General features: G+C 43.3%; 1 protein-coding gene across 2 annotated transcripts; it reads right to left on the bottom strand.

Moving 5' to 3' along the window:
• Positions 1-37,011: 37,011 nt before the first annotated feature.
• ISM1 (isthmin 1) lies at positions 37,012-109,628 on the bottom strand. Of its 2 annotated transcripts, none has more exons than XM_032419635.1 (6): positions 109,473-109,628; positions 64,389-64,628; positions 55,174-55,438; positions 47,524-47,667; positions 42,533-42,622; positions 37,012-39,013 (listed from the first exon to the last, which is right to left on the bottom strand). In XM_032419635.1, exons 1-6 carry the CDS (start codon positions 109,608-109,610, stop codon positions 38,496-38,498), a joined length of 1,395 nt encoding a protein of 464 aa, XP_032275526.1. In that variant the 5' UTR covers positions 109,611-109,628; the 3' UTR covers positions 37,012-38,495. The 2 variants fall into 2 exon arrangements, with proteins under 2 accessions (XP_032275526.1, XP_032275527.1); XM_032419636.1 differs by lacking the exon at positions 109,473-109,628 and adding an exon at positions 109,248-109,307.
• Between the last annotated feature and the right edge of the window lie 34,551 nt (positions 109,629-144,179).

Raw genomic sequence — 144,179 nt, 5'->3', positions numbered from 1 at the left:
CCCTTTCTTTTTCATTTCTATCTTTTTGATTGAAATTCCTTTTAGATTATCTACATGCTTTCCCTCTCATGCCCCTAATCATAAGCATAAATATTCTCTCAGCGAAATGGTCTCATGGTAAGAGTGGTTTTGGTGACATAGTCTTCAAACCAAAACCAACTTTCCTAGATGTTCTCAAGGATTTATAACTTCATAAGTTGAATAAGTTATTTCATATAGTTACTTGGGGATAAATGTTGCATCTTTAGCACTAGTAATGAGAACATGAAACTAGAACCAGACATCCTGGTGACCTCAGGGGCTTCTGATAATGGAATGGAAAAGCATCAGTCCCAGGAATGAGACAGCCCAAGGAGCCAAGAAGGAAGGGGGCTGACATTTCTGTCCCCTCAAAAGGTCACTGGCACCAAACCACAGCTGGTATCTTCCAGACATAGAGGTTCCATCGTTTGTTTATAGGAAAATGGTCCTCCCACCACTGGCTGACCCTGCTGACCCCAGGATTTTTCAAACAGCTTAGCCCACACAAATGACAGGCTGAAGTTAACTGTGCCATGCTAATTGAGGACTGTCAAAAATACCAACATGCAGGAGGTGGCAGGACACGGGTGTTCAGCACGTCAGAGTTGCTGGCTCTGTACGATGCACTTGATCTGTTGTGGGTCCGGAATTGTCCCAGGGAATAAGAAGGAAGGTGAGAGAAATATTTCTCTCGGGCTGCCTTAGTTCACATGCTGTATGTCATTAATCTGGCAACAAAACAGGAAGCAACATCGGTGCTCAGAGCCAAAAATAAAGCTCAGGCGCCATGTCCAGAAGCCCTAAAGACAAGACAAAAGCAGTCTTTTAATTAAGACTGACCAGCCATAATAAACCTATGGAAACAGAACTACATGCTTTCTGGCATGCATCACACCACACATACAGCAGTGTCAGTAGCTAAAAATTTACATTGTTTGAGTGAAAAGAGAAAAAAAATAAGCCAACGTGAAATTTATTGGGTCCCTAGGGATGGGTTGACTTACCAAATTTCTTTTCTAGTAATGCACAGCTATGACCGGACTCTACCAAATTCATTCTCTCTACCTCTTAGGCCCTATTTCTGGAGGGGCTTCCAAAGAGGGCCAGGAGCTGTTGGTAGGAACCAGATTTTAATTTTTTTCAATAAATACTCACAGCATGTGGCCATACCTGAACTTTTAACAAGCTATAGCCACTTTATCTTTTTTCCCTATTCTTTCCCGGCTTTATTGAGATATAATTGACATGTAACATGTTTAAGGTATACAACATGATGATTTGATACAAGTGTATATTGCAAAATGATTACCATAAGACATTTAAGTGTTCTTGATGATATTGAGGCTGGTCCAATCCATCCACCCACCCATCCATCCACCCACCCATCCATCCATCCATCCATCTACAATTGCCCAGTACCTACCACGTGCCTGCCACCTACTGATATAGGTGCTCAGAACACAAAGTTGTACAAAATATAAATATTCCTGCCTCAAGAAATTCATAGTCTTAGCTACCCTTTTTTTTTTTTTTTTTTAGAAACCATGTTATTTTCTTCCTCCCTTCATTTGACAAATCCTAATTGAAGTACAGCCACTTTGTCTTAAATTTTAAAGTAACTTTTATTTTTTTCTTTATTACTAAGAAAATAGAAGACAAACTGCTGTCAGCACTTCTATATATATCCTTCAGATCAAGGTTTCTCAACATCAACTCTACTGACATTTTGGGCCAGATGAATCTTTATTATGGAGGGCTGCCTTGTGTATTGTAGGGTGTTTAGTGGATCTCTGGCCTCTTACCCACTACCCCTTAGATGCCAATAACAACTCCCTTCCTATTTCTCATCTGTGTTGGAACAACTAAAAATGCCTCCTGACCATTGCCAAATGTCTCCTAAGCCCTCACTGCCTTAGGCCATTCTGGGTTCAGGGTGGGGTTTATTGACTGAATCTTATCATCCATCCCCCTTCCCCACCAGGAGTCTAGATGATACTTATAAGTTATCAACTTTATCAATTATTCAGTTTGAGGCAACTGGAGCATGAGTGGGCCTGACTGGTTTCATTCATCCAAAGTAAACTGAGAAGCTGGAAGCAGAAAGAAGAGGCCTGGTTGGACCTGTCTGAGGTAAGAAAAAGCCTAGGGTTCTGCCAGAGCAGGTCTGAGAGGACAGGAAAGGGAGAGGTTCTGTTTTTGAGTTTTGAGACAGAATGACCCTAATTGCTGCCCATACAGCCAGTTAAGATAAGTTGCTCTCTCCAGGTTGGAGGGTCATCTCCACAGCTGGGAACCTCCTCTGAGAAAGCCACACAGTGGGAGGGGGTTCCTGCTTTAGGAGTCAAGGCAGGAATGTGGGGGTCATGCCAAGAAGGGCTCCCCCACATGGAGATTTTTTTCTATGAATATATAGATACACATACACATTTTGAGTAAAGGCTGTTTCGTACTGTGTTTTGTGGCCTTTTTAGTATCACACCGTACGTACTGTTTTATAACCCTTTTTCAGTTCCCATATCAACCCACATTAAATTATTTAAGTCATCATTTGAAATGGCTGCATATTATTTGCTTGTACATAATGTAGTTAGCCAGTTCACTTTTGACTGTTGTTGTTTTCAAATTTCTTCTAGTATAAACATAGTTAAGCATCTAAGAGATTAAGACTACAGTTCATCACTGATTCTTGCCTATGGGCAAATTATTAGACGTGGAATCATTGGTTTAATGGTGTGTATCGCAATGCCCTTCTTAAAGGGAGCCCCAAATTATATGAAGCTTGAGGAGCTAAAATAACTAGGGCATAAATGAAGAAAGGGTAATTTAATAGATGCACTGCATATTTTTCTGCCTTCTCTAAAGCCCAGATGACTGCTGAAGTCTGGGGCTCCCTGTTTGAAAGGCTTGAGCTCTGATGTGGGTTTTGCTCCCCCCCCCCCCCCCCCAGCAGCCAACAGCTCCCAGGGCCCTGGGAAGACTCTACTCTCCTGTGCCTGGGCCACTTAACTTTTGGCACACCATAGTACTTTGCCCCTGGCACGGTGCTGTGGACAGAACCACTGTTGTCTTCTGGATTTGGCATCCCTGATGAGGTTAGGTGCATTTTCATAGACTGTGGACCCATCTGGAGAAGGCTATGTGTATTGTAAATAATTTCAATTTTCTGTATACCATGATGTTTTGCCATCTTAGAAAAATATTTTGGGGCTCCTGGGTGGCTCAGTCTTTAAGCGTCTGCCTTCAGCTCAGGTCATGATCCCAGGGTCCTGGGATCGAGCCCTGCATCGGGCTCCCTGCTCCGCGGGAAGCCTGCTTCTCCCACTCCCCCTGCTTGTGTTCCCTCTCTTGCTGTGTCTCTCTCTGTCAAATAAATAAATAAAATCTTAAAAAAAAAAAAAAAAAGAAAAGAAAAATCTTTCTCACAGCCCCTCCCTCGGTTATAAAATTCTTAGAGATAGCAAAGGATAGGGCCAGGAAACTGTCCTCCATGTGCAAGCTAACCAATCCAGAGTAACCTACCTACTCTACTTGGCCAGTGCATCCCAGGAGGCAATATTCCTCTGCCTCAATCATCCCAGGGCCAGTGCTATTGCCAGGCAATTGATGACCGCTCTTAAAGCCCGGAGCCTCCTCAAAGTTTTCAAATTAGCAATCCTAAACTGTTTACCTTGCCCTGCCTTGCCCTTCCCAAGGAAACCCCCATAAAGGCTATGGCCAAAGCACACCCTTCATTCCCGTTTTCTGCCTCCCAACCACCCTGGTGTCTTTCCTACGTGGCCCGGCAAGGTGTGCCGTGCCTCTTGTCTCTAGGATCTGTGAGTATAAAACTTTGTTGTTACTTGAACCTCTCCTCTGTCTCCTCTTGTGGCCACACCTGCTGACCGTCTCATAAAATATAAACCACGACGGCGCAGGACTAGTCTTCAGGCTTTATGAAGCTGGTTCCCTGGGCCTCCAGCCTTGAGTTGTGGGGATTTGTTGTCACTTGAGTGCTTTTGCAACAAAGAATCACAGCATTGATATTTCCATTTGTGTGTTTTCAGCCTGAGGACCCCATAAGAAAGAGCTGCTGGGATTCACCCTTCTGCTCTAGAAGTTCCTGGAAAAGTAGTCTTTAACAGGGGTGGATTTTAAACACTAGCACCATTTAAATACTGTCTAGAAATCAAAAGCTCACTTTGTTCCAGGAGACTTCATATTTTTTTTCTTCATCTCCCTCTTCCCCAACTTAAACATGACCCCAAAAAAGCGCTGTCTAAGTTGTGAAGCAGGAGACAGACAGATGGCCAAGGTTAATATTTGTGTTTGGAAGCATGGTCCCCGTGGAACGGGCAGTAGCCCTTGAGCCGCCTCCAAGGTTTCTCTTAGCCAGTGTGCTGGCCAAACAGTCCTGCTCTTCATTCGCTTTTTACGGTTTGGGAGGGAACTGAGTGTTTTCATGGGAAGAGACCGACTAGGCTTTGAGGAGCCTGTGGCAGTGGTGGGGGTCAGTCCTCTGGGGTCCTGCTCCACATCCCCAGCTGCCCTTTTCAACCTCTGGCAGAGATAGGAGAACCCACTGGGTCTGGGGAAAGAGTGGAACTGATGGGGTTGGCTCAGCTAACAAATGCCCAGTGTTCCACCCACTCTGAACCCAGTGCCAAAGTCCATCCTCCAGAGACACTGACGGCTCTGTTCTGTGAGGTGGCAGCCTTGCGTCACTCCACTGGGGAAAGGTGCGTGCTAGACCTCCCTCTTGTAAAACCTAGGTCCACCGGGAGCAGTGCCAGAGCCCTACCATTGGATACATGCAAGGCTGCTCAATCAGGGAGGCAGCTCATTTTTCCACTGGTGCTCTGTGGAGGTCAAGGACACCTTAGATTCTTTTGGGGAAGAACAAAGGGGTGTGGTGTCAGCCCTTTGATGTTGCCTCTTGAGTGGCACCGTGGGCCCCCCACCATTACCATTGCTGGATTCCAGTGCCCAAAGTCCTCATGGACCAGAAAATGCAGCTGAAGTGGAGAAAAAGTTGGCCAACAGAATTCCCTACGTTCTGCTTACTGCTTTAAAAAAAAAAACAAAAAGAAAAGCCTGTATGCATACATGTAAAGACTAAACAGAAATAAAAACAAAAATTTTAACTCGGGTTTCTTCATTTTTTTTGTAATGTGGTTATATGGTCTTTATAATAAAAAAGAAAAGTGGAAAGGAAACAATTCTAAAATTTTCACCAATTTTTCAAAGGTAGAATCAGGGAGGTTCATGTTTCCAGGAGTCCAGCCTGGCGAATGTGTATAAACATGCACAAGCCTGCGGAAGGTGGTGGTGGATTAGGAGTGGGTGGGAGCAGTCTGACTGGACATGCTTACCTGTGTGGGGTCTGACCTCCTTACATGGAACCTAGTACGGTAGAACCCTGGAAGACTTAGGGCCTCTGCTATGCCTCAAGCCAAAGAAATCTTGGAGGCCGCTGGGGCTGTTTCCTGGGCCTGCCATGGCTCATTAATCATGTCCGCCCCTGAATGAGCCTGGAGTGGGGTGAACCCAGGGCCAGCACAGATAGAGAGGGGCCAGCATAGTGGGCTAGGGGTGTGGGGTACATGGAGAAGATAAAGCCCTAGGAAGATGGGAAGAAAACAATGGATGCTCAAGAACTTGGCCTTAAGGGACATCCTCTCTCACTGAGTGGTCTAACCTTACCTTTACTTCCCAGGAGGGTGGATGTTTCCAAGTGTAGCAAGGAGACCATTGAGAGAATAAAGCTTCATTCCAGAAAACCTCCCCTGGACACAGAGATCTCTATTGGTAGGTCTTTTTCTTAAATTCTGAGAATCTCTGATTCTAAATGAAGGATCTCTCCCCGATCTTTTCTGTGCCAGCTTCCCATTCCATTATGTAGACAACTACCCCTTCCCTTTGCCTCCAGTTGCTTAAATTAATTGTACCCATGTATCAGGGTCTGAAAAATCTGATTCTAATGTTTTGTTGAAGGAAACTTTGAAAATCCAGTCTGGGCAGGTGTGTGTGTGTGTGTGTGTGTGTGTTGTGTGTTGTGTGTGTGTATTTTAGACACTGTAAACTTGAGAGCATCCCAAGACCTGTCCCTCCCCCCCAATGATTCTGATTCCAATGCCAATGTGTAGGGACTTTCCCCATAAAGAAGCAAGCAATTCTTTGACACCAGCTGGGTGTCCTGCCATTCAACTCAATTCTGACACTGTCTACCCCGAGATGGCTTCAGATCCCGCAGGCCAAGTCCCCCGACACTGTCACTTCCCCTAACTTCATATACCAATCACAAGTCCAGGTTGTTACCTGTATTTCTACTGACTGGCTATAAACCAGAGGTTCACATGACCCCCTCTTTGGGTTCAATTAATTTCTAGAGTAGCTCACAGAACTCAGGAAAACAGTTTACTCACTAGATTACCATTTTATTATTATGTAACTCAGAAATAGATGGGAGAGATTCGTAGGGCAATATATGGGGAAAAGGCATGAAGCTTCCAAGCCCTCTCTGACTGAGTGTGCCTCTCTTCCCAAATCTCCATGTATTCACCAACCCAGATCTCCGAATCCTAACTTTTTTTTTTTTTTTTTGATGGAGGCTTCATTACATAGTCATGATTGATTAAATTATTAGCCATTGGTGATTGACTGAGTATCCAGCCCCTCTCCCCTTCCCTATGGGTCAGGGGGATGGGACTGAAAGTTCCAGCCCTCTAATTACCTGGTTGGTTCTCCTGGCAACCAGCACTCAGCCTTAGGTGGGGTCCAAAAGTCACTTCATTAACTTAACAAAAGGCAACTCATTACTTAGGAAATTCTAAGGGTTTTAGAAGCTCTGTGCCAGAAATGGGGACAAAGTCCAAATATATATTTCTTATTATAAATCACAGTACCACACCCCCAGAGCCAGAGATCAAGACCAAGGGTACTTCTTGGCCTTCATAGATCATGGTTCTCCCCTTTAGGACGTGATTACTGAGAGTATCCCACAACCCAAAAGTCCACTGAACACCAGAAAAGAGAATACTAAACAGAGAAAGATGGAATCAGCCTGGGATTGAAGCAATAGAGAAAGGAGGAGTAGAACATCTATAAGCGGAAGGGCTAAAAGTGAGAACATTCCTGAGTGGAGTAACCACATGGAAACAGAAGCTGGTGGGCTAGGGGGACCAACGGCAAGGCTGGTGTGGCTCTTATGGCAGCTCTGTGGAAACAGGGCTGCCCAATTGGCCTTGGGAACCCTCCCAGGTTCTGGATTCTGCAGGAATGGGGTTGGGGTCCCTGCTGCCTTTCATCCTACAAGTTGGCTGCAACCATTGGTTGTGGGACCTGAGCAGGTGCTCTGCAAACAGGGGTCACAGATGAAAGGGGAGCCCTGCATCTCAGGACAGGGCTGGGCCTTCTGTAGATTAGGAGGACTTTCCTAGGAACCACAGTTGCTTGGCCCAGTTCTGCTGCCCCTAGTCCAATAGGGAGAAACACATTAAAAGAAAGTAGATGGATTCCTTTTGTTTTTCCCCTGGTCCAAGTGTGGTCTGGGGAGTCTCCTTGACTTTTGGACTCAGAAACGTTCACGTGGGTGCGCACTGAATTTAGCATTGTCTCTCGAGCCAGAAAGCAAGTACCTGAGGAATGAAGCCCAACAGGGCCGTTTTTCCAAGAGCCAAACTGGGCCGCCCTCTGGCACGCTGAGCCTCTGCTCTCCCAGGAGAGCAATAGATGAGCATGGCCACAGCTTGTTTGGGTGGAAGTTCTGGCTTCCCCATGCGGGCCTCCAGGCATATCTAATACTGGCCTCCTGCCGGACCTCATTTAAGACCTCCGTGTGGGCGGCAAGGACTGGAAGTGGAATTTCTCACTTTCCCCACTCGCATGGGAATGCCACAAAGCAGGACTCGCCAGAGGTAAGGGAGGCCAGTGAAGGGGCATTCACCCCCATTGGCCAGGACCCTTCCCTGACCCTTCAGCAGCTTAGCATGTTGCAATATTTCCTCAGGAAAAGGCTCCATTCTTGGAGGCTTTGCCAGCAAAGTGCATGAAAGCAATTTTTCACTCTTCTTGAGACATTCCTTCCTGCATCTCTGCCAGTCACGTCCTCTAGCTTCTCCTTGTCTACGCCCCAGATGGCCAGAAGCGATCCAAGCCAGGTGGGTACCCGCCCTCCAACATGCGCACGTCATCAGGGGACACCCTGTCAGGAGTATTTGACCCCTCCTTGTCCCTGTGTGTGATTTCATCAAACAGGACATTCCAAGGCCCTCTGCAACCTTTCATGTCACTTGTGCAATCTCCAAACTTGAAAGCAGAGAGAGCATGAGCCAGATATTGTCAACCAAGGGCCAGGAATTCCACAAATTCATCAGGCTGGAGTGTCCCCTATGTGCTGGTGAGGTAAACTTGCCTTGTCATCCCTGGCAGGGCTGGGTAACACTGGTCACACCCTTGACTTGCACAATCTTGGCTGTCGGGCAGCCCCAGGCAGCACTGCAGGAAGAAGACTGTCTCCTTATTTTGGAAGGGTGGACTCCCATGCCTCGAGGGTCTGTCACGGACTCTGCTGCCTCTGTCCCAGGTTCCAGGTCCTCTCACCACAAAGCAATGCTCTCTCACAGCTCATCTTTAATACACATGGCAGACAGAACTGAGCCTTCTTTGCTCTGAAAGAAACATCCTGGAAATAGCTTAAAGTCAAAACAAATACAAAAACAAACAACCCATCCAGACCTGCAATCCGTGCCCCACTGGAAAAACAAACTCTGTCTGGGTTTGTGGGCAGCGAAGATTTGGGAAGGCCAGCCCACGTGTGTGGTTCCAGAATACTGTTTGAGTATTGTAATTGATTGCCAAAATGGCCGCAAATTCTTCCTAAATTTGTCTGTTACTTTGAAGCTCCTCCCATCAAGAGGTGAAATCTGTTTCCTCACCTCTTGAACCTGGGCTGGCCTGTGACTTGCTTTGACTAAGAGAATGTGGCAAAAGTGAGCATTTGTCAGTTCTGAGTCTGAACCTCAAGGAGTGTTGCACACTTTCTCTCACTTTGGTGACCACCACGTGAACAAGCCCCAGCTAGCCTGCTGGAGGATGACAGACATGTGACTAGTCACCCTGTGGCCTCACCAACAGCCATTCAGCCACCGGACATGTGATTGTAGTCATTGTAAAGCCGGCCATCAGCGGACCCTCTCCCCGCCCCGCCATGTGATCACAGACACATGAGAGAGCTTGCCAAGTCAGCTCAGAGGAGAAGAACCACCCAGTGCATCCATAGCATTTTGAAAAATAATAAATGGTGATTGTTTTAAACCAGTATGTTTTGGGGTGGTTTGTTATGTAGCAAAAGCTAACTGATACACCAACTCAGTCCATCATCAGGAGAAGGGTGGAGAAAGGTGAGAGAAAGGGACTTCAGAAGAGGGGGTTGTCATGCCTCTTTGCTCAACCTTCCCATAGACACATCATGTCCTTGGCTTTATCAGCAATTCTAATTTTACAGACAAAGTTCAAATATGAGCCCTTAAGGTGCACAAGGGACTTTGTCAGACTCCATAGCAGAGATAGCCCAGTGAGGAAATACTTGGGAATGTCTTGGCCTAACTAACCAATAGTTATGCTACAGGGGAAATTGGAGTATTTTCCGTCCTTCTATCCTTCTTTCCTCCCTCCCTTCCTTCCTTCCTTTCCTTTTTTTTTTTTTTTTTTTTTACTTTTTGCTTGCTTGTACTTCCTGATATTTTGGTAACAGGCACATTTTGTGTTTTTTATAATAAGAAAGATGTTGATTAAAGGCTATTATTTTAAAACTGATGAAATAAAAGACATCAGCCTACTGTTTTCATGTTGAGCATGATTCAAGAATGGCTCAATTACACATGTGTTGCCTGGTTGTGGTGCCTCCTTCTCTGGTCTCCCGAACTAAGCAGAAGATTAATATTCAACCATTTATAAATGGTTGACAAGCTGCCACTTGTGACTTTGGGGAAACAGAGTTATTTTGGGGAGTTATTCTATATCATACCCTCTGCAGATTACTTTCGAGGCTGTTGTTCTCCACCAAAGGATCACATCTAAGAAAAGAACGGAGTCCTGAGATGCACGGAAACTAGTTCAAAATGGGCAATGGTCGAATGTCGAACTTTGGTAGGGATGAGGTATGCAGGCAAAGTTTAAAATCAGAATTCTGGTCTCGGAGTCTAGGAGAAAAATCACCAACTGTTATTGACAAAGTGGCTGGTAAGCAAATAAAGAAGGTGACAAATGACGGCACCAGGAGATGTTGCAATCTGCAACATGTTACAGATTAGCTGGCATTGTCCTCACCAGTGAGACCCGTTTTAGGGAAAGGGGGAAAATGTGGCTTGATTTACGGCTGATGATATCATGTGTCTAGTCACTGGAGATCAAAAGAAAGCTTGCCTGTAAAACACTGCTAATGAAATTGGAGCAAAGGGTAGGCTCTTCTCTTGGGTGTGTCAAAGGAAAGTTTTGCTCTGCATCAGGCCAGGAGGATGAATCATTGTACGTTCTTTGGGATGTGGTCGTGGCCACATGACCTCATGTTCAACTCCAGCAGCCCTAACTCTGCAGATGTATCAATTGTGTGTAATCAGTCCTTTTAACACCTAGTGATTTGGGGACCTAAAGTTTCTTTTTTTTTTTCCTATGATGTATGACTTGAGACTTCCAGGTACTTTGTTTTGTATTTTCTTAGAAAGTCCCTGTTGCACACGTGTGTGCTCATACTTGTGTGTGTGTGTGTGTGTGTATAGTGTGTGTTGGTGCTAGTGAGGGGACTGTGGAGAAGTGATTGACTTTCATATTCTCATTCTATAAGACCAGATTTTGAACAGCTCACCTGTGATGACTCAGAATTTTTTTTTTCCTGAAAACAGAAACTAGTACATGGAGGGTGAATTGATCTACATCTTCCTTAGATAACCCTGAGGACTGCTGAAGTCACTATACATTTAGGCAAGTCCAAGAAGTGACCGTCACATTGTCTGCAGTAGGGAATTAAGACAAAGGAGGACAAAACATCCCTCACATGAAACCCCATCGAAAGGAAAATTCTACTCTATTCTGGCGCTTGGGAGAAATTCATCATGGTAGGACTTATTACCCTGCCTAAGGGCAAATTCTTTCTTAAATACAGTGGAAACCCCCTGGGCCTTGCTTAGCTCCCTTCTGTTAAGTTCCATGTGCCCAAATTTCCACAGAATTCCTATTTCTAACACCACAGAGGTGCTGAAGAGCTATCAGACCCACACTCAAAGCTTAACTGACGCACTCACGTTTCCTTTCCTTCTGGCCTCCGGTTACTGAAAACATTTGCTGAAAATTGCTGTCCCACTCAAGAACTGTCAAAGGTAATTGTGGTGCACAAAAGTTACCGAGAAGCATGAAGTAGTATGGTTACCACCTGGCGACTAACTTCATAGAACCTGTCTGATGAGCGCAAGGCTGGCCCATGTGTCCACACCCGTTTCTGTCTGAAAACCACGACAGCATACATTTGTGAGGAAGACGTGTCTCAGAGGCCTCTTAGGGGTAATTTAAGACACAAATCCCTATGTAAAGGGCAGTTGTCAGGTCACCAAATCCATTGAGGTCTGAGGTTCTGGGGGTGGCAGCGAGGGGGAAGATGGGGGGAGAATTAAGGGCGCTGAGACTGTGGACCCGTGTGAAGCAAGTTGCAGTACTTACTTCAAAAACAAGGTCTGGACTTGGCTGTTCTCACCACTGGCAATGACCTTGGTGTCTAAGAAAATGAAAATCAGAGACTCAGGAGGTTGGGGGCGGGGCTTGAGAGTCTGAGTCTCCCCACCTTGGCCTCTGGTCTAATCTGTGCTGGTCCAGATGAGCAGGAATCTTTTTTCCTCTTAAGATTTCCCAGAGAAGGAAATCCTCTCATTCTCGATAGCCATTTCCAGAGTCTCACATTCTCCTCCAGATGGTTTTGCCTTAACTCGAACTTAGAAGACCCGGAGAAACTCTCCTAAAACAGGTGCCTCTATTCATATGGCAAAAACCTCACTAAACCCCTCAGTCTACTCAGGGATTTCTGTCTGAAACTGTCTTTCTGGGTCTGAAATTGTGGTTGTGTGGATATGAATCTAGTGCTTGCTTGTCAGCGCCCTAATCCGGTAGTCAGGGTGTGGCTCAGTAAAGGCACATTGGAACCAGGAATTTCCAACTGTGGGATCCTTGGTCCACATTGGAACGATCCTGACATCGTTATAAAATTAGCCAATATGAGGAGGATTTGCTTTTTTTATCTTTGGTGATATTTGCAGTTGAGGTTTTGAGGTACAAAACAAAAGTTCTCGCTTCTCAGGCAGTCTCTAAACTGAAGCCAGAGATGGCTGCATAGTTCTTGGGGCTCAGCACACACTGAAAATTCTCAAAGAGCAGAAAAAAAAGCTTTTTTCCTTTCTTTTGTGACCTCTCTCTCTCAACCTCCCATGGTATTTTTTTATTTGCTATTTTAATGTCACACTCCCTCAGGCATGGGGAGACTGGCTGGGTGAGTGCAGACCTTCACAAGCACCCAGAGCGGAGCCTGGCCACCAATTGTGTACACAACCAACCCCAATTGTCCCTGTACCTGCACCAGGCCCATGGGGGGGTGGGGGCTCAGGGGCCACAGTAGCCTCTTGGTGGGGGTCAGGGAACAGGTGGCCAAGAACCCATGCCAGGGAGGTGAGGGGGTGGTAGGAGGCAGTGCTGGGCACGCACCACTGTCCTGTGGGACTTCATTCCCAATACACAAATTCAAAGATAAAATTATTTAAAATGGTGACCACTGGGACGCCTGGGTGGCTCAGTCGGTTAAGCGGCTGCCTTCGGCCCAGGTCATGATCCCAGGGTCCTGGGATCGAGTCCCACATCAGGCTCCTTGCTCAGCAGGGAACCTGCTTCTCCCTCTCTCTCCGTTTGCTTGTGCTCTCTCTGTCAAATAAATAAAATCTTTAAATAAAATAAAATAAAATAAAATAAAATGGTGACCACAGCATGAAATCCAAGTGTGAGGCTCCTTTCTGAGTTCAGGACCCTCTATGCCTTCACTGGTCTGGTTGAAGCTTATTTTCTCTCACGATTTCAAAAGCATGACATGACTCACTGGCCATCTGAAATCTTATGGCTGGAGTCTTCTTTCCTGATGACCTTTTGATTCCCATTCTTTTTTATGTAATCTGTTTCTAATTCCTGGAAGCTTTTAGGATCTTCTCTTTAACCCTATCTTCTCTTCAGAAATGTCTCACTTCACCTTAATGTGAATTTTTCATCATTTATTGTCTAGAGCTCTCAGAGAACGCTTCTGGTCTGGAAACCAATGTCTTCTGGGAAATTGTCTTGCATTGTTTCCTTGGTAATTTCTCTCCTCAATTTTTTTTCTGTTCTGTCTTCTTACAACTCCTGTTGGTGGATGTTGGGTCAGTCCCCTAATTTGCTTTCCTTTCTTTTCCTTGTTTCTATCTCCTTGATCTTTGCCTCAACTTTGTCAACTGTCAATGAAATTAGTAAAATTTTTGCAATCATATTTTTCATTTTCAAGAGCTTTTTTCCTCTTTAGCAAACTGTTTTTATTTGTATGCAATATCTCTTCTTATGTATTTGAGAATACTAATAATATTTTCAATCCTTTTATTCATTCCTACATTAATTCTGTTCCTCCCCCCCCTTTGATTTTTGTTCCTATTCTTTCATGTTGGGGACTTTTCATAATATCTGGTGATATGTTTATGTGGCATAAAAAATATTTGGCCTTTGTCCCATTTTCCCAGCACAGAACTCCTAAAACCCTTCGAATCTCCTGATGGAGCAGAGTTTCTTTCGTATGCTAATGAGATGACCTTTGGTTGAGGGGCTTCTAGATAGCTTCAGGATGGTAGCTGGTCTCCAGAAAGATCCAGCCATGATTAGAAGGTTAGGACTCTCAGCTCAACCCCTGACCTCTGGAGAGAGGTGAGGGCTTAGAGATGGAGTTGAATCACCAATGGCCAATGATTTAATCAATTCTGTCTATGTAATGAAAATTCCATAAAAACCCCTAAACCACAAGGTTCAGGGGGCTTCTGGGTGGGTGAACACATGAAGGTGCTGGGAAGGTGGTGCCTGGAGAGGGCGTGGAAGCTTTGTGACCCTCCTACCACACCTTGCCCCATGCATCTCTTCCACCTGGCTGTTCCTGAATTATATCCTCTATAGTAAACTGGTTATAGTAAATAAAGCTTTCTTGAGTTCTGTGAGTTGTTCCAGCAAATCATTAAACCTAAGGAGGGGGTTGAGGGAACCCCCAATTTATAGCTGGTGGGTCAGTAGTACGGATGGCCTGAGACTTGTGATGAGCACCCAAAGTGGGACAGTCTTGTGGGACTGAACCCTTTAACGTGTAGGATCTGACACTAACTCCAATAGAGGGTATCAGAACCGAATTGAATTGTTGACTTGAATTATCTGACCCAGCTCGTGTCGAGTGTTGGGGAAGTGGTGTTGGAAAAGACACTATGTTTTTGGTGCCAGGAGGGAAGAAAACCTCTCAGTCTACTTAAAAGTGAAGCAGTTTGATGGGATGCTCTAAGACCATGGATCGGGACACTTTACTGTAGGGTAGTCAGGGAATGAATCACCAATTCTTTGAAGAACTTCAAAATGTCACTATTTGAAGGTCTTTTCTGAACTGTTTAGAGGGGAACCTAAATCTCCTGCCAGGGTGTATGTTTGTGTGTGTGCACATGCGTGTGTAGGTGAGAGTAGTTCTGGAAACAGCGAGGGGAAGGAGGATTGGGGGATTCACAGTATGACATGTAGACCTTTCTTCACCCGCCCCCCAAGTCCAGTTACTCCAAAGAATCAGCAGCCAGCTTTCTACAAGGACTTGAGAGAAGGGCTTTTGCCTGAAGGAATGCAGGGGAGAGGAGACCTGAAGGGCTCAACCACATAACAGGCAAACTTCCAACAAATAAAGGGCCTTACTGTCACGTTTCTTTTGGAACTTTCGTTGCTTATAAACACTGAGCAGCTCAGAGTTTCTTCAGGGTGAAGCAGCTCTGTCCCCACTTGTCTGCAAGCAATTGGCTTTCTCCTTTCTTCATTTGCCAAGGTAATTACCATTCTTCCATTCATCTCTCACCTTCCAAAAATTTGTTGAAAGCGTTTATGGCAAATTGTCTCTCATTCTCTTTGACCTTGTTGATTAATTTGTTTTTAAAAATTCCGTGGCTGTCATTGTAATGAAATTTGGGTAGGAAGAAAAGGTAGCCATGGTCCAGTATTTTTAACCAGAAGTTTCCTTTGGAAATCTTAATTTTTATTGGGGTCCAAACCCATGCACCTCTCTTTTAGGCAAATCCCTGCTGTTTACTAAGTAAACAGTAAACAATCTAGAGAAATAGCAAGTTTTAGTCTGTATCTCATAGTGTATGCATATTTATTTAAATACAATTCAAATAATCCTGGTTATTTAGTATTTAGCTTTTAGTAGGGTAGAGGCAGAATTTTAGTAGGAAGTTAGATATGAATGTGGCACGAGTCATATAGGCTGATAGTATCAAGACTAGCTGGCAGACTAAAAGGTGGCAGAAAACTTATAATAACAAGTTAAAAGAATGCATAACAGTAGAGCAGTTTATATAGGTACACACTGTCCTACGCATTTCAAAATGCATTGCTGCAATTAAGTGTAATGCTCATGTCATCCTCCTATTACAAAACCTTCTATGGCTCCCACTGTCTGTAGATACAAGTCTAATGTTCTCTCACTGTTCCATCTATTCCCAAACATTTGACCTGTGGTGCCAGCACAACACCCTGCTCTATTTCACCTTTCACTTAAGAAGTGTGAATTTCTTAGCATGGCACACCCTTTCTTGCCATCGCAAGTCACCCTTCAAGACCCATTTGAATTCTCAAGATGTATTCTCCCTCCCTTCTCTTCCTTGTCCCCATGATTCTTGTTTAGATGTATATAACAACACTTGTGAGGAATTTTGAACTTACACATCTGCCTTACCTCTCCAGTTAGATCAGATGCACTAAATAGCATGGGCCATTCTAATGGACTGAATGTGTCCCTCCCAAGTTCATGTGTTGAAACCCAATTCCCAGTGTAAAGATATTTGGAGGTGCGGCCTTGGAAGGTAATGAAGTCACAATGGTGGGGCACTTGTGATCGGAATTAATGCCCTTGTAAGAAGAGGCTGGGAGTGAGATAGCCCTCTTTCCACCATGAGAAAATACAAGATGTTGGGCAGTCTGCGACCCAGGAAGAGGGTCCTCCCTAAGAACCCAACCATGCTGCCCCTGACCTGGGACTTCTAGCCTCTAGAACTGTGAGAAATAAATACCTGATATTTATATTTGTTATACTCATATTTTCATTTAAAACTGGTATTACACAATATAAGGATATATATGACTATGGTATATTTGTTATAACAGCCCGAACTGACTAAGATAGCCGTTACTCTTGGCATAATGCTTTGCCAGTAAATGTTCCTGAGTAAATGTTTGTTAAACCCAATTGAATATAATAATTGATGTTTGACATCATAATCTTTAGTCCTCAAGGACAGGTCAAATAGGGATCTGTACACTTTATTTAAGAAGAAAGCAAATGTGTGATGCATTTTAAAAAAGATTTCAAAAATAACAAAAAAAAAGAAAGAAAGAAAGAAAGAAAAAAGCGAAAAAGAATGCCATATAATGAAATCATAGAGTATGTGATGTTTTGAGATTGGCTTTTTTCCTCAGTATAATGCCCTTAAAATAATAAAAATGAATAAAAATGAAACAAGAAATAAATTTGTATGATGTATAAAAGAAATATTACCTTTAATTTATCATAAATTTTATTTCTTGTTGATAGAACAGTGAGACACTATTTTTCATATGGACAACAATCTTATTATACAACCAAGCTGTTTAAATTTGAACATTATAGCTTACATATGGAACATCAACTATGTCTTTTTAAAGGGAGGCACTGTAAAGGGGTTATGGCAGGTAGGAAAAAATGTGAATATTTTTATTTCAGTATGTTTTGGGGAGCAGCTATGTGTTCCTCGACATAACTGACCTCTTCCCAAAATATTTGGAATCAAAACTTATCTTGTTATTGACTCATGTTGTAATTTCAAGGTGCTTTTATCTTTGCTTTGGATTGATCTTTGATTAGGTGTGACTCCTGACACATTTGCTTTAAATTTCTCTCTCCTCCCCTGTCAAGTGGTTAATGATCTCAAAATGTCACACTGGATTCCATGGATTTCCCAGGAAGTCAAGTGTGGGTAGAACAATAAAACAAATTTAAAAATGGAGAATCACCTTATTGGTGATTTCTACACATATATGCCAGGCCAGCTTCATGGGTATATGAGTTGGGTAGTTGCATGGGCCCATGCTCAGTAGGGCCCCATGCTTGGTTGAATGTTCTGCTGTTGCTATCTTGACATTTTTAATAATTTTATCTTACATTGCACAAGTGAAGTCTGACAGGGCAATGGAACACGTATATGAGCTGAAGAGATATATACAATATGTGGGTCTGCTGTTCTTTGTTGCCCATTTGCAGTTAGTGTTTGCAATGGTGCATGAGTATAGAGCTCTGGCAGACCAGCAATGCATGGGAATTCAGCACAATTCAAAGCATGTATGTGTACAACATACAAAGCAAGCTGTAGTATTGATAGCCCTGGGAGGCCACATTTTCCAGACTTGCTTTGAATGCAGAAAGAAGAAAAAGGCATTGTAAGAAGCATGAATGATCAAGAAACCTTATCATATCCTATATTAGCCAACCTTGTATGCTGGTAATGACACAGAGGGAAAGAGAAAGATAGGACAATGAATTATTCCTTTCCTTTTAGTCCTTCCTAACTCATCTGTAAGCCCCAAATAGAGACTGGTTGGTAGAACGTGAGTGTGTGAAGTAAGATAAAAACCACCTGATTTAGCTTTTTTCAGCATTTCCACTGTTCTGATAAGAACAAAACACATAAGCATGTATGAGCCAAGAAGTACAAATTGTGTAATTTTGGTGATTCCTTGCACAAGTTAAATACTCATATTTTCATTTAAATGTTAATATTTTCATTTAAAATTTCAATATAAGGATGAATGGTAAAATTCATGCTAATAAATTTTACATAAATTTTTTTACTTAAATTTTACATATATATTTACTTAGAACAACATTAAATAGCAAATAGAAAAACACATGGCAAGTCAAGAAGGGAAAAAGCTTCACAAATTACCAAACTCACCCGAGATAAAATAGGTACCTGAATAGTCCTACAACTAAATAAATTGAATCTGTAGTTTAAAAGCTTCCACTAAAGAAAATTCTAGGCTTGGATTTTCTCACTGGAATATTCTACTAATTATCTTAAAAAGACATACTACTAATTCTATATAATCTCCTCCAGGAAATCAGAGGCAACATTTCTTCCTTCCTTCTTTTTTTTTTTTAGAGAGAGAATCTTAAGCAGGCTCCATGCTCAGTGTGAAGCCCAATGCAGTGCTTGATATCAAAACCCTGAGATCATGACTGAGCCAAAATTAAGAGTTAGATGCTTAATTGACTGAGCCACCCAGGCATCCCAAGAGGCAACATTTCTAATTTCATTTTATGAGGCCTGATTTATCCTGATACCAAAATCAGTGACACTGAAAGAAACGAAAACTATAGACCAATATCCCTCATGAATACAGATACAAAAATCCACACACACAAAAAAATGTTAGAAAATAAAATTTAACAGTGTATAAAACAACAGGGGCTTATCTAGCACACGTAAGGCTGATTCAATATTAAAAAATTAATCAATGTAATCCAGCATATTAATGGTTGAAAGAAGAAAAACCATATGATCAAATAATAGATACAGAAAAAAACATTTGACAAAATTTAACATTCATTCTTGATAAAAATTCTCAACAAATAAGGAATAAAACAAACATCCCCAACTTAAGAATGATATTTTACAAAAATCCTAACATCATTCTTAATGGTTAAAGACTGAATGTTTTCTCTCTAGGACTGGGAGCAAGTCCCCATTCTGTTTTATACTGGAAGTCCTAGCCATTGCAATAGCAAAAACAAGAAATTAGAGGCATTCTGACTGAAGAGGAAAAAATAAAACTGTCCCTATTTGCAGGTGACATAATTGTCATGTATAAAATCTCAAGGAATTTCTAAAGAAAACCTCATAGGACTAATAGTGGGTTTAGCCAGCTTACAGGATATGAGGTAAACACAATCAGTTGTTTTCTATATACTAGCAGTGGACAACTGAAACTGAATTTTTTTTTAAAAGTATGATTATTATATTACTTTTCTAGGGCTGCCATAACAAATTACCACAGACCAGATGGCTTAAATAACAGAAACATTTTTTCGCAATTCTGGAGACCAAAAGTCTGAGATAAAGGTTTTGGCACGGTTGGTTTCTTCTAAGGCCTCTTGCCTTGGCTTGTGGATGGTCATCTCCCTGTGTCCTCACGTGATCTTCCCTCTGTGCGTGTCTGTGTCCTATTCTCCTCTTCCTATAAGAACACCAGTCATATTGGATTAGGGCCCACACTCATGACCTCATTTTAACTTAATTATCTCTTTAAAGACCCTATCTCTAAATATAGTCATATTCTGAGGTGCTGAGGATTCCAACACATGAATATTGGGGATAGGGGTATACAATTCAGACCATAACAATCATGAAATAAGATATTGCTAAAAATGAAATACTTCATTTATAAATCTAAAAAAAAAATGTGCAGAATCTGTATGCTGAAGACTTTAAAGTGTTATGAAGGAAATCAAAGATGTCCTAAATAAATGGGGGAGACATACCATGTTTATGGATTACTATGCAATTAAACATAATAATATGTTGAATTTACCCACATTCACCTAGAGATTTAAGGCAATTTCAATCAAAATGCCATCAGGATTTTTTATAGATAAGAACAAGCTGTTTCCAAAATTTATATGGAAAATTAAAGGAATTATGATAACCAAAACAATTTTGAAAAAGAATAAAGTTGGTGAACTCAACCTGACTTAAAGACTTATCTTAAAGCCATAGTAATTAAGACTATGAAGTATTGGGGAAGGGACAAACTTATATATCAACAAAACAGAATAGAACATCCAGAAAAAGACCCACACAAGTAAAATCAACTTATTGTTGACAAAAGTGCAAAGATAAATAAAAGGAGAGAGAATAATTTTTTCAACAAATGGTGTTGAAGTAACTGGACATCCTATTCAAAAAAGTGAACCTTGACCTCAGCCTCACACTTTATACAAAAATTAACTCAGAGCGAAAAAAAAAAAAACCAAAAACTTAAAAGCGAATCACAGATCTAAATATATAATGCAAAACTGTATAAAAATTTAAAAAAGTGAAAATTTTCCTGACCTCTTAGACATGACAGCAAAAGTAAAATAGATAAAAGAAAAATACTGATAAACTGGAATTCACTAAAATTAATCATTTTTGCTTTGCAAAAGACACTCTTGAGGAAATGAAAAGAAAAAACTATTGTCTGAAGGGAAATATCTGAAAGACTCATATCTGACAAACAACCTGGATCCAACCTGTATCTCTCCAAACTCAACAGTAACAAAACAACCCAATTTTAAAAATGAGCAAGAAATTTAAAGATATTCCATTAAAGAGGATACGTAGAAGGCAAGTAAACACATGAAAAGATGTTCAATGTCATTAACTATTAAGAAAATTCAAACAAAGAACATAATGAGGTCCTACTATATACCTATTCAAATGGCCCAAATAAAAAAAACATACTGACAAAACCAAGTGTTCATGAAGATGTGTGGCAACTAAAATGCTCATACGTTGCTGGTGGGAATTCAAAACAGTCCAGCTATTTGGTGTTTTCTTAAAAAGTCAAACATATACTTACCATACGACCCAGCTATCCCACTCCTAGATATTTATCCTAGAGAAATGAAATCTTATGTGCACACAAAAACCTGTACATAATTGTTTATGACAGCTCTTTTCATAATTGTCCCAAACTAGAAACAACTTAAATGTCCCTTATAGGTGATAGATAAACACACTGTGGTACATTCATACGCTGGATTGCTACTCAGCAATAAAAAAAGAATGAACCATTTACACATACATACAACAACAACAGCAGTAACAACTTGGATAAATCTCAGATTCATTATGTCCAGTGAAATCAGCCATTTACAAAAGGTAATAGACTATATGTTTCTAGTTACATGACATTTCAAAAAGACAAACAGTGATCAGTGCTTACCAGGGTCAATAGGGTGCAGTGGAGGGTGTGACTACAACAGGTAGTAACAGAGTTTTTTGGGGGTTGATGAAACTGGTTTTTTGTTTGTTTGTTTGTTTTTTAATCCATAAAGGAGCCTCCATTTCAAACTGCTGGGCTTGAAGAACAAGGTTTTTGTTCAAGGTGAGTGTTAAGTACTCTTCTTTCAAAAATTTTTAATATTCTGCTCTATGCGTAGTTCATGGCATGAATAAGAAAAATCATGCCCAAATCGATGAATCCAGTTCATCAAATGGGAATTGTGAATGAATACGTATTACCCACATATCAATATTTTGATGCTGGTAGGATTTACTGAAGAGCTGATCGTTGGATCTTGCTTTCACCTGAAGTGAGTTTTGCCTTCTGAAGGCAGCAGAGGGATTTTGGTCATGGTCAAGTGTCTGGGGACAAACAACCAGATGACTGTTCCAGGAAACAGGTTGGGGTGCAGAAAGTCGTATTATAAGCCGCGCCCCTTATTACCTTTCTTATAGCAGAAGTTGTGAGCCCTCTCATGACATCTAATCCCTGCTCTTTTCTGCTTTGTTTGGGACTCAAAGCGACAGGTTTCTCCCCGTTTTATTTATGGAGACAGATACTAGAAGAGCAAGCAAGCAAGAGCTCTAAACAAATACATCTTAAGCACGAGGTCTGCACGTGTTGCAGATTTTCTTTCCTCACTTTTCATGCCCAAACTCATTTTCAGAAGGGACCAGAGACCTCTAACCCCTTGCTAAGAACAAAAGATAATAATCTCAGTTGTGGTATCACATGTGTTTCCCATGAGAAGGGAGATTCTCCAGAGACCCCCCATTTGTCGGACTGTCCTGTGGGCACCCCCTGGTGGTCACTTAGGTGGAGTGGCTCTCTGTTCCTGCCTCCAGAAAGAGGCTCCCTGGCTGGAACACTTCTATAAAACAAATGGAAACATTCTGATTTATTTCTTTGGAGTCGCAAGAAATAGCAGACCAGCAAGAGAAGAAGGAGCAGAAAAGAAACAAAGTATTTTCTGACCAAATGGTGTTAAAATGTAGTCATCAGGGCTAGGAGATCTGTGTTTTTCTTCCGCTGCATGAGTATATCTCTTTGCCCCTCCCTGTGCTTTAGTTTTCTCATCTGGAAAATAAGGAACTTAAACTAGGTTATTTCTAAGGATGCTCTGGCTTTAAATTTATCTGTTATCCAATATATGTATGCTTAGGAAGTGTCTTCTGCAGAGGTGTGGGAAGCCATTTCTGCTCCCTGACTTGGCACCAGCCGGGAGAAGAGATCAGTGCCTGGGAAATTGAAGACAACGTGAAGACATCTTGTAGGCATCTTTCTGACCTCCATCACCTAGCCCTTTCCACTTGTGGAAGGGAAAGCATCCTGAATATTTGAAATAGCTGATAATGATTAGGGCACAATCAAAGCCAGTTGAAACAATTTCTTCCAAGAGACTGTCATCCAATCGCAGTTAAAACCCACCAGTCTTCAGAAAAACATAAGGATGCACATTTAAATCCTACACTCCCGATAAAAATGTAGATAAGACCCTCTTTCCACACTTTTGGGTCCTGCTCATCATTTTAAGCCTTCATAAGTCCTGAAGCTAAAAGCTGTATTTTAAAAATACACCTCACATTTAGTTATGTCTTAACAGATAATGAGGCATTTGATCCCTACAAAGTCCTGTGTATTTTTAAGCAACTCACTTAGTTGCTCACACCTTCCATTTCCTTACCAGTGAGTTGGGGATATGAAAGAGAACACCCATGAGGACATATTTTATAAAGGGCCACACAAGCATGCATGTGTGAGTGTTATTGAAGCTGATTCACAGCCAGATCCCAGAGATGTACCTGAAAGTTGCAACATTTTCCTACAGAACATCAAGCAATTATTTCACATGTTTCTTGGCTTAAAATTAGAATTCCTCTTTAGTGCATGTTGTCCTTATTAGGAGGAAGATACATAACATTTCTTAGAGAAAAACACATCCTAAAAGTGATGAACTGACTACATTGAAATCCAGAAAGACTCGAGAAATACTGCATTTCCCACCGATTTGGCTACGAAAAAATAAATTCTGTTGGGAGAAGCGGACAGAAAAAAGGTTTGTTCATTCTCCCAGAAGCAAGCCTCCACTTCAAGCTGCTGACCATGAAGAACAAGCTTTCCTTTCAAGGTGAATGTTACATACTCTTCTTTTAAAAATTGCTTTTAATAATCAACTGGAGGGGCGCCTGGGTGGCTCAGTCAGTTAAGCGTCTGCCTTCGGCTCAGGTCATGATCTCAGCGTCCTGGGATGGAGCCCCGAGTCGGGCTGCCTGCTCAGCGGGGAGTCTGCTTCTCCCTCTCCCTCTGTCTGCCCTTCTACCCCCGCTCATTTTCTCTCTTTCGCTCTCTCTCAAATAAAGGAAGATAAAATAAAATAAAATAAAAATCAACTCAAGGAGCAGTCCCTGGCTCGTGTAAGAAAAACCAGGTCTGAATTGATGAATCCAGTTCATCAAATGGGAGTAATAATCATAAGGTATTTATAAAGATTAACTAAGATAATAAGTATTTTAAATGCCTAACAAAATAAATGACCAAGAAGTCTTAGGTCCTTATGAGCCGAACCACGTCTGTGTTTTTGGAAATAAAGGATACAAGGATCTCAGCCGCATTGGGGAAAAAAAAACGGTGCTGAGCTTTCTCTATGATAATGCACTGGAGGGTGACCCTGGTTCTGTAGTCTTTTATCCAGCGGGATGAACTCTTTCTACCTCTGTGGTGTGATTCCAAGTTTCCCGTCCTGTTCCCCTTGAGTGGTTGTATTTCTAAAAAGTGACTTTCCTCCCTTTTGAACCAGTCCCCCGTTTTCTCAGCACCTGTCTTTTCAACAGGTCAGCCTTTGTGTGTCTCCTCCTTTACACGAACACACCCCACCCCGATCCCGCTCACCAGCTCATCCTTGGGACCAAGGAATGGGGCCTGTGGCTCTCCTTTCTTGGCCTCTATCCCACGACAGTCTGGTTCCTCTCCCTTAGTGCCTTCTTTTCCTCAGAGTTGTCCTGACACAGTCCCTGGCATGTGGGGAAAAAATGCTTGTGACAAGTAGCTGTGTACCTCTGAGGACTCCTTTGATCTTAGGGGGATGGTGGATGGCGAGGAATGTACGCAGAGAAGTAGAAATGGTGGTGCCTTCCCTCAGCGCACACCTAGTTGTTCCAAGAAGCCAGGAAGGACGGTGGCTTGGCCGAGCCTTTTCTGCCTTACTTTGTCAAATGTTGTCTCTTCTTCCTACAGTAATCCTGGGAACTCTTTTCATCCCAGGGTTTTATTCCAAATGGAATGTTAAGAGGGTTCAGATGCTGAGAGACAGCTCAGGGCGGTGGGGGTGGGGAGAGGTGTGAGCTTGTCCAGATCTGTGGCTTTGCCAGGACTGTTTTTAAGTTGACACAGGGCTAAATAAAAAGCCCCTTGCTTTGATCTCAGGGACTTCCTGGGTAGACTGTCTGATTAGATAAAGATCATGTATCGCCCCCACCCCACCCCCAACTCACCCTCCATCCTTTAGGAAGTAATCTAAGCTTTGCAGCCATTCCTTGTCTTGCACTCCTGTCTCCTTCTCAAAGTCTGGTTCTCTCTGTGTCTCATTGAGTCCCTCCCTGGGTCTTGGGTTTTTCATTCTGTTTGAGCAGGAAAAGGAGCCTGAGAAAATAGGGCACTTCTTCCCCCTTTAAGCCTTCTTAAGTTGTTTAGAAACAAAGCGAGAGCTTTGTTTGAGAGCCTCATATGGACCTCGTCTGGTCCCGGGCATCAAAGGGAATTGGTCTCTGCAACATGGTCAGCTGCTGGGATGCTATGAAGCGAGCGATGTGGCAGGTGGAGGGTTTGGAGAGAGAAATACAATCACTCCTTGAACTGGGTTCATCAGTCAAGACAACAGGGTGTGAGGCGAATGGTGTGTGCGGGGGTGTCTTCTCTTAGATTCCGTAATCTGGCCCTGGATCCTCAGGAGATGCCCCACAAACTGTCTCTGACAGTGAGGAACTGGCTTGCTCTTGGGATTGGGGCAATTAAAAAAAAAAAAGCTTGAATCTAAAGAGCTGCCAAATTAAAAATCATCTAGTCTGGGTCATAGCTTTCCAGCTTTGTTCAGGAGACTCTCTTTAAGACATTAAAAAATGAGACTTTGTCAAAGGGTATGTGAGCTTTTAATATTTCATTTTATTTAAACCTCTGTGCCAATCACTGTCCTATGTGATACAATTTACAGAATATAAGTGTTAATTCATTAAATCTTCAAGACAACCCCAAGAGCAACAGTACCAAATGAGGAAACTGTAGCACAGAGAAGTGAAGTATCTTGCTCAAGGTCACACAGCTGGTGCGTGGCCGATTACAGATTCAAACCCAGGCCGTCTAGCCAGAGAATCTGACTCTGCTGCCCAGCCCCCCTCCCCCAAACACACATGTACTTAGAAATGCACTGAGAAAATACACATGGGAAGAAAACATATACATTTATAAATTCAGTAATACTTTTAAATATTTTCATCCACATGAAAAATAGTCACACATGTATGTGGGAGGCAGTTGAATGTAGAGGTTCATTCATCAGTTTCATAAACATTTCTTTGAAAGCCAGCTGTGGGTGCCTGGCCCTGGGCTAGGTGCTGGGCAAAACACAGAGACCGAAATACACCAGGTTCCTGTGTTCAAGCTGGGGCTTTAAGGCCACGGGCCTGACCAGGGGACCAAGGATCACACGTGCACAGCAATGCTACTGAGGGTTTTAGATGCTGTGGGACCAGGGACCTGGAACTTCCTGGAACAGAGCATTTCTCTCCTTGGATCCAAGTGACAATCATCACTTACCTTGGGAGGAAAAGCCCTGCTCATGGGGCTCCTTGCCTGGTCTGACCACACTTGCCATAAAAAGTGTGACTGCAATTGTCATAAAAAATCATACGGTTTAGGTGCCTATGGAAGGAACTGCTCATTTTCTCTCCAGTATCTTCTTTGTCATGGACTCTTGTTAGCTGGGGCTCCTGGCTGCCCAGCTAAAGACTTCCTCCTCTCTTGTAACTAGTTGAGGCCAGAGGACTGAGTTCTGGTGAATGGGAGGCAAAGAGAAATGTGCCTGCAACTTCTGGGAAGTCCTTTTTCACCCCTTTCTCTTTTTTTGCTGACTGGAATATGAATGTGATGGTTGGAGTGTGGGTAGTCATTTTAGACCATGAAGTGGAAATGGCTTAAAGAGAAATGTGGAAGAAACTGGATTCCATACCTCCCTGGGGCTATCTAAGGCCAGACTTATTTTTCACAAGAGAGCAATGAACTTCTATCTTATTTAAGCCATGGTTACCTTGTTTGATATAGCCTCCCTCTTAAATAATATGTGATGTGGTTTTATTCTTATTTGTTTGAATCTCCCTAAAGTTACCCAACATCTGTCCAATATGCTTCCTTTCTTCTTAAATTAACCAGAGTTAAGTTCTCTTGTTTTCAACCTTGAGTCCTTACTGTCATCATCTGTCTCAAACTGCTGCCCTTGGGTTTGCAAACACAGGATGATACCAATGCTTTTAAGGTTAAAGTACCTCCTGAAATACAAAGCTAGTATACCACGTAGAACTCTGCTAATGAAGTCTGAATTCTCTTCAGAATTTGGGGAGTATTTTTGCTTGAGGCATACTCTGCTATCCTTTCCATGGGTTTATCTTATTCTGGGGAAAAAAAGACAAGATGCTGTATTTTTTCCAAGGCCCATGACCCCTCAGCCTTTGCTGGGGGTGGGAGGGGGGCCTCTGACTGCAGGGCATGGTTAATGGAGCCAGTGGTCTGAGTTATTGGTCACTTCCCATGGGAAGGGAAGCCCGGGCCCTTTGCTCTAGAGCTGCACCTGCTACACGTCTCCCTACCCCCACCCCCTGCCCCTGACTTTGGGGTCCGGGGTCACCCCCTCAAAGCAGGCTAGGCAGATCCTCTAGCCTTCAAGCTATAGGTGGGGTTTTCAGAATTGCCAGTGCTCTCTTCCCTCCCTGCTCACCAGCAGAGCCCTGCACAGTCTCTGTGGGACCCATGCTGGTCAGAGAGCTCCTTTCCTTTGACCAGACTTCAGACATGCCATTGCCAGGTACCCTGCTGGGACCACAGCCCCAGAGACAACAAGATGCCATACCCCTCCGTGGGCCTCTGTCATGTCTGATGTGTGTGTGTGTGTGTGTCTGTGTGTGTGTGTGTGTGTGTGTGTGTCGTGGGGAGGGGGTAATTTTTTTTTGTGGCCAAAACTTAACCCCTTCATATCTTCAGGTGTCATAACAACCTTAGAACTCTGAAAACAAACTCTTTCTTTTTTTGGACAGATAAATAGGCTAGTGTGTGGGATATTTTTTTTCAGGCTTCCATTTCACTATCTTTTCCCCCGTTACTTCTCTCTCTTCTCTAATCTGTGCCTTGCTGAGCTCTTTTCTCCCACTTACCTGAGTGTGCCCTGTTAAGATTAAGTGGGGCTCACTCCTCAACCCTTGGCCCCTGGAAACCCAGACAAGATGCGGATCAGCGGCCCCTGCTGTGTCCGAGCTCTGCCTTCTATAACTTCCAGTTACTGACTAGAAGCAGAAACACCTGGCACGCCAGGCTCACATCTGGTTCATCTAGTGGAAGCCAGAAGTTGCTCATAGTCTAGTTGTTCTTACTCTGTTTGGTTTTCTGCAATTCAGTTTTTCAGGGGAGCAGACGGTGGGAGAAATCTGTGGCATATGAATGCTTAGTCATCGGTGATGGCGGTGGGATAGACCCTCAGATGGACCAGTGGGGAACAGGGGCCCAACTTGAATTTGGAAGGTGCTCAGATGAGAATCAAAGCTCACTCTCTCACACCCCTTGCAGATGCTGGTTCCGTGTAGGAAAGTTGGGGCAGAGGGGACAGAAGTAAGCAGACAAACTGCCTCTACGTTTGATATCCAAATGGTGAAAGAAGAAATGTGGATTTGGAGTCAGACATCCCCAGGTTTAAATATGGATCTACTACTTGAGTGATCATGAGCAAGTCTTTCTACTACCTGAGCCTTGGGGTCCTCACCTGTGACATTTTAAGAAAGTGACTGAGATGATTTCTGAATCCAATGTCTAGCACAGTAGGCGGGCATGTCAGCCTGAGATGGGAGCCAGTGGCCCCAGAAGGGGCAGTTTTTATGCTGTCTTTGGCTCCTCTTGCAGATCTGGGGGCAGGACTGCAGGGGGGTGGCAGGAACTGTGACTCAGCAAGGCTGCGGGATGGGCTCGGGGCCTCCCGTTCAGTGGATGCTGGATTTGGGACCATGTTCCCAGTGCAGGGCTCTGTTTATCCCAAGCTGTGCACACAAGAAAGGAAGGAAGACTCTGAACCTGGGGAGAGGCTGTGTGTGCTTCTCTTGGAAGAACCAAGGCGGCCGCTAGTTGGGAGTGGCTTCACTGCCTGGGAGTTGGCGAATACAGATGTCCCAACTTCACCATTACCATCAACAGCCAATGGTGGCTTGCACATCATCCTCTGTGTGTGGGCTCATATGTACCAAGGGGCATCAGACTCATGACCCTGTAGGATGCCATCCAACCTCACTACCTCATTTATTTTTTCTTTTCAGTTTCATGTATTTTCAGTACTTACTTTAAAATATATCACATATACAGAAAATCATGTAACAATTGTTCATTACCCAATGCTCAGATTTAACCAGTATTAAATATCTTGCAATATATTTTAGGTTTCCTTTTTAAAAAAAGAAATAACATATCACCGCTAATGTTTTCCACTTTTTCCACCCGCTCACTGTCATCCATCCCCAGAAGTAACTGTTACCCTGAAGTTGGTGGTTAGCCTTCCCATGCATCATTTAGTACCATTGCCTATGTCAGAGCCAGACATAATATAACATTGTTTTGCGAGTTTTTAAATTATTGAAATAGTGAAATACTTTATATATCCATTTCAGATTTACTTTTTTACATATTAAATGTTTATGACATATCTGCAACAGTATGTATGGCTTTAGATCATATATTTTAACGGCTGGATGATATTCTATCTTATTAATACATGTTTTATGTGTCCATTCCTCTGTTGGTAGACAAGTTGTTTCCAATTTTTGACAATATAAAGAAAGCCCTCAGGAGTGAAATTGGTGACTTCTGCTATATCCACTTTACAGCACCCACTATACTAGGTATAGTCAAGTTATCCCCCAATTTATATCCCAATAAGCAGTGGCAATAAGAATTTCTGTTTTTGCACCATCTTGCCAACACTTGGTATTATCAGACTTTTTTTTCCTAAATAAAATGTGGCAACTCTGACTTATTAATTACAACTGCTGTGATTAATCACATCCTCATCTGGTCCCATGGCACCTATCACATTGTAGTACAGTTGTCTGAATTGGTCACGCCACTGAACCATTCATTTATGACAGATAGGACTGTCTGTTCCTATTTGTGTCTCCAGTATCCAGCATGGTGAATCGTGACAAGCACACAGTAAGTGCTCGGTGCACATACGTTGACTTAAATCTAAAGGATAAGAATATCAAAGAATGTTTAGTGTAGGGGTAGAACCAAGATTGATCAAAGAACCAGAACCTTCAACCACTCCTGGAGAGAATGTCAACCAATATAACTACTTTGGAAAACCCTTGGGCAGTATCTGCTAAAGCTGTGCACACCCTAGGACCTGTTAATTACACTCCCAATACAAATGTGTGCAGACAAGCATGAAAAGATGCACCCTGGACCATTCACAGCAGTGCTGTTTATAAAAGCTCCAAATTGGCAACCACCCAAATGGTAGAAAAGGTAGAGACATGCAACCTAGACAGTGATGAGAATGAATGACCGATAACTACAAACGGCAATATGAAAGACACTCACAACACAATGTTGAACAAAAGATGCGAGACCTCAGGGAGCACATGCTGTAGGATTCCACCGACGTTCGAAATCAGGCAAAACCAATACTGGGTCATGACACTGATTACTTTTGGTGGGAAGTGGGTACTAACTAGAAGGTGGCGCAGGAGTGATGGAGATGTTTTAGTTATTTGATGTTGAGGTAACATTGACATATGATGAAATTCAATTTTTTTCGATAAGGGCCCGATTCAGTGAGTTTTGACAAATGCAGACAGTTGTGTAGCCATGACCCTAATCGAGACATAGAACATTTCATCCCAGGGAGCTCCCTCAGGAACCTTCTATTCTCTTCCTTGACTCTGGTCACGAGTGTGTTAGCTTTGTGAAAATTCACTGAGCCACACGTTTATGACACGTGTACATTTTTCCGATTGTATGTTATACATCAGTCCAATGTTCGAAGGGTATTTTTATTTATTTATTTTTTTTTTGAAGAGTATTAAAAAAAAAAAAAAGGGTTGGCCCCAAAGAATGGCAGCTGGCTATGAGATGGCCGGTTGAGTGACAGAAGGAATGAATGAGGAGCAGTGGGGAAGGTGGTTGGAATGGCACAGGGTAGAAATCTTGAAGAAGAGGAAACAGAGAGTGAATTTGCTTTTATCTCAAGGTTTGGATTTGTATATTTGCTGATGGTGATTGGCATGAACCAGGCTTTATCTTCCTAGAATGGGATCCCTGCTTTCCTCCTTTTTTTTCTCCTTATAATTCTCCTTAATTTCTCCCGTAAGAGCGGGACAGAGTGTTCCAAGAGTCGCTCCATGGAGGGCTTTCTCCTGAGACCTGGGGAAGGCGGCCTTGGCCTCCACTCAGTAGAGTCAGTCCCCAGGTGAGGACCCGAAAACATTCTTGAAGAAAGGCCTTCCCTCCAGAGCAATCAGCACAGAGCATCCCACTCTCTTTTGACTGGAAGAATCTTCATCACGTGGCTCCGAGGCATGAGGCCTCTGGAAATCTCTTCCTGCTCAGGGCTGGTCCCTGAGGGGGGATTTCAAGGCTCCTTGGGGACAGGACCACATCAGTGGTCTGGGTCTCCCCAGTCTTCCCCTGTGTAAATACCTCACCTTAGTTATACCGACAACCGGGGGCAATGAGTTACTTTAGAAGCTCCAAAGAGGATTTTGTCCTGGGAAATCCTGGCTTTCCTCTTTGCCTTCCCCTGCCTCCTTGTCCATTTGCTAAGCTCTCCAAAGATAAAACAAAACCAAACCCAGGCTGCGTGTAGAAGGGAGTACAGGAGGACAGAGCTGGACAAAGCGAAACCGCACATCTACTGGTGTGAAATTTTGAACCGGTGCTTGTTGAGATCTGCTAATGCTCCATTTCTCTAAGGAATTAAAGGTGTACTTCATTTAGAACCTAACATGCAGCCATGACCTTTGTGAAAAATAAACTTGGCTGCATAGAAAAAATTCATTTTTTCTTTTTTAGAAGTCAGGCTTGAAATTTTTATATCCTTTGAGTCATGTTTTTGAAGCAACTGGCCAGTTGATTCAAGAAATGTTACTTTCCCAATTCAAACATGACATTTTGAAAATCATCCATGAATTACATGCCTCAGGAATGAAAGGCTTTTCTGTGCCATTTAAAAGTTGTCTTTATTTTATTTTATTATTATTATTATTTTTTTTATTTTGAGGGCAATCATGAATATCTGTAAGGGCATATTTATTACTCCCAAAACAGATAGAAAATTAGCAGTCACAAAGTTTTTCCCCAGCTTTGCTTTTGCAGCTGTGTCTCAATCCAGTCCCTCTACCACTTGCCCTGCCACTAAAATGGTTGAGGATGATGTTCTTTTTACCATTCCAGGCAAGGCACTGATCTTTGTATGTTGGCTTTCCAAACTTCTACATGGAGATGGAGATAGAAAAAAATAAAAAATAAAAAACAAAAAACAAAAAACAAAACAAAACAAAAAACCGCAACTGTCTCTAAGCTTTTTTCTTCTGGTTCAACAAAGAGTTGCTAGTCCCATAAATTTATTTCCTAAGAAGTCTTACCTTCTGATCCCAGAAAGTGCCCCTCTTCTTCTAATCCCATATGGTAAACCAATACTAAGCTTCAGAAAAGCACCAGGCTGTAAGCTTTCTATCTTAATTTATACTACTGTATTCAGGATCTGTACACATGGATGTATGTTCCTGTGGATACCCACCCAGTAATTACCACAGCAAGCCTTTAATTAGTCTGAAATAGTGCAGGCATAATGGTGACAACCCACACATTTTTCCATTGGAAATTGTAAGTGGATGACAAAGGGAGAACCCCATCCTCTTCCCTCCCCACACATAATTTCCTGTGAAGTTTTTCATGATTTTGTATGGCAGGCTAGAATCCCTGCTCATGGGGGTATTGATCACCGTTGCTCAGTTGATTAGCACAGTGCTACTCAAAGTGTGGTCTGTGGAGCAGGGCTGATTTGTAGTCAGCAGGGAGATGAATTCGAAAGTTAGGAGACGGTTTCACCAATTTTTAGAGGGATCTGGCAGAGTCATTTTCTGTCTGTTGGATCTAATCATAAAAACTGGGGGCTTATTATTTGTTTTGTAAAAGCTCAAAAATCTAGTAGAGCCCCAATCTCTTGTCAGAATGAGATTGAATTTTCTTTTTTGGTAGAGCTATCACCAACAGTAAAACCTCCTCTCCACATGAGCATGATGATAATAATAGTAAGCTTATATTTGAATGGCACTCAGTAAGTATTAAAGCATAAAGTTATGTCTTGGTTTGGGACTCCCCCAGAAGAGAATTTAGAGAGAATGATCTGAGCAGATAGCACACTGGAGAAATGATTCCGGCAAGCAACAGAAGGGGGGTGGGGGAAGAAACATGGGGATGGGAAGGAAGCCAATAAATGGCGTGTTAGCAAGGAAGTTACCACTGTGGGTGAAGGGAGCTCAGTCAGACTGGGAGCTCTGAGAATAGTATAAAATATGCTTCAGAATTGCTCCACTTGAGGGTGAGGAGGCTGGGGTATTCATCCACATAGTTCCTCTAGGTCAGCTGTTAAGTGCTCCTGGGGTGCGGGGCACTGTTAACTCCCTGGCACTTTACTCTGTTCCTTGTGCAAGCCAAGGGGCCCCACTGCCCAGAGAAAGAGATCAGGCAAAGGCTTGATCAGTTGAGAGTTGGGCTGGTGGACTTCCACCTGAGAGGCTGGTGGACATAGATGTGTAGGAAGTGTGGTAAGTGCCAAGGGGGATGTGCCAACAAGTAGGTAGAACAGGTGGTCTTATCCAATTGATAGATGGGAAACTGAGGTCCAGTTTAGCACTATAATGCAATGTGGAAGATGGTGAGGGGCTGGGAAGGACTTCTCTTCTTTGGTCGCCTACTTTGGGCCCATCCAGAGATCCTTCTGCTGACTTTCATTCCTGCCTTGTGTAACCAGGTAGTTGGTGGTTTACCGCTGTGGCAAACACAGGCTGAGTGCTCACATTGCCAATCTCGGCTTCCTGCACCCCCAATGCCCCAACTAAACTCTATTTCCCAATCGTCCTCGCAGAAGAGTGTGGCATGGAACAGAGCTGTGGAGATGGAGAGGAAATGATGTAGAGTACTTCTCTGCTTGACCTACGTAAACCTTTATGCTTGTCCTGCCCACTCTTTACTCTTCAAGCAGGCTGGAATAGAGATGACCCCCAGGACATCCTAGAGAGTCACAACTTGAAGATAGCTGAGCCACAATATGGAAGGAGCCTGGACCCCTGGGTCATCACTTAGAAGAGAGTCACTTGACCAGAAACAGACCCTAGCTTTTTACTGGGTTAAGCCACTGTGATTTTGAGGATTATCTATTACAGCAACTAGTATTGCCATAAATAATGCAACATACGTGTGTGATCAAATAATTTATTTTTCTTTATATCACCTATCATTATCTCAGATTATGTACTTATTTATTTTTTGGCTGTCTGCCCTCCAACAGAAAGACTCGGATTTACATACTGTTGTATCTCTGGTAGCTGGAACAATGCCTGGCAACTAGGAGATGTTCAATATATAGTTGCCAAATGACTAAATCCCAACGTCTAAGCTTCATGGCACATGGTATCTGACAGGCCCCAGGAACTTCGTGGCTCTTATCTTAGTTTGTTCTCATAACAACTGTATGAGGAAACAGAAATGCACAGAGGCTGATTAACCTGTCCAGTGGAACCCTGCCGGCAGGTGTGGGAGCCGGGACTGGAATACAGGTCGTTTGAGTCAACCTTCAAATTCTTAAGTCCTCTCTGCACATTGCCTGACGTTTGCCCAGTGCAGTGCTATGAGCTCAGGGTGTGGAAAAGTAAGGGACACGACACCTGCCCCAGAGGCCCACCCAACCGACGACAGCATGTGACTTGCCTGTGGGAGGGAAAACAGGCCAGACTCTGTTCTTCTAGAAATGTTGAGCTCGGTTACTGACCCAACCAGAGCCAGAGCTCAGCTATAGGATCAAGAACGACCAAGCTGAGCAGAATATGTAGAAATAAAGCCAGATCCTCTGTGCCCAATATGAGACACCGTAAGGGTTGATGCAGGGACATTTGGCAGATTTGAACAGTCTGAGTAAAGGCAGAGTGAGTGAGAGAAAAACAAACAAAAACCAAACTGATCCTGTGAGTGTCAGAGGGGAGTAGAAGGAAGGGAGTGTGAGGAAGGGAGTAGAACAAGGATTAAGGTTATGAATGTTGGCTTGGTGATTAGAAAGAACTGGCTTCAACCAGCTCTTCCAAACACTCCGGAGACTATAATCATGGTGGATGATTTTACTGGGGCCAAGGAGAAAGCCCCCTGTGTCCCAGTCCTCTTCCTCAACTTTCCCATGTGTGGCCACTAGAGGGCCTTGGGCATCTCTGTTTGCCCCTCTTGGCTCGCTCACACGGGGCACCCAAGAGGCCCAGTGGATTATTAGAAAAGGGGCTCTTTTTCCAGGGAGAAGCGAAGGAGCAAAGAATCTGATGAGAGGTCTTTGTAGAGCACTTGCTGAGGGGTCATATTTAGGGACTGCGGGTGAGGGTGCAGGCAGCCTACTCTGCTGCAGGTGAAGTTGGCCCTTGAGCTCATGATCCACTTGCAAGGAAGGAGTTACTTGGGGTTACCCTGGAGCTGGCTTGAGGTCCTGTGCTGAAAATAAGATAAGACTGCCTTGTCTTATCAGATACCCGAGTAGAGGGGTTCTGGCTTTCTGAGTATCACTCATTGGCTTTGGGACTGAAAACTAGCTTATCCTGATAGAGGGGGACCATAGTTCAGCAAATTTCCAGAGGTATGGCACTAACCTGATGATGTATAGGAGACCAGGGATGTATTCAGTAGGCAAAGAGCCTAGGGGCCCTCCCATGCCCCCAATTCACCTCATCTTCCAACTCTCATTTTACTAGGTCAGCAAGGTCTGGTATGAAAAGACAAAGAGCCTGTTGAAAATATTGTTCATATCAGTCATTCTCACTTTAGTAGGAAAGACCTCTGTTCCTTTTAATCTTCCATGCTAAATCCTTAATAAAGACATCTTAGATATAGCTCCAAAACTTACTACTCTTGTTCCTCTGCTCATCACTCTAAATATACTGGCCTTCAGAAAACACCAATTTCATTCCTTGTTCCTTGTTTTTATTCTTACTTTTTTCTAACTCCAAGTATGTCCACTTCCCCCTCCCTCTTCTCTGCTTTATGAAATACCACTCTTCCATTAGCCCCAACAGGTACTTCCCTGATTCCTGCCTGTTTTCCCATAGTACTTTGCACTTACCCTTAAAGAAAACATTTATTAGAGGGTGTTATTGTTGTACATTTTTTTCTCTCATCACTCAGTTGAGCTCCTCATGTGTTTCATCTCCAGTCTCTGCTTGAATACCTGTCCCAACAGGGAACTCGCCACCTCAAAGGCAATGCAATCCATTGCAACCAACTTTCTTTTTTTTTTTTTTTTAAGATTTTATTTATTTATTTGACAGAGAGACACAGCGAGAGGGAACACAAGCAGGGGGAGTGGGAGAGGGAGAAGCAGGCTTCCCGCCGAGCAGGGAGCCCAATGCAGGGTTCGATCCCAGAACCCTGGGATCATGACCTGAGCCAAAGGCAGACACTTAAAGACTGAGCCACCCAGGTGCCCCACAACCAAATTTCTTTGCAAAAAATGGTTTTCTTATTATTAGAAACCAAATCTGCTTCCCTGATATATAGATATATTGATTCTCTCCCTATCAGTTCAGTTGTTTAAAATTCCTTCAGATGTTGATAAAGCTTCTCATGTCATAATTAGAAATAGCTTTTAAATATAAATATTCTGAGAAGGGAAATACATGGGTAATTCATTCTAAAGTGTATATGATTGATAAAACCTTTTCCAAAAGAACATATTTTATTAGGGGAACTTAGGGGTGGGATCAAGAATACCAAAGACACCACCAGGACACCAATAACTTGATATAGTAGAAAGAGCATTGGGCTAGGAAATGAAAGATGGGTCCAATGTGATATATGTTTTTTTCCTGGGTTTTGGTTTTCTCATCTGGAAAATGAATAATCTGCATGATGGGTAGTTCTACTTACTTCTGTCATTGCAGAATTTTGTCCTGCTCACCTGGATGATCTTTTTTTGGAAAGGGATGGGGGGGAGGTAGGGGAGGGGTAGGGGTAGAGGGAGAGAGAGAACCTTAAGCAGGCTCCAAACCTAGCATGGAGCCTGACACGGAGCTCGATCTCACGACCCTGAGATCATGACCTGAGCTGAAATTAAGAGTTGGATGCTTAACCAACTGAGCCACCCAGGTGCCCCTCACCTGGACTCTCAAGCCTTTGTTCTGGCCTGCTTTTCTTAGCTCTTTCTTAGCTCTGAGTGGGCAAAAACTTACCTGTGTGTCAATGAGTTCAGCCTCCTGGGGACTGGCTTGACATTCTTGGTGCCAAAGATGCCATGAGTTATACCACCCACCATCACATCAATCAATGAGCCTTTTATTCCCACCTGGTTTGAACCTTCCTTTCTCCTGCCTTGACGCCCTGGGCCTACTCTTTATGGTATTTGCATCATAAATATTTGCAAGTTACACATTTATTGCAGGTAACACATTTTATTATGATTTTATGATATATTCTCTTTTCCTGGAGTTTTGCAAGGAAAGATTGCGTAAGAACAAACTCTTTGTTTGTCTTAAGTTCCACACTACATAACCAGGTCATATTACAATGCTTGATGCACAAGACTCAATGACTCAATAAATACTTTACAAAAATAATGTAGTTTTTTTCCCCTTTCTTAAAACATAAAAAAAAAAATTAGGATTTTCTAGACTTGAGTCCCCCTACTCTTTTTATATGTATTTACTGGTAATATATTGGTGGAGAAAAAAATTGTTACGATGGTATTAGAATAAAATAGATGAAATGAGGTCCATGTTCTTTTCCCATCTATTTTGCTTTTATTTTTTCTTTTGGAAAAGTGCTACTACCTGTTTTTATGTCCGAGCTTCCCGCAGGCTTCTGAACCTCCCACTAAGACATGAGCAGAACTTCTGCCACTCTGAAGCCTTTTAGTAGAATTATAGCATTATGCTAATATTGGCCTTTTATTTTAAAGCCTATTTAAAACCAGTCCTCAGATTTGCCCCTAAAACACCCCTGTGCCCCCCACCCCCTATCCAATCTTAGGCAAGGGCATGTTGGAAGCCGAGACGCCAGCAAGGTGCGTCATGACTAAAGAACATTTGGTTTAAGGTGGGCGTTTTCTTGTTTTTGATACACTTCCATTGAGTTATTTAGTTTTAAAAAAGTTACTCCAAAATTCCCTTTCTCTTCCACCTCCTTAAGCCCCTGTCTGAACTCTCACAGAAGCGATTAAACAGTTTCACAACTCCAGCGAAAAGATTATGCTTAAGTCACATTCATATTAAATAAGTTATATATAAAAACTGCTTATAACGTTTACAACTCAGTCTTTCCCTCTTTGCTTCTCCTGGAAGCGCAGGATCTGGGTGTAAATCGAATCCCACCCACTATGGCTTCCAGGTTCTTCTTCTGGCTCCTTTGTCCTCATCCTCCTGCTGACATCACCCCTCAGAGGGATTCCAAGGAGCTCTGCGGGCATTTTGGATGGCAAGGTGGCTTCAGACGGCAGTCACCCGGGCCTTGTGCGCACCCCTAGTGTAATTTATGGAAAATACCCACGTAGTATATACAAATATCCATGGATGAGGATAAGACGAACTCTGCCCCGGCGGCAGATCAGCGCAGTGCGTTTGTGTCAAAATACCGGAGGTGACATCTCCTTAGTACTCCCTGGCCTCTTGGAACTGCTTGATGTAATCTTCCTCGGAGGGGCTCTCCGTGCACTTCTGTCCATTGTTGGGAGGCCGGGCCTCGTTGTATCTGCTCCAGTCGCCCTTGCAGATAATCCAGGGCAGGACGTCCACCTTGTAGTGGAGCTCCGCTGAGAACTCGGTGCTGATGAGGTTGGGCGTCCCCGCCCCTTTGCCCCTGGTGATGAGCTGCATGTTGTCGCCATAGCAACAGTGCTGGGCGGCCAGCGTGGTGCTCTCCAGGGACAGCATGGAGCGAATGCAGTACCGGGCCGTAGGCTTGTAGATCTCCAGCTTCTCCTTGGGCCCACTGGCGTCCTTCCAGCGGAAGTCCTTGCGCTTAATGCGATCAAAGATGTCCGCGGTGCTGTAGGCCACCTCGGTGGGGTAGGAGCACGGGCAGCTGGGCAGGTCATTGATCACCTTATGCATGTACTTCTTTAAGAACTCACTTTTGCAGCTCATCCATCGCTCGCAGCTGTCCGTGTCTGAGAAAGACCACAGAGAAACCCGCTCACCACATGCAACACCGGGGGCAGGTTAACACTGAAGTCAACTCCTCTCCTCCCAGGGGCAACCCCTGCTGTCCCCTGGAACCACCAGCCCTCGGTTTGGTCATGCTCACCCCCCTTGACCTTGGGAACTTTATTTACAAGGCAACCTCCTCCCCACTTTATACTATGAAAAATGTTCAGACACAGAAACGTAGAGAGATGATACATCAGCAGTGACTACCTGTCAGCAATCACCTAGATTTAACCATTACAGTTGCTTCGTCGGTCTTGTTTCTTGAAAATATATGATATTATTATCCCTGAATTTTAGTAGGCATCTGGAAAAAAAGGGAGGATAGGGGGCCTATAACAAAATGAACAATAATACAGGGCAATTTTGAATCTCCTCTTTAAGTATCTGGTGACAAGGTAGAAAGTGCCTCAAAGGCAAACTGGTAGGACTAAGTTTTATTTGTGCCACTCACCGACGGGTTTAAGCTAGAGCTAGCGGCCTAATCTCTTAACCACAGGCACCGGAGAGTGACAATCCTGTAAGCAAATCCATATGATAAGATGCCTCAACGAGGAAGGGGCTGGTAGCCCTTGCTTTTAGGGAACTTAACATTTAGGCCAGAGGCCACTGACCTCTAGGCTTCCAGCCAGAACCTGCCCCTAGAGGTTGTTGTATTTGGACCTTACAATATTAAAAAATGTTGAATTCATTGCTAATTAATTAATTGTTGAAATAATTTAAGACTTAGGTGGTTCCAGTTTATTAATGTGGATTCCTGGTTTTATTTGAAAATCCAAGATATGTTTGTGCTGGTCCTGCCCCCAGGAACAGGCCACTTGTATAAACCAAGGTTGAGCAGAAAAAAATCTGCTGGGGTTGTCTGGGGGTGTGGAAAACATTCGGTGTCACCGGGACAGAGTTTATGGGGAAGGAAGGCTGTTGGTGTCAGATCTTGGGGCTCTTCAGTGCAGTTTAGGCTTCTTCAGAGGACACTAGGGAACCACTGAAGGTTATTAAGGACAGTGAGCTATTGGCTGAGCTGTACAGGAAGAAGATATATTCAGCGCTGGTATCAGTTGCAAGAGTCCAGGTGGGAAGGGAGAGAACAGGAGGGATCAAGTGTGCTCAGAGAGTTAGGGCCACCAGGCCTGGGTGGGCTTGAGGGGAAGGAGGAGAGACATCAGGAGTGACTCCCCAGCTCTGACCCAGGTGCCTGGGAGCCTGGTGGTGCCCGAAGAAGGAATCAAGTGGCCAGGATGGGGGCAGGGTTGGGGGCAGTTTGGAGGAGGGCTCAGGCTTCTCTTCAGTGGAATGAGGAAGAGAGAGATGGGGCGTCTCTCAGGAGCTCAGAAAGGCCTGGCCTAAGATGAAGAGTGTGGGATCTTGTGTTCGGCTCCCTGGGATCGAATTCCAGCTCGATAGAATTAGTAGCTCGTGCCCTTGTGCAGGCATAGTCTCCCTCCCGGGGCTTCAGTATCCTCATCTCTAAACTGGGGATGAAAAGAACGCCTGTCTCCTACAGTGCGATGAGGATTAAACTGGAGGAACGTAGGGAGCCCTCAGCACAGGTTCCAGGGTGCTGCCGGCGGGGATGTGCTAAGGCTCCATTGGGGCCTGAGTTCTAAGATTCCAGCCCTGTGAGCCCCGGACTGAACAGTAGTGAGAGAATGCAGGCTCCCTCCTGGGAAATGTGTTTCTGCAAAGCCAGGGAGGGTCTCCTCCATCAGGCAGGTCTTCAGAAACAATATTCAGTGAGGCCCTAGAAAATGGCTTGGTTATTTTCCTTCCAGTTTGGAAGGTCATCATAATTCATGTACCTACAGAACATACACTGACTCATTTTTATCTGTCAAACTTGGTAGGTGTTCAGTGTGATGGGCACGTTCTAAATGCTCTGCCAATATTAACTCATTTAATTCTATAATAGCTCTACAAGGGGGCCCTATTACTTCGTACCATTTTACAGATCAGATAACTGAGGCACTACTAGGTTGACAAGTGACCCTGTGCAGATCAAGCTGTGTCCCATCTCGGCGAGGCTTCTTTTGTTTGTCCTTCTCTATCCTCATTCCATGTTTTCCCTTGCCCTGGAAGGTTGTCCTATGTGGACTCTATCAATGGGCCCCTTGAGCCCTGACTTCTCTTTGGGTTGAGCCAAAGGGAGGACCTGGCCAGAGACCAGGGGCAGAGAGGAGAGTGAGGTCAAAGTATTTGTTCCTGTGGTTCCTCCCTCATTGTTGCAGGTTGGCTACATCCTTCTGAGAGCCCCGAGTGCTGGCAGGTAGCCCTCTCCACACAGCTACTCTGGTCCCTTCAGGCCACGGGGTGGTAAGGGCTCCCCACTGTTCTGTCCAACCCTTCTTGGTGTCCATTCTACCCTGCTCATCACAACTTTGCCAATAGACCCTCATCGAATGCTCCTCAATTACCTGATTCCAGTGTGTCATGTATGTTCCTGCCCAGAACCTGATTGACACCCATCCTTGCTCATCTTTGTGTGTCTTTAGTCCCACCTCAGGTGTGGCTTTGTGCTACTGGACCTATCCTCTTCAAAAAAGCAAGCAGCTACCTGTTGCAAGGTGTGCAATATGGAAAGACCTGAGAAGCTCTCTGCCCCCAGGAGACAACCTTTGTTGCTCTACCATTTTTATGTAAATTTCCCACATTTAGTCTCTAATTTCTTTTGGGGTGACAGGGGTGGGGTAGTCAAATGCATTGTGTTTGCAGAAAGCTCCTGCCAAAGGTAGTTTGTGCATGTGAAGGACTGAGGTAGAAGCCCTGGGTCACACAGGATGTCCAAACTGACTCCTGTTTGGCTGAGGTTGAAGAAGTTTTGGGTGGCACACAGACATGTGACAGAAGGAGTCTCACCTTTCTGCAATAAAGAATTGCATCCCGAAGCACATGAAGCAATTTTTAAAAAGGAAACTTTTCCCTTGCACCTGAGTAGTCACTTGCAATTTGGCTTGGTTCATGTGGATTGTGTTTGGTCTAGCACTTTCGAGCAGACAAGTGGCAGGGTATGCCAAAGGTTTACAAAAAATGTATGTGGTAGAGGGAGGCAGTCACAATACTGAGAGAGCTCCTTTTCCCTCCTTTTGCTACAGAACCGAGACCAGCATTGCCTGACTTCTTGGGGACACTCAGTGAGGGCTGTCAGAAGAGATTCCATGTGGCCTGAGGCCCCACTGGAGACTGAATCCATGCTGAGGAGAGAGCGGCCCTGTCCTACTTCTTGCCATGGAAGCTGGATAGTAAGCAAGGCGGACACAGAGGGCTCTCTGCTCTGCTCAGTCTGCTGCAGGAGGCACGGGACAGCTCTCTCTTGCTTGGAGTATATTCAGTGAGCAAGAAATACGCTGGGAGAACTAGACCCCATAAGAGGAAAATGAAACACTTAAATGGATCCTAGGACCGGATGGCACTGCAAAGGCAAAAGGAATCTCCAAAATAGTAAATCAATATTTGGATTAGAAAAAAGGGGGAAAAAATCTCCTTACCAACTTCAAACAGTTTGGTGGCATTAAACTCCTCGCTTCCCGCCAGGAGACTCACTTCGGTGGCAGCTGTCCTGAAGGTGTCTTCAATTCCTAAACACAGACAGGAGCTCATTTTTCCCTAATTATATGGAAAAAAGTGACCCCCCACCTCCCCAGCAAATCAAGAAACAAATGCACCTGAACAAAGCCTTTTTTGTATTCATTACTACTCTTGGGTAGGAACTTGCCAGCGGAGAAACAGTAAAAAGCAGGTAGTAGAGCATAAAATATATTAAACCCCCAGATACCATTTGCAGCATGAAATCAGATCCAAATGTGCCTGAATGAGTCTTAAGGAACTCATTCACTAGGCCCCGGAATGGGGTTTGGGGCAGGAGGGGACACGTGTCTGTCTACAAGACTGTCTGTCTGGTGGTGTCAGGGTGACAAACTGGATTAGAGGCAGTGGTTAATATTTTGTCTAGTGGTCAATACCAGTTTTCAGGACCGACTGACTGGGTTCAAATCATTCCTAGCCTGTAACCTCGGGCAAGCCACTTAACCTTCATGTGCCTCAGCTTTCACATCTGTAAAATGAGGAGATACAAATGCCCCACCTCATAGAGTTAAATGCAATCAATGAATTATGTGTAAAGAAAGCACTTACAGCAGTAAGTGGTGAGTGTTAGCTGATAATTTCCCCAGGAGTATTTTCTAGCTCATTTTGAGGATATAACAGTCCACAGCTAAAGAGCAGATACCTCACATTCTAGGACGTCTAGCACTGCCCATGATGCTTCAAAGAGAGTAAGCTGGGCTTGTCATTACTTGCTCTGAGTGGCTGAATCCAGTTTGTCTCCTACTTCCTGGTTCCCCTCTCCCTCCCTCAAGCTACCACTCCCATCCAGGCTTCCCTTACAAACAGGATTGCTGTGCTAGCTGAGGCATCTGAGGAGGCCAGGGTGGTGGAACATGGTAGTCTATGCTGATGGAGAACCTTGGCTGCCTGCAAGGCATGACTTGATTTCCTTTAAGGGGCTCTCTCTGGCTTTATGTGAGGCCCCTTGAACTTATTTGTAGGGTTGACCTAGGGGACAAGCTTTTACAGTGTAATCACTGCCAGGCGGGGGGGCAGAGGGGGGAATTGCCTGCTCCATGATTCTTTCCAGTAAGGCTGAGAATCAACAAACCAAATAAAGAAAGAGATCCTGTAAGAAAAAAAATCCTTCATGTTCCAAAGGAACCCTGAAACACTGGACAGATGGCCCAGGAACAGAGAGGCAGAAAGTATGGAAGAAGGGCAGGGTCAGAAGAGAAGAAAATGTATGAGCAGGGCTACTGGGAACATTGCTCTAGGTGGTGAGAGAAAACAAGAAGGAAACATTCAAAATGGTGGCAGAGAAACATTCAAAATGGTGGTCACCGGGTGGTAGACTTGGATCCGGGTACCAGCTCGGGACAAGAAAACAATAGGCAAGCCCCTGAGCCCCAACACTAAATGCTGTCTGTATCCATGGGTGGCTGAGCCCCATATCCTTCCTCCTGGTGGCAGTGGAATAGATTAATGGTTAAGACCATGGACTCTGGAATCAGACTGCCTGAATTCAGATTCAAGGTTGATCTCTTGCTGCTTGTGTGACTCATGCAAGTTAACCCCATGCCTGTTTCCACAGCTGTCGAGTGGGGGCAATAATAAACACCCACTTCATGAGGCTATTGCAGGGATTAAATGAAATAAGGCACATGAAGACCTTAGAAATTTGCTTGATACTTAAGTCCTCAAAAAATCCTATTCTCCATGATCTTCATTATCATCTTTTTTTTCTTCTTCATCTTCATATTCTTTCTCCTCCTTCTTTGTTGTCTTCCTCCTCTTCCTCCTTCTCTACTTATTTATTATTTATGGGTTTATTTCCACCTATCTAAATCCCATCACATCAGACTTCCAACTCAGCTTCATTATGATGAGCATGAGAAAGATCAGGAAAAGCATCTTGATGGTTGCTCCACTTTCTGAAATCCACCCGCATGCCTGACATAGACCAGAACAGCCACTTGTTAAATTTCAGCCCCATTTTCTACATATGCTCTTTGCTAACATACACATGCCCAATCTGATCTTTCTTCTCTCCCCTCAGAAACCCATTTGCTCTTCTGCTTCTTCTTCTTTTTTTAAAGATTTTATTTATTTATTTGAGAGAGAGAGAGAGAGAGAGCACGAGAGGAGGAGGGTCAGAGGGAGAAGCAGATTCCCCACTGAGCAGGGAGCCCGACGTGGGGCTCAATCCTGGGACTCCAGGATCATGACCTGAGCCGAAGGCAGTTACTCAACCGACTGAGCCACCCAGGTGCCCACTTCCACTTCTTTTTTGTTTCAAATCTCAGCCTTATGGTCTGACAACTGAGTTCTAGGAATAGAAAGAGGAAGTCTGGGGGTGCCTGGGTGGCTCAGTCGGTTATGCGCCGGACTCCTGATTTTGGCTCAGGTCGTGATCTGAGGGTTGTGAGATTGAGCCTTGCATCAGGCTCTGCATTGAGTGTGGAGCTGGCTTGAGATTCTCTCCCTCTCCCTCTGCCCCTCCACTCACTTGCACTCTCTCTCTCCCCCCAAAAAAAATAAAGAAAGAAAGAAAAGAAAAAGGAAGTCTGTATCAACCTCACACCCAAAAAACAAATAATCCAGTCAAGAAATGGGTGGAAGACATGAATAGACATTTCTCCAAAGAAGACATACAAATGGCCAACAGACACATAAAAAAATGCTCCATATCACTTGGTATCAGGGAAATACAAATCAAACCACAATGAGATACCAGTTAGAATGGCTAAAATTAATAAGATAGGAACAACAAATGTTGGCGAGGATGTAGAGAAAGGCAAACCCTCTTACACTGTTGGTGTGAATGAAAGCTGGTACAGCCACTCTGGAAAACAGTATGGAGGTTCCTCAAAAAGTTGAAAATAGAGCTACCCTACGACCCAGCAATTGCACTACTGGGTATTTACCCCAAAGATACAGATGTAGTGAAAAGAAGGGGCACATGAACCCCAATGTTCATAGCAGCAATGTCCATAATGGCCAAACTGTGGAAGGAGCCGAGATGTCCTTCAACAGATGAATGGATAAAGAAGATGTGGTTCATATATACAATGTAATATTATTCAGCCATCAGAAAGGATGAATACCTACCATTTACACCGATGTGTATGGAACTGGAGGGTATTATGTTAAGTGAAATAAGTCAATCAGAGAAAGACAATTATCATATGGTTTCACTCATATGTGTAATATAAGGAATAGCACGGAGGACCACAGGGGAAGGGAGGGATAACTGAATGGGAAGAAATCAGAGAGGGAGACAAACCATGAGAGACTCTTAACTCTAGGAAACAAACTGAGGGCTGCTGGAGGGGAGGTGGGTGGGGGGTTGGGGTAACTGGGTGATGGGCATTAAGGAGGGCACGTGATGTGATGAGCACTGGGTGTGATATGCAACTGATGAATCATTGAACACTACATCAGAAACTAATAATGTACTATATGTTGGCTTATTGAATTTAAATTTAAAAAAAAAAAGAAAAAGGAAGTTTGGGCGTGTGGGGATCAAACTTTCTCTGAAATATCTTTCAGATGAAGGCACTCAGAATGTGCCGTTTTTTGGAAGAACCCGAGATCTTATTTTAAGCTGGTATTCTACCTGGCAATGGGAACACATGTAAAATGCAAAACTACAGACCAGGAGTTGGTAAATTGTTTTGTAAAGGGTCAGAGAGTAAATATTTTAGGCTTTGTGAGTCACATGTGGTCTTGGTTGCATATTTCTTCCCTCCTTTCCCCTCCTCCTTTTCCTCCTCTTCTTTCTTTTCCTCTTCCTTTTCCTTCTTCTTGACCCTTTAAAAATGTGTATGCTGTATAAAAACAGGCCACACTTTGATACCCAACTGTTACAGACAAACACAATTATTTTTTTACCCCCAATATGGCCTCTCACCAAGTTTACAATTAGTTTAGTTTTTAAAACACTGACAATACAGTTTATTTTTTTTTATATTTATTTATTTATTTATTTTTGCTTTTGAATCTCTGGATTTTAATGCATTTGCCCAGAGTAGGCAATGCAGTTTAAAGTAATAATTAACTGGGGGTGCCTGGGTGGCTCAGTCCGTTAAGCGGTTGACTCTTTTTTTTTTTTTAAGATTTTATTTATTCATTTGAGACACAGAGATACAGAGAGAGAGAGAGCATGAGCAGTGGGAGAGGCAGAGGGAGAGGAAGAAGCAGACTCCCCGCTGAGTCAGGAGCCCGATGTGAGGCTCGATGTGGGGCTCGATCCCAGGACCCTGGGATCATGACCCGAGCCGAAGGCAGACGCTTAACCATCTGAGCCACCCAGGCGCCCCGAGTGGTTGACTCTTGATTTCAGCTTAGGTCAGGGTCTCAGGGTTCTAGGATTGAGTCCAGCAGGGAGTCTGCTTCAGGATTCTGTGTCTCCCTCTGCCCCTCCCCCCATTTACTTTCTCTCTCTCTCAAGTAAATAAATAAATCTTTAAAAAAAAGTAATAATCAACTGCCAAGTTTCCTCAGTTTCCTCCCACGGAGCCTTTAGCAACTCTCCCACCTCACCGACAGGGCTACCAGCATGGTTTTCCTGTACGCGTCTGTGAAGTCTCTCATCCTGGCTTCCTTATCAGACCATGAATGTCTCTCTGCATGTGTCTCTTCAAGGCACAACAAATCCCACATCAAAGGCCCAACTTAACCAGAGTCCCTCCTTTAAATTAAACAAGTACGTTGTGGCATTGTCTTCTACGTCATGGCCTTTGCAATTGTGCATAAGACTCAGAAAACCCATGTTTTCATCCATTCAGCTCATTACTCATATCTTGTTTCAGTCTGGTCAGAATTCTTATTAGGGAAATGGTTGTCCTTTAAAAAGTCATTTTCTCAAAGGTCTAAATATAAATAAAAAATTTCCCCTTGAACTTGAAGCCACTCCCCTGCATAAACCCACCTGGGCAGTTTGGACGGTCACACGTCCTAGATTCTGTTGCAGTACATGCGTAGCCACAAGACCTGGTGCGTTTCTGGTTGCCGTTCCCACAGGTGACACTGCAGACAGACCAGAGACTCCAGTCGCCCTCACCATCTGTGGAATCTGGAAGGGAGCCAGGGATACGGTCACCAGCCTCGCCTGAAGAGTCCCCAAAGCCCCCTTGTCAAGTAGCCTGCCAGCTGTCTTCTCCCATCGTCTCACCGTTAGAGGGGACCAGATGCCAGCTGGAGTCAAAAGGCTTGTGGCTCCAGAGTTCATTTTAGGGATTAGCTTCATGAGAGCAGGGACTCTGAGGTTTTGAGCACTGTGGTGGTCAGCACGTGGCCAGGGCCTGACCCCTAGGAGGTGCCCAGTAAGACCTTCATGAGAATGCATGCATTTGTAGAGTATGGGATCATGCAATACTATGGTAGGTAGTTTCTAAAGATGACCACCATCACTTCCTTCCCTCCCCATACATACATTCATCGAGAGAGCAAGAGCGAGAGTGAACAAGTGAGAGAGAGAGAGTTTATTTCCCCTTCCCTAAAATCTGAGCTGACTTCCACCCTAGGAGCCTGGCAGCTTCTGACTTTTGCTCTGGGCAATCCAGTCATTCTGAAAGAAGCTGAGGCTAAACCTGTAAATCATGGGCCACCACATGGAAGAGAGGAGGCACATGAGGGGCCTTAAGATACTACACAGGTGAGTGAAGCCTTGTTGAACCTTCTAGCCCCTCCCAGTGGACAGCTGAATAGAGCATGCCATGGCGAGCATGGCAACTGCCTCGTGGGGCCCTGCCTGAACTCCTGAGCCACGGAATCATGAGAGATAATAAACTGCTGTTGTTTTAAGCCACCGAGTTTTGGGATGGTTTGTTATACAGCAGTAGATAACCGCTACATCATGGTAAAGCTAGAAATGATCCTTCGAGGTCATCACTTAATATCTATCCAATGAATATTTATTGAGCCCCTTTGTATGCCAGGCATAATTCTAGGTATATGGGAAATACCATTAAATAAAACTGTCAAAGATTTTTGTCCTGGTGGAACTAGTATTTTCGTAGTAAGAGTCAGGCAATAATTAATCAACACAAAATGAGTAAGTTACACAGTATATTAGAAGCCAAGAAAAGGTATGGAAAAAAGAAGTAGACCAAACTAGGGGGGCGTGGGCGTGTGAGGGGTGTGAGGAAGGTCGGTATATTATCAAGAATAAGTTTCTCCTTTTAAAAGTAAAGAAACTAAGTCCTAGAGTGATTGTGGGGGGACTTACCCAAGGTCATAAGGGTAACAGAAAGGAAAGTTGGGGTCCTAGTGCCGAGCCCTTGATCTCCACAGCATGACTCCCTCTGCAGCATCTCTCCTCTGTAATAATTTCTCCTGGTTCATCCAGATCTTCCTACAGCCTTGGGGCCTCTGCCAGTGCCAAGCTTGGCGCTATAGGCATGTGCTTTGCTGGGAAGGGGTCCTTTCGGTTCCTAATAGGTCGTGGTGATCATTATTATGTAGGCCTGGCAAGAATGTAGTCCACACATGTTTCTACCTGCAGTGTGGGCTCTTTGCCAGACTCCCAGGCTGTTGTTTACATGGTGCTCACTCTGAACACTCCTCAGGCAAACACAGGGCCGCTGAGTCTCCTCAGCCCATTAAATGGAGTTGGGGGTGGGGGGTTGTTCATGACACAAGGTTGTGTCCTCATCCCTAACCCAGAGCAGAGAGTTTGCCCACACCTTGTCTGCCCCAGGGCCCCCATCCACTTCTCCTCTCTCCCCAAAAGGAATCTTTTTGTATTTTGATCTTCTTCTAAAGAAATGGTTTTCCAGCAACACAGCCAAGCCAGATGTTTGAAACTACTGTCTCATGTGAAGGAGTTGGGCCTGTTTCCCCGGTGTGAACCTCTTCATCTCTCCCATCTCTTACTAGGCATCAACACATAGAATTGGGGAGGCAAGCTGCTTCCGGAGGGAGAAACCACCTTGGTAGGGGCAGCTGCTGCTTCCTCCAAGACCTCTGGGGTCTGGTATCTCTTGGTAATGTCCCCAAGAACATCAGAGATATGCCTGGAACCATCATGACATCACACTCTCATCAGGGGGAGCATTCAGGTGCAGTGGGTAATAGGCACACATGAACACACTCAACCACATCCTACACGTACCACCAAGACCAGCTTTGTTGAAGGGAACAACAACAACAAAAAATCACAAATAAAGATTGTACTGTCATTAGACTCATCAAGGGGGTGGTGGGCCAGTTAGAAAAAGTTTATTAAATCACATAGGTAGAGTTCCTGTCACCTACATGGTGGGTACGTAACCAATGATGCCAAGTGGTGTTCCTGCTTGGCTCAGCAGAAGCAATGGGGCTGCAGCCTTCTAGAAATCTCTTGCAACCTTTCCTTCCTGTTGCGGTAATATGGAGAGATAATTTTGGGAAATATCCTTGAACTTTGAGATTTAAGCATTAAACCTGCCATGAGGCTTATATCAGAATCTTTGCACAAGGTAATTTCTGGTCTTGGTTTCTTGGATCTAAATTACTACATGTTAATACTGTGTCAGATTATGTGAAAAATGACTTCCATAATTCCTCTCCCCATATCTACCCTTTGGTTACTTTCCTCTCCTGCTGACCCCAGCCTGGGCTATGTGACTTGCTATGGCCAATGGGAAAATAGCAAATATAATGCAAACAAAGCCTGGAAGAAAAGTGTTCGTGCATTAGGGTTTGCCCTCTTGCTGTAGAGAACTCTTCCAACACTATGTGAAGAGCCTGGGCTGGCCACCTTGAGGGTGAGGGACAGCTGGAGAGAGACCCCAGCCAGCCACCTGTCCAGCTGGGGCCCCACTGCTGAGGGAAGCCATCCTAGACCATCCAGCCCCAGCCAAGCCAGCCCAGAGCTGAAGAACAGTCCAGGCAAACTGCAGATTCTTAAGAGAGAACATGTTTGTACTTTGAAGCTACTAAATTTTGGGGGTGGTTCCTTAAGCAGCAAAAGTTAACTGTTACAAATACACCATAAAATTCTCCCTAAAATATGCTTTCTAGATGGCTAGTGGACTCTGGAACAATGAAGGGTTTATTATCCCAGTAAGTGGCTTTCTTCATGTTTTTATTTTAAATGCTCACAAAGCCCTTTATTTTCCAAACTTAAAACGTGGTCCCCCAAAGTCGGGCACAGAATAGATCCATCGCCACGTGGCTAATCATTTCTATTAGGCTAGTGATGAAGGGCTAAGCGTGTATGTCAGCTCACCATCCTGAAGGCTCCGTAGCAGACTGTCTCAAGATGAATGTCCCAGGAAAGACCCTCCTCTTGGGGAATCTCTCTTTGTTTAATGTGTGCGAAGGACAGAAGGCTTTGAGGGCAGTGTTCCTTTCTGCTTTAATAAAACAAGCCTGTTCTCATTTGCTCACCTGCCAGGGAGCATCGCTCAGAGCAGAAAATGAATGTGAACAGCAGTAATTGCTAAGATGACAACAATGACAGTAAAAACCAGTCCCTGTGACATCAAAGAGTTCAGTGAGGGAAGAAAACAATCTGCAGTGTACTGGGCTGAGAGCTGGGTTTCAAGCATGTCATTTGAAATTTTAAAGTAGTGATTAAGCAGTTTCAGGGCACTAGAGTTCTGTGGGTCAGTGACAGTGTCTGGGCAACTGGAGTGATTTGGGTCTTGACTTGGTCACGGGCAAGCCTCCACCACAAATCTTAGATGAGAGTGGCTACCAATTTTTGAGGGCCTGCTTTAACCAGCTTCTCTGTCTAAACATACTGATTAAACTCCTATAATAATCCTGTGGGTAGGTGGAAACATCCACCTTTTATGGATAAGGAAACTGAGGCTCAGAGAGGTTAAGGGTCTTGCCTAATGTCACACAGCTCAAACCTGGCAGAGCTGGGATGAGTTGTGAGGTCTCTCTGTGCCTGCCGTATACTGTTCTATATCCTGGTACCCCTGCAGCTATACTGGCCCACACTGGCCTCTCTTTTTTAAGACATCCACTTAAGCCTTGACAAAACTCACTGTGAACTCTATTAAAATAGGCCTATGACCAGGCAGAGAATTGTAAAGAACGGAGTCCCAAACCCAGGTTATTGTAAGCAATACCCATCTGGTTTCATTACGCGGGTTATTCAGAACAATTTTGGGAATGGTATACCACTATTTGACAGAAAAATATTTGTTTGGACTCTTTCTTTGTCCTTGACGATACCTTAAGTATCTCTACAGAAGGCATTTCAAATGTAGCACCTCAAATACAGTCCAGAGTGGAGCCAACTCATGGTCACATCATGTTCCCACAATCACCAACTAGGTCTAACTAACTTCCACCAAATAGGTCTAGGTGTTTTATAACGTAGTCTAAAGATGCTATTCTATTCTATGTTTTTTTTCACCTGGGTTTTTTTGAAGCACTCTTTGGCCACAAACATTTTAATTCTTATTAAAGATGCTACTTTTAAAAATCTGAGATCGACGTCCTCCACAAAGACCAGTTCCTGTGGCAGTTTTAGGACGTCTACACTTCCGTACGGTGGGTCGCACTGCTTTGCCACTGCAGGAACCTCACCTTCCTGGGCCTTCTTTTCCTGCATCCTTCACAGCACCCAACCTAGGGACAAATACTTAGAAATTGCTTAATAGTTTCTCATTGATTGAAAAAAAGAGCATTCAGCTCATCTGATGCTGCACAGAATTCTGGAAATCACACATTCCTTGTGAGCTCATCAGAGAAGCAGTAATTCATTCATTCATTCATTTTGCATGCTACTGAGGGTTTACCACACAGAGTCTTTCTACTCAAAGTGTGGTCTGAGGACCAGCAGTGCCAGAAGCTACCATCAGAAGCTGCATTTGAAAAGACTCCCAGGTTATTTGTGTTCATGTTAAAGTCTGAGAAGCATTCCTTTAGGGGTATGATAAGGGACAAGATTTTGTTTATAAAGTAGACACCATCCTGGTATCTACTCCAAAGATGAGGAAGTTACTAAGAGATACTCCCAAACCATAAAAGATGGGAGTGTCTCCATGGCCCAGGGTGGCTGTCAGATCCTGATGCAAGACACTCCACAGGTATTCCAGGCCTGGAAAGCTGGGGTGAAGGTAACTGATGCAGCCACAGTAACTCCTAGTAGAGGTAAAGTCTAGCCTCAAGATTGAAATGGATGATGCTATTCATGTTCATGAATTCAGCAGAGTGTATTCTGTAAGGGCTCTAGATACAAAAGTTGTTTCTAGTTGTGGTCTTCAAAGTTTAGTGAGCCTGAGAATCACCAGGGGATGCTGGTTGCAAAAAAGAAAGGAACAAAAAAGCAAAGAAAGACCAACTCCAGGTCTCAGTCCTGGACATTCTAGGCCGCACGCTGGAGTCACTCGTGGAGTTCTTAAGACCTGATGCTTGGGCTGCACCCGCAGAGATCCCAATTTAACTGGTCTGAAGAGAAGCCTGGGCATTGGGACTTTAAACAACTGCTCAGGTGAGTATAAGGAGCAACCAAGGCTGAGGACTGTCACTCTGGAATAGTGGTGCTCAGTGCACCAGAGCCCCCTGGAGGGCTTGTTCAAACACAGATTTTGGGGACCCCGCCCAGAGTGTCTGATTCAATAGGCCTGGGGTTGGGGCCTGAAAATTTGCATTCCTGTCACAACCTCAGGCCATGCTGATGCAGTTGATTTGGGGTTCACACCTTGAAGGCCATTGGTATAGAGGGAAGGAGCTGGGGCCAGGACTGGTAACTTTAAACACACAACTGGGGGATTCTGATAGGGAGGGTCTGAGCTCCATTCTTCAAAACAATGTCCCCTGTGTGCTAGGCAAACAGGTTAAGCCAGAAACCTGTGACATGTCAGACTGGCACCCAGGGATCCTCTGGGTTTCTCTTGCTTTCCCTCCCATTTCTGTCTCCCAAGTTAAGCATGCATTTCTAGAAACCACTCTACTGTCCGAAGGGATATGTTATTTTTTGTTCCCCAGAGAGGCAGAATAACAAAGTGGTTAAGAGAACAAACTCTGGGCTCAGATTGCCTGAGATGAATCTTAGGTCTTGACCCTTGAGGTCAAGTTGCTTCACTTCTCTAGGCTTCAGGTTTCCCATCTGTAAAATGGGATACCTGCCTGAGAGAGCTGATTAAATAAGCTAATATATGTGAGATGCCATGAAGAGGCAGTAGTGCATGGGAAGTGCTATATAAATGTTGGTGACTTTCTCTTGGAAAATAGATAAACTGGACTTCTGGGAAAGGGGAGGTTTTACAAGCCTCCTGGCTAGAAGGAGTATGGGAGTTCTCTTTCTGCTCCCCTAGCATCTGATGGGTATCTCTACCATGGCACTGTTTTCCTCTATCACTCAACTTTTCTCCCTTGTCCACAGACAGGTGAGATCCTCTTTATGGAAGGCCTGTGTCTTTCTAACTTTTGGATTCCCAGAGCCTAGCACGGTGCCAGTCACAAGGCATGCTCTTAAAAAAAGGTCTTCCTGTTTTGGAAGTTGCTTAGTATCGTTATTAGCGACAGAAATGACAGCTGGTCTTTCCACTGAGAAATGGAGGTAAGGGTGAGAGTACAATGGTGCGAGACAAGTCATTCCCGTCATATAATGTTTGTTCCTAAGGCTGCTTAGGAACCACAAGAACACCGTCATGATGGAGGCATGTGTATGACCTCAGATATTCTTATAACACAAGGCAGGCTGCCCGATTCCCCACGAAGCCTTGCCGGGTCTCTCTCTCTTCTCGCACACCCAGGATGTGTTTCCCAGCTTTCTTTGCATCTAGATGGGGCCATGTGACCAGGTGTCGCCAACAGAGTCTGAGCAGATGTGATGTGTACCGTCTCCAGCCTGAGGTGGTTAAGAGCACATGTGCCTTTTCCAGGCTCTGCCTGTCTGTCTCCTTGGCTGCTAACCAAATGCAGAGCATCCGGTGCGTAACTCAGGCCCTGGCAGCTGGTAGAGCTCTAAGAGGGAAGGAGCCTGGATCCCTGAATGACAGAGTGGAGCCCAGTTTCCCCCACTCTGTCTCCCACCCCAACTGAAGTGAAAAGGGATTTTTATTATTTAAGTCACTGAATTTGTAAGGTGCTTGTTACCTCCCCTCTCCTACTCTAAAAACATGGGGAACTGGAAGTCCCAACTTGGCATCTTGATATTTATTGGTAGGGAAGCCTTCCTTTGACAACCTGTGAAGCGCGCATTCCTGTGGGTTCCCACGGGATGCTCCACTGCCAATGTCAAGCAAGGAAGCAGCTGGACACATCTCTTTGGACTAAGCTGATTTTCAGTTTGAATTTTTACAGTAAAATATACAAGGAAGTTAATTTGGCAACTTCTTCATTGTTAGAAATAAAACCAAAACTTGGGGGGAACCTCAAAGATCCCTAACTAAAAAACAAATTCTCTCCTAGGATAATTGGTATGATTTAAAAATTATAGTCTTTTCAGAAAAATGTGGCCATTGGTGCCTCCTTGGGGCTTCTGTGGAACAAAGTCTTTATGAGGTATGCCTCATAGAAGACCCAAAACCGCATACTGTAAACTGGGTTTTGCTTGGCTCCGTGTCCATTAGGTCTCATCATCCTCATTTATTCTCCCCACCAATTTTGTATCGCTGGGTGGTAAACTCACCATATTCTGGCTGCTCTTTGGTTTCAAAAGTCCGGTGGCCCGGGGCTGGACGGTCCCACCCCCTGGGGGGGTTGAGGAAGTTGCTGTCATCTGAGGTACCATCGTACTTATAGTCTTGGTCCCCGCTGTTGGCCCTCATCAAGGACAAGGACCTCTGCCACCAGGCCCTCCAGTCGGGGGATGGGACTGACCAGCTGGGCTTATTCTCTGGATGCTGATCTTTATCTGCTTCAGAGTCAGGACCGTCCACCACCTCTATGGTGACCTGAAGAATTCAGAACAGGCCAGAGTCAATGAGGAGTCTTTAGCCTCCAAATTAGGTACCCTCGGAAGAAAGTCTAAGAGAGCAGAGGGAAATGATGGATGCGTCCCTCATGGAGGAATGCTGAAACTACATGGGGATGCAGGATGGAAAACACCCAGAGATGGCCCAATGGGCCCATGACCAGATAGGACTGATGTACATGGGCCTCAGGCTGGGAGGATACAGGTCATCACTGGAGTTACTGATTTACTGAAAACTACATTGTGGGGAAGTCTTTAATTCAAGGAGTAAACATGTACTATATGTGTTCCTGAGGTAACACAAGAGTAATTACAATAAAACCAAACACTTATTGAGCACTAAGTCTGTACCAGGCACTGTTCTAAATGCCCTACATATATTAATTTATTTAATCCTCATAACAACCGTATACGGTTGGTACTATTGATTGGCCTCTATGGTTGACTATCTGCAAAGATGGCCCCAGCAATTCAGCCCATCTTTGTAGGTATGTGCTACACCTCCCATTAAGAAGTGATTTCCTCTCCCTTTCATTCTGGCCTGGTCTTGTGACTTACTTTGTTCAGTAGAATATGGTAGGAGTGACACTGTGACAAGGTTTTGCAGCTTCCATTCTCATTCTCTCGGAACGTTCCTACCACTAGGGTAAGGAAGCCTTACACATAGAGACCACGTGAAGAGAGAGGCCACCTGGTGGAGAACTGAGGTACCTCAGCCAGTGGCCGACTCCAGGGCCCCAGTCATGTGAGTGAGGCCACCTTAGATGCTTCGGCCCAGTTGGGTTATCACAGCCAATACCATGTGGACCAGAGACAAGCTCTACTGGCTGAGCCCTGTTCAAATTCCTAACCCACAGGACCGTGAGCAATCCAATGGTCATCGCTTCAAGCTGTGAAGTTTTGGTTGCTAGACAGCAACAGGTTAGCTTTTCACAGAGAAGGTAACAACTTGTTTAAGGGTCACACAGCTGGTAAGTGGCAGATGTGGATAGTCGAGCCCCAGAGCCCATGCTCTTAACAGCTTTGCCACCCTGCCTTTCAAAAAGTCATAGAAGTACCGTCCCCTGCAAGTAGGGGCACGAAGGCCACAGAGGCTGGTGAGGGCTGGCTGCCTCAGCTTGTGTAGAGGTGTGAGCACAAGGTCCTCAAGATCCACAGCTGCGACTTTCACTCATCCCATATCCTGACCCTGTGTGCACACTCCTCAACCGACCCTCACGGTCAGAACAGAGAATTCCAAAGCCAAGGTTAGAACTTGCTCTCGAATTTACAGAGACTAGTTTTAAAGTCATGGGGCTGGAAGAATGCAGTTTCTTGGCTCTGAGAGACAATCAACGTAGAGAAACTTGTTTAAAAAATATAATAAAAGACTCGCTGGGTTCCTTTGGCCATCACATAGCCCTTGCAACACCCCCTGGATGAGTTGTGTGCAAATGAATCAGAAACATGCGCTTTGAGTAATCAGCGCAAGATGTACCGGGCAGATGCGTTTCCAGTTTTGCCCTAACCCGACATCTGATAGAGTTGCTGGGATGCTCTGCCAAATTGCACCAGGGTGTGCCCATCCCTGAGACAAACATCCCCTTCCTTGTGTGCTAGGCATGGGGAGATTTGAATTCTCCTTGCTTTGACCTTCCAAGGAAGTTGCCAGGCCGATGCTGGGCTGGGGCTGTGATCTTGTGCGGTCCAGATACAAGGTCAAGAGTATGGCCGTCAGTCCCGGAGTGTCCTCGGCTGCAGCCAGCCAAGGGAATCTTTTTTTCTGGTGTGGGATGCCTACATGGGTAACACTGGCTTTATTCCGCACAATCACAATTCTCCACTCTCGTAAGCATCCCTTGCATATTTATAAGTAATTATGGAACTTTTAGAAATCTTTCAAAAAAGGGGAAAAAAGGGAATCATATGTCTTGTATCACTGCTGTTTGTTGGAATGTCTGGTCGCTGGAGAGTGACTGGGACCCACACGCAACTCTGGAAGGACAAGTGTCCCAGGAGTGCGAAGCTGGGTGGGGCAGAACCGAGCTGGGCAGTGACGGGGCAATGCTGAGCCTTTGGAGACATAACCCTTCTCCTCTGCAGTCTCGTCCCCCTCTGCCTACAGGCAGAACAACTGAGCCGCAACAATCGTCTGTAAGGCTATTAAGGGTCTCGGAGGGGAGAAGCTGCCAAGAGCCAGGCAAGCCTGCAATTATGGTAATGAAATCAGTCTCTGGGTAGAAGATAAGGGGGAACATGCCCAACAGTTTTGGTATTCCGTTTGTATTCAGACTGGAGTCAAAGGGATTGCCTAAGCAAAACGTGCCCTGCAATTTCTCCAAGCCGGGAATAAAAACAATTTCATGTTTTAAGCTATTACCGTCAATACGATTTTTTTTCCAAACCGTTGCTCAGATCCAAACAAAATAGATTTGTTGCCTGGCCAGGCAATAAGTAGCAAAATACAAATTTACTCCAAAAACTATATCGATGACTAAATCTCAACAGCTTAGAGGTTTCTTTTTCCCCTTTAATTTCTGGCCACTGCCCCAATTGAATTAAAAACAAAACAAAACAAAGCCCCAAAAAACAAAAAACCCCACAAACCTTAGAATCCACCCTTCTCTACAGTTAATAATGTGGAAATCTCATACTGATATCAAAAGAAGAAATCTAATCCTGAACCTGAAATTTTATAGGCATCCAATTAAAGAAACTTAATAAGCATGATCAGTGGCTTCTCGGATGGTGGGGATTAGTTTTATATTTCCTGTTGCTCTCATTCTGTTTACATGTTCTTTAGCATCAAAGAATGTGTTGATAAAGATGCCTTAAACAATAATCGATGTGATGAGCTGAAGGTGTGGGAGTGAGTACAGCAGATTTCCAAGCCAATAAAGATGCTAGACCTTACCATCCTTTCTCTTCCTTAATACACATAATTGAGGTGTCTTAGTATATTTATTTCTTCTGGACTTCCATACCGTGAGTCAAGACAGTACAAGCAAGAGAACTCTTTCAAAAGACCCAAGTCCAACAACTGGCAGGATCTTGTCAGCTCCAAAAAAAAAAAAAAGAGAGAGAGAGAGAGAGAAAGAGTCCAAAATAGGTGCTAGTTTGGTGTCCCAAACTGGGAAATGAGGATAAGATCCTATGAAGTGTTACGAACTTCTTTCCTCCTCTTGACAGTTAAGACATTTATTAGAAACAAACACTTCACACTCAGTCTCAAAAGTCTACTGGTAATTCAATGAATGACTGAGAATACAGAAGCCTTGACCTCAACTCAGGAGAATCTTCTACAATCTCTTAGCTCAGTCCTCTAAGCCTTGAAAGCTATGGTGAGTAGGTAGGCATGGGTCAGTATTTCCCAGACAGGAACGTGAGCCCTAAGGTGAAGTGATTTCCTCGGGAGCGCAGAGCATCCAGGGACAAGAAAACAAATCTCCAGTGAAAGGCCCGGGATTATGCCACTCCTCCTTCCTTGACAATCGCTGCAGAAAGGACACAAAATGGACTATGGAGATATATCATCCCCTCCTTTCAGACTCACTGATGCTCTAAAAACAACTATGGTAACTCAGCTAACGGTGGTTAATGCTTTCAGACTTGCAGCGTGCTGGCCCAGATATTACTGCTTGTTCTCCACAAGTTAGATTTGAATTTCAGGCACAGAAACTGGCTTGGAGAACTCACGTTCCTGAGGTGAAGAGCGAGGAAGGTGTAGAGCTGGTCTCAACCCTAGCTCTTGTGATTCCCAATTATGTTACACGTTTCATCTGTCATCTCAATCTATGGTCATCACCAGCCTGCATCCACTCATTTGGGGAAGCTTACCATATACCTGTCCCTCTTGCAAGGTGCTTCACATGGATGCTCTCACTTCATCCTCATAACAACCCCTGCTTCTGTGCAGTGTTGTACTGCAGAGGTACTCATGGGTAGTATTATCATGCCCATTTTATAGACAAGGAAAATGAGGCACAGAGAGGTCCAGTAACCGGCAGGAAGCCATTGTGGCCAAGCCTGGCAGACACAGTGGTGGCACCTGATCTCAAATGCAGGTCAGTGGGCTCTGTCATTCATGTGCTGGACAATATGCCCCCGTGAGAATCTCCACAATACAGGATTGTCCCCAGACGTATGTGGCGCCATGCTTTGGGCACAGAGATTTCCTGGTTCTTGGTTGGCCAGAGCTGCCGTTCCAAAAGAGAGAAAGGAAGGGGGGAATCAAAAGTAGAAGCACATACATTTGTAGCCTGTGGCCAACCCATCTGATTGTATCTGTGGCACTCAAGAGGCCGATGGCCACGTAAATAAGTCTTCTCAAGGGGAAAAAAGACCTGTAGATGACTATTTTAAGTCCCCCTCAATGGGAAAAAAAGAAATAAGTATATTGGTTGAAATGAATACTCACCTCGGCTTGACCCAGAAAAGAGAACTACTTGGTTGTGAATAGCTACTGTGGTAATGAATTGATGCTGTAAAGCCTAAAAATGAGCTTATTTTAGAGACTTTTGTCTTTGCTATCTGACCATCAGCTGCAGACCAAAAACCCAGCCAACAAGACTAAAGTTCGAGTCTAACGTGTCCTGGGAGAATTTCCTTTCTTTCCTGAATGATTGATTTATTTATTTTTAACAAAATCCAACTTCTACTATTGTTTCAGATTTAATATGGAGATTGGGTTCAGGAGTTTGAGGCTATTTCTTTCTAACTTGTGCCTCCCACTCACTTCCACAGCCCTAAGCCAGTCCCACCTGGCTTGGAGGGGAGGGGCGTTTAAAAAAGCTCCAAAAATCTGGGTTTTTTAACGGATTTTCCTTCCCCAAAGTTAAGAGGTCCAGGAGGGAGGTGACCCCTTGTGCAGGCTCAGCAATGTCACTTTGGAAAGGTATGGGTTATTTGGCAGGAGGGACAGCAGACCCTAGGCCTAGAGCGTGGGAAACTTTTTCAGACACTGGAGGGGATGGGGGGGTTGTTCAGAGAGAGGGTATCAAATTCCTGTTCAGCTCCCCGGCTTCAGTGAAGGACAGCTAGGTGGGGGCAAGGGGCAGGTTGCCAGGGGAGGGGGGAGACAAGGCCAAGGGCCCTGGCAGCGGAAGCCGACCCACTGATGCGCCCTTCACCTGTCTTCACTCTGCTCCCCAGGGAGAGAAAATGCTTTGACGGCCCTGGGTGATCACTGGGGCTGTCTGCTTGGCTGAACCGCCCCGTGTCAAACCAGTGCATTTCAACAAAAGATCAGTGCTGTAAGGAAGGGGTAAGGGCTGCCAACACAGAACCCATCACCCCCTTTTTAGAAAGCACCTCATCTTTTAAAGGACCACCAGGGAACTGGTTTACTCAGGTGCAGTGGTGCATGGGGCTACAGCAGCCAGCGCTGTGTGTGTGTGTGTGTGTGTGTGTGTGAGTGTGTGTGCTTGTGTATGCACACTCACACACACACTTACACACAGGCCTAGGCTGCGGCTCTCAGGGAGAGCAGCTGCTTCATTCTTTCTTTGAACATCTTTCTGAGTGACCTTTGTGGTCTTCCAGAAAGAGAAGGCCAGAAATACAGCTCAATTTTCTTTTCTTTAGGGCCAACAGGTCATCAGATCAGTAAAACATAGGCTGCTCCCCCTCACCCCACTTGCCTGCGGAAGGCTAACAGCCGTGAGGATTGTACAGAGCAGACGTGGAGTGGCCTGTCTAGGCAGTGGACAGAAAGGTGGTAGTACTTTAGTCTTCATGGGCTTTGCACTCTAACAAGATCTGGGTTGGTGCGCCATTAAATGTCGAATCCATTCTGCCCATAACCTTGATATTTGCAGCTATGGGGAAGCCTATGATCTTGGGAGCTATGGTGAACTTTGCTGTCCAAAGGCCAACTCAGGAAAGGGATGAGGACATCCAGGAGCAGCCCTGTCCTCTTCCCACCCTGTGTTCCAAAGCCTCCCTTTCTGAAGCAGCACCTGAAGGCGAGTTTTTGTTCCCGTGCTGGGGTGATGGTAAGATAGAGTGAAAACAAAGCACTGATTGTTACTTTGCCCCTGTTGTAAGTCTATGTAAACATGTGCCTTGGGGTCTCAGAGGGGACAAGGCAAATAATTTCCACCTGTACCATCTCTGCAGTCCTACGTGACAGTGCAGAGGGAAGCTGCCTTTTATAAAAGTGCAAGAGCCTTTGCCAGACTCTCGTGTGTGGCCTTCTCATAACTCACCTCCATTTTCTGCCCCTTTGGCTCATTCTAGTTCTCTCCACATCCACTAACTCCAACAGCCCCTCGCCCTCAGGAAGCCAGGTGGAACTGTTCCAGAGCATTCTTCACTTCCCATCCAGCTAAACAACATAGATGAGGATGATTTAAAATGAATTGGAACCCTGGGTGCTTTACTGACTTCATGCACAGATTGATCCATCGTGTGAGCTGTAGAGGGCTTAGCACTTCACGGTTGCCCTGTCCTTCTGTTTGGAAAAGGAATCTGGGTTTCCTGGGCCTAAGGATTTCAACCACTGTTCTTCTCTGACATTTAGGTTCATGTTTTAAAAAGGCCCAAGTGAGGTCTGGGGAATCCCAGACTCACGGATTTATCTAGGAGAGAGACAGGGGATCCTGAGAAGTTCTGCTCCAAATTTGGTTCTTAGGTAGAGCCCCATGTACTTAGTAACTTTCCAATGAGAGGACACTCTCCCTGTAACCTTCAGTTCCCAGCATCCAGGCATTTTCTTATAACTTAACATAAGAAATTCTTAAATCTGGGGCACCTGGATGACTCAGATGGTTAAGCATCTGCCTTTGGCTCAGGTCATGATCTCCAGGTCCTGGGATCAAGCCCCATGTGGGGCTCCCTGCTCAGCGGGGAGTCTGCTTCTCCCTCTCCCTCTGCCTCTCCCCCTGCTTGTGCTCTCTCGGTGTCTTTCTCTCTCTCTCTCAAATAAATAAATAAATCTTAAAAAAAGAGAAATTCTTAAATCTACTACATTAATAGCTCAATCCTCAGCATTAAACCCCACAGTGTCATTTCCCACCTGTGTGGGGGGAAATGTGAGCCACAGCAAGCCTAAAATTGTTTTGGGCATGGCCTAAGCTCCCTTGGAGTGAAGGTGGTCTGGTCCTGAAACCATAAAATCTATAAACAAAGAAAAAAAAAATCACTTCCTGTAGGTAAAGGCCCAATGGGGAGCACTGTCGAGTAACAGTAAGGAGATGTCTGCACCTTTTTTTGCCAATCTGCACCTCCCCCAAATGGATCCTTTGTTCTTTAGCAGAGAGCCATGTAACCACTTCCTGGAGAGAGAACAGTGGAGCAAAAGGCCTGTTTTTCCAATTAATCAATTAGAACAATACAAGACTCCCTGGAAATGTTAACAGGTGCATGCAGTGATTTCTCTTCATGGGTCGTCAAAGAGTGACCTCTGAACATTTTTCATTTCTGGACCCTCAACATTATCCTGCCCTACTTCTTCCTGCCTATTCAGACCTGTTTACAATGGAACATAGCATTTTTCCTCCTCTGTCTCCATGTTCCCTTTGGCACTGTCTTGGGTGGTAGCTGGGACCTTCATACCTATGTCATCTCCTGGATGGAGAAGGTCGTACACTTCTTACTTTCCCATAACCCTAACACAGCAGTTTATACCCAGTGGGGCTGGTCAACATTCTAATTGGGGTATGGTCTCAGTGACATTTGTTAGCCACTATGACACTGGTGTGATGAGCAAAACAACTCTGACCATGGAAATCTGATCTAAAATGGTGTCATGCAGAGAATGTTAGTCTGGAGAGAGGGACAGTTAACTTAATTAAGGATCAATTGCTCTGAGGTCAGGTTCAGGAACTTTCAGCCATGTAAGCTAATTGGAATTTGAGGCAGAGGGGAAGAATAAGAAAATGCTGCCCTTTCCCAAATGAAAAGAATCAAGAACAAAGCTTAGGGGTATGGAAACAGGCAAATGAGGACAGGAGCTACAACAGGGATGAGGTTGCCTTGTTGACTAGTCCCCTTCCTTGGCTATCATGGGCACCATCTCTGGGAAGACACAGAAGGAAGTACAAGCAAAAATCAAAATCAGGTTTGTCTCTGAAACATGGATTGGTAGGGTGAGTATTCTCAGGAGCCCAAGAGCCTAGATTTGAACTCCAACCACTGTTTACTAGCCATGTAACCTTGGGCAAACCAAATTCCTGAGTACCTGTTGCTTTACTGATAATGTAAAAATGACGTTGTGCTTCATCTCCTTCATGAGGGTGCTGGAAGAGTCAAATCAGATCAACATTTGCTTTGTAAAGCATGTTTATTTCAGCATAGATGAGGGTTATTATTTTTAATCCCACACACACTTTTCCCTAACCTCCCATTTCCTTCAGCTTCATCCCAGCCCATTTTAGTGGTACAGATTCATGTCTCCCCTAGGAACTTCTGTTCTCACCTCCCTTCCTCTCATCCAACTTTTTGAATCAGTCTTTTACATTTTAGAGCAACTGAAGTGTTGTCACGTCCTGAAGGAGTTGCTGGTGTCTGAGGCAAGCTAAGAGATATTTGAGGGCTTGCCTTCTTGAGTACCTTTGAAATCATACTATACTTTGCTGAGTGTACTTTCCATGTTAAATTGGCCTTTTCTACAGCTACCATATTTTATCAATTTCAGGGCATATAATTTTGCTTTGTTTTTACATTTCAACATCTCTGAGAGCAGGATGTATTGTAATCATTGGTGTGTCCTACTTTAATTATCAGTGTTTTCTTTTTTTAGTGGTGCGTAAAATAAGGGTGCATCTCCCAATCAAGGGTGTCACACAGATGCAATAGAACACTGCTCTTACAGAGCCAATATGATTGTTAACCAGATTCATAAGGGGGTAAGAAAAAAAGTGAGGTAAGGTAGTAGTTGCTTTGGAATCAGATCAGGACACAAAAAGATAGATTGTTTCATTTTCTTCCACCTTTCAACTCCTGAACGTTACCTGGATATTTGGATTCTGCCCATTGATGTCAGCTTTGGAAAGATCTGGAAAGTTTGGTAGATCAAGGAGAAAGGATCTGGGGCCATCTCTTTGCAGTGAAGGGTGCCCAGGCTGTTGCTGGAATCGCTGTCTGGGGAAGGGTTGGTGTGCAGCCTGGTGGTCCAGATGTTCCCCTGCTGCTTCTTTGGAGAAAGGAAAGCTCGTTTCTGATGTAGAGTCACTTTCCATGTGGAGGTTATTCTAAAAACAAACAAACAAACAAACAAACAAGCAAACGGAAAAATAAATAGGAGGCACATGATTTGAAAATACCCCCCTTAACAGTCCATTAAATTCAAGAGCAAAGACATTTCACGTGGCTGGAATTAAACCAGAATGGTATTCTCAATTCATCTTCACTCCCCTTGGTTTAGTTACTCCATCTTCAAAAAGTCAAATCATCAGGAAACTTTTCCCAGCCTGCTACTTGGGAATTTTCTGAGGACTAAGATGTTATGGGATATTTATTACACATTGAAGCACATCAACACGAAAGTGCTATTTTGGAGGAGAATAGGTGTTCATTCAGAACTGGAATCAAATGATGGTTTCCTTCTCATAGCTTCAACTAATTAATCACTCTGGCATTAGTTATAGCCCCCGTGTCCAGAGCTTGTTTCTTTGGTGCAGGCCATGGAACAAAAGATCTGACCAAACTGGATAAAATGCTTGAGCTAAATCATTGACTATATCCATCCATCCATCCATCCATCCATCTCTCCATCCATCCAGTCAACAAGTGTCAGCCACATTCTAGGCACAGGACATAGAGCCATGAACAAGATGTGGGCCCTATTCTCTTAATGTGTACAACTAATTGAGGGAACAAAATAATAAATATGACAAATAAAATCAGATCAGAAAGTGGTGACTGGTAAGAAGAAAGAAGAACATGATGGACAGTGGCCAGAGACAACATTAGACAGGTTGCTGGGGAAAACTTATTTGGGAAGGCAAGACCTGAACACCTGCTGCAATCTGGGGGAGGAACATTCTCACAGAGGAAACAGCAAGTAAGACAGTCCTGACCTGGAGATGAACTTGGCCTCTTTGTGGGACAGAAAGAAGGCCAGTGAGGCTGGTATGGAGTGAAGGAGGGAAGACAGTATGCGACGAGGAGGAAGAGACGGGGATAGCCAAAGAAAAAGTGACAAGAAGGCATTTTGAAATTTAATGCCTTTATTCTGAAAAGAAAAGTGCAAGTCTGTTGTTTTTCCCAGCTAGTAAAAAATGTCTCTATTTAGTTGTCATTTGGGTAAAATTTTTGTAGTGATTGAAGAGTGTAGAAGTTGCTGGACTTCTTTCCCAAACCAGCCCTTCTCCTCCTCTTGTTCTCCCTGGACCTCTCATTGGTGGCTTCCTCCATCCCTTCAGGGATAGCATTTTCATGTTTACTGGTGAAGGGAGATGTAGAGATAGAATTTCACCAGCGTTTGGGTCAGTGGTTAATGCTCTTGTTATTCCTGGGCATGTTTTGGGGTTTTGGAGTGTATATTCTAGCACACTGTCTCCACATGCACTCCCTGCCCCACCGAGGTGCCTTTGACCCAGCCAAAGGGTTACAGCTGGTATCAAAACACTCCCGACTCTGAGTACCAAAGGTCAAGAACGGCCAGAGGATGAAACATATGTAGCAGATAAATATCTTCTTAGAGAGTTAATCTGAAGGCATGAATCTTTCCTATATCGTTTAAACAGAAATGGAGCTGAGGAATAAACGTGCTAGTGCAGAGACCACCTTGGTGAATATGCCAAGAGGGCAAGGGACCACCAGGCTGCACACTGACCCTTCCCCAGACAGAGATTCCGGCAAGGGCCTGGGTCACCCTTCCCTGCAAGTGCAAGACAGAGATAGCCTGTCTGCTCTCACCTCTTTAAAACATGCAGTTAGAGAGTTACACAGCGGGGAGAACCTGAATGCTTGTCATCATGTTTTTGCTTGCCCTCCCTTTTTTGCTCAAGAAATGTGGCCAAGGGCAGTGTCTTTGTTCACCTTTCCAGGCCCCTCTCTGCCATGGTTTTTGTCTCCGGGCACATCCTCGTAAAGGGAGTTGCCCTGGCATTCCCGGGCATTGCTCAATGCAATGAGGGCCAAATGTATTATGCTGAGACTGAGCCCAGCACATGGGGGGGGGGGGGGGGGAAGGGAGGGAAGGAGAGCAGGGGAAGGAGAGAGAGAGAGAGAGGAGCATGCTAAGTCTTCCCTCAACATAAGAGTTCTCTCTATCATAGTCCAAGGAGTGAGGACTGAAGGCAATTGTTCTCTTGTTCTTCTTCCTGGATCCCCAACCCTAAAACTTCTCCAACAGTGTTAGTGAGCACAGTTGGATTCTCATGGAGAATTTCTTGCAGAGGATTTGTGAGTATAACTCTCAGAAGGGAACCAAGGCTTGCTTGCCAATTGCTTCAGGGATTGCCTGCATATCCAGCCCTAACTTTGTTGTAGTAACTGGGATACACTGCTTAACTGGGTTCAAAATGGAGCTCTCCTTCTTTTACCCTGTGAAGAAGTACACTTTCTACTCTTAAAACTCACATTTTAGGAGAAGAGATAGGAAATGCTATTTGGCATTTTGTTTAGATGGCTCAAAAACCAAGGACTGAATCTGATTGGTTTCTTGGTCTGACTCTGGAATTTCTTGGTAGGAGATATACCACCACAGAGTGATCCTGGCTTAGCCATGGACCAAGAAAACCCATTAAACTCTCTGTGGCTCAATGATCCTCCATGTAAAACAGCAGATAATAAGGAGAGTCCCATGCTGTCCCAGCAGGATGGTCAAGACAACTCAGTTGGGTTGCGTCTACACATGAAAAGAGAGAGAGAGAGAGACAGAGAGAGAGAGAGAAGTGTAGAGTTAGGGCAATCGGCTGGTCAGCTCAGGCCAAAAGATCCTCTGCCGGGAATAGACTGGGGCTAAAGTATGTTTTGGCTTGAGTTCTGCACACAATTGTGGCATTTCTCCATCTTTTCCCAATACCCCCACCCATGCCCCAAACAAGCTTAGTGTTCATAAAGCATTTGGAAGATGGGAAGTAATAAAGAAACACTAATGACAATCTCTGAATATCTGAATTCCTCTTGCATCTTTATCAAAACATATTTAACTGGAAACCTTGGCTCTCAGCAATGGCATGGCCCCAAATTTCCAGAAACTGGAAGCCCTAGGATAGAAGGATGTCTTACAATGCCTCATATAAAATGAAACTCCATTTTATTCAATCAATAACAAGTTTCGGGAGTAGCCATTATTTTGAAAATCTAAATTTTACGTCTGGGGTGGGAGGCAGCAAACAGGATCCACCAACGATGCAGGAGAAAGCCTTTTCTTCATCTTTTCTCTGGGGGAACACACTGCACGTCTTCCTTGCAGAGCCACGTTTTCCCCGGGGGCCACCACCCCCCCCCCCTCCTCCCCCCCCCCCCCCCCCCCCCCCCCCCCCCGCTCCGGAGGTCTTGGTTGATGGCCATCACTCCATCTCTATCAACGAGCTCACCTGCTGAATGTCCTACTTAAGTTATGCTAGCAGAGTGAAGATTCTCAGGAAGGGTGGACCACAAAATGAAGATTTTAAATAGTTTGTGTTTTATTTAGAAAAGCAAACGCTCTTTTCTGAAGGCATTATTTTGCGCAAGTCCGGGAGCTAAAGAAAGGAAACGTCGCCATGCTTTCTGTGGTGCTGCAGGATCATTTGCCTAAATTCACATGACATGAGGAGGTTGGCTTAGCTTGAGAAAACATTTCTTTACCCATAATGCGTCTTTGAGCTGATCTTCAATCGGTGCTGCAGCTCCGGTCGCACTGTTCTCTCTGGAGCTGGGATTACCAATAAAAAGAGGAACCGAAGCACTAAGGCTGTTATGTGCTTTATACACATGCACTGCTCAACAGCTGAGGCAGGCGATCTACAGTGACCAAATTATATAGCTACTACTTGACGCTCCCCATCTTTGTGCATAAAGTCTGTCCTGTCCCTCCGTTATTTTACTACTATTCTTATCTAAAATGGGGGAAAAAAGTAATAAAATGTTAACAACTATGATAAAATAATAAAATGGGAGCCATGTATTTTGCCTTAGATGGCAGTATTGTGGCAGATATTGCAATTGCCTACCCAATTCTATCCCCCTATTATTTATTTATTTATTTATTTATTTATTTATTCATTCATTCATTCATTCATTCATTCATTTATTTTTACTCAGTATTCCTGTCAGGTGGCACCGTACCTGGCTAAAGCTACATTTCCCAGCAACCACTGCAGCCAGGAGCAACCATGTGAAGCAGTTCCACCCAATGAGATGTAAGCAGAAGGTGCTGGATGAGACTGCTGGGTGGGAGGCGGTCAGTTTACCTTTTGCTTTTCTCTCTTATACTTTCTCCTACCTGGAATGCAGATACAAGTGCTTCAAGTGAATGAGGCTGCTGGCAGTCATGAGGTTGAAGGCTAGTCTCTGAAGATGGCTGAGCGGAAAGATAGGGGAGCCTGGGTCTGGGATGGCAGGGTAGAGCCATCATAGGAATCCTGGACTGGTGACCTCTGAACTTCTTTTACCACAGCCCCGAGCATTAATGTTAACGTTGACAATGCTGCAGGACCAGTAGCCACGTTCCCTGTTGTGACTTAATATTAGAGCTGTGACTACCAATGGAAAGGGAAAAGCCCTGTTCAGTGAAGGGACTCAAAGCTGGGTGCTCGGTTCTGTGCAATGCACATAATCGGCAGCGGACAGAGGTACTGACAGGGCATTTAGTGAGTCATCGTGGTGAACTTCACAGTGGCAGCCAGGCTACATATGCCCATTCTGCCATCTATGCCCTTCCCCAGACGTTTACAGAGTCTTCTCATTGTGTCAGCATCTGTATATTACATTTCTCAAGTGTATTCCTCACTGTGTAATGTAATATTTCCTTTAAGTTGTCTTAAAATCCTATCATTAAATTTCAAGGAGTTTGCCCTCACGAAAAGAAACCAGAGCCCCTTGGACAAATGGCCCGCTGATTCCAGAGCTTGAGCAGGGAAGTATAGGTGAGTTTGGGATACTTGGATGCGCCAGAAAATGAGGAAGCTTTTAGTGGTTAATGGTGCCCTCCCAAAAGAACATAGGAGCCAGGTTAAAGGGTGCCCTCTGCACAAAGGTTAGACAATTCGGGTGTCAAAACAAAGTTTGTAGTTTACCACTGCACATAAAATCCATGCAAATCCATGAACTTAGGATGATACACACAAAAGAGAAAGCATGGAAAATACTGTCACCATTTGAGGTAGGAATTATGACACTCGTTACTTGGAACATTGGTGTTAAAAATAGGGAAAGGTTTGCCTGAAGAAATAATGTCTGAGCCGAGACTGCAGAGGCAAGCAAAAGTGAAGCAAGTGAAGCAGGTGCAAAGCACAGAGCAGGGTGGGGGTGGGTGGGCCAGCGGAGCCCATAGTCCTGGCAAAGCAAATGGGTGCAGGCTCCCCAGGGCATGGGAGGGCCTGGCATAGAGACCCAAAAGGCATCCGAGCTGGGATGGAGTGGGGCCACTCTGCGGTCTTAGTAAGATATCATGGAGTTAAAGAATATAAGCGTCAGGCCCAGCACAGAGATCTCAACCCATTAACCTTTGGTCTGAAAGCTTTCTGTCATAGTGTTGTGATTTTCCACCAGGCCATCACTTCCCTGGTGGCATTTTCTGGGTCATCTGGAGGCTTCTGAAGCTATGGGGTGCTGGGATCTCCTCCCTCCTCCCAGCTCTCAGTAGCTGGTCCCGAATGCCCCTGGGAAGGCTCTACCAAGATGAACAGAGAAGAAAAATGTCTCTCATCCGTAGACTGGGGACAGTTTCTAAGATGATAAGCCAGATACTTTATCATCTGCGTCCTTTCTTCCCAGGACATCACTGGCCCAACCACTGCCTCCAGCCACTGCATGGCGGGGAGTTGCTCATTCTGGCTATCCTCGCGACCAGCGAGGGTCGCCGCAGCCCCTTCGAGGTCAAAGTGGTCACGATGTTCAGAGTTTCCAGCTGGCCATTTGACATAGGCAGACAGAGAGGGAGAAGTTTTTTGGGGGGACACAGGGCAAACGAGGGTGATCAGCTCACAGGGAGGCAATCAAGCTGTGGAAATCGGTGATGGGTCCACCTTTGGGAAACGTGTGCTAAGCATCATTGTCCCAGTCTGCAAATAGGCACCTGCCCTATTCTGCAAACATCTACCAAAGGCTGGTATGTGGGGGGGGGGGGGGGGGGCTTATCTGACCATTTCCAGAACCTCCAGAAGAGGCACAAATTGGTGGCTGGTTAGGAAGGTTTTAGTGCTTTTTTTTTTTTTCTTTACAAGGCTGTGGTAACTATTCCCAGATTAACACAACCAGGCAGACTTCTTGGAGGCAGACGGGATGGCAAATTTCTGGAGGGCAAAGCACAAGCATATCTGCAATCTCAAAGCCCACACCCTCCAATTCCACAAGCTCAGGGGGCACCCAATAAGTACTAGTTGATGATAATGATGGCTACGGGCCTAGTTAGATTTCATTTTAATTAGGCTCAGGCTACAGGCCTCATTACCCCTAATGTGGCTTTTATGTGGGATTCTGAAGAAAAAAACCATCTAGGCATCGTCTATTGAAGATATTAAAGAAGATATTATTAGCAATGCTTTTGGTCTCATAGACTTTGAACAACAAACAACAGAGATTATAATTAATGTCACTGCAGCCTCTCTCCTTAAAATATACTAACAATATAGCTAATTAGCAATATGTCCTCATTTGGGGCTGGACATCTGCATATTATTATCGACAATGCTTGTTTCCTTTTTCCAGATTAAAGGAAGCCATACTGCACCCAGGCATATGGCCATGCTCCTTTCACATTAAAACACTCCGTTTTTCTTCTACCCACGATAAACACATTCAGAACTCAGAGCTTTATCTGCGCTAGGCATCGATTTTTGTCTGGAACACTTCCACGCATCTAAAAATAAGTTCAAGAATGCCACTGGTGGTATTTCAAAGGGAAGAGCAAAATTGCCCCATTTGGGGAGATAAAAGAATAAAAGGGCACCCTGATTATCTTTACACATGATTGGGGAGCAAGCGCTTCTAGGAAGAGAAAACCAGAATAAACAAAATGAGTTTCAGGCAGTGAAGTCGGCTTTCTCAGGGGGGTGCGCTTGCTCTTAGGGCCTGGTTGGGCAGACAGCATCGAGACCATTATGGGAGCGGCAGTAGGGGGTGGTGGAGGCTTGGTCTGCAAAGTGTCGGAAAGAAGTAAGCAGGACCCACGGGTGAAGACGCAGATGACAAGGCTGGCCACCTTCTGCTCTCTCTGTTCGGGTGTGATGGTAATTGCTCCCCTCCAGGCAGCAGGAGCAAAGGCAGTATCAGTGGCTTTATTTAACAGCAAGCACGGAACGGCAACTTCCTGGCAGAGGGGAAATGGCCAGAAATATGCTTCAATCTTTGTTGTAGCAGCCTGAAGACGACCCTGGGAGCGAGTGACACAGGCACATCATGTTTCAAGAATGCACTGTTTCAAGTGGCATCTCGGTTGGGTATGGATCCTTCTGTTGAAAGCCTGACTAATGGCTGAGGAATCTTACATTACAGTGGCAGAATGTATTGCAAGAATGTCTGTTTTAGGGCTTGGGAATGACCCTGCTGATGATCCCAGGCGAGGCTTTAGAAGACATGAAGAATGGTCAACTAGTTGCATTTGAGCAGGGAGCTGGTTCCACGGGGGAAGGGGTCACTATGGCAGGCCACCCACTCCTGTGCTTCTTCCTTAATGGAAGGCTCTTGGGGCTGGCTGACAAAATGGAAGTCAATACCCCACTGGCTTGTCTCCGATACTGCTATAAACAGCTTTGATCTTGGAAATGTGTGTGTTATTTGTGATTTTTCAAGTTGTGCTCTCTCCACTGCTGGCCAAGAAAACAGAGTGGGAACTATCCAGGACCCATTTCCTTTATGTCCTGTGAGGCTAAAGAATGAATAGAAGTGAAACACAAATTATTCTTTCAAGTCTAAGAAAACATGTAAGAAGTAGAGCTCAAGGGTCGGAAGCCAATTTGGCCAAAAGAAACCTTCACCCATCATCTAAAACATCTCTGCAAATGTAAGGGGATGGAGAAATTGTATTTTCCAGAACCTTTCTCAGAGGGAATGGTGGACCTGCCTAGAAGGCACACTTTGATGAGTCCTTTTTGGTGTGAGACTCCTCAAGAGTAAGATACAGGGAGGTTTTGTCTGCTGAGAGGGCTGTCCGAGTTTGAGGGCAGAGCTAACCTTCTCAGGGCTGTAGAGAACAGGCCAAGGGTGGCCACCAGGGGGCCCTTTAGCCATGTGGGGCTTAGCCTCCCCTCCATGTCAAATTTTGAGCAAATATTTCATGAGTCTGGATTACTGAGGGTTTTTCAAGTCGTGATTTCTCCATTTGTAGCAAAGAAAACAGAGGGGGAACTGTTCAGGACCCATCTTCCAGGACCTGATTTGAAGAGGCACCAAATTATTAACATGCCTAAATGGCCCAACTATCAAAGTTGTCCCTTGGCCAGAGTGGGAGGGTGTCAAACAGGACAAGGAGACGCATGGAATGGGGGGTTTCCAAGGCCCAGGTCAAGGCTGGTGTTCTGCTGTTGAGAGGCAGAACCAAAGAGCATTAGATGGCAGACCCCCAGAGGCTGGCCTGGGGTGGGGGTAACCCTGGGGACACTTGCCCAGATTATTATTTTAATCAAGAAGATGGATTTCTTTCAACACCCAAAGTCAAGACCCTTCACTGAACCCTACCATAAATCTATGTTCCAAGTACCTCCAAAATAAGTTTTAAAGGGAATTGGACCTTTACCTTGAAATCCTGGAAAAGGGTTCATGGTACTGTGGAAGGGGCCTGGGCCAGGAGGTACGAGGCCTGGTTCTATGTCCTAGCATTGCCCCTATCTAGTTTTGTAAGCTTAGGCAGGTTACTGTACCTTTGTGCCTATGGTTTGCAAAAATGTCTACAAATACTCTCTTAATATCCATGCTTTGGGTAGCTGCTTCCCACACTGTCATAGTGCTTGGCCAATGAAATGAGCTTGTGTACTGGGGCTTGTATATTTTTGCTGCTCTTTTTTTTTTTTTTTTAAAGATTTTATTTATTTGACAGAGAGAGACACAGTGAGAGAGGGAACACAAGCAGGGGGAGTGGGAGTGGGAGAAGCAGGCTTCCCGCGGAGCAGGGAGCCCGATGCGGGGCTTGATCCCAGGACCCTGAGATCATGACCTGAGCCGAAGGCAGACGCTTAACGACTGAGCCACCCAGGCGCCCCTATTTTTGCTGCTCTTTGTAATCCCAAGACCACTGTGTGAAGAGGCCTGGGCTAATCTGTTGGATGATGAGACACATGTGGAACGGAGCAATCCGCCCCAATCAGCCAGCCAATGACCAGCCACTCAAATGGAGATCATCCTAGACCACCCAGCCCTAGCTGAGTCAACCCAGTCTAGAAAAGCCACTGAGCTGACCCACAGACTCATGGAAAAGAATCAGTGTTCATTGTTTTAAGCTAATGAATTCAGAGTGGCTTGTTATACAGCAAAAGCTAAATAATTCAGGGCTCAGTTATTTCTTCTGTAAAATGGGCATGGTGAGGTGGAGTGGGAACTGCAAAAACAACCCCTCCATCTATCCAGTTCTGACATCCTAGGAACAGAGTCCTCAGGAGACTCTAGTCCTGGAGAAAAATATTTTCCAACAATGCAAAAAAAAAAAAAAAATGTTATGCCAAATGCTTGAAAACATCAAATTGAAGGTGGGCAGATGAAACATAAACTGATGGTTCTATCTAAAATGTAACTACTATCTTAAATTGCTAGAACACCTTCACCTTCTCCACCTGCTAACTGCCAAGCTGGGTGAAATCTGTTGGAAAACAACCCCCTGCCTACCGCTTCCGTCAATCACGTGTGCTGCTTTGTTAACAGCCCTATTGCCGGTTTTTCAAAGATTCAGACCTGAGATTTAACAGTTCTCCCCTCTCACTTTCATGATGCACCTGTACAGCTCTGTGGGCTGCCAGAAACTAGCAAATGCCCATTTATTAGGGAACCCCTACTGACACTATAAAACAATTATAGAGCCATCATAGACCAACTACAGCCCGACGTGCAGAGACCAGGACTAGCTCGCTTCCCCACCTGCCCATACAGATTGTTCTTATTTGGACTGCTGGTCTGTTCTCCCAGGGAAACTGTTTGATCCCTACGTGGATAGCTGGTAGACCAGGCGATTGTGGTCCCTCAGCTTAGCTTGGCTAACCTTTCTTTATAAATGGTCGGGGTGTTTGTTCCTTTCTTAGATTCGCTCAGCGAACACTTCCTGGGCACCTACTTTGTGCCAGGTGCTCTGTGGAGGGTGAGATAGTTCAATGGCACATCGCTTGTGAAGGACAAATTATCCAAAGCTTGGAAATAAAGCAAGAGGATGTCTGCAGGTCTCTCAATTCATACCAGGCCGAAGGACAACAGGCCTCTTCAAGATTATCTAATTCTCCGGGAGAAGGTAGCTTTGTTTCACCTATTATTTACTACTGATTAGGGCCCAGACTAAATGTTACATGCTAACCTGTACATTTTCATCCTGTAGAAATATAAGTAGTTTTTTGTTTTTTGTTTTTTAAAGATTTTATTTATTTATTTGACAGAGAGCCACAGCGAGAGAGGGAACACAAGCAGGGGCAGTGGGAGAGGGAGAAGCAGGCTTCCCACTGAGCAGGGAGCCCGATGTGGGGCTCGATCCCAGGACCCCGGGATCATGACCTGAGCCGAAGGCAGATGCTTAACGACTGAACCACCCAGGTGCCCCAATTTTTTTTTTTTTGACTTGGTAGAAATAATTCCCTAAAAATTCTCATCATAAGGAACATGTAATTCCGTGAGGTGATGGATATCAACCAAGCTTATTGTGGTGATCATTTCACAATATATACATATATCAAATCATTATGTTGTGCACTTTAAACTTATACAACGTTATATGGCAATTGTGTATCAATAAAACTAGGGAAAAAAAGAAACAATAACTGAAAGCTTACTTATTGCCCTATAGGACATTAATCAGTTTTATTTCTAACTTACAAATTTACATCCTTATGATTTTGTTAAGTAATGTTTTAAATATGTGTTCCTCAAGTCCTCTGACCTGGCGTTAGCATCTTAGCTCCCTTATTAATTAAATTAATTTTTGATATGTATTCCTTTCATATTTGTATCAGACTCATGTTTTTAACATTATGAAAACCATATTTGGACAGTGTTTTTTCTTCAAGGACTTCAGACTCCACTGGGGAAGTTAAAAAATGCTTACACACATATAAGATGCAAGGTAGAAGTGGGAAATTCCTTAGGAGTGGAAGCTTTCAATGTAAGGAAGTAAAATGATCCAGACTCTTACTAATGACTTCAAGTCAGCATGTACTGAATCTTTTACAGCACCATATTATGTTCTTTTATTTTCTCTAAAAGACCCCTATCTGCATACAGGTCCCATGCAGCAGCAAGCTGAAATGAGTGTGGAGAAGCATGGTGTGTGAACAGGACTTCTCTTGGGATTTCTCCTCTGACGAAGGGCCGTGGAGGGAGGGTGGAAGGCCATGTGCCAGTGGGCAGCCACACTACTTTCAACCGTTTTATTACCTCCATGCACCCATACAATTTCCTACTCTGACCCTAGGGAAACAAGGCAACCCCCAGTGTTGTTCTTGACAAAGATAATTCTCCCAATAGAACTCATTCAGTGAGGTGAAGTTCAAGAAAAGAGGACAGCAAGGTTCTCAGAAGCTTGCTTTCTCGGGGCGGTCATGAAGAGGAGCGGTTTGCAACAGAGAACATGCTTATAGGTTTACTACCCTCCCCAGTATAAACACCATGGTATTAGGATGTATCAGTCTGAATCTGGGCAGGAAATGGATGGCACTGAGGTACTGGGTGGCCAGGGAGAGCTTAATAAAGGAACAATTTACAGATGTCTGATCAAAGACGCTGGAAACCGCCAATGATACTGCAGTACCCATGCCCAGTAAAGCCAGGGCAATCTTACAGCCCCAGGCCTGAAGAGGCAAGGAAAGGGAGAAGTTACCATTATCCAAAGTGGGAGGAGGAGCGTGGTGTGTGGGTGTGTGGGGGCAGATGAGGCTTGCTAAATATTGCCACCCTCCCTCTCTTCTTCCCCTCTTCTGCTGCCCCAGAGCAAGGGAGCCTGTTGATGTAATACATACAGATCAAGTACCTGAGGCCTAAGTTAGGATGGAGAAGGGCAAACGTTGGGTCCAGAGACAGAAAGAGAAGATATAGGGCACGCAGGACATGTCTGGGAAAACCACATGATCACTCGTGCGAGGCACTGGACGTTAAATCGAACCTTCACAACATCCATTTGAGGTAGACATGAGTACCCCTATTCCAGAGATGGGGAAGGTGAGTCAGAGAGGTCCCTAGCTAGTAAGTAGGCTCCACAGCCCTGTTCCTCCCACTGTGCCCTGCTGTCCTAATTCCTCCTCTGGAGGTGCTCTTGAGGCTAAGAGGGTCTGCAGCCCCTAGAAGTCCCCATCCTCCCCCGACTGCGGTTCCTGTCCAGGGGTAATGAGAGGTAGCAGTTCCAGGGGGATGGCTCAAGAATACTGACCTGCAGCACACTGTTGATTTCATCCTCAACTCTGCTCCCCCACTTTGTTTGGTGGGGGAGTCCTGGACTCTTTTTCTTAGGAAAACTTATACTAGCCCAATGCCTCTTCACTTGGGCAGTCTGATTTTATACATTAACATGTGCAATATATACTTATATATTATATATAATTTATATTTATAAATAAATATATATATAGTCACACTGCACAAGTTGAGAATGAATGGGCTAGTATGAGTTTTCCTAGGAAAATGAGTCCAGGACTCCCCCTACTAAACAAAGTATATATTTAAATATATGTATATATATATTCATAAATAAAAAATCTATCTATATATATATGTGTATATATACATAGAGAGAGAAGAGATGAAGTTAAGAATGGAATGGCACATGAGGGTGCCTGGGTGGCTTAGTTGGTAAAGCATCCGACTCTTGGTTTTGGCTCAGGTCACGATCTCAGGGTCCTGGGATCAGCCCCCCACATTAGGCTCTGCACTCAGTGGGGAGTCTGCTTAAGATTCTCTCCCTTTCCCTCTGCCCCTCCCCCTCCCCCCTCTCTCTCTAAAAAAAAAAAAAAAAAAAAATGGAATGGTGCATAGTACTTCATGCAAACATTGTGACAGCTATTCAGAGGGCCAGATGAGGCAAAGAACAGACAAGATAGGTCACAAAGAGCCCGGCCTCAAACATGTGTTGCTTCGGAGATTAGCATTTGGTGCCATCACATTCTTCCTCATGCCTGCTAAAAGTCTGGGGTGACCTTTGAAAGTACCAGGGGCCCAATGGCTGGCCATCCACAGGAGAACGTATAAGTGAAATGCAGGCATAAAATAGTTACAGAATGAAACGCTGTGGAGCAAGGAGAATGAACAAAGTTCATCAATGAACAAACATTGATGAATCTCACAAACATGATAGCGAACAAAGGAAGTCAGATACCAAAGAACATAAAACATACTATTCTATTTATACAAAGCTTAAAAGCAAGCAGAATGAACCAGGGCTGTTACAAGTTAGGACAGCAGTGACCCCGGGGGTGCTAGTGACAAGAAGGGAGCCCTTGGGTTTCGGGGGCACCAGCCATGCTCTATTTCTTGGTCTGGGAGCTGGTCACGCAGTATGTTCACTTTGTGAAAATCGATTGAGCTGTGCACTGTGATTTGTGCTCCCTTTGGTGTGTATGTTACTTAGATGCAGAGCTTATATAACTACCAAAAACCCAAAAGAAAAGAAAACAGAATGAATCATAGAGCAATGGCAATTGGCAAGATCACGAATATTTCTTAAAGATGCCACACTTCCATATTACTGCTATTTTCTGAACAATAAAGGGTACAGGGAAATGCAGTTTTTGAAAAAAGAGGGGCTTCACCTTGCCAACATTACTTCCCTGTGGCTCAATTTTCTCACCTGTCAAATGGGGAGCATCTCTGTAGTAAACACAGGTCTCTTCTTCTCCTCTTCATTATTCCTTTTTCTCATTAGCCTTTCTAGTACTCAGAGGTATCTATCTTTTCTCTTGAATGTTTCCCCACTCAGCTCCTATCTTCCCTAGTTGTAAGCACTCCTCCACCTCTGCTACCTTTTCAGAAATGTCTTCTCTGTGCTAGCCTTGTCCAAACACTCATCATGCATCAGCTCAGTGCCTCCCAAAGCTCCCCATCAGATGGGTACAAGCACACCACCTCTACTGTACAGATGAGAAAACTGAACGGAGAATGTCACCAAAGTCGCTCAACTCATAAAGGGTCCAGCTGGGGCTTCCTATTGAATTGACTGCTTCCGTGGTATTGCTCTTGTCCACCAGTTTTCCACGATGGAATCACAAAAATTTAGCCTTACCCTTTAGAGTTGCCACCTCAGTTCCTGGCTTGGTCTCCACTTGTGAGGCGACCCCAAGTTCTGCCCAACATGACATGGCAGAGGCACCTGCCTCCCAGTGACATCATGAGCAGTGCCCAGCTTTACTCTCTGCCCAGACAGAGAATGTAGAGACTGCACTGGAGGGACCAAAGGGGACAGCCACCTGGGCATGACCGATTCACCATTCAACACCCAGGGAGTGTACCAGCAACATAGGGCAGGAGGGGCTTGGGAAGCAGGGACAGAAAGAAGACTCGGAAGGAAATGAGGGGTAGGAGCCCAGGTACATTCAGTTCTGATTCTGAACATTTTCGGAATCTACTTGCTTCTCTTCAATGTCAAATAAGAATCCAAAGATGATACATATGTATGTCTAGATACATATTGATTTGCAGATACACATATTTATAAGTATGGATACATAAGTGTATACACGTGTTCACCAAGCTCACAGAAAGCTGGTAATAAGCTGAATTATCACTTTAACCTACTTGTTCTCAAAGTGTGGTCCCCAGCATCAGCATTACGTGTTAACTTGAAAAATGCTGATTCTCAGGCCCCACCCTGCAGAATCAGTCTCTGGGGTGGGGCCCAGCAGCTCGTGTTTTAACCAGCCCTTCCAGTAATTCAGATGCAGGCTAACATCTGAGATCCTTGGCTCTAACCAGGAAAATATGAGGAACAGGTAGCTGAGTAGTAGTTACGGAGCTATTATTCTGATAGTCACTTTAGCAAAGGGAAAGACTTTCAGGAAATGAAGGGCTCTCAAATGGTTGGTGTATTTTTACTGGGGAAATGTAATCAGGTGAATAGCAAATTAGCCCCAAGGCATCCAGTCCAGCCTGGGGAGACCCTCTGAGCTGTCACCCACTCCTCAGGGACTTCCCCCCAACCCCCCAGTGAGGACACTCAGGACAGACCTCCTCGCCCTCCTGAGTCCCTGGGTGAAGGAAGCTGTTGCTGAGTCAGGTGACATTAGAAACCAATACACGGGGTGAAAAGGTAGAACCTTGAAGGTGGAGGGTGTACTATAAGATTTGACTTGCTTCCCACTTATCCCCGGCATCAATATATTCTAGCCTTTGTCCTGCTCACTTAGGTAGCAAGTGTCCCGAATGGGGCAGCAAAGGGTTTCTAACTGACATCCCCTTCACCGTGTATCTATCTCTGAATAAGCTACGTGGGTCCATGGGGAGGGACAGGCTTGGGCCCTGATTGTCTACTAGATAAACTTTTCTAGGTCAGAGGGCTGGCAGATTGAACAAGGCCCACGAGGGGGCCCTCAGGAAGGCCAAAGAGAAATTATCAATCAGTATACAAGAAAAGAGGGAAGAAAGAAGGCAGAAGACAGAGGAGAGAATTAGACTGAGAGTTTCCTTCAGGCACCCCAAATGCCAAGTGCCTATTACCATGGTTTGGAGGTGGCTCCTTTTCAAACCTGAGAGCTCCCCACTGCCCTAAAAGCGCCACACAGCAAATCCATCATCAAGGTTAAATCCCAAACTGTCCAACAGCTAACCCGCAATTTTTCAGGAAATTAAAGAATGACTCAGGTGTGAAGTTGAAGAAACAAATCTATCTGTTCCCAGCCTATCCGCAGCAGTCACCATGAAAATGTGCCCCATTCTAAAGGGAAACACCCCCGAGGAGCATTCCTTCACCAGTTCCCCTGCACACTTGCTCCTTATTCTCCCAGGGAGACCTTCTGGAAAACAGAAGCCTGATGGATGAATCCAACCCGAGAGAATGCTGTCTTCAGACAACCCCCATAGGCCCTGACTGGAAAGGGCTTGTGCAGCAACCAGAGATTTCCTCTCCTCCAGCAAATTTATACCTCATTCTGTGAAAATGCCATTTCTTGGCTTCAGCTCGGACTCTCCCCTTCACTCCCCAAGTCTGCAGATGGAAAGACTGGTTTTTAGGTAGAGAAAAATCCATTTTTAAACAAATCATGAGTAGTCAGTCAAATGCTCACCCTCCCCAGCGGTCTACAGGAAAGGCACACAGTACACAGAAACTTCTCCCACATGCCAGGTTCCATCAACTTACGAATGACTTTCAACATCCTGACTTTTGAAAGCAGGCTCTAGAAGGTCAGAAGATAGAGTTTGTTACAAGTGGGTCTGTTCATTCTCTGACCAAAGGAAATCAGTTTCTTGCTTTTCAGAAGAAAAAGAAAGCATCTTATGACCCCTCCCCCCCCTCACACCACTGCTGGTTCCCTCACTCCCTGACCGGGATCTCAGGCCTCAAGTCCAACTAATAGAGGATCCCATTCCCTGGAATTCCTGCCCCTCCCCAAGGGAATTGCTCCCGTCCTAGGTCTTGAACAAAGATTCCACGACGCATGTTTGATCTCTTCACGCTCCATTTTCATTAGTCCTTCACACTCTCCATCACTTGGAAAAATACAAACAGCATGGTTCAGTTTTAAGGTTAAGAACTGACAGTCTCCATAAACATTTTTACAATGGAAGTTGACTTATCCACTGCCAGGATTCGGTGTCTGTGGGAGGGGGTGAGGTGGGACGAAGGCACAGTGCGTAGTAGAAGCCTTCAGCATCAGAACGAGAGAACAAGAACTGTGCATTAAAAGCGGGTGAGAGAAGCCCCTGTGAATTTGCTGGCCAAGAACTGGATTGATCCATTTCTGGATAATTAAGGTATCACAGGGAGGGACAGGGAAACCCAAGGTGCAGGGTACCCCAGGTATAAATTCCTGACTTATAGAAAATACAAAGCAATCAACAGTCCTCAGTTGGGACACGGCCATGCCATGAAGATGAAAAGTAACCTAGGAAGAGCTTATAAAATCATTCTCAGGATGTTTTAAGAAGAGAGACAGAGGATAAAATAGATGGGGGCAAGGAAGACCCAGAACTTAACTCGCATTCCACCCTAAACCACCTCAAATATTTAAGAGCTGCTGGGATTCATTTCGAATGGTATGTGGGCAGATGAACTTCAGGACCTTTATTCATTTGCTCACTCAACATGTAATTATTGAGGGCCAATTACTCTACCCCAAGCACTGGGAATACAATGATGAGAAGACAGACACCATTCTTGCTTTCATGGAGTTTATAGTTTCCAGCAGGGGTTCCCAAACTTTGCTGTACCTCCTGATACCCAGGTCACACCCCAAACCGTTTAAATCAGGGTGTCTGGAATAGGACCCAGGCACCAGTACTTTTCAAAGATCTCGGAGTTTCTGTGGTGCCACCAAATTTGGGAATCACTTAGGATTCTTAGCTGCGCTGCCACGATTTGCCCAATCTAAGAGCACCAAACGTTGCTCGTTGCTTGTTCTAGCGGCTTCCACTCTGCATTCTGAAGCTCCATGTGTCCACAGGACTTCATCCTAATGTCTTCCAAACAAATGCAAAATTCTGTGTAGCTCCTAGGGGAGTTTCCTGACTACAAGTACTAGCCACATTTTTAAACACTGGTAGGAACACCTCCTATTCCAAACCCTAAATCAGAACACATTAGCCAGCACATAATCTGATAACGGTGTAAAATATATGAGACCCAGGCCATCCCAGAAACTCGAAGCCTCCTGGCTGCCATATCTACAAGGTCATTTCGTGGCATAAATCCTGGGAGCAGATTCCCAGCAGGTTTAAATCACCCGATGTCTTTGTTAAGGTAGAAAAGGAGAACTTGCTCGATAAGCCCTTTCCCTCTGTTCTCTCCGAGTTTTTTATATCCAGTTCCCCTTCAAGCAATCAATGGAAATCCATTATAGCCTTTCTTGGACCTACTCCTGGATTTTCATCAATTTAGAAAGGAAACATTACATTAAGTCTTTTTCTGGAAGGCCCCAGGAATGTTCAAAAATCAGAATAAAAGAAAAGAGAAAGAAAAAAGAGGTCTGCTTTGAAGTTGCAATGAATGTGCCAGAAGAAACAAAACAAAATAAAAAAAAAACACCCAAAACCCAAATGATGGATCCTGAGAAAAATGTTGCAGAAGAAGGACTTCCCCTGCTTCCCGTTGTGCGTTCTTAAGGCTGAAGTGGTCCCCACTCAAACCGCCAGAGCCTGCCAGTTGGCCAACCCAGCAGCATTCCACTGTAGAGATTAAAACCAACTTTATGATTGTGGTGCAAATAATAAAGAGCCTGGCAGGGTATCCTTCCAAAATGAAAGCGCATTTATTTTCCGAGGTGTATAATTTGGTTGTAAATGTTTCCTTTGGGCCAAAACATCCCAGATTGGGTTTTTGCCTGGAACGCATCACGGCTTTGCTGGAGAAGAATGGACTCCGTGTGGTCCTGCCCCATCCATCCACTCAGGGCATGGAGAGGTTCAAGTTGGCCTGTTCTGGCTTCCCGTCTGGAGGCAGAGCAGAACCAGAGGTGAGGAGGCAGGAGGCCCTGGGGACTGCACTGGCTGCACCAGCTCCCAAGTCCTGGTCCACCTGTGAAATGGACAGGTTCACCACTGGCCCTCACTCATGCCTGTTTCTGTACCTCTTGATGGAAGTGGAAGATCATTAGAAGCCCTGTTCCCTGCAAGACTTGGCTTTTCTTCCAGGTCTTTGTGTCCTCATTTTATTTATCTTTTCAAAAAAATCATCCAACAAAAATCCACCCAGCAATGACTAATATTTGGATAAAGGCAAAGTCAGATTCTTTCCAGGGCTCAAGTGCTGACCACACGTACTTGGGGCCAGAATTTGGCTCATGGTGTGTAGCCTATCTCACCCAAATACAAACAGCTTTCTCTACTATATAAGCAGCTTCAGAAATAACAGCCCTTTCTACCAGTTTTGTGTTTATCACCTCTCTTCCTTACATCATATACTTTCACCCTGTCTCCCAGTTGTATCTTCATGGTAAATCCAAAGCCAGTGCTATGCTTTGTAGATAAAAATATATTTATTCCACTTTCCCCCACTCCCAAACATCTTGTGGGATCAGAGGAATGGCATCAAAGCCATCATGCGACATCCCTTCAGGATCTCTGAAGTTGTCACTCTAACACGGGGATCGGGGTGCAGGAAGGGGAAAGACGTGGGCTGAAAGGAGAAGCAAAATTCGTCCTAGGGAACATGAGAGGAACGCTTATAGAAATTCGTGTTAAAGGACCTGGCTCAAGTGGTGAAGTTCAATGGCCTCACGTATTATGAAGTCACCTGCTGGGAAACGATGAAGCGTGCTTTGGCTAAACCTAAGACCCTTCTGAGATTGACCCTGAAGCACTATGTCAGGCAAAGTGTTACATAAAAAAAAATAGCTTCCTACGGAGTGTAGACACCTCACTGCTAAGATGAATGGCCCACCAGCTTGTCAAAATTATATCAAATTTTCCAGTTGATCACGGCCTCTCTGAGTCAGTTCACGCACCACCAACTATGGGCAGGTCACAGTCAGCTTTTTGGATAATAACCTGCTGCTGGACATCAGGCTGCTAATTCAAGTGGAGAAACAAGAAATGTTCTTGAAGGAGAACCAAGGGATTAAATGCTAGAGAATAAAGTCTTCTGACAATTCATGTACAAAGAAACTTACTAATATGAATGGGGCACCACAGCCTTAGCCTCCAGTAACCCAGTAGCTAATTCCTTCAGCACTTTTTGCTGTCACCATCAACTGCATGGCCCACCTGGCACTTGGGAAATCAGGTTCATACAGTATTTGGAAACCACAATACTGATGCAGCATAGACAAGCCATAGAGGAAATTCTGACTTTCCTCAGTATCAGACTCACTAAAGTAAGGGATTCAGACAAGGCCTGTTGCAAGAACATCACGTCTGCACTGAGGTTAGAGGGCTTTATTCGAGGACACACGCATCCTACTGAGATAAAAGAGAAACCAGGGTCCAACTTTTTGAAAACCATAATTCTTTCCTACTTCACTACCTTCTGTCAATACATCTGAGCCTCTGGGGCTGTAAGTCACTTCCGTCATGGTCAAGTTACATCTCCTTTATGAAGCTTTCAAGACTGTTCACAGTTCCCAGGTGCAAACATGGCTTGGCTGAAAATCATTTTGAATTCAGAATATGGTCTACAGAGGTCTGGACAGTGGGTTTTGAGAAATAATTACCCTTCATGCCTGAGTCTCTCTTTTAAGTTGCTCCTCCTCCTCTGAGGTGTGCGCACGTGCGCGCGCACACACACACACACACACACCACATACACACCACATACACCACTTTCCCGACAGAAATGCCTGTGGTTCCAACCAAGGCATCTGGTGAAAGTGTCCTGGGTCACTAGAAACCTCTTGACCTGTGTAGGCTACAAGCTACATGATAACTTACTTCATCACATGGTCAGAAGTGAATCAGGGGATAGCAACACACACACACACACACACAAGGTGACATTTAATAGCACAATGTTTCCTGATGCTGCTTTTTTTGGTAAGTTGAAAAGGTGAATTCACAGAGGAGCAAAAATTGCAGATTCGGGCCCCCCTCCTGCCCCTGATGGTCTTTTATTTATTTACTTCTTAAAAAAAATCTCTGTTCTACTCCCTCTTTTGCCCTGGGACGGTTAAAAAAAAATCAACAGAGTAGAACATTTATTATAATGCGGGGGTTGTTGAATGACTGTGAATCATTCCACTAAAAAATCAGGTCAGCCTAAGCTGTGCCCAAGTGCCTGATCTACAGAAAATGTGAGATAATAAATGTCCTTTTTTAAGCTGCTAAATTTTGGAACAAGAGGTAACTAATACAGGGAGGAAAATACTTAACTGGCATGGAGATGGTGGGGACAAATGCTCTTTGAGATTAAAATCCCAGCCTCATGGCCCAAAGTTGTGCATACTCTTTTACCTAGGCTTCGTTGATTTTAGAAATTTTCATAAAAAAAAAAAAAACCTCTCCACCACCCCCTTCTTCCACTGTTTCCTAGAGCTGATTAAAGAAATGTGACTTGATTTTCAATTTCAAGCAACTCAGGGGGGCATTCCAATAGAAAAACTGGCAGGAAATTAATGCAATACACAGGAGGGAAGGCAGATGCTTCTAAATCTGATATTTCGGTCAAACACACCTTTCCTTTTGCCCTCTTTTGATTTTGCACTGGCAGTTTGTTTTTAGGATCCTGGTAAGGGGAACTATTCTCTCAGTACAAATGCGTTAGTGGCACCAAAATACTTGAATGATAGTTAACAAAAACAAAAAACTTGGCCGAGGATGTTTAAGAAACCGAATTATCGCTTCGTTTGTGCTTGAATTACAGTAGTCTCTAGCAAAGCTAATATCATGTGAACTATGGAATAAACTTCCATGTTAAACCTTTTATATGTGTTTCTTTATATGAAATGTGATTACTTGTAATTAAATTCTTTTCACTGGTCTTCTTGCGAGAAAAACAAATTCTAAAACTGCCTTACCACATAGCTTGCAGGACTTAAGGACATACAATGTCCAAAGAAGTAACCACACTCCATTTCTATTAGCTAAGGCTGTTTTGTTCTTCCCTCCATAATGACATCTTCCACAGTAGTGGGAAACAGACTCTTGACACCTTGGTGAGAACTTATGGTCATCATAGTGGTGAGAGACTGCCACCTGCAAATCAGTCCTAGGTGAGCTGTTCTGAGTCAGTTCTCCTGCTCATGGACACTTTTCATTCTAAAAAAAAAATGAGCTCTGCATTTAGTACCAGATTGAGGCATATTTTCTTTCTGCTTGAGTTTGCCTCGTCCATCTGTGAGTGAAGGGGAAGACAGCATACAGTGTGGGTTTGTCCATGGGTGTGACCTTTCTAAACTGCTAATGGGCTCTCTCTCTTACCTGCAGGTGGATCAGCACCTCCTCCATTGCAGCTGAGTAATAGACGAACATTCCTTTCTGCAAATTCCATGAGCTTTGAGGCTTATCTCCATTCCATAAAGGAAATATGTTATCTGGGTAATAGAGAAAGTAAGTCCATCTTCCCTTCAAACATCTAACTATTTCAGGGAAACCATACCTGCTACTCTAACTGCAGAAATACTGTGAACTCTAAGTCCTGTATTCCCAATCAAATGGGTTATAGCAACTTCTACCCAAACTATGTTTTGCTGATTGGTAGCTGGATATATACTCACATATAGGTGCAAAGGGATGCTTTTCTCAACTATATGTCTTACAATCTGCGAAGTGATGGGCTGCATGGTAATTAACGGTCAGTTGTGGGTCATGCCATGAGACACACCTAATGGTGAGGCAGGAAGAAGACAAAAAGCTGAGAGCACAGGCTCAAGTGTGGTACGCAGAAGTGGACACACAGAGTCCTGGAACCATAAGGCACATTGAATAATAAGGTAGGGAGGGCTAGCCATCCACCAAAAATAGGTACCCCTGCTCCAAAGTGGAGGCAGCCAAGGGATGCACTTGCCAGCCACCTTGCATCAAGGTATGATTGATGTGAGCAGAAGTGATGTGTGTCCTTTCTAAGCTGGGACTGTTAAGACAACAGTGTTAGGATGCCTGGGTGGCTCAGTTGGTTAAGCGTCTGCCTTTGGCTCAGGTCATGATCCCAGGGTCCTGGGACTGAGTCCCGTACCAGGCTCCCTGCTCAGTGGGGAGTCTGCTTCTCCCTCTCCCTCTGCCTGCTGCTCCCCCTGCTTGTGCTCTTTCTCTCTTTCTCTGACAAAAAAACAAATAAATAAAATCTTAAAAAAAAAAAAGACGACAGTGCTTCCGTCAGCTTGGGTCCCTGAATGACTGCATGGAAATGGCCACTAAGAAAGCTGAGGATGATAGAAGTTAAGTGCTGTGTCCGAGATCACAGCCAGTTAGTGGCAGAGTGGAGACTCAAACTCATTTCTTCTGATTTTCAAGGTAAGAGCTCTTTCTGACAATGAAAAAGGAACTTGCCCCAAGCTACTGTGGTCATAGTGATTGAAAGTATGGACTCTGGGATCCAGGCAGCCAGAGTTCAAATCCTGCCTCTACCTCTACTAATTATGTGACTTGGACAAGTTATTTAACCTTATAGTGTAAAAATAGGGTTAATAATAGTGCCTGCTCATGGTGTTGTTTTGAGGATTAAATAAATTAACATTCATCACTTGCTTAGAAAAGTGCTTGGCTCATAGTAAGTGCTATGTAAGTGTTTGACAAAAACAGGTAGATAAAATCAGGTGAGGTCTATATAACTACCAGCGTACACCATTCCACATGTGAACACTAAGGGAGCGATGCCTTAAGCTATGGCTGCCAACACCACCTTGTGAGACCTAAGTAACTCCTATCCCTCATCTGATGCCATTACATCAAACTAATCAGAGAAACAAGAGCCCAGAGGCCACCATTTAGAAAAGGTGTCACCTCCAGTCAAGAGAATTTCAAAACCATTCCCATCATGGTTACTCTAGCTGCCATTGAGAGATCTTCCATGACCATAGGCTCTCCATCCCACACTGCTTTGAACATCTCTTAATTGGACTCAAGCTTCACCCCCCCCCAAATCCTCCTTCTAGACTTTTATTCCATGATAAGCCATCTCCTCTCATTTTCAACTTCATCTCTGACTATTCCTTCAACCTCCTCCTAGGTCTTCCTGGTCCCCATAGCTTCTTCCTGACCATTTCTTCCCCTTCTTCCTGAAAAACAAAACCAAAAATGCATAAGCATTTCAGGATGATGGCCATTCCAATTGCTATGTGGACCCTCTCATCATTCTTCTTCATTCTTTGAAAATATAACCTTCTGGCTCAGTCTTCTTCACCAATCTCATCTGTTATCCTGTTTGGTAATTTCAACATCTATGTAGATGGCCCTCTCAGCTTCTTGACTTCTCACTACCAACAACCTTTTCCTCCACTGCATCTCAGCTACCCTCTGCCTAGACCTTCTGTCAGAACATCTACACAAAGATACTTCCTGTCCTGTTAGCTCATTTCCCTAGATTTCAACTCACTGAGATCTCTGGTCTGCTACCATTTTCTTGCCACCCTGCAGCTTTCTCTTTTACTTTCCTTCTTATTTAGCACATATTCCTTTATATAGCCATTTCTTTGTAACTCCCCTCAACTCTCCTTGCCTCTTTCTCTCCCTATGATCTATTTCACTGGCAAAACTTCAGTTCTGGTTGAACCCCATGATCCAACTTCTCTATGTTAGTAGCCAAGCAGATGGACGACAGGAAAAATAAAATAGCCCAACTTGAAAACCTGCTCTGTTTTCCATGTTCTCAAAGCTCAAATGAGTACTCAGCACTGTTCCAAAATCAATGGCCCTTCCCTCACAATCTCGCCTTTGCCGGTATCCAAGATAACTATTTCATATCTACTCCCTCCAAATCCCCTACTCTTCCTCACTGTCCTCACTGCACATTTCATTGAAGGAACAGGAGCCATCCATGCTTAATTCATCCATGAGAGTTGTATGGTTGACTTTTGTATTCTCACACTAGAGCTACACTCCCATCTGCATAGCTCCCCCTTCTTCTCAACTATTGCATGGAACGGTCACCCCTGCTTCTATCAAAGGCCAATTTCCACACATGCGTTCTTCTTGTTTTCTTGATTAATTTACCCCTCAGCCCTCCCCTCTCAATCTGTCATCATTAATTTTCTCCTTTCTATTGGCTCAGTCTCAGCATCAGTGACACCCTGGTACCTCTGATCTCAAAACAAATGAACCAAATATCCGCCCTCAACCCCAAGTCACATGTTTCCCCTTCATAGCAAAGTTTCCCTAAGACCTACTTACAGATTCTGTTTCTTCTTCTTCACCTCCCATTTGCTACCTCACCCAGAAGAGGCTGGCATCTGTTCCCATGATGCCTCTTATACTGCTCTCATCAAGGCTTTCAGCAATGGCCATGCTGCCCAGTTGAATGGACACTTCTCTGTCTTTGTCTTCTTTGCTCTCACAGGAGCATTCAAAAGGACTCTTTCCTTAAGGTAGTCTCCTCCCTTGGTGTCCATGACATAACTCTTGGTTCTCCTCCTACCACTTTGGTCATGACATCTCAGTCTCAGTTCCCAGTCCATTTGACCACTTCCCTGCTCATCATCTTCACTTGGATGTCCCACAGGTATCTCAAATTCCATATGTCCAATATAGATCCACTGATATATACGCCCCATCCCCCATAAAACTGGAAGTTATCTCTGACTTGTCAGTTTTTCAACTCTGAAATACGATCCATCAGCACATCCTATTGGCTCTGTGTCAGAATGGTGTCTTGCATCCATCCACTCCTCCCCATTCTGGTCCATGTCCCTTTTTCTCTTGCTGGATTATTTTATTACAGGACCTCCTAACGTGTTTGCACCCCTCCCACCCATTCTCCACAAACCAGACAGAGCCATCATCCAAAATCTCTTTAATGGTTCCTTCCTTGCTGTTCTCAGAAGAACAGCTACATCCTTTAGCATGACCTAGAAGCCTCCACCCTCTTCTGCAAGTTCTCAAACCACTTTCTCCCTTATACTTACTCCTTTTCTCCAGTCTCTCTTCTATACTTTAGTCAAGCCAAAGTTTCCGATCTCAAGGCTTTGGTGCTTGTGATTACATTTGCCTGCACTGCTCTCCAACTAGTTCTTTGCAAAGATGGCCCTGTCTTATTCTTCAGCTCCAGACTTCAGTGCCACTTTTCCACAAAGTCCTTCCCTGGCCACACTCTTTTAGTAGGTATCCCCAGGTATTCCCTATCTTTGCTCCCTATTCATGTCCTGCTAAACACCTATTATAATCCATAATAATTACTTTACTTATGAATTAATTATTTGCAATCTCCCCTTCCAGAGCATAAGCTTGTACTCTATTGAATCTCCAGTGTCTAGTAGAGTGCCTGCACCTAATAGGCAATATTTAAGTGCTAAGAGAATGAATGGAATCATGGAATGCTTACTATATAGTTGGGCCATGCTCTATACTTATATGTATACCATGTTCTTTACTTGACTGCAACCTGGTCTCTGAAATAAAACAGCCACAATTCATGTTCATTTAATTTCCTTTCAGTTCTCCTAACAACCTAATAGCAACCGTACTATCAGAGCCTGGGCATTTCAGATGTGCATTTGCTCCAATTCTCTTCAGCACAACAAAACCATGTTAAAGATGTCCAGAAATGGGAGTTTGTGTGGTTTCATGAAAGAGGACCTGGCTTGGGAGTCAGTCAACCCGGAATGAGTAGTATGGTCTTGAGGTAGTTCTTTCATTTCTCTGGGTTTTGGATTCCTCATGCAAGAAATGGGAAGTTGGGACTCTATTTTCCGGGTATCTTGCCAACAAGAAAATTCTAGGGTTTGGTGAGTGCCTGTGACCTGCCTTCTAAGTAGAGTGCCTCATCTTGGTTGGGGAGTGTGTGTGTGTGTGTGTGTGTGTGTGTGTGTGGCACAGAGCTTGGATGAAGCCCTGGTTCAACCTGGTAAGCAGGGCAGGGACCCTGACTGCACTGTGTGCATACACAAGCACCTGTTATCTGCACAAAAAGCACTTCACTTAGATTGTTAGGACCAAGACACAGAACATTCTAGGGGCATAGCCAGAGCAATTCTCCTGCCAGCATCCACCTTTCCTTGAATCTCAAGGGGGAGCCCACAGATGGCTCCCTGATGTTGTTCCAGGCTGAACACTTGGGATTTTGCGGGTGCTGAGTTTTTCTTTTTAAAGGGAGTCTATGTGGCTGACAGACAGCCCCTGCCACTTGGGCGAGCTCCATCTCACTGGCAACTTTCCACGGCACTTCCATCACATCCTAAGTGGCATGAAGAACCCCAACCCCAAGAATAGTAGAAACATAAAAGAGACTGCAAAATAAGTAAATTGAGTTAATGGTTTGAGCAATCTTGGAGCAACAAGCATTCAGAGGCCCAGAGAAAAGAAGCAGGATCCTTAATTAGAGGGTAGCTCTTTAAAGCTGTGATTCTGTCTCTTAGTTTTCCCCTGTGTTCACATCCCTGTCCTTCGTTCACATTAGGAAGGTGGGAACGGTGTTCTTCTTGGCTCATGGCACACGGTTCTTTGCTTATTTTGGGCCATATCATTCTGTACTTGAGTTCTCTGCGTTTGGTCAGGCCCATTTCCCTTCTCTTCTTCCCTCCTTTTCCCATTTATGAACACATTTAGGGCCAAGGATATTGACGTTCATTTTTGGGTTATCCCGGAGCTTAGCATGGGGCCCGGCCTTGGATAAAAAGAGACGAACCATGAGAGACTATGGACTCTGAGAAACAAACTGAGGGTTCTAGAGGGGAGGGGGTGGGGGGATGGGTTAGCACAGTGATGGGTATTAAGGAGGGCACGTACTGCATGGAGCACTGGGTGTTATATGCAAACAATGAATCATGGAACACTACATCAAAAACTAATGATGTAATGTATGGTGATTAACATAACATAAAAAAAAAAAAAAGCAATGAAAGAGCCACGGTGGGCCAGGGGCGCCACACTGGACTGTATTTCAGGGCGACGAGGCGAGAACTTGGAACAGAAGGCTGTCTGCCACAGGTGCCTTCTGAAGAGCCCGACTCTCATTATTTCCACCTGCTACTCAACAGTTAGAGTCACTCCCCCTGGGGATTCCATGGCCTTTCCAAATATTTCCAGTTTCTTCCCTCCAATGCTTATTTCCGTTTCAGGTGAGATTTATCTTATTTCATAGGTGTCTTATGAATTGTTTCGCCTCTGTCAAAATCTCACCAGGAAACTTGCAGCTGTTTCACATGGTAGGTGTGTCTTCCTGAAGGTGCCAGTGAGGGGAGCAGAAGGGAAAGGATCTACTCAGGAGTTAGCCTTTTTCCAGCCAAGTGTGGCATGCCGAACCTTTTCAAATTTCAAAAGTAATGGATTAAATAGAAGTGGAAATCTCGAGCGAGGGGGACTTGGCCACTCTTGAAAATATTTTATCCCCTGTGGACTGCTTCACTGCTGTAATAAGGATTGCAGATTGAAAGGATTGTTCTGGATTGTTTGGTTTTGAGTGGGCTGGCAATTGGGATTGCAGAAGCCTCTTCCTCTGCCACCTGAGTTAGACCTCAAGTTACACTGAAGACATCCTGTATGTTGTAATTTTACTTGTGTACTGGAGAACTGTTTTCCCCTTACAGAGGTAATAAGGTTCTTCATTTTCTCAGAGTCATAAGAACAACTCTGTTCTTTTCTCACTCAGTTCTAGTATCTGTAAATGCTAATAACTCCCTGAGATTTCCACACTTAGGGCTGTGTGAAGGAATGCTGTCCACGTGGGTCCTGAAGGACTGCATAGAACTGATCCAGGCTTAGTTTGGTCTCAGTACTTAAAAAAAAAAAGTGTACTCCACAAAGGGCAACTCCAAATAAGTTAATGAGTAATGGGATATGGACTTTGCCATTTTGCCTGATTTCAGTGAGGTGGCCCTCTGGTTTGAAGTTGATTGCCCCTCACTAAGGACTTTCCCAAGACCTCACAGAGCCTAGGGAAAGGGCTGGGGCATAAAAATATAACTCAATTAGTCAAAAAAAGTCACCATGTTGAATAGAAGGCTGTCAGACCAATGGCTAGACTTTTAGGAGCGTTTGGGCACACGTAACCACAGTGATGGAATGCTCATCTCACAGCGCTCTCAAAGGTATTTTTTAAAAAAAAATTTTTAAAGTTATTTAAGTTATTGCTTCTCTTTATTGTACACAATGTCCTATAAAGAAGATATATGTCCACAATTGAGCTTTGAAAGAGGACCACGGGGCCAGTTCCATTTAAAGGGAATGAAGTCAAGCAGTAAATTTGCTGGTCATTCTTTTCATATGGACTGTATCTTAGTCAGCAGTTGGTCTTTGATGTCGTAACAATAGCACAGGGCCATGGAGGCAGCAGACGATCCCCATAACACCGAAACTCATCCACACTCATTAAAATGTGGAGACCAGTCTGCAGGGTACCGCCCATCAGGGAGCAAAGGGAGTGGGCTCCGGGGCTTGTGGGCTGCCCTTCCCAGGGAAAAATGGCCATCTCTTTGGTACTGTCCACCCTGCCTGTTGCATTCTTTACTGTATTTTTCATTGAAGTCTTGATACACATATAGAATGCACATACATATAACTATACAGCTCCGTGAGATTTCACGAACTGAATGCATATGTGTAGCCAACACTCACATCAAGAAACAGAACATTACCAGTGCCCCAGACAGCCCCCTGGTGCTCCCTTCTAGTCACTTCCTTGACCAGGGTAACCAGTGTCCTCTCTTCTAAGAGCATTCATTCATTCTTCCTGGTTGTTTTACATAAACAGTATCAGCCAGCAAGTACTCCTCTGTGCCTGGCTTCTTTCAGTCAGCATTACATTTGTGAAGTTGTACGGGTTGTGAGTAGTTGTCGTTTGTTCGCTCTCAGTATGTGCACTTACTGATGATCTGTTCTACTGTTGATGGGCATTTCGCTGGTTCCACTTTGGGGCTATTTAAATAGTGCTGCTCCAGGGGTGCCTATGGCTCAGTTGGTTAACTGTCTGCCTTCAGCTCATGTCATGATCCCAGGGTCCTGGGATCGAGCCCCACGTCAGGCTCCCTGCTCAGCGGGAGTCTGCTTCTCCCTATGTCCCTCACCCCACTAGCGCTCTCTCTCTCTCTCAAATAAATAAATAAATCTTAAAAAAAAATAAGTAGTGCTGCTCTGAGCATTCTTTCTCAGGTCTTTGAGTGCACAGATGAATACATTTCTGTGGGGTATATATCCAGGGTAGAACAGTTGCGCCAAGGGGTACATATACATTATTTCAGTAGTTTGGAAAACCAATTTTCCGAAGTGTTTATATCAGTTCACATTCCCTATAGGTGCTCTATATTCTCGGCAACACTTGGTGTCTTCAGTTTTTTTGTTTTTGTTTTCCTTTTTGCCTTTCTGTCGGGATAGTATGGTGATTTCATATTACAGTGATTTCATATTTTCAGTGGTCATGTATTTTTTACAATTATTTTGTCCTTTCTATTTTAGCTATATACCCAGTCAATGCTCAATTCTGTGACAATCAACAAATTAATGAGCTATTAAGATAGTTGAAATGAGACTTGCCCCAACTCAACATTTGGGGTGCAAAGGGAGAACAAAGAGGGCGCTGCAGAACATACCAGAAGTATGAGACACAGCCTACCAAAACCAAAACAAAACAGAGGATAAAATACACTGGGGATTCAGGGCAGTAAGGGACTTGGGAAGAATAACCGAAAAAGATCTGGAACCAGAGTGGCCCACAAGCTGATTAGATATTAGCAATGTAATGCCATAGCTAAAAAAGGGAATGTGATACTACTCTCAACTATGGGAAACATTTTCAAAACTGACCACTTGTTCTTCAGAAGACCTTGAAGAAATGGACTTTGTGACACACTGAAAAAGGGGAAAATTGAATTAGTCACAATGAAGAAATTCTTCTGGCCAGCAACAATCACTAAAAAGCAAAATATATAGCTCACCGAGCCTGTGGAACTCCTGTCCCCCAGGCATGTCATGTTTCTCTTGTTTTGTCGGGGAAAGGAAGGTAGGAAAGGGTGTCCCTTCGTCAGGGAAGTGGTTGCAGGCTTAAATGGTTAAGGCTCCGTGAGTGATGAAGAACATATTTGCGGGCACAGTTCCATCCCTACCAGGAAGCACACGATGTTTAAGCAGTGGGACTGCACAAGGGAGGGCATTCAGAAGGAAGGCAGAAAGAGATGGATGTGCATTTCTTTTTTTTTTTTTAAGATTTTATTTATTTATTTGACAGAGGACAGACAGCAAGAGAGGGAACACAAGCAGCGGGAGTGGGAGAGGGAGAAGCAGGCTTCCCGCTGAGCAGGGAGCCTGATTTGGGGCTCGATCCCAGGACCCTGGGTTCATGACCTGAGCCGGAGGCTGACGCTTAACGACTGAGCTACCCAGGTGCCCCCGGACGTGCATCTTTTGACTTAGAAACAACCTTTGGTGGGTGGAATCCTGTGCTGACAGAAATCCACAGCCTTTTCTAGTTCTAATTTCTCAGAGGCAGGGTCCTTCGGGCCCCACCCTTCCCCTCGGCCTGATGCTGGCCCAGAGCTAGGCTGAGTGCTCCACAGACACACAGCCCTAGGTGATGGCTGGGTTCCACTGGAAATGCTCATCACATCCGTCCGGCATCTGCTTTGGGATGCGGCCGCGTGGTGGGTCGGGTGGGGAGGGGGCCTCCGTTGAACCAGGAGGCCAGCTGCTTTCCCAGTCTCTTCTCTCAAGCTGTTCTTGTTCTTTCCTTTCCTTCTCCCACATGGCAGAAGAAGACAAGAATAGCCTTTTCAGAAGCATCATTGATTGGCATGAGGCAGAATGTGTCAGCCACATGGAGCCAGCCTGGACTGCATCAGTTCTGTGATATCTTGCCCTCCACAGGAGGTGCTCTGAACAATCAGATGTTAAACCTTGATTTCCTGACATTGCTTTGCCTCAGTTTCTTCAGCTGCAAAATAGAAATAGTTCCCGTTGGGCTATTTTGCAAATTAAAAGGTGTAAAGACATATAGTCTTGATGGCAGGGCCTGGCACAGAGTAAATGCTTGCTGCTAGCTTTTGCATCATCATTATCAGTTTTGAAGACGAAGTTCAAAATTTAGAATTATCCCATGAGGATGTCTGTTCTCAGATAAAGCAAATGAAATGCAAAGAGTCGAAGTGACTTGCCTGGGGTCACACAGCTCTATCATACCAATACCCGTGAGTTAAACCATTCCAGGACATCTGAGGACAGTCCTAGCAACATGATAAGCTCCCAGTGATGTAGCTATTATTATTATTATCCCATTTTACTGAACAGGATACGGAAGCACAGTGAAGTGTGCGACTTCCGCCTAAGGGTGCGCCTGTTAGCGAGAAGCAGAAGTGAAGTTGGAACGAATCCAAAGCCCGGGTCTTTGGCCACTCTGTCGGGCCTGGCAATGAGTGTGTGCTGAAGGAATGGTGTGGCCTCGGCAGAGGGGGAAGAGTGCTTGTAGCCTTTGCCTTGCTGAGCGTTTTCCTTGTCATGACAGGAACACGTGGTAAGTAGCCTGCTGGTTGCAGGAACATGGGAGACGCCTGGATGACACCCAGACCCAACCCACAGCTTGGCTCCTAGCCTGCCTAGACCTACTAAACCCCAGACGACCTGCAGACCCGTGAGCATGAGAATACATGCCTACTGTTACAGCCACTGAGTTTGGGGGTCCTCTGTCGTGCAGCATAACTGGGCAAGAGCTGAATAATCCCCGACCTGTATTGAATGTTTTCCAGGACTTGCAACTTGCAAGATAAGCATCTTAAATGATGCTACTTAAACTGTGCTGTGCCTAGGATTAGCTTGGGGCCCTTATTAAAATGGAGGTCCTAACTCAGTTGTTCTGGGTGGGACCTGAGATTCTTATCTCCTTAGGAGATCCCAGGAGGTACTGCTGCTCTACTCAACGCACTCTGGGTGCAAAGGTGGAGCAGTCATCCTGAGCCTCTCCTCTGTGTCTCGGAGCCACAACTGTGCCTGGTGAACATCAGGGTGGTAGATGGGTGAGGGAGGGACAGTCCCTGCCTTCCAGTGAGAACTCTGCGTGGGTTTCTAATCCTGAGCACTCTCCCCTACGTCCAGCATAGCCAGGAGGTCAGCTCATGTTAACATTTCCTTCAGCCCACTTCATGGGCTAGGGATTAGAGTCACCTAATGAGATCTCCCCTTTTTTACTTTTTGCCCTTTCTACTTCCTGGAATTTGAAGGTTCCCAGCAATAAAACTGGCTTCCAATTCATTTGGGGCTCATAACCAATACCAGATTTCCAAGTCACAATGTTATTGAGTCCCCAGGCAAGAGATAGAAAATCTATTTCTGGTTTACTTAATTTCTAGTCAGGGAGGGCATGGGGACAGGAAGATGAAGGGTGCAATGGACAGCAGCTTACGTAGGAAGCTGAGTCTTCTGCTGGGACATCTTTGCAAGCTGTTTTTTTTTTTTTTTTTTTGTCTAGTATCTAACTTTTCTTTCCATCACCATCACCTGGTGAATTGAGCTCCATGAAATTTTGTCCTTTGGGCATCCTGCAAAAATAGGAGAATTCTCTCCAAGGAGACAATATCTTCTCTCCTTCCTTCAACTTTTCATCATATAGATGACTCTTGAACAACAGGAGTCTGAACTGCCTGGGTCCATGGATTTTTATTGATAAAAACAGTATGATACTGTAAATGTATTTTCTCTTCCTTATGATTTTCTTACATTTTCTCTTCTCTAGCTTACTTGATTGTAAGGATACAGTATATAGTATGTATAACTTACAAAACATGTGTTAATCAACTGTTTATGTTAGCAGTGAGGCTTCTGATCAGCAGCAGGCTATTGGTAGTTAAGTTTTTGGGGAGTCAAAAGTGATACATGGATTTTCAACTGTGTGGAGAGGGGAGTGTTGGTGCCTCTAACCCCTGCATTGTTTAAGACTCAACTGTATATTGTAGATCACAATCTACAAATGTTTTAACTGTAGGAAGATCTCATCCTGAGGCTCAACTTGCAAATATTCTGAAGTTTTCCAGTGGGTCCCTGGATTGTTATAGATCCTAAATATGTTATGTGAATGCCTTAAAAAGATTGCCACAATTTCCTAATTAAGCTAAACATACACCTACCATGTGACCCAGCCATTCTGCTCCTAAGTATTCACACAGGAGAAATGAAAGCATATGTTCATGCAAAGACATACCTGAATATTCATGGCATCTTTATTTTATAGGCCCAAATTGGAAACAGCCTAAATGTGCTTCAGTGAATGAATGGATAAGCATATTGTATGCATACTGTGGAATACTAATTGGCAATAAAAAGGATCAAATGCTTTATGCATAAAACAACATGGATGATTCTCAAAATCATTATGGTAAGCAAAGAAACTTGCTGTATTGTACATTCTGTATGATTCTACTTATATAAAAATCTAGGAAATGTAGAAATGAATCTATGGTGACAGAAGGCAGCTCAGTGGCCTGGAGACTGCTGGAGAATGAGGGAGGACTCACAAAGGAGCACTAAGAAACTTTTGGAGATGATAGATTTACTCATCATCTTGATAGTGGTGATGATTTGACAGGTGTCAAAACTCATCAGATTGTTCACTTTAAATATGCATGGTTCACTGTACATCTACTATACTTCAATAAAGCTGTATTTTAAAAAATAATAATACAGTTGCCATCCCCTCCCCCCCCACCCCATTCTCTCCCATCCCTATCTCTGAGAAGTTGTTGGGAGCCAAGGCATGTTTTTCATTTGTTTCATTGGCACTGGCATGAATATTCTATCTAGACACTGGTGGGGGTAAGTTAACACCTGGGTGGCCTATGGCATCATTTCCAGCTTCCCTGGATCCTTCATATAGATTTTGGCCACATCTTTCTTTTTTGAAAATAGAGATGTGGTGTCTGGTGAGAAGTGGCCTATTGCCTTCACAGTCTACCTTCCTTTTTCCAGGTCACTTATCTGAACATCTGGAGGTTGGGGTGCCCCAAACTGTGAGTCTGGCAGCCAGGGACCCCAAATTTGAAAACAGAAACTCTCCTATTCTATTGGCCCTGTAGCACTGTCCCTGCCAGGGGGTCAGGGGTATCACTCTCTTACAGAGGTATATCAGTCACAGACAGTGCTCCACACAAGGTGACTCCATTTACTCAAATGTGCATGGGTCAGGCCAACAGGAAGAAGGAGTAGTTAACCTACTGTTTTTACTTCTACTCAGTTTACAGAAACAACTTTTCAGGGACCAGGCTGGTCGGTGCTTGGGGAGTTGATGAGCAGCTATATTTATCAAGGCACCTGGCCTCTGCCTTTTTTAGGCATTAGATGACGATCCAGCACACCTTTGAGAACTTTCTATTGCCGTTCATCCTCCTACTGAAAATAGCAAACAAGCAGGGAATTGGGCTGTCAGGAGAAAAAAGACCAGTTATCTCTTTAAACGCCAGCAGTTTGAGGGTTCGCCCAGTCCCGATCTTTCCCATTCCTACAATTTTGGAATTCCCTTCTTCCCAGCTGCTCTGGGAGGGCATGGCATAGCCCGATTCTGTTGCTGCCCATGGCACATACCTTTCTGAGACTAACAGGCTTCAACTTTGTTAATGACAGCAAGAAGCAGCAGGTGCCTCATGGAAACTCTGCCCTGTACACTTCTTATGCCATCACTACCTAGAGAACTGGTCACCATCCCCATGGCCCAATGCTTGAGTAGTGCTTCATTTAGTTTGGGTTCTCCCATGAGGAAACTCTGAAACAAAGAGCAAGTAGTATATTCGGGAGATGACCCCAGGAAGCTTTGGTAGGGGAAGAGGAAAGAAGGCAGAGAAGGGAAGAACCCATAGGGTTACGTTATCAAGCCAGTGACCACAGTGGTCAGTGAGTGGAACACTGGGCATGAGCGTGTTGACTTTATTAGCATTGTACTCCATCTAAAATCTGGACTCATCAGCCACAGAAAGAAAAAAATTAAGTTTTATCTTTTATGTTCATGGCTTCTTATGAAGTTGGAAGTGGAGTACAGAAAAGATTTAAATAAAATGCAAAATGAGATCTGTTTCTTAATAGCACATTCCTTTGCTATTTCTTAAAGTCACTGTCTATCATCCTGGGCATTAAATTGATAACCCTATCCCATCCCCTAAGGAATCTTCTGTCTTTTAGGAAATGAGTACAGACAGAGGGACAGATAGCTGTCCCTGAAGAAAGAGGCTTCATCACCATCTCTTTTTTTTATAAATCAAAAAATCCTGAGCTAAGTGTTGTAGAAGAAAGATGTTCTCAGAAGATGAGAGAGAAATAAGAGGACCACAGAAACCATTAAATGCTATAAAATAAGACCAATGCAGACAAGTTAAAAAAAAAAAAAAGATGTAGATAATTGAATCTGGAGAAGAGAGAGAAACCATTAAAATAATAGTCTTCAAGTCCTGCATGAGATGCTTTTTTTGAAAAGTGAACGAATAGTGGTAAAAAATAGCAAACATGAAATTAAGAGGTAGCATAAAAGATTTAACGGACACATCAGAGGGAAAGTATTGTGACACTGAAGGTTGTTAAAAGAAATACTTGTACGACATACAGAAGATTGTGGGATTCTTTCCTTCGGAGGCTTTAAAACCAAAATAGATTCTTCTTTACTGAATGGATAGTTCTCATGACTTCTAAGAATGTCCCCCAGACTCAAAGATCAATGCCTATTAGAACATGGCTTGGAAAGAATGAACGAAGGGGCTACACAAACAATAAAACTTTCTTCTGGTTTGTATAAAGGAAAATTAAATTAAGAAATAAAATTATAGTGTTTCAGTTCAAGGTGGTAGACCAAGAATTTTCATTTACTTCCTTTCCCTCTCCAAATTCTACTGAAAAGGCAGATGAAAAAAAAGAATCCACAACAGAGCTGTAAAGCTGAAAGGGTTCACCTATAGAAGAAGGAATGATTTCTAGTTGACATGGAAGAAATGGTAACCAACTGAAAGTGAAACACTACAGAGCTGAGAAAGTGAAGAAAAATCTCTTTAAAAAGTGAGTTTCTTTAGAGAAATTCCTATAATACTAGGAACAATAGAGGCTATGTCAGTTGCCCTACTAGGCATTTACTCATAAGACATGAAAACATATGTTAACAGAAAGGTTTGCACAAGAATGTTAACATGGACTTTTTTATAGTATCTAAAGCATTGGAAACAACCCAAATGTTTACCAATGGGGGGAACGGATAAACAAATTGTGATATAGTTATGCAATGGATTACCATGTGGCAATAAATTAGAGAAATCTACTGATATACACACCAACAAAAATGAATCCCCAAATCATTATGTTGAGCAAAAGAAGCCAGACACATACACAAAAATGCACACAGTATGGTTCCATCTATATGAAGATCTAGAACAGGCAAACTAATCTATGATGATAGGAATCAGACACTGGTTGCCTCCGGGAGGAGTGAATTGCCTATAATGATTCACTAGAAGACTTTCTGGGATGATGTAGACATTCTATATCCTAATCTTGATGGTGGCTATATGGGCATATAAAATTGTCAAAAATGGACCTGAACTTTTAAGACTCATTTATTTTATTGTATGTAAATTATATTCATTATTTTTTTTTTAAACTAAAACTGCTGAGAGAAAAAATAGAAGAGGAAGAGGAGGGGAGGAGGGGAGAAGGAGAGAAGAGAAGAGAAGAGAAGAGAAGAGAAGAGAAGAGAAGAGAAGAGAAAGAAGGGAAGGGAAGAGAAGGGAAGAGAAGGAGAGAAGGAAGAGGAGAGAAGGAAGAGGAGAGGAGAGGCAAGGCTATAGAAGTTAGGAGAGAAAGGTGAGGACAGGAAACTGATTAAAGAGTGCATAAGCAAGAAATTACTCGAGAAGTGTTCTTAAGATGAAGACAAACATGGAGCTTCAGATTAAAAGGGTCCACTGAGTGCTAACCAGAACTACCTAACTAAAGCCTTAAATCTAAACATAACATGATGACATTTCTGAACATTATGAATAAAGTGAAAAATCCTAAAAGCTTCTAGTTTAAAAAAAAAGTCATCTACAATGCCACAGCATCAGGTTTTTGAGTGAAACATGAGATGGTGTAATAAAATTGGATTTTATCTTTAAAATTCTGAGGGGAAACAATATGGAACACAGCCAACTGCCAAATTAGCATTTAAGTATGATAACCAAATAAGGATATGTTAAAAAATTTAGGATCTCAGTGAGTTTAGCCTTTGATAAAACCTTTCTAAAATAAATTTTTGAGAATATTTTCCAAGAAAATAAAAGATGAAAATACGAGATTCAAATAGCAGCAACAGCAGATAAAGAAATAGCTAAATCTTATAGTTACACCTAGATAATTATTGGGAACATAAGTGAAACTGCTAAGAAATTATTCCTAAGATAGTTATAATGAAAAAGAAAGAATGAAAGAAAGGAAGAAGGAAGAAAAAAGAAACAGAAAGAAAGAGGAATAATCTGGTACTAAATATTCATATAATGTGATTAAAAGTTGAGAGATACATAGAAAAGGCATGTCAGATTCTTATTTGGGGGGGATTTAGGTTATAAATATGGATTGATTTTCAGCACTGATAGAAAAGTGTAAGTTCAAATCTGTTAAAATCTTAAGAGTAACAGCAATAGAACACTTTCAAAACTTGAGGAAAAATGAACAAAGTAAATAACATTTAAATACTTATTGAATGTTCATGTGCTAATAAAGTACTTTTTTTTTAAAGATTTTATTTATTTGACAGAGAGAGACACAGCGAGAGAGGGAACATAAGCAAGGGGAGTGGGAGAGGGAGAAGCAGGCTTCCCACGGAGCAGGGAGCGTGAAGCGGGGCTCGATCCCAGGACCCTGAGATCATGACCTGAGCAGAAGGCAGATGCTTAACGGCTGAGCCACCCAGGCGCCCCTCATGTGCTAGTAAAGTACTTAACATTCATTCAGTGTTTTAATTTTTACAACAGCACTAGGAAATAGTTATTATATATCTAATTTCCTGAGGAGGAAATTAAGACATAGGCTAACTCTCTTGCCAATGGTCACACAGATAATAAATTAGAAGGTAAGAGGCAAAGTGGGAAAAATTGTGGAAATTTGAGAATACTACATAAAATGGGAAAAATATCTTCAAATCTATCAGTAATCACAATAAATATAAATGAGTTAAATTCATTGACATACTGCATGGAAAAAGAAAATTTAGCTATTGGTTATTAATAAGAGAGATATTTAAGAGACACTCAACAAATCCCAGAAGAAAGAAAAATAAAGCAAGAGTTGAAACATTAATATCAAACAAAAAAAGTATTTAAGACAAGGAATTTCATCTTGATAAAATATAACCACCAAAAAGGATACTTTATACCCCAACACCATGGATTCTAAACAAGTAAAGTAAAAATTAATGGGGTTATGAGAAACAGACAAATCTACAACAGTAGGATAAAAATGAAATCAATTTCCTTGAGGAATCAGCAGATAAGTAGATAATAAATAAATCAAGAGTTGGAGGGTTTTCATAATATAATTAACAATCTTGATCTGATAGGTCTTACAAAGAGATGTAAGATTGTACAGCATAAAAATATACAGTCATGAATATTTGCAAAATATGCTTGTACTATGTACAAACTTTATACTGAGAATGTCTAATTTATCAGTATGTAAAAATATATGATATTCTGGGAAAACATAATTTATCAAAATTGACTAAAGAAAAGTTATATTATCTGAATAGACTATTGACCGTGGAATAATATGGAATATTAATCAGAGATCTTAAGCAAAGAGGTACCAAGGCCAAAAGGGTTTTATGAATGAATTCTAACCATCTCATAATCTTATTTAAAGTGCTAAAGTGAAAAAAATGAAGATTTTCAACTCATCCCATGAAACTCTAATGATCTCACTATTGAAATGGATACCTCTAGCTTTCATGCATACACCAAGAAAACTGTAAGCATATATTTCTATAGCTTTCCTACATTCCAGAACTAACAAATTGGAAACTATAACAACAAGAAATAAAACACTATTCACAATAGCAATCAAACCTAGGTATGATAGGACAAGTGGCTATTTATTTGGACAAAAACCAAAGCTGTATCTTTATCTTAAAGCTTAAGCCCAAAACAAACAAACAAACCTTAAACCCACAAACAAACAAACAAACAAATCTTAAACCCACAAATAACTCCAAAGTAGATTGTAGTTCTAAACAACAACAGCATCAACAACAATAAAAACTATAAAACCATTAGAACAAAATCTGTTTAAAGATTTTGACAATCTTTATTTGAGGAACTCTTTCTTAAGTAAGGCAAGAAAACCACAAGTCATAAGGGAAATGATTCAGAGTTGCTTACATTTAAAACAGAAAGTTTTTGCATGGCCAAAGGCAGCAGAAACAATATTAAAAGATGAGTGCAAGATTGGTCTAAACATTTACAAAGCCTCTGAGACAAAAGTCAATAGGGTAGAGATTTTGCAAAGATGGCCACAATAATTCCTCCCACCCCTGTACACATGCTCCTTTGCAATGTTACTTTGTTGGTCCTCCAGTCAAGAAGAGTCTATTTCCTGTCCCCTAGACTCTGAACTGACCCAGTGATTTGTTTGGCCAATAAAATGTAGCTGAAGTTGTACAAGTTCATCAAGAGGTCTTGCAATTTCTGCTTTTACTCTCTTGCAGCTCTAAGTCTACCATGTAAAGCCATGCAGGCTAGCTTACTTGAAGATGAAAGACCCGAGAGAGCCCAGGTGACAGCCAGCATCAACCATTAGACATATGAGTGACGTCATCTTGGACTATCAAGCTCATGACAAGCCAACACAAGGCTATAGCCACAGGTGTAATTCTAGGTGAGATCAGCAGAAGAACTATCCAGCTGAGCCCAGAGCAAGTTGCTGACACACAAACTGATGAGCTAATAAAATAATGGTTGTTTTTAGCCACTAAGTATTGGGGTGGTTTGTTACGTAGTAATAGCTAAGTGGGACAGTCATCCATAATTCATAAAGAATTCTAGGGATAAGAGCAAACAGCCTGCCTGGAAAATGGGCAGGCAAGTCACAAAACAAGAAACACAATGTCTGTTGACCTGAATCAGAGCTGGGAGTCCTGCTGAGGAACTGGAAAAGGAACTTGGGCTCCACAACCTGCCTGCCTGGTCTGAATCCTGACCCTGCCCACCACAGCTGTGTGGCCTTGGGCAAGTTACTCAAATCTCTCCAGGCCTCAATTTCCTCATCTGTGAAATGGGTATACAAAGACTATCAATCCCACAGAATCATTGCAAGGAAACTTACTTGTATTAAGTACAAATAAATGTCCCTTTTGCTTCTACTGCTATAAAGAGCTCAGGTGACCTCTTGCATCAGAAACAGTGAGTACAAGAGGCTAAGCCGTTTTACTGAAGGCAAGTAGAGGGATAAAGGAAGAAAGAGCTCTTAAAGATGGTAGTTAGGAGACAGAGAACAAAGGCATTTAGTTACATTTCAGAGTTTGGTTTGCTGTAATGGTATTATAAAAATAATCAATTTGATGGTTTATAATACTTGCTTATATCTCACTATCTTAATAAGCTCTAGCTTTATTATTTAAAATCAGTAGAAATTCATGGTTTTAAATCTGACTGACGTTTAGTAGAGAGGCAGCCATCTGAATTTCAAGTAAAAGAGATATAATAATATTTTTTATTATTGCTGTGGATTCTATATTTTAGGATGCTCTATCTTCCAGACTGCTTTCATTATATATAATTGTTTTCTTACTATTATCAATTAAAGGCATGAAAGAACTAATCTGAGTATCTGATCAACATGAGACACTCATTTCAATTAGGAGATAAGATTTCATTCAAAAGTGAAAAAAAATTGTTTCTGTGCATTTTTATGCAGCTGTTGCAACAACTGGATAATTTCTTATAAGATATTTTAAAATACCGAAAGCAGTATGAAGACTAACACTGTTTTCATGAGCCACATGAAATATAGCACGCTCAAAGCATTTTACTGCCACCTCATAACATCGTACCTACAGTACGGGGACAGTCACAGAGCCAAAAAATGTATCCTCTAGTATGTTGAAACTACCCCCAAAATCATGTTAGATCATGTTTATATATATGTGCATGTGTGTATATATAATGTTATCAATGTATGTGTATATATATAAATATATATATTCATATTTAACACAATAAGACTGTCAAGATGTGTTTGAAAATTTAAATTGTTAAAAGGCTTTCTCTGTCTTATAGCCAGCATGAAGACTTTGCTAAGAACTTGGAGTACAAATATTCTTCGAAGATTTTTCACTATAAAGTAACAAAAACAAATTAAGCAGCTTCTAGCTGTGCACCCTTGGACAAGTTACCTAACATCAGTGTTTTCATTTGAATCTGGGATAGCGAGAGTGCCCGATTCATAAGACTTTTGTTGATATACGTAAAGTGCTAAGAAGAGTGTCTGACACATAAAAGACACTTGAGAAATCTTAGCTATTATTGTTGTTATTCTTACTACTATTTTATTGGGTGTCCTTGATACGTCAAAATCACCAGATCTTAAATAAGGAAGTATCTCTTTTTAAAAGATCCCAAATACACTACAGGTTGGGTAAATAAACCGACCGTTGTGCATTTCTAACTGCAACCTCATATTTTAGAATATTTTAAGCAGTAATAACCAAAAAAACAAGGTAGTGTAAGGATTGGTTAACTTCCTGGTTACAAAGAATGAGTTTAGCAACTTAAAATATCACAGAGCCAAAATAAAATAAAATAAATAAAATAAAATAAAATATCACAGAGCCAACAAACTTAAGTGGAGCTTAAGATGGGTTAAAAATGTCCAGTAAACAGAAAGAATATAGTGTTCCCAGTTTTGTTTTTAAATACACCTGCTACTAGTGAATTCAGTTTCTGGGGCTGAAAACAACATACTAATAAATGTCTTTTGCAGACCTTCTCACTTGGTGGAACATATTCTCTTTCTCCATTTGAATCGTAATATCTTTGGAGAGCCAAAGAAATAACTTTAGTCAGGAAGAATATAAAACTTTTACAATAACAAATTACAAAAGAGAATAAAATTATGAACCAAACTGTTAAATGCATCATTCTGCCTGGATAAGTGCATTGAGTGGACAGAATAACCCAACACTATTACAAGATAAGCTGAAGCTGGTGGATTAGCAGCTCCCTGGGACCCAAGATATTCCTAGGAACATTACTCCTTCTAAATCCCCCCAGTTTCTTTTGCCCTCTTGGGGAAGTTCTTCAGCCGAAGGCCCTTTTGAGAATTTAATCCACTTCCCCTTTGCAGTTGCCACTTCCACCAGCTGCTTCTCTCATTACCTTACTGTTCAGGCAGAAAAGGCCAACCCCAGGTTATTCTAATGATAGCAAACACCTCATAAAGAAATCTGCCAAATTTACTTTTCCATTGAACATCATTTTTACAGCTTTTCATGAGCCCATGAGGAAAGAAAGCATCATGTATAAAATATGACTTCCAGAAATCTTGAAGATATTAAGAATGATGCCTACAGTGTTAGACTGGTGGGATATACCATAGTCTATAGAATGGGAATCTCTTCAGTTTCCCCAAAGGAATCCTATCAGTCTGTCATTGTACCTGTTGGCCCACAGGAGTTGACATTTTCAGAAATGTCCCAAATTTAAAAGAACTGCTAGCTCTGGGGTGTATACTTTTCCACTCCTGGTTGGGCATTTGTGTGCAAGGATCACCTTGCTTTAGTCTATGACACCCGGGCAGAGAGAAAACTTGGTATAATTAATCAAGAGTTTGGAATGTATGAACTTGGGCAAGTTTCCTAATCTCTCTGTGCCTCAGTTTTTGCATCTGTAAAGGGGGCATATTAACAGTATAGAACCTCATTAAATCAGTGAAATTCTGTAAAGCACTTAACGCAGTAGCACATAGTAAGCACTATGGAAATAGTTAAGTGAATTCTTCTCTTTAACAGTAAAACTTTTCACAAAAATTACATAAAATGTAAAAAAAAAAAAAAGGAATTAGCTGGGGCAGTGATTGTAAAGCCCTTTGGGAACAATGAATAATACTTATCTGGACATTGCAGAGTAAAGAGTTTTAGAGAGGCTGGTTTGAGGAAGAGATTTTAGGAGCCAGAAAATTCCCACTGCTTTCTGGGAAAATCCTTTCTGGATTTTCTTCTTTTCTTCTACCCATGCTCCAAGTTGACAGTTGTTAACACCCTTAGACTCAAGGAAAAACGTCTTCCAAGACAGCCCCAGGAAATCCCTACCTGAGCAATCCTTCATTCGGAAGCTGTAATTGACCGTGTGTCTGAAGCCCGTTATCCCCCCCCCCAAGGCGGCCCCCCCCCCCCCCCCCCCCCGCCCCGGCCCTCCTTGGAGCTGAACGGATCATCAGGATCCCATTCCTTAAAGCGACCCTCAACAGGAGCAGAACGCTGGAAGTCTTTACTGTATGTTTAAAAGCCCCAGGTGACCCGGGCCCCAAGTACGACAGGTGGCTTGATTCGGCGCCCTCCGCAAGGCTGGGGAGGGACAAGGGAGGCATGTGGACCGCGTGGGCAGACAGAGCGTGTCTGGCCATTCTCCTCGGGAAATTATTTCCTGACCTTTGGCGTTGCTTTCCCAAGGGTGGGACTCACTGAGGTTCTTCCTCTCAAACCCAGTTTGGGGATATTACCCTATAGTTAAGAGTCTCCTACCCTACCGTTCCCCTGTCCCCCCCCAGATTAACATTACTTAGCCTCTGAAGGGCAACCAAAGACTGGCAGCACCCCAAAGCAAACACGCATACATAACTCCACACTTCCTCCGCGCATCCCAAGCCTCGCACCCCCAGGTACCTGACCTGTGACAGACCTGAAGGAGAGCGTCTGCCAGACCTCAGTTCAGGGTTCAGCCTTCAGGCACGTAACCCCGCTCCGCCTCTGCCTAAGACAGGTTGCCCCCGCCAGGCTGCTGCCCAAACAGTTGCTCTTTGGCGGGGCGGGGGACCCGCCTCCTCGCATCCAGCGGGTGCTAGCTCAGCACCCCACCACCCGCGGCCCCGCAGCCACGCGCGCCCCTCTCTGGCGGCGCACTCACCTGCAGCTGGGTCCGGCTGGCGTTGCCCGCGGCCGCGTCTGGCCCGTCGGCGGCTCCCGAACCGCGCAGCACCGTGATGTGCAGCGTGAGCAGCAGCAGCCCCAACAGCAGCAGCAGCTCCGCCGCCAGGCGCACCATCCTCTTGAGGCGCGCGGCTTTAGGACCCGGCGCGGCGGGCGGCGGCGGCGGCGGCGGTGGCGCCGGGGGAGGAGGAGTTGGAGCCCGGGAGCCCGGCAGCGCGGCTCCCGCCTCGGCCCCCGCCGGGGCCCCGCTCCCCGGGCCCACGGGGCTGGCGCTGGGCTCAGCGGGGCGCGCCGGGCCGGGGGAGCAGGAGCTGCCGCCGCCGCCGCCGCCGCCGCCGCCGCACCACGGCGGAGCCACGGCGGGGCCGGGGGCGTCCAAGCCGGCTGCGGAGCAAACCCCGGCGCTCCCCGGCGGCGGCGGCGGCGGGGACGGGGGGCAGCCCGGGACTCGGGCCGGGCCAGGGACCACCCTGCGGGCAGGGGGCAGCGGGGGCGGCGGCGGGACGGGCGCAGCCGAGCCCCCGAGCGCACATGGGCGCCCCAGATGTGGCCGCGGCGCCGCAGCTGGAGCGGGAGCCGCAGCCAGAGGAGCGCAGGGAGGAGGAGGAGGAGGAGAAGGAGGAGGAGGAGGAGAATGAGGAGGAGGGCTTCAGTGGCGGCCCGGAGTTACCTCCACGCTTGGCTCCCCCGCCCTTGCCGCCCGGAGCCACTCACCCGACGAGCCACCTCCCCTCCTCCCAGCGCTCCTTCGGGCCGCGGGCCGCGCCGCCCCGCCGCCGAGTCCTAGGGTGAGCCGGCTCCAGATGGGGGCCCCGGGTACACAGGGGCTGTCACTGTTTGGAGGTGACCCGGGCGCCCCTCCGGGATCGGCGTCGGCCTCCGGGCTGCGCCAAGTGCGCACACTGCTGCCGAGGTCGCTGTACAGGGCGAGGGCAGACCTTGTGCGTACTGAGGCTCGGGGCTGTGGGTGGGTAGGGTGCCTGGGCGAGTTTAGAAACCTTTATTGACAAAGTGGAGTTGGGAGTTGTGGTGGTGGAGAACCGAGAGGGCGCAGGACAAGCCAGGTGTCTGTCTGCGACTGTGCGCCCCTTGCCGAAGAAGCTGCCGTGCGCGTGTACCAGGGGAATGATAAAGTGTCGTTCCAGAAGGGTCTTGACACTTGCTCCTGGACGGTGGGCCGCAACTCCCTGAGCAGCGCTGCTCACGCGCCCGCGGCGCGGGGTAGAGCCTGGGAAGTGAGGCGAGTCGGATTCGCTAGGTGTGGGTCCGGTCGAGCGCGCAGGTGGCGCGGCGGGAAGCTTCTGGGGCAGGGAGCCCGCGCCTCAGGCGCGCAGGACGTTGGTGGGGCACTGGGGGTTCAAGCAGCGCAGACAGTGGCGGGTCGAGGGGCTCATCCCGGAGGCGCTGCGCCCGGAGGTGACCTAGGGGCTGCCGTCGCACAGCCGCCTCTCCTGGGCCACCGCCTCATGACCGCGCTGCAGCCTCGGGCTCCCGCGCGCCGCTCATGCCTTGCTGGGGGCCTTGGGCGAGTGGAAGGGCTCCCGGGTCGAGCAGAGGGCGCGGAGTCCTGGCCTCGGATGCGAGAGCGAACTGGGTCCGGTAGCAGGCTCTGATAACCGCAGTGGCCGCGCGCGCGTTTCCCTCCCTTTCGATCTTGCTCTGGCTCCCGCCTTCCCGAGTGGCTAAGAGTGGCGAGCGCGCTGTACGGCTGGGGCCTTTTATACTGCGCTGCCTCCGCCTCCTACCGGGTTTCCTCCTTCCCTCCTTCCCTGTGCCCGCCCAGCAGGTCCCTCCCAGCGTGCGGAGCCCCCAGCCTAGGCATTCGCACAAGTCCATTTCGCAAATTTCCAAGCCTACCTCGCCTCTGGGACTCCGGTGCCCTGGGGCTGATCCTCCCGATTCTCCTTTGGTGACCAAAATTAAATAAACTTTTTCCGCCTGCACGCCCCCAGCCGCGTTTCTGCCTTTCTGTCCGTCCTACAAACTGAAGATTCTAAAGTCAACTACCTTCCGACTTCACATCTTTGCGCAAGGCACGTCAGCCGAGTCTTACCCAAATTAAGACAAGAAACCCTTCATCAGTCCGAAAGTTCCTCAGGTCACCGTGGCATTTTGCAGAATTTAAATGGCTGTGGTTAAGATAGGGTGTAATGGTTGCGTTTTAATTTGTGTACGGAGAAGGAAGGGCTAAGCTTGTTGCCGCTCTAGAGATGCTGTGAGCATTTTCAAAATTCTAACCAGCCCTAGCATTTTATTAATGAATTGGCAGCTGTTTATAAAGCACTCGGTATCTTTTCCTTTTCAGTAATTTGGGGAGGGATTGCAGGGAGAGAAAGGGGAGATGTTTGGAGGGAATGCTTGCTTTGAATTTTCAGGCGGTCGGTCCTGTCAGGCATCTCCTTGCAATCTCCAGGCTCTAAAATGCCAAATAATTGCCAACAGGAGCGCTAAGGGAGAATTTGAAACAATAGACCGTCAGCAGTTCAGATGGGAGATCAAAGAGGGGATCCCAGCAGTTTTCAGACCCCACAAGGATCCTCCTGTGTGTTTTCTAGTTAGAGTCACTTCGAAAGGGGAGGAGGGCGGGAGAATCAGCACAATGATGAAATATATAAATTAAGATGGCAAACTAGAATCCCGAAGGCAGAGAGAGTTTAAGCCTGGCTCTAAGCCCCAGTTGTGCCAGATTATGATGTGGGCGCACAGGGACAAATGACTTTCCTATTGCCTGAGGCAGGCTGGTCTAAATTAGAATCCAGGCGCTGCTGTGTCCTGTATTTCCATCACACACAGTCCCCACATGTGAGCCTCAATTGCCTCTCCTCTCATCTAAAATTAACATTTTTGGATCCTAAGGAGAAATAACTTTTAAAAAAATTCTGGAAAGAAATCCTTGCAGTGAGCGTAAATTCTTGTAAATTTGTAAAGGGCGAGTTGGAGATCAAAGTCTTTGTAAAATGTTGTAAAAATTGTAAATTGAATTTTGGGGACAGAAGTCTTTATAAAATGTTGAACAAATGTATGAATGAATCCTATTAAAATCCTTTCACGCTGTGAGATCCAAATTCCAGGTGAGTTTATGTTCTAGTAAGCACACATAGCCAGTACTGATAAATGTCCATACTCTGTGACTAAAGTTACCAAACCAGGCTGCTTTTTAGGGGTTAGGGAGAACTGGATTATAATTTTGTGGAAAAGGAATTACAAATTTAATAGCCGAAACAAATTAGGTTGCAAGCACGTTTATGGAATTGTACCAATTGCTGATGAAAGTTTTAAAAAATCCTACCTCCTTTTTCAGAGTTCTCAGGGCAATTTATTCATACCTTTACAGTTGTTATAATAATAATAATAATAATAATAGATTTTATTTATTTATTTTAGAGAGAGAGAGAGGGTGCGAGTGAGGGGTGGAGCAGAGGGAGAGGGAGACAGAATCTGAAGCAAACCTGCGCTGAGCAAGAGCCCAACTCCGGGCCTCATCTCACAACCCTGAGATCATGACCTGAGCCAAAATCCGGAGTTGGCTGCTTAACCGACTGAGGCACCCCATACCTTTATTATTGATCTTACTTTGCCCTAGTAGAATGTGTCTGTTTGCGTGTCTGCCTTCTCACCACACCTGGATCACCACCTGTGGTAGAACATTCCAGAGCACACATCCCCTCCCCACCTCCAGCATACAGTTTTCTTTCTGGCTTCATAGTTAGAGAACATGTTCAGGCAACACGGGGTCTAGGTGGACTGTGAAGAGCTCTGGTACTTCCAGGTCTGGCCGTAAAACATCATGAGTGATCATCTATACTTTCTATATAAAAAGGATTTTCCTTTCTATATAAAAAAGGATTCCAAGTGGAAAGAGCCCAAATCTCTGAGTTATTGCTCAAAGGAGAGGTATGGGACCAAGGGTGTCTGCATTTAACTGTGCATAATGAGAAATAAAACTTTGTTGTTCAAAGCCGCTGTGACTTAGGGCTGTTTGCTATAGCAGCTTGTCTTAGAAAAGACAGAGACCTGTCTCATCATCATTATATTTCTAGACCTGAGCATAGTGCTTTGAATGGAGTAGTTGCTCAACCAGTGTTTGTTTAATGACTATAATAAATGTGGTCTTTATATAGACCTTACTTAATAAGTTCACTCTCCTTAAAGTATTCCTACTATAGGTGGCTGACCTATAAATATGAACTCTTATGTCTTTTGATTGTACTATTCTCTCATAGATTTCATCTGGTATTCTTGGTCTGTTTCTTTTGCAGACAAGCTTATTTGACTGGAATATTTGGAGAAAATAAGAGAAATTAACAAGTCAGAACACCTTGCAAATATTGTTGAAGAGAATCTTGTAGTCTATTATGACAGGATTTTATTATTGTTACTTTTTTTTTCTTACTAAAAACTGTTGCAAGACAGTGAAGAGTAGTTTTAGTAGTCTTAAAACTTTTTATTATGGGAAATTTTAAGTATATACAAAAGTAAAGAGAATAATACAATGAATCTTCACATACCCATAACCCTGCTTCAAGAAAACTCATGGCCAATCTTATTTCATCTTATATTCTCATGTACTTTCTCCCTCTCAGATTATTTTGAAGCAAATCCATGACATCATATCATTTCACTTGTAAATTGTTTCTTTCAGTTTGTATCTCAGAAAGGGCTCAATTAAAAAAATTAAACATATGCTTACTGTATGTGAGGTATAAAACAGATTTGAGAAGTAAAAACCAGAGAGTTTCTGGGTGTAAGAATGATTAGCATTTAGGGATTGCAGTGGAGGCTATTATGTGTTCACCAAAAATTTTTCTTCTTCTTGTTGGACATACCAGTAGACTACATTTCCCAATATCCTCTGGATTTAGATTCAGTCACATGACTGAATTCTGGCCAATAGAATGTGGAAGTGATGTGTGCCACTTCCATGTCTAGCCCATAAAAGTCTCCTATGCATGATCCTTTCTCTTTTTCCTTGCCCGCTGAATGAATGTGTCTGCCCAGGGTGACCTTAGAATAATGATCAGCCTGGATCCCTGGAGCAGAGCCCTTACCCCACCCCTAACTGTGCCCTAACTGGCTGGGCTTTTGTGTGGCTGAAAAATAAACTTGAAAAAAATGTGTTAAACCGCTAAAATTTGGGGGTTTGTTACAGGAGTTTTCACTACCTTCATTAATAAAGGGGGAGGGGTGGCAAATCTTTCCTTTTGAGGGCCAGATAGCAGACTTTTTTGTCTGTGGGCTTTATGGTTTCTGTTGCAACTACTCAAACCCCCTGTTCTAGTAGGAGAGCAGCCAAAGAAAATCCATGAACAAATGGGTGTGGCTGTGTTTTCATGAAACTTTGTGTACAAAACAGACAGCTGGACCACATGACTTAGTTTGCTAGTCCCTGTTCTGAGAGATTGGCACACCTTACCACCTCCTTTCAGGTGCCGTAGATGAAGAAATCGTAGCAAAGTGGGGGCAGATGGATTCCACTAACCATCTGTGTCACCTCTTGGGCGAGTTACTGTACTTCTCTGAGTCTCCGTTTCCCTCATCTGTAAATCGGAGCTAAGAATGGCTGCTCTAGGGCTGTTGTGAAGTTCAACTATCACTTCCACAGCAGGGCAAGCTGAGTAGTCCCAGGTCTTTCTCTCTCCTAGATGAAGGACACCATATTGTGTCCATGAGGACAGAGAGCTTCTCTGTGTCACTCACTTCTGAATTTACATAGTAGATGCTCCATAAATATTTGTTCAATGGATGCAACTTTTAGAAAACTGCTGAAAATTGTAGCTGAAAGGATCTGAGATGAACTCTAAGCCCTCAGGGAAACACAAACAAACAAAAAGCCCAAAGTGTTGTTCCATTAGAGTCCTTTGAAGTATGAAGGGGTCACAGTGCTCAAAAGTGAGAAAATCACCACCCCCAGAGGCTGAGAGGCACTCCCAGGAGCTCCACCCCCCTGAAGCAACAGCTAGGCTTATGGGACACCTGGACCTCTGGCGACGTTCTGCTTCCTGATGCTCCAACACACACACACAAAACGTGTGAAGAGGGGATGCTTGTGGCACTCTCCACTTCATCCTAAGAGCCCCTAAATGTACAAAGAACCTGCGACCACTGAGTGCATGACCTTTGGAGGAGGCCCAGAAACTGCATTCCTGAGTGAGGGCTGTCCTTCTCAGGCATGAGCTAGAGCTGTGGGGGAGATTGGATTGGCTTTTTGAAAAGGTTTATGATGGTTCTTCCTTATGAGGCAGGGTCCTTTACTACATTTCTAGTGTGATATTAAAGTATGAAGTCCTGAAGTCCAGGTAACTCATACTTTAGGGAGCTGGTGTAGCTCTCATCTGTATTTTAAAAAGACCCCTTTATTGGGCGCCTGGGTGGCTCAGTTGGTTAGGCGACTGCCTTCAGCTCAGGTCATGGTCCTGGAGTTCCGGAATCGAGTCCCGCATCGGGCTCCCTGCTCAGCGGGGGGTCTGCCTCTCCCTCTGACCCTCTTCCTGCTCGTGCTCTCTGTCTCTCATTCTCTCTTTCTCAAATAAATAAATAAAAAATCTTTAAAAAAAAAAAAAAAAGGACCCCTTTATTGCCTTTGCTTTGCTATAATTATTTCTGTGCAAATTCTGGGAAGCAAAATAAAATTTCAGGGACATGTTATAGCTGGAAGAGAAAAGGGCTTCATATATAAGGTTATATATCTATGATATAAGTTGTTTTTTTTTTTTTTAATTTCTGACAATCTCTAGGCAGAAAGTGAGAGAGCTGTTCACTCAGAGTTGAATCTCAGAGTCTGGATATTGGAAGGGGAGCTTAGAATTCAGTATGCAGCTTCCTTTTCTAGACAAGGAAACTGAGGTCCAGAGAATTAAGTAGACATTTTCAATATTGCAAAGGGACTTGGTGGCAGTATTGGGGTTTCCCAGCTTTAAGACCAATGTTCTGTTTTTCAAAGGAAAATTTTAAAAATGAAAGTATGATATACACATAGAAGAGAGTACATATCCTATGTGTATAGCTCAGTGGAATTTTTACTACCCAGATCAAGAAACAGTCTGTTACCAGCGCCCCAGAGGCCAGTTACCCAAATGTTACTAATATTCTGACTGGTATCACAGTACATTTGAATTGCCTTTAAAGCATTAATACAAATTGAATTTTACAGTATGTTTTCTTCGGGATCTGGCTTCTTATACTATCTTCTATCCCTCTCCTCAACTTTTTATTTTGAAAAATTTCAAATGTCTAGAAAAGGTACATGTATAATTGAATGACACCCAGACATCCATGTGGTAGATTGCACAAGTGATCACAGTTTTTCCTCTCACTGTACCCAGACCCTTCACAACATGACTTTGTGGCTTCTCCCATCGCAATGTGGAGGCATCTCCCCTTGACTGTGCTGGCCTTGTGATTGGCTTTGACTAACAAAAGGCAACACCCAGAGGTTGTGCCCGGTTTGCCGGTTGTGCCTCAAGAAGCCTCATGCGCTTCCTTTCTCTTTGTGTCTGTCTTGGAGCTTTGCCACCGCCATGGGAAAAAGCCAGGATTAGCCTGCTGCAGGAAAAGAGACAGGGTCCTAGTCACCCCAGCCAACACCCAGCCTATCCCCAGAAGCAGAGCCACCTCACCGACCTGTCATTGATCACACACACACATAAGGGGACCCAACAGAGATGACAGGAAGCATGCAGTTGAGCCCAGCCTAAATAGAATAATGAACTAAATAAATAGTTGCTGTTATATGGGGGGTTTGTCACACAGAAAAAGCTGTTCGATATAACCCTTTGCCCCAAATATGTTAGCATATATCTCCTAAGAATGAAGAGATTCTGCTACATCATCACAGTATAATTTTGTTCAGGACATCAACCATCGATACAATCATCTTATCTAATTTATAATCCTTATTCAACATTTTCTTAATGTCCCTACAATATCATTTATAGTTATTTTATTTTTCTATCCAGGATTCAGATGAGAATTGCTCACTGCATTTCATTGCCATTGTCATGTCTTTTTACATCTGTCTTCAATAGTCCCCATGCCCCCTTTTCTTTTGGTCTTTCATGTCATTAACACGTTTAAAGAGCTTAGGCCAATTGACTTGGCCAAATGACCTTCAGTTTATACTTATCTGATTGGGGTTCTCCAAGATTAATTTCAGATTATGCACTGTAGGCAGGAAAACTACCTGGATGATGTTGTGTTCTTAGTGGATTACATCACAGGGGACACGAAGCCCATTTGCCCAGTTGTTTTGGAATCTCTTTCAAGATGCAAAATCTTGAATCATTTTTGTGAAGTTAAGTGAGAAGAATTCTTGACTGAGGATATGTTGGTGGGTTATATTTTTTAATGTGGAAAGAGAGAAAACACAAGTTTATCTGATTTCCCAGGAATCTATGCCATTTAGTTCTAAGTTGTTTGTCAACCTTGTCCAGTCCCCACAGGGCAGTGAACTGTGACCATATTAGAGGGTGACTTTCCTATATGAATCAGTTATTTTTTGTTTGGTCTAATAAGAAGTCATTATCAATTCATTCTTAATCATCTCACCTCAAACTTTTTTTGGGGGGGTAGCAAACCAGACGTTGTGTAAAACAAAAGAGAAGTACATTTGTTATTAATTATAATTGACTTCAGTGATTTAAAAATAATAAATACATTAACTTTGTGTCACATTTTTTTTTTTTTCAAATGCGAAGAATCTAAATATACCTAGAGAGGTTAAAAAGAGCTCAGTCAAATGAAGAAAAAAACCAACAGGCTAGAAACGCCCTCTCTTTTTTTTAACAACTGAAGAGTTTTGGAAATCTTTTCAACAGCTTCTGGTGGAGTTATATCTGAAAGAAAGCTAAAACTGGTAAATTTGCATTTAGAAAGGAATAAGACAGCAGTTCCTCAGCAGAGAAAGAGTAAACTGACACCTTTAAGATGCCACATCAGAGATGTCTCCACGCAAAACAGCTTTAAGATGTGCTTCTCACATCTTTACTAATAAACACAAGATCTCATCACCAATGCTTATGGCAAGGATTTCACAATGATTGGGGGTGTAGTGCCTCATTTGTGAGCCAGATGTGTCTAAACTGAAATCTGAATATTCTCATTTGGTAAACTCTAAACAGGATGATGAAAGTTAGATGAGAAATAGCCCCTTGGAAGAATAAGCATGAAAGAGCTTGTTTACACATTTTTGGAGCTCAAATTTGGGATGGTTGTTATTTTACAAAGGTCGGGATTTTCCTTTATTTACCTGGTGTCTAACTTAATTCTGAAATTGTAGTTGTTTTATCCATAAGTGATGAACAGAAAGTAGTGTTTTGGAATAAAGATTTTATTTGTTGGGGATATGAAAACCAAATAATACTTTAAAGGGATGTTTTGGTTACTCACAAAGCCTGAAGGATAAACTGTTGTCACACTTCCTTGTGTGTATGTGAGTAAACAATATGCGATGGTGATATCAGGCACATCAATATTGAAAAATTTCCTATACATGTATTAGTCAGGGCAAGTAACATCAGCAGCTATAACAAATACTCCCCCCCCAAAGCTCAATGACTTAACACAATAAAAATGATTGCTTGCTTGTACCACAATACTGTGGTATTAAACAGCAGCCTTCCTTTGAGTAAAAATATTTACTATAAATTGAATGATAAATAGGAAATATTAGGTTATCTTTCAAAATATAGGAAACCTATATGTCATTATAAAAGAGTTCACTTCTGCAACATAATGCACAGTTACAACATGCTAAATTACAATATTAATTTTCTAGGCACTTTGTAATGATTTATTTATTGAGATTCATCTGGTGCTTCTATTATATCAATGAAGTACTAAGATATTGCCTTTCTCCTTGCTCCTTTCTCTCTTTGTGTCTCTACTTTTCCTGATTATTGTACAACTGGATAAGATTAATGAGAAACTGGATTCATGGGATAGTCCAGGCAGAACCACGTAGGAAGATGTTGGCTTGGCCTGACCATATAGATCCTGACTCATTAGCAGGTGTGATAGGGGTAAGATTTTATATATCATTTAGGTTAAGTAAATATAATAAATTTTTAAAAAGCATTGCAAAAATGTAATATAAGATTTATAAGATTTTACTAATGAGCAGAAGATTTGTTACTTTTAATTTTTTATTAAGCATTTTTGTAACTAAGAATAATACATTTTCATTGTTGAGAATGTGGAAAATTATAAAAAAGGAAAATCGATTATATATATTTCTATCACCTAAGGATGATCACTATTTGCCTTCTGATATAGTTCTTTCCTGTTTATACAACCACATACACACACCAAATATATACATACATATGTACATGCAAATATACATAGCCTATATGCCTGTTTAGATGTTTTTATATAGTTTGGGGACATAAGTGAAACCATGTTTCATATGGCCATTAAAACTCATATAAAAGAAAACTTTTTATGACTACAGCATATTATCTTGTATGAAAATACCAGAATGTACTTAGCTATTCTTGGATACTTATGTTGCAAAAATATCACTTAAAATATCACTGAGATACACCCAGCAAAATCACAGAAAAATATGTGTGAGAGTATTTATAGCAGCTTTATTCCTAATAGTCCACAGCTGGAAACAATCCAAATGTCTATCAGTTTTAGAGTGGATAAAAAATATTCAATATGGCCATACGATGGAATATTAATCATCAATGGAAAAGAACTGATGGCTGGCAGCTGCATGTAACAATACAGATGATTTTCACAGACATAATGTTTAATGGAAAAATAGATACCAAAGAACACATTCTCTATGATTCTATTTATATGAAATTCAAGAATAGGTACAACTAATCCAAGGGGCTGGGAGATCAGAATAGTGCCTTGGGCAAGGTGTAGACAGAGATGGGACATGAGGAGAACTCCAGGGTACTAGAGGTGGTCTATATTTTGGTCTGGTAATTACATACTACATTAATATGTAAAAATTAATTGAGCAGTACACTTCAGATTTGTGCACTTTATAAGTTACCTCAAAAAGCAAAAATAAGAATAAAAATGTACTGTGATACATCTTTGAAGACAGGTTTTGACTAAATTTCTTATAAATTCCTCAGTATAATCTTATATGTTCTAAAAATGCTATTTTGAAGCAAATAGCATATTATTTTGTAAAAACCTAGGATCTCCTTTTCTGTTACGGTACTCTTATAAGCTAGATAGAGGACAGCATTTTTGAGATAATGCTAGTAGTGGTTAGATTTGCCAAAGGATAATAATAAATCAGTTGGCAGAATCAGGACTAGAACCCTTCTTTAGACTTCATATAAATTTCAATTTAATCCAGCATTGAATATAAGAAATCTGAATTCAGGAGCACCTGGCTGGCTCAGTCGGAAGAGCATGCAACTCTTGATCTCATGAGTTCAAGCTCCACATTGGATGTAGAGATTACTAAAAAACAAATAAATAGACTTAAAAAAAAAGGAATCTAAATAAAAAATTCGGTATAATTAAAGATGTTGCTCCATGAACTGCATTTTACAAAAAGGATTCATAATAGGATTCTAAGTCTTGTAAAATTTCCTAGTATAATCCAGTTATGATATAACTAATAATTATTTTATGTTTTCAAGGATGTTGCTAATTTATAGAGTAAGATAATATGCATCCTAGAGTATAATAACTTTATATATGAATACTCTGCATATTAGTCAGGTTTCTGCTATGATAGTGCTGCTTAACAAAAACACCAACATTTCAGTGGATTTCAGTAACAAATATTTTAATTTACATTTGCAAATCTGCAGGTCAGCTGTGGTTTCACTGATCTTGGCTGGTCCAGAATGGAGTATGGGTTTTGAGTCAGTTTCTTTTTTCTTTTCTTTCTTTCTTCTTTCTTTCTCTTTCTCTTTCTTTCTTTCTTTCTTCTTTCTTAAAAGAGGTTTATTTATTTGACAGAGAGTGAGAGAGAGCATAAACAGGGGGAGTGGGAGCGGGAGAAGCAGGCTCCCTGCGAGCAGGGAGCCCAACGTGGGGCTCTATCCCAGGACCCTGGGATCATGACCTGAGCTGAAAGCAGAGGCTTAACCAACTGAGCCACCCAGGCGTCCCTTGAGTCAGTTTCAAGTCTGCTCCCCATGCTTGCATTCCAGGACTCAAGCAAAGGAACAACAGAGAATCTTAGCCCAGCCACATAAGCACATTTAAACCCTCAGCTTTATGTCACATCTACTTACATTCCATTAGCCAAAGCACCATGACCAAGCCCAACATCAGGCACTGGAGCGGGAAAAGACTGGGGTGAGTACCCTCCATCTATATCAGTAAATATTGCTGCATTACTAGCAACTCCCAAACTCAGTGTCTTAAAAGAACAATTTATTATTTCTCATCAGTCTAAGAATTGGTTGAGGTTGTTTTGCTAATCTGGGCTGGTCTCATGCATCGGTGGGCTGTGGACTGGTCCCTCCGTGGTCGCCTTAGCAGGGGCAACACAGCTCTCTTCCATGTGGCATCTTATACTCCAGCAGGCCTGCTGTCATTTGTTCTTATAATGGTGACAGGGTCCAAGAGAGAATGGAAGATTCCAAGGCTCTTGAGCTAGCCTTTGGAACTTGTATGGCGTCACTTCTGCTGCATTCTGTTATCTACAGCAAGTCACAAGATGGTCCAGATTCAAAACGTGAGCAAGTAGACTGCAATGCCTGATGGGAAGAGATGCGAAGGCACATTGTGGAGTGTTCCTTTCTCTAACAGGGATGCCATGTAAGGAAAAAAAAACAAAACCCACCCTGGCTTGCTTATCTTGAGATCCTACTAGGTGCTGTCCAAAACCATGAAGACATCACCAGATGATGGATTTTTTTCCCACGAAGACCTTGGTCAGGCTCACACTGAGACCCTGAGGAAGCTGTTTACTAGCACCTTATGAGAGGAGAGGAAGGGGACACATTATACTTGGTCTAATTTAACTCTCCATATGTTCAGTGGTCATCATTCAATTAACTGTAGTAAGAAACTATATGATCAGAGGAATTGATACTAGACTAAATTTGGGTAATGAATAAAATTGTGCAAATAGGGTGTGAATTTTATTCTCATCCCCTCCTTCTTTTCTCCCTAGGATCCCTCACTCCTCCTGTGGATGTCTTTGCAGGGACCTGTGGTGGATTGTACTATTTTCCTCAGTTCTTCAGTGGAGTGTATTTTCCTACCCCATTGATATGAGGCTTAGGCATGTGACTTGCTTTTGGTTTATGGCTTATGGGTAAAAGCAATGGTGTGTCAGTTCTGAAGCTAGGTCTTACGAGACACCGTTTCTTCTCATGTTTTGTGCTTCTGTCATCGGGCAGCTATGGTTCTAAGGAAGATGAGAGACGTATGGAGCAGACCTGGAGCCAGTCTGCAGCCTGCGGCCAAGGCCAGCTGGGCCCAAATTAGGTCATCCAACCACACCTCCTCTGCAGACAGGTGAATAAATGATTATCATTTTAAGCTACTGAGTTTTAGGGGGGGGATTGTGATTTTAGGGTGATTTGAAGCATTATTGTGGAATTAGTTAACTGAGTCCTAAAATTCCCAGGGAAATGAGCTGAACCATCTATGACTCAGGTTCACCTTTATCCACATAAAACTTGAACAAATTCTCTATAGAATTGTATAGGTCGAAGACATTCATATTCTACATTTGTAAATTGCCACATCTACATAACTCCTCCACTATTACTAACCCAATCTTTCTTTGACTCAATTTCAAATCAGTCATTTAGATCAACATTTCCACCTACCCATATCCAAGCAATAATATCCATGAAATCAAAAGTTTGGTGTGTTGTTATATTTTTCCCATCTATCTCTGTATCTCTATCTGTATATATGTATTTACATACATACTGTGGTAGTGATCATTCTATGTGTGCATCACCAAGCTTCACTTGCTATTTTCCTGGGCACATAGAATGATAACCTTTCCAAGCTAGGTGGGACCATGTGACCACATTCTGGCCAAGACTGGCTAGATCAAGAATGCTCAGAATCAGTGGTAATGATTTACTCATTTTTAGACCTGGTTCCTGAAATCTTCTGTACTATCTATCCCCCTCTCTCTTTGCTTGTCTACTGGCTAAATGCAAAGAACATAGTTTAGGACTCCAGATTCCTTGAAAACGGCAGAGTCAGTTGAGGGAAGGAACCTTGATTTTTATTATTTTTTTATTTTTTTATTTTTTATTTTTTTAAAGATTTTATTTATTTGACAGAGAGAGCACAAGCAGAGGGAGAGAGAGGGAGAAGCAGGCTCCCTGGTGAGCAGGGAGCCCCATGCGGAACTCGATCCCAGAACCCTGGGATCATGATCTGGGCCGAAGGCAGCTGCTTAACCTACTGAGCCACCCAGGCAGCCCAGGAACCTTGATTTTTAAATTATCTTATAGATCAGAGGCCTATCCCCATCTCTCTTCACCCTCTCTGCCACTCCACCAGCCCACACTGGACTGTTCATGAGTGAAAAATCAATGCTTACTGTGTTAAGCTACTGAGAATTCAGGACGTATTGGTCTTAGCAGTTAGAGTTACCTGTCTAATAAAAAATGCATCACCCTTAAAATTAGAATATATCCATTGATTTATTACCTAAGCTTACCTCTGTACCCACCTGTGATCCATATGCCCTACTTTGGAAACACTGCTATGATCCATCTTCCCATTTTGTAGTCAAAGAAACAGCCCCAGAGAGGGAAGGTGCCACCCAAGTGTGCACAATGAGTTAGAGCAGGAGCTGAGGCTCAATCCAAGATGCCCAAGTTCCAGACTGGCTCTAGCTCAGGAATGCCGTGCATCTATTTGATCCCCTCAGGATTATGCAATAGTTTATCGTCCATACTGCCGACATCCCCTATTGCCTTGGCACTGCTGACAGATGCCAAGGACTTCCCTCTTTGCTCACCTGTGACTCTGCTTGAGGTTCTTCTCTGGCCACAGGGGTGCGTCCTGCCTGCATGCAGTGATGAGTTCCCTGCACTGCCCTCCACCAGTACACACACAGGAGCTGGTGGGCAAATACTCCCATTTCCTTCCTTTGAAGCCTGGTCTACACAGTCTTTCAGCAGGGGCTTCAGAGGGACTGAGCCCCTCCTTACCCACCTACATCCCCTCTCTGGACTCCTTCCCTTTTCCTCTCATTTCCTCCTGACACGGCAAAGAACTTGAGGGAAGACATCTCTGAGGAGGTGGCCTCTGAACAGAGCCCTGAATGTCAGGAGGGACATGCTAGAACAGAGTCTTGGGCAAAAGAGTCACCACTTAAAACATCCCTGGAGGTGGGAGAGGGCTTGACATGTCCAAGGCATAGAAATGAAGCCTGTGTGGCTGTGGCAAGGGGGTGAATGGTGTATGTATCTGGGGGGGGGGGGTCTGGTGAGGGGGAGGGCTCTTAGAGAAGTGGGCATGGGCTAGATCCCTATGGAGAGGTTTGAATTTGTCCCAAGAAAGATGGAAGGCCAGCAAAGTGTCTTAAGCAGAGGAGCCATTTAACCAGATTTGTTTCTAGAGTTCAATAAGAGATCGTCCCAAGAAAATGCAGGGACCAAGGCATTAATGCTTTTTGGCAAGAGACAGTATAGGTGTGCAACGAGGTTCACCTGTGAGCTCCCTTTTGGAGGGGAGGCCGGGCCTGGTGGGGACCAGAGTCTCTGTACACGGTGACCAACGCCTGCCCTTTGCTTTCCGTTTTCACCACATCTCTCTGTTCCTCCTTCCAGTTGGAAAGGGCTGGTGTATGTGGCCCTGGAGGCGGGGCGGTGAAGGTACCCCCACTGCTTTCTAAACTGACTCCTTGGGCCCTAGTCTGTCTTAAGTCCTTAAACTGCCAGCTACATCATGCTAAATCCAGAGTGGAGTTAATTCAACTGGGAAGAAAATACGAACCACGATTAAACAGGCATTTCCCCCCGCACTTTGCCCCACGCGGAATAAACATCTTTTTGTACCACAGCCCATTAAAATTATTAAAGAAGGCTCCAGCAATATTTCCATTAGAGATTCTATTACAAAGGTGGGCAAACTGGGCCCTTGAAACCTCCAATAAGGGATCCTGGAAATGGCAGGGAAAATTGTGAGCTGTAGATGTAAAGTAATTGACTAAAAGTGGCCCAGACAGGCAGAACAACTCGGCCCACTGAGGGTAGTCTCTGTCACCCCGTTTCCGTCAGAGGTGGGGAATTCTGTTGTGAAAGCAATTAGGTTGTTTGAGACTTGGAACTGAGACATCTCAAAATTAAAATAAAACTATGGAAATCCAAAACCAATCAATCCTCAAAAGACTGATTAAGTCTGTCTTTAAATGTACAGATGCTTGAATAATATTATTTGACTTATTATATTCATGAGGATTCTGAGAAGTCTTACGGCGTTACTAAGTTATACACAAAATGATTTTGCAAAGCTGTTTTTGGTGTGAGCCAATGTGACAAGCACTTGGATAAACAGTTTTTTTCCTCTGAGAGGCACATGTATTGTGGTTTCAAAATAGGTTTAAAGAGTTGGGTCAGAAATTGTTTTAAAAGGTGAGTTTACCCTTGCAGGTTTTGCATTTCTTAATCTGAAGCCCTTAGCCCCCAGCCCCACTCTGAAGTTTAAAGAGATGGTTTGATAGTACAAATTACTTTCTTTGTTTTCCATTTAACAGAGCTCGTGTTTTTTATAGGCATATAAACTATTTTTATAACTTAAATCTCTACAAACTGTGGCATGAAGAGAAATAGTCAATGGCTATAAAAAATGTATGATAAATCACTGCTAATTAAAAATGCAAGTATTGACCACGTTAACTGAGTCAAGTAATTGTTCTTTTACACTATAACTTAATTATTTTTTAATCCATAAAGGCTCATCTTATTAAAATAGGGTGTTATCTCAAGTACATTGAGGTTATTAAAAATACAAAAAACACTTCCAGTATCTGAACAAGATACGAAAGTTTGACCTGTGGACATTAAGATGAGTATTTGCGAATGAAAAAGGTACATATTCACATGGATCTTCATGAGATTGCTGAGGGAGAGATTTTACTTCATTTTTCCCTATTTATCTCTAACTTTAGAGAAAGGGTTCAAATCATTATGTTATCAACCTGCCCACTCTCTATGCTCTGATATTTCTCATAAAACAGGGATAATAATAGGAGCTACTTGTAGGGCTGTTGCAGGTATTAATTCAGTTAATAAAGAATCTAGGACAGTGACTGGCACAGGGTAACTTTCAATACATGATACTTCCATTCCCCAGCCCCCAGCACCCAGTTATTGAGCATGTAGCTAATGCTTAGCAACTACTTACTAAGGAGTCTTCTGGTAAGGGAGACCTTGTCTAGAATTTGAATGATAGGACAGATATTCTCATTAGCTAAGGGAGGCCATTGAAGCTTATTTAACTCCCTTCATCAACACTTACCCTGTGCTACAGGGAGTTATCAGTGGAGTGCTGGAGAAAGACTTGTAAGAGCTGAATGTTAAATTTCCAGGAATTTTGTGAGCTGCTTTTATTTTATTTATTTATTTATATTTTTTTTATTATTATGTTATGTTAATCACCATACATTACATCATTAGTTTTTGATGTAGTGTCCCATGATCCATTGTTTGCGTATAACACCCAGTGCTCCATGCAGAACGTGCCCTCCTTAATACCCATCACCAGGCTAACCCCTCCCCCCACCCCTCCCCTCTAGAACCCTCAGTTTGTTTCTCAGAGTGAATAGTCTCTCATGAGCTGCTTTTAAACGTGACAGTTACTAAGAATTAAATTACCTAAATGTGCAATTAAATAAATTATACTAAAAGCAAGGTAATACCCAAAACTTAACATTTCCTCATTATTTTCCATTTTACGATGACCTCTGCTCTTGCATTTATTCATATCTGTCATAGCTATGTGGTGGGAAAACTGTATAATGCTGTGATTCTACACATCTCTTCCCGACTCTGTGTTCAGTGATGGTACTTCATGTCGGTAGATGGAAATCAGCCGTGGGGTGAATATTTACACCGTAGAAACCGGCAAATGCTACAAATCAGGGCCCCCCCACTCCCCAAGTCCCCCCACCCCAAGCTACTAACTATTTATCAGCACACCTCTGACTGTGCTCAGCCTGAAGGGGGCAGAGATTAGGAGGGATGGATATCTTCAAAAAAAAAATTTATCATTTAACAAAACTTACAATTTTTTATTGCCTCATCCCCAATTTTTCTTCATGTTTAAATTTTCACAGGTCATTACATCAGGGAAAACTGAACCTGTATTTGTGAGATTTCTGATCGCTCAGAGTGAAGATCTGCATGTATTTCTTCTTCTCATTTTCTTTCTTTGCACATAAACATTTAGCTAGGTAACTTTTGGTAGCATAGGAATAGTAGTTTATGCTACTTGCTGGCTCTCTATCGCCCAAATACATTTGAAGTTCCCCAAGCTGTTACCCACAGACCCAGCCACTCAGCCAGGCCTTCTTCAGGCCCCAAGGCCCCTCCAACAGCCTTGACCTTCTCATTTTCACTCTTGTCTTTCAATCCCTTTCTCCACATAGCAGTAGGGATGATTTTTTTTTTTTCAGAATACATTAACTTTACATGTTCCCACTCTTTAAAAAAATCGCTTTCCTGAGGTATGATTGACATACAAAAAGCTGTACATATTTAATATATACAACTTGATGAGTTTGGAGATAACTATACATTTGTGAATCCATTAGCATAATCTATGCCATAAACATACCCATCACCTCCAGAAGTTTCTTCCCGTTCTCTTTATTTTTGCTATGATTATTATCATTTTTGTGATAAGAGCACTCTTGTGATCTAGCCTTTTAGCAAATTTTAAAGTCTACTATACAATATTACTAACTATAGGCATTATGTTATATAGTAGATCTCTAGGACTTAGTCATAGGAATAATCTTTGAAACATGCAAATCAGGTCATGCCACTCCCATCTGAGAACCTATCGGGGTTGTGCATTGCACTTAGAATAAGATGCAAATTCCTTGCCATGGCCAATAAGAATCTACAAGATCTGGTCTTTGCCTGTTTGCCCCACTTTGTCTTCTCATTGTTTCTCTGACGTGCCTGGAACACGTCCATTTTTTTTCTGTGTCAGGGTCTTTGCACAATGACTCTGTTGTCTGGACCATCCCCGCACTTCCCAGTTCCCCAAAACCTAGCCGCTTTTTGTCTTTCAGATTTTAGCTGAAGTGTCACCTCCTGAGAGAGGTCTTCTTTGGTCATACTATATAAAATAGGTCCCTCCTCTTATATTTGTCTTTACCATGGGTCTGTATCTCTTTCATTTATTGCATTTTTCATTATCTGTAAATGTGTACTATTTGTTTACTTGCTCGTCTTTTGGCTGGTTCCCCAACAAGACAGGGAGCTTCAAGAGCTTAGGGCTGGGGTCTGTCTTGTTTCATCCGAGCGTGCCCAAAGCCTAGCACAGGGCCAGATACACAGCGGGCTCTCAGTTACATTTAACGAATGAAAGATGCATGAATATAATCTTTAAGCCCAAAGTTACATTTTGCTGTAACTACCAGTTTCAAATGAAAATATAACTCATGGGGTGCCTGGGTGGCTCAGTCGGTTAAGCGTCTGCCTTTGGTTCAGGTCATGATCCTAGGGTCCTGGGATCGAGCCCCATGTCTGGCTCCCTGCTCAGTGGGGACTCTGCTTCTCCCTCTCCTTCTACCTCTCCCCCTGACTTGTTCTCTCTCTCTCTCTCTCACTGTCAAATAAAAATCATAAAAAAAAAAAAAGAAAATAGCACTCATTTTGCTTTTTTCTCTTTTGACAGGATAACAAAAAATTTGTTTCCCAACACTCTCATGTACTTCTTCCCACTTTTCTGCCTTTACTGGTCTGTTTTATTTTTATTTTTTTTGCCTGGCATACCTGCTGCCCGTCTGTCACCTGTTGTCCTTGAGGTCTCATCTCAAAGGCCACTCCCCCATGAGCTTTCCTCTGCTCTTCCCAGATGGATATGCCCTTTATTCAACCTCCCTCCTCCTCTCTTGTGCCTTCCTAAAGGCTCTGACCTTGCTGAATGTGACTGTAACGGAGACTATAAACTTTTCCAGAGCCTGTACAGACCCACATCCCCGAGGAACTGAACAGCATGCTTTATAGATAACCCTGCCCTCAGTAGAAGTTGCTCAATTAGTTTATGATGAAAAACTGAAAAAAAAAATGAGTTAATTACCCAAATGTTTCCAAATGTCCAGATGTTTATCTTCATATAGGAAAAAAGAAAACTTTGAATGACTGATTAAACGTCTTCCTTTTCATCTTTGTGGTTTAGAATTGTTTAAACGCAATCCCGTGGTTTATTTCTTATCAGCTTAACCATGTTCTCTCCTTTGCTCAAATAGTGCAAATTTGCCTTCACCTAGTGCTTCCTCTTTAGAAAAAATCTTTAAAAACTTGGCATTTCCTCTTTAAGGAAAGGCTGAGAAACACTAAAAATACTAATATTGAATAATAAATATTGTGAGGTGAAATTCCTTTGTGCATTTTGTAGGAAGAGCCAAGGCAGACCTGCTCAAAGGCCTGGCAGTCTCTCTAGGCTGGGATCAAAGGGCAGGTGACCTAGATTCCAGCCTGATGTTTGCAGCATAATGTGTTTGCAACTCTGCCTCCAAATTCCATAGAAAGTCACGGTGAAATGAGTGGGGTTGATGATGACTCCATTGTCTGAACTTAAAAGGCTTAAAAATAGTAATGTGCCACTCATTTTCAAAGTTAATGAAGGGCTTGTTTTTATTGTGACCTTGTTCAGATATATCTTCTAACCAAGCTACACAAAATGGGGGCTGTGAACTTTCTGGGGTGATGGCAATGATCTCTATCTTGATAGGGGTGTGGATTACCCAGGCACACTTTTGTTAGAATTCATAGAACCAAGCATTTAAGGCAGGCCTATGTGTTTCCCCCTATAGACATCAGACCACAATTTTAAAAGGAAAAAATAAAACATAAGACATGGGCATTGAAAAACAAACCAAGTAATACAGAATTGGATAAAGAAAAAGATTCACAATAAGAAAATGACACAGGCAATTATGACAGAATGTGATCCATGGCCAGGAGCAGCCTTCAGCATCACCTGAGACCTTGTTTAGAAGTGAAGACCCTCAGGCCTCACCAGTGCCCTCAATCAGGGCCCATAGTTTAGCAAGCAGGCCTAGGTGAGTTGTCTCCAGTCAAAGCTTGAGAAGCTTTGCCTTGAAAAAAACTGGGGGAGAGGGGCACAGTTATCTTCTCCCCACCGCGATCCCTTTTGCCATTTGTGAGGCGACGTAGTTTGCCTGTTACTTTGGTTAAAATGTAGCCATTTCTTACTTTCCCCCACTTTGCAGAATCCCCCCTTCCTTCTCTCCCTCCCAGCCCCCAGTGCCTGTGCCTGGCTTTGGAGGCTGTCATCCAGGCCTGATTTTGTTGTTCCTAGCCACGCAGTGACTGGGTGAACTAAGCCTAGTGGAAACCACTTAACATCCTGCACTTCTGTTTACCCTTCTTTACAAAAGACATAATGGCACTGGACTACCCAGAGCTTAAATTAATTAATGTTTATAGAGCACTTCAAGCCTTGGGGATAAAAGCCTCTTTGAAAGTGTGTGTAATTATTATTATGGCTAATGAAGCTAGTTGCTAACCCCTCCCCCTCACGGGGGGGGGGGGGCGCGGGGAGCTGCCCTCGGTAACAAAATCCAGAGAAGGTGGAAATTTAAGTCAAATGTCATTTTCCTTCTTTGGTTCCTCTATTTGTATTTTCAGGGTCTCTTTCTTTCTTTCTTTCTTTCTTTCTTTCTTTCTTTTTCTTTCTTTCTTTCTTTCTTTTTTCTTCTTTCTTTCTAACTACATACTGCATTGCATGTAAGATGAATTAAGTCAAGTGTGTTTATGGTAAAATAAGCAAAACATATTCTAAATACAGCGCTTTTCTCTGGCGGCATACGCTGCACTCCTCTTGTTCGCTTGGTTGGGAAGTGAGATCCAAAAAGCCTCAAAGAGAGAGAAGTTTTTTACTAGAAGGTGACTTAGAGTTTATAGTGATGGTTCTCATGATGTTGAGGTTTATTATTTAGTCTTGGGGTTGACCAACTTCTAGGAACATAAGATTTAGTGCTAATTGCAGTAATACGAAGACATTCTCCATAGGTCTCTGCTCCAGGAAAATTACAGTTTAAAGGAACAAATGCATCTCCAAGTGGCAAAGGCACAGCTGAGAGTGTTCCAAGGGAGACCCGTTTACCCAACGCAGATTATTGCACAAAGGACATTCGGCATTGACAACCTTAACTTACTCTTTATTCATTTCTATGGTTTAAGTCTCAGATTGTCTCTGTTGGCTTGATTTCAGAGATTATGAAGGAAGTACATGCAAAAAGTCAATGAAGTTGCCTCAGTGCCTTTTGGGACCTTATTTTAAAATGATCTATTATTTGAGTTTTGGGAACTCAACTCACATTTATATGTACCAGGAGAAATTTGCTACTTTACCTATTTGGAATCATTTTGAAGAGAGAAACTTTAGTACAAAATGATCTTTTAAGGATAAATTCACCTGTTTGTTAACTGGGCTTTATTACAGCTAGATAAAGCTATCCAGGTAAGAGTTCCTGGATCAGGCCTCAGGACTGGTTTGTGCAGGAGTGACGTCAACACCGTTGGTTGAAGGAGTTGATCTACAGCAGAGGCCACCCTTGGAAGAGGAAGAATCACTGCAACTGAAGTGTAAGCGATAGCTTGACTTACAAATCTTTAGATATGGGCACCATCTTGGCAGCTTCTTCAGGCTCCACCCCCTTCACTTCCTTAGTATCCAGCCCCCCCCACCCCCTCCTGCCAAAGGTTTAAGACCCTGATCGGGGGATGGTGGGCAACTAGTCACTGAAAATCAGAGTCAGAGTCCTAGAGGCAAATACACCACCAAGTCAGTTATGAACATAAATATCAAATTCACTTAGGGGACAATAGTCAATTAAGAGGCATTCCTGGGAATCTCCTTTGCTCTACAACTTGAAAAGTGGTTCCTGCCTTCATGGGGCTTGTGCGATACCTATGGAGACAAGATAAACAGATTCATATTTGTCTGTTCCCCTAGAGGAGCTTTATGAGGGCAGGACCCAGGTCTGTTGTATTACTCACTGTCTAGGTCTTGGTGCAGAGTAGAAGAGCCATACATGTGTGTGTTTTTTTAAAGAATTATTTATTTATTTGAGAGAGAGAGAGGAGGGGCAGAGGGAAAGGGAGAGACTGCTTGAGACCCTGAGATCATGACTTGAGCCGAAATCAAGTGTAGGAGGCTCGCTGATTGAGCCATCCAGGTGCCCCCAATAGATGATTTTTAAATGCATGGAAGGAGGAGAATGGAAGAAAGGAAGGATGAAAGGTAGGAAAGAAGTGAAATAAACTAAGCATGTTGTTTGTTATTCAAATAGAAGTCAATTACTATGTGCAAATTTCAGGGAGGAGGAAGGCATTGAACAGGGATCAAATGTCAGTAAGGGCTTGGAGAAACAAGTGGGAAAAGGAAGACATTCCAGTGGAGAGAAAGAAGGAGAACAAGGATGAAAATGAGTATGTTTGTGGGATGAGGTGAGAATTAATGGTTAAAAAAAAAAAGATGAATGGTTAAAAAAAAAAGATGAAAGATGAGTGGAGACAACTTATAGGCATTTAGGTTAAGGTAGAGAGACAGAGTTGCCCTTTATCAGGTCCCCATAATAATATTATGTCCCCATAATAATAAAGATTTATTAAAAACTAAAAAATTTAGTTAATAATCCAGACATTTCCAAATAACTGAACATTTGTGATATCTGGAAAAGAATATTGAAATATTAATTAGGTTCACATTTTTCAGGCTTTTGACAAAGACCAGTAGAAAACCCCAGAAAGTCTTTGTTATTTATATATTCATCCTGGTGATAAGTTTTTAATTTTTTTTTGAAGTAATTTGTGTCTTAGGAAAGGAATAATTATAATAGTATATTCATGAAAATGAAGCCCTTCCTTTTTTTTCTTGGAAACTAAATTATTTCTCAGGGTGTGTGTCCAAAATCAGGAAACAACAGAAAGAGGTTAAAAATATGTTTAAAACCTTTCTAAATCATTTGCCAGGATACAACTTGAACCCTAGCCTCCTTGGACATGAGTTGAATACGACATACTTACTCCGTTCTTTGAATAAAATAATAAGGGGGAAAAGTACAATTTTTCACCTAACTTATAAAGCACCATGATTGCTTAAGCCCAGACTCTTGACGTTTTATACAGGATTGAGCCAAGTCAGTGAATGAAGTGTAGGTACATTTTGACTCCGTCTGGACGAAGTCTTTGAGTGTTCAGACAGACAAATCTAAGAATAATAGTAGTGAGTGGAGTGTGAACTTTCCCATTCATCTTAATGGTGTTGTCAACTATGAAGTTTAATTATATCACTGTTAGCCATTTGATGGCAGTTATGAGACTCAGAGGCCAGCAATTAGTGGTGACTTCTAGCCCAAAGAAGTACCTCCAGTTTCTTGATTGTTGTAATGATTGTTCGCTAAGCAGGGCAGTTACAGTCCTTTTGATCCCAGTCAATCACCTTAGTTACTGAGTCATTAGCTGCCTAATAATTGGCAAATCCTCTGGTCAGCTAGCTCTGTCTTAGGTGTGTTGGTCATTCTTACCAGATGAACCAACTTGTCTTTCATTTCTGATTATGATTTCCTAAAGAAAACCACAAAATATAATTAAGAAATGGCCAGTGAGCAAGTTCTTTCTTTTTTTTTTTTTTAAAAGATTTTATTTATTTGACAGAGAGAGCACAAGCAGAGGGAGAAAGAGGGAGAAGCAGGCTCCCTGCTGAGCAAGGAGCCCGATGTGGGACTTGATTCCAGGACCCCGGGATCATGACCCGGGTCAAAGGCAGCCGCTTAACCGACCGAGCCACCCAGGCGTCCCAGTTCTGTTTCTTTTGTGTGACTGCCCCTGCTCCCCCTCTAGGGGGGTCTAGTCCCGCTCACTAACCTGCTGAATACTCAGTGTGCTTGAGTTGCAACTGACAGGCGGAGCCCCCAGGGAAACAGAGCTCATGGTCCATTCATTCCTTTATTCTTTCATCTATTCATTTCCTAAATATGTTTCGGACCGTACTATGTGCCAGACACTGGTTTAGAGTAAGCTTGGCCGACAAGACCCTTAGAGCTTACAGTGTACTAGTAAACACTTTGGAATTGACTTGTGTAATTCCAGTACACGGTAAAGAGTTTAGAATTTACTCTAAGGGTGATAAAGTGTTATGATGACAATAGAGCAGGGTGCGGAGGGTCGTGTGGGCATTACTCTGGATCAGCACTGAACAATAGAAATACCATGCAAGCCAAAATATGAGCCACATACGTCATTTTAAATTTTCCTCTAATCACATTAAGAAAAGTAAAAAAAAGAAAAAGGCAAAATTTTAATGTTTTTTAACTCAATATATCCAAAATAAAATTTCAACATGTAATCAATATAAAAAACTATTAATGAGATGTTTTACATTCTTTTTTCCCCATGTTAAGTCTTTAAAGTCAAGTGTGTATTTTACATCTATAGTACCTCTGAAGCATTCAACACCCACATATGGCTAGTAACTACAATATTGGACAGAGAGGCACAGTTTGAGATAGTGAGTGGAGAAGGACATTCCACCACCCTAATAGTGAGAAAGAACATCCATACAGAGATATGCAATCCAGACACAGGGATCACTAAGTACAAAGGCGCTGAGGCAGATTAAATTTTTAACCAAGTTTGATTTCAATTGTAAAATTAGGAAACAAATATAACTTGACATAATACTCGTATGTAGCCCTGCTAAATGATCAAAACCAAATTATCCTTTCAAAATGCTCATATAACCCAATAGGCCATCATTTCTTATGAGCTTAAATGAAATGACCTGTTTGGCTCAGTTTAATAGCTTGGTTGTAATAGAAATGAACTCTGGGTAAAACAAAACTTTTTTAAAAATAATGGCTAAGTGAAGCATCTTGAACATATTTTTTTTCCTTTTGTCTTCAAACATGCAAATTCATCACAGTCTAGTGTGTATTTTACGGATAAATATACTAATTGTAGATTCTAGGTTCTAATAGCATTATCTATCTTCAGGACAGGACTTTGTGAAAAATACATCTGTGTACCATTGCTTGTGTTTTATCTTTCTCTGGAGGCAGGCTGTGTTTGACCCCTCTGTTAGCCCAGCAACATAATGAATTAATTAGAAACAAAGGTTTGCTATACATAGAAAATGAGAACTCACACAGAAATCACCTAAAAAGAATCACTGAATGTATTTTAAAATAAAACGTCTGGAATACGCTTTTGACGTCAAATAAGCATTCTCATATTTGCATATTAGTTTGATGTATGTCTTCGTTTAGATTCCTCCAGAACTGACCCTAAGAGAAGGATATGAATGTAAGAAGTTTATTCGAGGGGCAATTCAGAATGCAGGGGTAGACAAGGGGAATGAGACCAGGAGGGAAAGAAGCCAATACAAGGTGCATTAAGAAGTCAGTCACCATGGTGGACTACTGGAGCCTACTCAAGCTGCACTACTCTGGGATTTGTATAGAACATGTTCCAGAATTATTTCACTTCAGGGTTAATACATTTATTTCCCAACTCTGTCTCTCAGAGGCTATGCTGCTCCAGGGTGGGGTAGAAAGACGTTAAATCCCTTAGCACTTGTGACCTGACTCCCACACTTGCAGAGAGGGCTCCAGTGTCCAGAGAAAAACCTCAGCAAAGGGATGTGGCGTCAGCAATTGGAAGTTGGAAAGGCCAAGTGAATCCAGTAGATCACTGACGGTAGCTGCCCCATGTGTATAATGGAAATTCATCCAGAAGTTTACCTTCAGCACTTAATAATTTAAGTGTACCTTACATCATCGAGCACGTTTCAAAGGACCTTCATTTACGTGATCTTACTCAGTCCTCACAGGGACCTGAAGGGTGGGTTGAGCAGGGTTTCCTACTCATATGTCAGGATGGATTCACGGGGACCTCTGCTCCCAGATGGTAAAGGAGGAATGCAAGGATCTGGGTTTTGTGGAAATTATGTTGCCTCCGCAGCACCCTCATCCATTGTCTCTCTCCCCTATGCAGCAATGCACTTGGCACTTGGCATGAAATTGACCCCATCCCCACCTATAAGGACGGGCCTTGATTGGCCAATCAGATCTTCGTATCCTTACCGATAAGGTGATTGGTGCAGGTTAGTCAGAACAGAGTGAGGGACTATAGTAAACTAAATAGCTGGGATAAGAGAAAGACATATTTTTATATCTTTTTTTATTTTACACATGTATGAGACAATAAGTAGCCCTGTAGTTGTTGGCAGCCATTACGTGAGCATGAGACAACCCAGCCTTAGGGGGGAACCAATGTCACTGATGGCAGAAAAGACAGATGAAGAAACACATGCAACCCGCCCCCCCCCAAAAAAAACAAAAACAGGGTCCTTGGTGACATTGCTGACCCACTGGATAAAACTCTGCTGAAGCTGAGAAACCCCTTTTATCGTTTATGAAAACCATCTGGGGTTGGATTTTCAAACACTTGCAGTTGAGAACATTTTATCTGACTCCTGATTTGGTGCTCTACACCAAATGTGCCATGTCCTCCTAGAATGAAATAACTTGAACCTCCTATATGCAAAATCTAGAGGGGTTTTATTTGTCATCTGCGCAACATGTTCACATAAATTTTATCTTATCATTTGAAATGTGTGTCAAAATCCACGGGAGCAAACATACAGTCCCCGTTACAGCTTGGAGACCAGCTCTATGTCAAGAATGGCAGCAAAAGGATTAATTAGACAAAGAAAGACTTGTTTCAGTTTTAAGTGGACTTGTGGCTAATATAGAGAATATTCTATGAAAACATTTTTTTTTTTTTTTTTGGGGAAATCGTAATTTTAGAAAAAAAAGGAAAAAATAGGTAAAATAAATAATTTCTGAAAAATCGGTTTTTTCTTTTCTGGGGGGGGGGGGGGGATCTGCAACTGTAGCCACTGTAAGGGGTTTGTCTACTTTCTTCTCCCTCACCTACCTCACTTATATAGATTAGAAAAGTGAAATACTCATTTCTTAGCCCTATCTTGTTGCAGCTAAGGATGGCTATGGGATATAGTTCCAGCCAATAAGATGCAAGCAGGCAGTCTTCTGGGGGAATTTCAGGGAAAGAATTTGTTTTCCTGATAAAATGGGACATCTAATACCATCATACCTCTTACCTCTTTTCCCTATCTTGAATGATGATGTGAAGTCCAGAACTACTGTGGCCATTTTGAGGTAATGAGGAGACAGATGGAGTGAAAAGGCAGAGATAATCTAGCTGGCCCTGTTGGGCTGTGGAACTCATGCTTCAAACGGTTGTCTCTGAGCTTTCCTAACTGGTATATGCAACCACCTTAACAACTTTTTGAATATTTAAGGTTGTTTTAGATTTTTGCTTTATGTGGAGTTTTTGTTTGTTTGTTTGTTTGTTTGTTTTAGGTTTTGATGGTTGTCACTTAATTCAGGAGATATTTATATGTCAAACATGTCAGTGGCTGACTGAGTCTTTTTTAAAAAAATTTATTTAATAAAAGAAATACCCACTTGCTCTGATAAAGCAGCAAGAGCCTCTATTATGGTGTCAGACAGTTTGGGGAACATATCTGGGTTCTTCCCACTAACCACCTCTTATGATTTTTCATCTACTTGGGCAATTTCTCTCCTAATTGGTGTGTTTAGACCTTTCATATTTAAAGTGATTATTGATGTAATTAAATTATAATTAATCTGCTTGTCCCTCTCCCTCTTCCTCTGCACCTTCCCCAGCTCATGCTTTCTCTCTCTCTCTCAAATAAATAAATAAAATCTTTAAAAAAGAAGCGAATCTAAGTCCATCTTCCAATAACATCATAACACTTTACATGAAGTTTAGGTACCTTTTGGCAAAATATTCCCAATTCATCTCTCCTACCCCTTGTGACATTAATGTCCTTTTTTAACTTATTTATATGTTATACTCACTGCAATATACTGTTAATTATTACTTTTTATCATTTAAGCTAAGAATAATAAGAATAAAATATTTTACTTTACCTCTACTTATTCCTTCTCTGACGCTTTTTTGTTCTTTATGTAGATCTAAGTTTCTGACCTATATTATTTTTCTTCTGCCTGAAGAACTTCTTTTAACATTCTTCTTGCAGAACAGGTCTACTTGTGATGAATTCCCTCAGTTTTTGTTTGTCAGAGAAAATCCTTATTTCTCTTTCAACTTTTTAAAAATACTTTATTGTTAAATCATCTCTACACCCACCGTGGGGCTTGAACTAGCAACCACAAGATCAAGAGTTGCACGCTCCACTGACTGAGCCAGCCAGCCAGGTGCCCCTCTCTTTCAATTTTTTTTTTTTTAAAGATTTTATTTATTTATTTGAGAAAGAGAGTGAGAGAGAGAGAGAGAGCACAAGACGGGGGAGCGGGAGAGGGAGAAGCAGACTCCCTGCTGAGCAGGTAGCCCGATGCGGGACTCGATCCCGGGACTCCAGGATCATGACCTGAGCCGAAGGCAGTTGCTTAACCAACTGAGCCACCCAGGCGCCCCCCTCTCTTTCAATTTTGAAGGATTATTTCATTGGATATAGAATTCTAGGTTGATGGTTTTTTCTTCAACACTTCAAGTATTTCACTTCATTTGCCTTTTGCTGGAGGTTTCTGATGAGAAGTCCACTGTAATCCTTATTCTTGTTCTTTAGGGAAGGTGTTTTTTCCCTGTGGCTTCTTTCAAGATTTTCTTTTTGTCTTTTTCTGCAGTTTGATTTTGATATGCCTAGGGTTTCTGGTTTTTGTTTGTTTGTTTGTTTTTGTATTTATCCTTCTAGTATTCCCTGAGCCTCCTGAATCTACAATGTTTTAGCACCCATCAGTAGTTTTGGAAAGGTCTCAGCCATTATTACTTCAAACATTTCTACTACTTCATCATTTCTTTCTTCTTCTGGTACTCCAATTACTTGTATGTTACACCTTTCAAAATTGCCCTACAGTTCTTGGATCTTCTGCTCTGGGAAATTTCTATAGCTTGAAGATAACTTAAACCTGTCTTTCAGCTCACTGTCTTTCCCCAGTCATGTCAAATCTACTAATGAGCCCATCAAAGGTATTCTTCATTTGAATTACAGTGCTTTTTAAATTTTTAAAATCCCCTTTTGATTTTTTTCTTAGAGTTTTTATCTCTCTGCTTATGTTAACCATCTGTTCTTGCGTGTTGTCCATACTCTCCATTAGTGCCATTAATATATTAATCATAGTTATCTTAAATTCCTTGTCTTATAATTCAAACATCAGTGTCATATCTGAGTCTGGTTCTGATGATTGCTTGGTGTCTTCAGACTATATATTTTTTTGTATGTTGTATGTTGTATTAGGTAATAAGCACTAAGGTAAATTGTCCTTTAGTGTGAGGATTTATGTTTGTCTGGTTAGGACTATGAGTTTAAGCCTTGCTGTAGCTATGGGTGCAAGAATTTAGAATTTCTCTAGTGTCCTTGTTTTTGTCTTGACTTTGGACTTCCCTAAGTATTCCTTATCAGAGGGAGTCTGGTCCGCAGTTTTAACTATGGTCCACTGTTGTTATACTGGACTCCTGTTAGTATTATGATAAGATGTTGGGGAGAGAGTATGATTTATAGACTTCCAATTAAATCTCCCTGTTTTAGTAAGCTCGTGTCTTTGGGCTGTGACTTTTACAATTGGTTCACTAGTGGTTTATAGTTATTTTCCCCTCTGCTCCCTACTTCCTTCCCTGGTTGCAGTGTTCCCAATCTATTTCCTTGGAACCCTGTCCCATGTTGACCCCTTCCTCATTAGATGAAACAAGAAGGCTAGAGTGGACTGGAGTGGGAGACATGTCCCCTTCCCAGGTGAGATAAGGCTCTGGCAATGTTTTTTTCCTTGGAGAGTATGTCTTTGTTATGGAAATGTTCTGAACATATTTTTATAAGGATTACTCCCCTCCTGGCCGGTGGCTTTTTCACTGTGAGAACTTGATGGATTTCCTGGAGGTAAACCCCATGAGAATTTGCTCCCCGCCCCCCATCCAAGTCCAAGGCCCTAAGGAGATTCTTACTCTCATGCTAGTTCACACTTAGCTTCCAGAAATTCATCAGAATTACCTTTGAGTGTCCCTACTACTTTATGGCTCCAGCAGCTTCTGTTCCAGGTAAGCAGATCATGACTATCACTTTTGGATGGCTCAGTCTCTCCAGATTTCTGAGCAGCTTTTTGCACACCTCAGTTTTCTGATGGGTCCAAGAAAGTCATTGATTTTCAGTTTGTTTAGTCATTTCTTGCTATAAGGATGGGAGTGACACTTTCAAGCTCTTTACATGTCAGAGCTGAACCCAAAGTCCCTTTACCTCCCCTTTAGGTCTCTCATTCCTTATCTATAAAAATGAGTACATTTATAGCTACCTTGCAATGCTATTGCCATTATTTTGTGAGGCAATAATCTGTGAAAAAGTAATGTAATACCCATAGCAGGTGGTCAATGAAATGTCATTCTGTATTTACATTTTAGAGGGGATTCCATTATAAAGAAGAGAAGCAGATTTGAATTTGATACACTTACCTTGCATGAAATCAAGTAGATGTGCTCAAAACAAAAATTAATAGAGAGAAAATGATTTAAACAATGTAAATAGTTCTGCCTGTCAATCCATAGTAAACTTATGTCAATTAGCAGAAAGGAGCAGTAAAAAGCAGTAAAAAGCTGGGGAGGAATAAAAACTTCCAGGCAGGAGGAACAATGGATGGGAGGTGCCTGGGGCAGGAAGAAGCTAAGAACATTTAAGAAATATGGGAGTGGAGGGGCGCCTGAGTGGTGCAGTCAGTTAAATGTCTGACTCTTGGTTTCAGTTCAGGTCGTGATCTCAGGGTCATGAGATCGAATGCTGCAAAAGGCTCCACGCACAGCACGGAGTCTGCTTGAGATTCTTTTCCCTCTGCCCCTCCCACTGGTGCTCTCTGTCTCTTTAAAATAAATAAACAAATCTTTAAAAAAAGAGAAATATGAGAGTGGAGCTGAAGGGAGAAAGAGGTGGCGATAATGCTGGAGGGGAGGCCTAGTGATCGTGGCAGAGTGCTTGAACTCTGTTTTAAGAGCACTAGACTAGTTTCTCCAAAACTCAGTTTCTATCATTCACATATTTAATAGGTAGAAAGTTGGAAATGGTGCCTTACTATGGATTTATTTTGTATTTCTTTTTATTGCAATCTGAAGTCAATATTCTTCTTTATGTATTTATGTGAAATATCATGTCTTTTATTTATTTATTTATTTATTTATTTATAAAGATTTTATTTATTTATTTGAGAGAGAGAGAATGAGAGAGAGCACATGAGAGGGGGGAGGGTCAGAGGGAGAAGCAGACTCCCTGCCGAGCAGGGAGCCCGATGCGGGACTCGATCCAGGGACTCCAGGATCATGACCTGAGCCGAAGGCAGTCGCTTAACCAACTGAGCCACCCAGGCGCCCTATTTATTTTTAAATTTATTTTTAATTCTTATTGGTTCTTATTACTGTTAAAAATTTATTATATAATATATTATTTTTAAGTCTTCCATATTTGAGAGAAAATAATCTCCCCAAACTTCTGTTTTTCTTTCATTTTAGTTCTTACCATCTTAAAACATATGGCTCTTCCCATCTGTTGGTGTGATAACTCAGTGACGTATAATGATAACCATTTATTTCTCACTCGTGTCTGTGAGTTATCTGAAATTCAGCTGATCTAGACTGGACACTGTCTACATAGCCGGTGTTTTTGTTTTTGTTTGTTTGTTTTTTGGCAGGATGATCCTATAGATATATCGATGTTTGGTTTCTTGGAGTAGGTTGCAACAATGCTATAGTTGACTGGGCAAGATCTTGTGACTCCATTGATCACAGGCCTCAAGGTTAGATGTTTGTAGGTGAAAGGGACAGGTGTCTTTTTGCTTGGGTTTATCCAACAGCACACCAGGGATAAGGATTTGGGTGCCAGTAGTTAGTTTATTTGGTAGGCAATTCCAGAAGCATAGTGAGAGAGTGGGGAAGGGAGAAAAGAAAGAAAAAACAGCCAGTAAAGTGTTCATTGATGAGCAGGTTACAACCATGGGCAGCTGGAGCTCTAACCTGCTGAAGACACTCTGAGAAATTACATAGAACATACCTTCAAATTATCCCCCAAATTATCAAGAGATTGAAGTGCCCACCTGCCAACTCCCATCATTCACTGGGGAGGGTTGCTCCTGGGATAGCAACTTTTGTTTTATGTGGTCAGGGGGCTACTAAGTACAGAGAAAACCCTTAGGAAGAGGGATGCAAGTATTATGGTAGGAAGTTGTCAGTGTGCAGGAAAATGTCCACCAAGCTGCAGGTAATCTCCAGGGTGGGACAAGAAGACATAGGCAGAACATCTGCCAAAAGAAGGTACTGGAATGCAGAGACTAAAATAAGCCCAACGATGTCATGACTCTTCCTATTAATTACTACTGCGAACTCAGCTGGCCTTCAGTAAATACTTGTTATGTTTAACCAGACCATTGGGTTCTTTTACCAGAATGTGAACACCTTGCAGGTAGGGACAGAATGGTTGTCTTCCTTTCCCAACATTTAGTTCAGAGGCTGACACACCATTACTCAACAAATGATGGTGTAGGGAGGCAGTTTAGGAGAGTAGAGAGAGCTTGGCCTTTGGGGCTGGACAGACTGTGTAAGCTCTCATGGCTTGGTGATTTATATCATTGTTTTCCAATGGACAAGTTACTTGCTTCTCTTATTCTATTTCCTCATTTTCAACATTGAAATAGTGATGCTGGACTCAAATATTTTAAGAAGCAAATAAGTTAACAAATGTTCAGGGGTTGCTTGAGAATTTCTATATTGGGGGAACTTAAAGCAGACAGCAATCTAGACAGAAGGGAAAATGAGGCTAGGTACTTTGCAGAAGACTGAGATTATATCATTGATTGGGGAAGAAATCCCTCCAAACACCCACTTGGTGCTTTCACAATATTTGTCTGGTCCTTAGACTAGGGCTTAGCAGGTTACAGGCATTTAACCAAATGAAGATGTTATTATCAGGCTATTATGCACAAGATTGTCCTGGTTTGGAAATGTTGTGCTGAGAGTATATTGATAGTGTTTTTATCTAGTGATACATAACTGTTATTGCAATATAATGATGTGACTCCTGAAGTGGAAGCTTATAGTGCAAGGCAGAGGGTACCCTTGAAATCATTACTTTTTCCTTATATTTCTCTCATGTGAGTATCTGGGTTCATGTGAGTGACTGTCAATCTCAGGAATCAAGATTCAGAATAGGATGAGGAACCCAACCCAAAGCCTGATGAGTGATGAGAAGGTCAGTGTCCCTACCCTGAACATTGAGAATGGCCAATCCTGTCCGCATAGAGTATAAACTCTGTAGCATAGGGAGACTTGGTGGATGGTGGTGTCGGGGAAATCAACAAATTCATCCTATACAACAGGATGGGGTCCAGCTGTGTCAGTATGCTCACCATGTTTGCTGCTAGGCAGTTGGTGGGGTGTCTTGAGAAACTCGTAATAGGCTCCTCAGAGTAGGTGACTAT

Source organism: Phoca vitulina, unplaced genomic scaffold (assembly GCF_004348235.1).
Source record: "Phoca vitulina isolate PV1807 unplaced genomic scaffold, GSC_HSeal_1.0 scaffold22, whole genome shotgun sequence".
In the NCBI taxonomy this organism is placed as follows: domain Eukaryota; kingdom Metazoa; phylum Chordata; class Mammalia; order Carnivora; family Phocidae; genus Phoca; species Phoca vitulina.
This window is presented reverse-complemented; position numbering and strand designations above follow the sequence as displayed.

What these genes read in the sequence shown, in the direction of transcription:
- ISM1 (XM_032419635.1), bottom strand. Translation starts at nt 109,610, where the DNA reads ATGGTGCGCCTGGCGGCGGAGCTGCTGCTGCTGTTGGGGCTGCTGCTG. An exon ending in CCAGCCGGACCCAGCTGCAG is followed by an intron (nt 64,629 to 109,472) that starts GTGAGTGCGCCG and finishes GTTTGTTTTTAG; the next exon opens with AATAACCTCCACATGGAAAG. An exon ending in CACCAAACTGTTTGAAGTTG is followed by an intron (nt 39,014 to 42,532) that starts GTAAGGAGATTT and finishes GGTCTTTCTCAG; the next exon opens with ACACGGACAGCTGCGAGCGA.